Source organism: Engystomops pustulosus, chromosome 1, assembly GCF_040894005.1.
Source record: "Engystomops pustulosus chromosome 1, aEngPut4.maternal, whole genome shotgun sequence".
In the NCBI taxonomy this organism is placed as follows: Eukaryota; Metazoa; Chordata; class Amphibia; order Anura; family Leptodactylidae; genus Engystomops; species Engystomops pustulosus.
The window spans coordinates 286877942-287022120 of record NC_092411.1 but is presented as its reverse complement, the minus strand read 5'-3'; the positions used below and the strand labels follow the sequence as shown (position 1 = coordinate 287022120).

Sequence of the window (144179 nt, the reverse complement as noted above, 5' to 3'; positions counted from 1 at the left end):
GCATGTTATTAGAGCAGGAGGAGCTGAGCACATTGTACATAGTGTCCTATCTGCAGGCAGCAGGTCATAGAGCAGGAGGAGCTAAACACATTGTACATAGTGTCCTATCTGCAGGCAGCATGTTATAGAGCAGGAGGAGCTGAGCAAATTGTACATATTGTCCTATCTGCAGGCAGCATGTTATAGAGCAGGAGGAGCTGAGCAGATTGTACATAGTGTCCTATCTGCAGGCAGCATGTTATTAGAGCAGGAGGAGCTGAGCACATTGTACATAGTGTCCTATCTGCAGGCAGCAGGTCATAGAGCAGGAGGAGCTAAACACATTGTACATAGTGTCCTATCTGCAGGCAGCATGTTGTAGAGCAGGAGAAGCTGAGCGGATTGTACATAGTGTCCTATCTGCAGGCAGCATGTTATAGAGCAGGAGGAGCTGAGCAGATTGTACATAATGTCCTATCTGCAGGCAGCATGTTATTAGAGCAGGAGGAGCTGAGCAGATTGTACATAGTGTCCTATCTGCAGGCAGCATATTATAGAGCAGGAGAAGCTGAGCGGATTGTACATAGTGTCCTATCTGCAGGCAGCATGTTATTAGAGCAGGAGGAGCTGAGCAGATTATACATAGTGTCCTATCTGCAGGCAGCATGTTATAGAGCAGGAGGAGCTGAGCAAATTGTACATAGTGTCCTATCTGCATGCAGCATGTTATAGAACAGGAGGAGCTGAGCACATTGTACATAGTGTCCTATCTGCAGGCAGCATGTTATAGAGCAGGAGTAGCTGAGCAGATTGTACACAGTGTCCTATCCGCAGGCAGCATGTTATAGAGCAGGAGGAGCTGAGCAGGTTGTACATAGTGCCCTATCTGCAGGCAGCATGTTAAACAGCAGGAGGAGCTGAGCAGATTGTACATAGTGTCCTATCTGCAGGCAGCATGTTATTAGAGCAGGAGGAGCTGAGCAGGTTGTACATAGTGCCCTATCTGCAGGCAGCATGTTATAGAGCAGGAGGAGCTGAGAAGATTGTACATAGTGTCCTATCTGCAGGCAGCATGTTATAGAGCTGGAGGAGCTGAGCAGATTGTACATAGTGTCCTATCTGCAGGCGGCATGTTATAGAGCAGGAGGAGCTGAGCAGATTGTACATAGTGTCCTATCTGCAGGCAGCATGTTATAGAGCTGGAGAAGCTGAGCGGATTGTACATAGTGTCCTATCTGCAGGCAGCATGTTATAGAGCAGGAGGAGCTGAGCAGATTATACATAGTGTCCTATCTGCAGGCAGCATGTTATAGAGCAGGAGGAGCTGAGCAAATTGTACATAGTGTCCTATCTGCAGGCAGCATGTTATAGAAGAGGAGGAGCTGAGCACATTGTACATAGTGTCCTATCTGCAGGCAGCATGTTATAGAGCAGGAGTAGCTGAGCAGATTGTACACAGTGTCCTATCTGCAGGCAGCATGTTATAGAGCAGGAGGAGCTGAGCAGATTGTACATAGTGTCCTATCTGCAGGCAGCATGTTATAGAGCTGGAGGATCTGAGCACATTGTACTTAGTGTCCTATCTGCAGGGAGCATGTTATTAGAGCAGGAGGAGCTGTGCAGATTGTACATAGTGTCCTGTCTGCAGGCAGCATATTTTAGTGCAGTAGGAGCGGAGCAGATTGTACATAGTGTCCTATCTGCATGCAGCAGGTCATAGAGCAGGAGGAGCTGAACACATAGTACATAGTGTCCTATCTGCAGGCAGCATGTTGTAGAGCAGGAGAAGCTGAGCGGATTGTACATAGTGTCCTATCTGCGGGCAGCATGTTATAGAGGAGGAGGAGCTGAGCAGATTGTACATAGTGTCCTATCTGCAGGCAGCGTGTTATAGAGCAGGAGGAGCTGAGCAGATTTTACACAGTGTCCTATCTGCAGGCAGCATGTTATAGAGCAGGAGGAGCTGAGCAGATTGTACATAGTGTCCTATCTGTGGGCAGCATGTTATAGAGCAGGAGGAGCTGAGCAGATTGTACATAGTGTCCTATCTACAGGCAGCATGTTATAGAGCAGGAGGAGCTGAGCAGATTGTACATAGTGTCCTATCTGTGGGCAGCATGTTATAGAGCAGGAGGAGCTGAGCAGATTGTATATAGTGTCCTATCCACAGGGAGCATGTTATAGAGGAGGAGGAGCTGAGCAGATTGTACATAGTGTCCTATCTGCAGGCAGCATGTTATTAGAGCAGGAGGAGCTGAGCAGATTGTACATAGTGTCCTATCTGCAGGCAGCATGTTATAGAGGAGGAGGAGCTGAGCAGATTGTACATAGTGCCCTATCTGCAGGCAGCATGTTATTAGAGCAGGAGGAGCTGAGCAGATTGTACATAGTGTCCTATCTGCAGGCAGCATGTTATAGAGCAGGAGGAGCAGAGCAGATTGTACATAGTGCCCTATCTGCAGGCAGTATGTTATAGAGCAGGAGTAGCTGAGCAGATTGTACATAGTGTCCTAACTGCAGGGAGCATGTTATTAGAGCAGGAGGAGCTGTGCAGATTGTACATAGTGTCCTATCTGCAGGCAGCATGTTATAGAGCAGGAGGAGCTGAGCAAATTGTACATAGTGTCCTATCTGCAGGCAGCATGTTATAGAGCAGGAGGAGCTGAGCAAATTGTACATAGTGTCCTATCTGCAGGCAGCATGTTATAGAGCAGGAGGAGCTGAGCAGATTGTTCATAGTGTCCTATCTGCAGGCAGCATATTTTAGTGCAGTAGGAGCGGAGCAGATTGTAAATAGTGTCCTATCTGCAGGCAGCATATTTTAGTGCAGTAGGAGCAGAGCAGATTGTACATAGTGTCCTATCTGCAGGCAGCATGTTATAGAGCAGGAGGAGCTGAGCAAATTGTACATAGTGTCCTATCTGCAGGCAGCATGTTATAGAGCAGGAGGAGCTGAGCAGATTGTACACAGTGTCCTATCTGCAGGCAGCATATTTTAGTGCAGTAGGAGCGGAGCAGACTGTACATAGTGTCCTATCTGCAGGCAGCATATTTTAGTGCAGTAGGAGCGGAGCAGATTGTACATAGTGTCCTATCTGCAGGCAGCATATTATAGAGCAGGAGGAGCTGAGCAAATTGTACATAGTGTCCTATCTGCAGGCAGCATGTTATAGAGCAGGAGGAGCTGAGCAGATTGTACACAGTGTCCTATCTGCAGGCAGCATATTTTAGTGCAGTAGGAGCGGAGCAGACTGTACATAGTGTCCTATCTGCAGGCAGCATATTTTAGTGCAGTAGGAGCGGAGCAGATTGTACATAGTGTCCTATCTGCAGGCAGCATATTATAGAGCAGGAGGAGCTGAGCAAATTGTACATAGTGTCCTATCTGCAGGCAGCATATTTTAGTGCAGTAGGAGCGGAGCAGATTGTACATACCATGTTTCTCTTTTGAACCACGGCACCTAAAACATCTCTCTGGTGTCATTTTAAAGAAGAGTCTCTCCCCTTTGTTGTGTCTGTAGACGTGGGCATATCCACATGTAATGTCAGTCGGGAATGGGAGCTGTATATGAATATAACTCTCCTAACTCTAACTTTAACATTAAATCTCCATTTCTGTAAAACCAAAAAACACAATAATTTTATGACACAGTGATATTGATTGTAGGTTCCACAGAATTAGAGATATATAATGTTAAAATTACAGTTGGGAGAGTGATTTTCATATTCAGCTCTCATTCCCAACTGTACCATTAAATGTGGATATATCAATGTCTTTGGTATCTACAGACACAACAAAGGGGAGAGACTCTTCTTTAAAATGACACCAGAGACATGTTTTGAGGTGCAGTGGTTGAAAACATATAGCCATTTGTAACTAGGGCTTATTTTTTGCTTAACATGGTATGTACAATCTGCTCATCCTGTTCTATAACATGCTGCCTGCAGATAGGACACTATGTATAATCTGCTCAGCTCCTCCTGCTCTATAACATTCTGCCTGCAGATAGGACACTGTGTACAATCTGCTCAGCTCCTCCTGCTCTATAACATGCTGCCTGCAGATAGGACACTATGTACAATCTGCTCAGCTCCTCCTGCTTTATAACATGCTGCCTGCAGATAGGACACTATGTACAATCTGCTCAGCTCCTCCTGCTTTATAACATGCTGCCTGCAGATAGAACACTATGTACAATCTGCTCAGCTCCTCCTGCTCTATAACATGCTGCCTGCAGATAGGACACTATGTACAATCTGCTCATCCTGTTCTATAACATGCTGCCTGCAGATAGGACACTGTGTACAATCTGCTCAGCTCCTCCTGCTCTATAACATGCTGCCTGCAGATAGGACACTGTGTATAATCTGCTCAGCTCCTCCTACTCTATAACATGCTGTCTGTAGACAGGACACTATGTACAATCTGCTCAGCTCCTCCTGCTTTATAACATGCTGCCTGCAGATAGGACACTATGTACAATGTGTTCAGCTCCTCCTGCTCTATAACATGCTGCCTGCAGATAGGACACTATGTATAATCTGCTCAGCTCCTCCTGCTCTATAACATGCTGCCTGCAGATAGGACACTATGTACAATCTGATCAGCTCCTCCTGCTCTATAACATGCTGCCTGCAGATAGGACACTATGTATAATCTGCTCAGCTCCTCCTGCTCTATAACATGCTGCCTGCAGATAGGACACTATGTACAATCTTCTCAGCTCCTCCTGCTCTATAACATGCTGCCTGCAGATAGGACACTATGTACAATCTGCTCAGCTCCTCCTGCTCTATAACATGCTGCCTGCAGATAGGACACTATGTGCAATCTGCTCAGCTTCTCCTGCTCTATAACATTATGTACATTCACAACATAAGAGAGATTCTCCTCTTTAAAATGACACCAGAACTCTGTTTCTATATGCCATCGTTCAATAGATTATATCTGCCTCCAAGACAGACAGATGTCCGAATATCACATAGTAGCCACTAATCTGTGGCCGCTGCTGTCTTCTCCCAAGCGTTTTTATATGATTTCTTTTTATAAAAGATAATTAAATAGGAAAATTGTACAATTTATTGCACTTTGTTATTATTTTCCATCCTGGGATCCACTGCCAATATCACGGAAGGTCATTATTAGCAGCAAATGAGATTAGAGAATGGGAAGGCTGTGATAATTATGGTCTACACTGTCCTGCTCTATAATGGACCTCCACATGTACAGAACCTGGCCCAGTGCCTGCAGTGTGGGCGGCTCCGGATCATTCTTCTCATAGAGAGGGAAACATTGGGGGGAGATTATCATATGATGGACGTCACGGCCCCCCCTGTTGTGGGGGATACATCAGGAGACTTGCAAACGTTCACAAGCTTCAGCGAGTGCAGACACTGGACGGGTGTGCCCCATGCACTGCGCTGCCCACTGCGACCCCCCCACCCACCCACATGGGGTGGACGTGGCGTAAAGGGGGAAGTAACCAATTACTGGCCATTATTTCAGGGGTCATATGCCAAAAGCAAGTCCTGATACGTCTCCCCCAATGAGGTTGTACTCGTCACCGTCATCATCTATGGGGCGTCTTTGGATCCATCACTTCTGGTAGAGCCGATTATTAGTGACTCCTAATATTTCTTTACACGGTTCAGTTACTGGTTTCATCGTCCTGAGTACGAGGCTCATTCTCATCAAATCAACTGAAAGCTCTAATGCAATTAACCTGAATAATATCTAATTACCGTATACACTTGTGTACATACTCACCTTCCAATGCTCCCCGCAGCTCCTCCTCTTCCTCCTTCTCGTCACTTTTAACAGAACGGCTGAGACGTGTCCATGTGCTCTGCTCACTGGCGCCCTCTATGAAGAGGCGGGGTCACTGCTGCTGACATCATCGTGTGCACCGGTGGGCAGAGCGCATCAGGAGGGGAGTATGTAACGCTATTGTTTTACACACCGAGGGGCCGCAGGACATTTCATTATTAGAGGGGGCTGCAGGGCATTTCATTATTAGAGGGGGCTGCAGGGCATTTCATTTATAGGGGGGCTGCAGGGCATTTCATTATTAGGGGGGACTTCAGGACATTTCATTATTAGAGGGGGTGGGCTGCAGGACATTTTATTATTAGAGGGGGTGGGCTGCAGGACATTTTATTATTAGGGGGAGGGCTGCAGGACATTTTATTATAGGGGGCTGCAGGGCATTTCATTATTAGGGGGTCTGCAGGGGATTTCATTATTAGGGGGGCTTTAGGGCATTTCATTATTAGGGGGAGGGCTGCAGGGGATTTCATTATTAGGGGGAGGGCTGCAGGGGATTTCATTATTAGGGGGAGGGATGCAGGGCATTTCATTATTAGGGGGAGGGATGCAGGGCATTTCATTATTAGGGGGAGGGCTGCAGGGAATTTCAATATTAGGGGGAGGGCTGCAGGGCATTTCATTATTAGGGGGAGGGCTGCAGGGGATTTCAATATTAGCGGGCTGCAGGGCATTTCATTATTAGGGGGGGCTGCAGGGCATTTCATTATTAGGGGGCTGCAGGGCATTTCATTATTAGGGGGTCTGCAGGGCATTTCATTATTAGCGGGCTGCAGGGCATTTCATTATTAGGGGGGGTCTGCAGGGCATTTCATTATTAGGGGGGGCTGCAGGGCATTTCATTATTAGGGGGCTGCAGGGCATTTCATTAGTAGGGGGGCTTTAGGGCATTTCATTATTAGGGGGAGGGCTGCAGGGGATTTCAATATTAGGGGGGGCTGCAGGGCATTTCATTATTAGGGGGGGCTGCAGGGCATTTCATTATTAGGGGGCTGCAGGGCATTTCATTATTAGGGGGAGGGCTGCAGGGGATTTCATTATTAGGGGGAGGGCTGCAGGGCATTTCATTATTAGCGGGGGGCTGCAGGGCATTTCATTATTAGAGGGGGCTGCAGGGGATTTCATTATTAGGGGGGCTGCAGGGCATTTCATTATTAGAGGGGGCTGCAGGGCATTTCATTATTAGGGAGGGCTGCAGGGCATTTCATTATTAGGGGGGGCTGCAGGGCATTTCATTATTAGGGGGCTGCAGGGCATTTCATTATTAGGGGGTCTGCAGGGCATTTCATTATTAGGGGGCTGCAGGGCATTTCATTATTAGGGTCTGCAGGGCATTTCATTATTATTTGGGGCTGCCGGCCTTTCTTGGTCCAAAAATGCAATCGATAACCTGTTAATGTCACCTTGAATCCTCCACTTGTTTAATTTCCTGGCCTAAGGTTAATTTATATCCCCTTTATATCCTCTTCCTTCATTTCTTTGTCTAAGATAAATGATAACCCCCATGTTCTTAATTTCTTGGTCCAATGTGAATTTTTTACTCCTTAATATCTCTTTGAGTGCATCAGTTGCTTCATTTTCCGGTCCAAGGTCAATTGATGACCTCTGAATGTCTACTTAAGGGCACCGATTCCTACATTTCCTGGTCCAAGGTCAATTCATGACCTCTTAATGTTTTCTTTAATGGTTGAAGCTGGTTACAGTCTGAATGGGCAAGATCGGGACCATACGCCCAGTAGACTGATACCTCTATGTATGGACACTTGTATCAATTACTGGTCCAAGATCAACCGATGACCCCTTCATGTCTCCCTAAGTAAACCACGTCCTTAATTTCCTGTTCCAAGGTCAAGACCAAGTTATCATTTTTGGACATACGTTTCAACAGTTTTGGCGGCAGTTTGGGGATGGGCATTGTACCTGAATTTCAGACCTTGATACCCCCTCACATGACATAAAGATGGATCCTTGAACACGGATTCTCTCAGTGTGGCAAAAAGAGGCATTGTTTTCCCTGCCCCATCCTGGAAAACTTATTTGCACATTTCCCAGAATCCTCTAGTGGAGCATCAAAGTCTCTACACGCCTACAAGGCGGACCCTAATTGGCAAAGTCTAAGGAAAACTCTTACTTCCTGTCTCTATTGTACAAGCAGAACGCTGATTGGCCCTGGTTAATATTATTGGTTTGTCAATGGAGTTGTCACTGAATCCACAAACTCTCACAGCAGAGATAAAAGAGACATCCCCCCTTGTCAAAAATGACGGGACTACCAATGGAGACACTAAAGCAACTGCATTGTGGTTACATATTGACTCATAGTTGCCGAAAAGCCCCATTGGACAGACACAATCTCCTGTTTTGTTGTGTTATTTTTGTTCCTTTAAAGGATTAGTCCGTCTCTATCTAGGGGTCGTCTGTTAGTCAGGGACCACCTGTGAGAATATATGGCCACTAGATTTCTGGAAATGGTTTGTTAATCCAGTTATTTATTCTTTGAGAGAGTGGGTGTTGGGGGGATTTTTAGCCCCCTTGGACGGAAAATTTATGGGCACTTTATCCCCACTGTAGAATTGGGGTCAATAGTTGATTCCCCCTTGGATGGAGTATCCACCTGATTTGGAGATCTTGCCTCCATCTGGATCCACCCATTATCGCTATGGGTCAGTGACGGCAAACCTTTTAGACACCGAGTGCCCAAACTACAACCAAAACCCACATTTTTTTTGCAAAGTGCCACCTGAGGACACCAATACAGTAGAAAGAAGGAGAAGAAGATTGGATCATCATTGTAGCTTCCTTCTAGGGTCCTGGGCTGCCAGTAATTGCAAGAGGCCTTGAGTCCTGTCTGGTGAGCCCTGCCCTGGGGTGATGGCAAGGGTGCCCATGTAGAGGGCCACCTATGGCACCCGTGCCATAGGTTCGCCACCACTGCTATAGGTGATGATGGTCCTGTGTCTTTTTTCATCGCCTACGATTTAGAAAGATCTATGGAGCACAACCACCGTCCAACGGTCAGGCACCGGAGAGGTTAAACGATTTTGATATGAAATTGGTTTTTGCCTGGATGCTGTTTGGTTCCTGCATAATTTTTGTACAGCCATAATTGTTATAATGTTGGGTCCAGGACCTGCAAATAGAGAATTAGGAGCAGGGCACAGTTCCCCCTACAGCTGCCATTGTGTTGTCCCGCCTGGTTTCAATACACGCCCCTCGCAAAAGCAGGGAGTAAAAATAAAACAACATAGCATGGCGGAGCTTGTTACCGGGATTAGCTCCTTGCATAAATGTGTGTCTCACGTCCCCCATACAATCAGAGTCTCTGCACGTGCATGGCTCTATTGTCCCGGCTATAGCCACTACTAGATGGCAAGGTGTTTGAATTGTTCGCTATGAAGAGAGCAGGGAGCAGGGAGCTTTAGCGGAGCCGCACGCGAGATGCCATATTGGGTGCTAGAACGAGCCTAATTTTGATTTGATGGAGGGATGCCAGATTTCTAGAATAGAACTCACCGGAGGAGCAAAGGCAGGAGGAGGAAGGCGCATACTGACAGAATAAAAAGCTCTGGCATTTTACTCCCACTAAAGTACACAAAAAAAAGTTTTTTTTGATTCTTTTTTTTATAGCCTTTTGTTGGTATAGATTAGGTCCTTCCCTGTAATAAGAATAACGGCGGGTTGTCCGAATACACAAAGGTCAGGGTTATTACGGTGGTAAGCAAAGAATCTTATGTTCTCCTCCGGACAAAGCCAAGAGTTACATTAAATTATAATCATTTGTTTAGTACCGGACTTGCAAAACATGAGCAGTTTTCCAAAAGTTAGAACTTAAAAACTTCGAAATGACGTTGAGTGTTTGGTTGGCGAAGGAGCCAAAATTTTAGCCAACTATGTTGTGGGCCTCATTCCAATAAAGCAAAATCTCCTAATTTCATCCACATTACGACGGATAAAGACAAGTCATGTCAAAAAGACCCCAAAAAATATCCTCACAACAAAACCAAGACCCCACGGATTTAAGACCACGGGGAGGTCCATCTGTTCCGTTGATGGTTGTAATTTTTTAAAACTTAAAACCAATTTATTTGCAATTCCAATATCGGAGGGGAACAATGTCATCGTAACTGGAAAGAATTTTCATGGCTGTAAAATATTTCGGCAAGTAGCTCAATGGTCTTATAATATGACAACTACTTTTGGAACCAAAAATATGTTTTCCGAGCAGGTGTTAGTGCCCTGATCCTCTTTCGAAAAAGTGCAGAACTCAATGAAGACGGAATCCACACCAAACCTTCAGATACGAAATGGAGTAGAACCTTCTGTTTGGTGGTGATGATTATCGGACCACTGATGGTCATCTATTATGGACTAAATTTTTGAAATCCAGTATAAATTAAGAATAATTCTATATAAAACCCTTGTGTATCAGGTACATCGCAGACCTCTGTATGTATCACGATGAAATTGCCTCCGTACGTAGAATTTTTTGGGGATTGGTAAAGATGATGCGATGTTTTTGAACGGAGTGGAGCCGTAATGTACAATCTCTAGCAGACCTCAGCACCCACATATTAAACCCAACAAAGTGACTTTTGTTTGTTTTCAGGTTTTTTTACGTCTGCGTCCTCCACGCTGCTTGCCTGTGTTTAATAACTCAGCGTCGGGCCGAGCTCTGCACTTTAGTCCTAAGCACGGTCTACGCTCTACAATTCTCCGAGTGTAAAAAGCAAAAAATGAAAACTGTAATTGTCCTTTTCTTAAGCCGCACAGAAAATGATTTACTTAAACAACAGAGTGGGCTTAGGGCAAAGGATTTCCCAGCAGGCACTTGTGCTGCCTTTTGTGTCTGTCACATTCACTTAACAATAACAGCATTTTTTTTTTAATATAATGAATGATTTCGCTCAGCCACTTATTCTTTTACACGCCGGCTCCTGCAGACCCACTACATGTATTTTAATTTATATTTCCTAGGCATATTTACTAGGAAAACTACATTTAGACATCAACCTCATTATCTCGGAAGACAAACTGGAAAAAGGAGCCCACTTACCCCTATCAATTGTCTTCGGCAAACCTAAGGGGGAAAAAAAAAATAAACCCTGGGCGCAACGAAAAATGAGTTCCGTTTGTCTAAAACTGCAGACAATTTTCCAAGGTTTAAGGGAAAATTGGAAACAATTATTCCGACGTTCTTGATAATAGCCATAAAATGGTTGGAATTGGGCTTCTATGGTACATTGATGAAATTTCGGCCAAGGTGTTCTTCACCGGCAGCCTCAAATGTTCGTATGGTCAATAATCGCCTGGAAAATAATTATCCTCTTTCGACAATGTCAACGTTGAGCTGAACAATAGGCTGTTGTCTACGAGTGGAGATTGATGATCCTCTTTGGAGAATATCAACCATCTACTAGCTGGTTCCTTGTCCATATCTATAGTCTAAATGTATAATTAATTAGGAAGTAGCGAGTCTTGTTACGTTCCTCATCAACCTCGACTTGCCTATGCTTCACAACACGGCCTCGAATAATGCTGTCGTCAAGTGGAGTTTTCATCTCGATGCAATGTTGACCTTGAGAGAGACGGTTCATAAGAGACCCATGTCCATCAACTTCAACCAAGGGAGGCAAGGGACAGGGGTAAGGAGAATGGATGTAAGGGAACACAAATCTATACTTTAATATAATCATTAATTTTATTTGACTTTAGAAGGCATCTAGATTTTTTTGAAGCTCTCTGCAGTTTCTGCTGTGCTCTGCTCCTGAGCTCAGCTATGGCACAAATTTACAATTCTTACAATTAAAGAAGCCTCATCTCCTCCGGACATGAAACTTTTTATTTTATCACATGATTGATGGCAGACTCTTCTCTATTTTTGAACTTCAACTAGGATTTTTCTTTTATGTATTACCTCTTTTAACCATTTTGGTTGTTTTTCGCCTGTGGCCAATATGTAAAATAGTAAATACAAATTGTATTCTGGTGCTTTCCACTCTATAAATGTTTATTTTTTTAAATTAAAAAGTACTGTATATACTCGAGTATAAGCCAACCCAAGTATAAGCCGAGCCCCCTAATTTTACCACAAAAACCTGGTAAAACCTATATATTTTTAATTTTTTTTATTTGAGTATAAGCCGAGTTTGGGGTTTCAGCACATTTTTTTAATGCTGAAAAACTAGGCTTAAACTCGAATATATATGGTAAATATGTTTATGAAAATATAAATATTACTTTGTATTTTTTTTAATTTTTTAAAATAAACAAAATATAAAAACTTATTTAGTGGAAAGTGCCAAATACAATATTTATTCAGTGTTGTTTTCTATCTCCATTTTATATCCAGACTATTCTTGAGCGCATTACATTTACAAAACTAAAGGGTAAAATGATTGGCCTTAGTAATAAGGTTTATTAAGGTTGTCTGGTCTCAACTGACCAAGGTCCTGGCACCTTCACTTCCAGTTTGACCCAGGTTAGAGTTCCTCTTTTCTACCGCATGGTTCTAGGTTATATATTGAAATGAGACGGTCAGCATTCACACACAACACTGGTAAAAAGACCCCACGGAATACTCTGTCCCTTGTGGAACACAAACCAGACACAAAGGGACTGAAAGCCTGAGATTGGGACACTACACTGAGAAGTACCATAGATGGTCCACCAAATCAGGATCGTCATGTTCACCGATCACCTAGACTCTTTTGTGATCTCCACTATTTTAAGATTCCAGTTTCCCACTGGGTGGCTTATTTCATTGTTAATTTGGAGGTTCTTCTTATAGGCAGATTGTCTAAGTTACTGTGTAGTTGCATTTCTATCTACTATGAATAGAAGATATCTGACAGATCATATGTAGCAGTGGAACATTTCCCGTAATGTAGATAGTAATGAAGTAGAATTTTAGTAGTAGATTTTTATAAAGATACAGGTCTATCAAGTCCAACCTATGAATCCACGGTGATGATCCTAAAGAAGGCCCAAAGCTCCATGAGTATGGAAACATTTCCTTCTCCAATGAAGGGGTCCCGTTATCTCATAGGAGGAGCCAAGAGCTACCACCCTAGTATACCAATATATGAGAGATCATTGCTTCTCACCCAGCTGTAGGATCCATCTACATCATCATCTGAATCAACAAATTCAGCAAAAATATCTTAGAAAAATATAGTTTAGTCTCTGTTCACTTGGCAGGTAGAACGACGAACTCAACTTGTACTGAATGAAATTCTCTTGGGTCTTAATTTTGAGGACCACCTTGCATCTATACAGAACATGTGTATGTTCTGATAGCCTGAGGTCGGGACACTACACTGAGAAGTACCATAGATTGTCCACCAAATCAGGATCGTCATGTTCACCGATCACCTAGACTCTTTTGTGATCTCCACTATTTTCAGATGCCAATGTTTCTATTGTTGTCCATACAGGAAGGATCATGGTTGAGGCCTTATATGATATTTATGAACCATCCTAGAAGAATCCATACCAGATTGTCTTCCGTTGGACTATTGGTTCCTACTATTTGGTCATAACTTTGACTAACCAAAGAACCCTTTGGTTCGAAGGTCAGGCCTACAGGATTAGTCGAGGACCTTACGCACTTATGGTTTGGTGGTTGTGGATGCTGTCGGTTGATGGGTCCAATAATTGGAGACAATGCATTATAATTATAATAACATCAACTACTAACTTCAAGTTGGTTTTAACATTTGTTATAGGACGTGGAGTAAAGACCACAACTGGGATAGTCTTGACCAAGAATGGTGACCCAACCTGTTGTCCATTCAAAGTCTACAGCACTGAAGGTGGTTCCACCAGTTTAGGGTTAATCACCAATCTAGTGTTTAGTTGCTTCTACCCTTAGGATCTTTAAGCAATCGAGGATTGTTTTTAGCTCATAACCTACTAAATGCTCTTTGTTACAGTCCATAGTATATTTACATTAGTGTATATAGAGCAGTATCGTTCATTTACATAATTGAGTAGGACGTATACACGCCGAGAAGCCCGCATTGTAAATGGATTGAGAGCGGCCGTGTGACTCCACAGTAAATACAGCTCTTTAATGCCTCGGCTGATTAAGGAGCCATGCCGAGCTTCTGCTTCTCCGGTCAGAGGGAGATAATGGTCCATTTTGTTGTAAAAATCACACAGCGCGGACAATACTATGTCGTACATTCCTATTGATTTGTTATAACTGCTAGCATTGCACAGTCAAATAGCAACTCCGCTCCTCGGAGCCGCCACTATTGTTCCAGATATTGAGTCTTAAATTGTGCTCAGTCATAAAACAAGGCAGCGCGCCGTGATCTGTTAGTGGAGGTTATTGGTTTTCGCAGAAATATCAAAAAGGAAATAATACCGAAATAAAATCTCTCGTTTGTCATATAAAGTGAGTATTAAAAGGGTCACTCCGCCGATTAGAGATCATTCTCAATTAATGTGCTAATTTACTTGAGCACTTAGTCTATGCAATCATTATATATCATCATCAGAAATTCATAAGGTAGACTGTGTGTCTTATGAAATGATGTGAATTATAATAAAGCACTTGGGGTTAGATAGTTAGATAATCTCCAGCAGCTTCTGCCTGTGTTTCCGATACATGCATACATATATATATATATTTGACATAATTGAAAAGTACTGACTCAAACTGATGTAAATGTGAAATAGAAACTTCCATTAACCTCCAGCAGCCTCTGTCTGCTTCTCACTTTTCTCAGAAGCCTCAGCAGGAAGAACAGGAGGACATAATAGAGATGTTCTGAGCCATACTGGTTTGATAGTCTCATCTCTCTCACTCAGAAGCTTCAGCAGGACGATACATGACATTGTAGGGAAGAAGTGACTTGTGCCGATGTGAATAAAGCACTTGGGGTGCAACAGACCACTTATTATCTCCAGCAGCTTCTGTCTCTGCCTGTGTTGGTCCTTTCTTGCTCAGCAGGATCAGATAGGACATTAGAGAAGCACTGAGCTGTACTGATGGAAATAAACCATTTACGGTAAAATATAAACCTGACGTCATCTACAGTAGGTCTGCACATCGGCGAAGCTCCTCCTACCGTCTCCATAGACTTCCTGTAATATGATATCTCTTTGAGCTGACATTTTGTCTTTGTTTAGCGTAGAGCAGTATAGGAGGAGGAGAGGAGTCTGGTAAGTGAAGCAAGAGTTATTCTTCTCTGATATTCATCAACATTTACTATGTTGGTTTGTACCAGCGGCGTAACTTGAGGGGGTGCAGAGGTTGCGGTAGCACCCGGGCCCAACAGGTTTAGGGGGCCGTATTAAGAAGACTATTACTATAAACCATACATTATATTTGGGGGCCTGGCACAGTCTTTGCACTGGGGCCCATCAGCTTCTAGTTACGCCACTGGTTTGTACTACTGATTGTAGTTGGTTATATAAAGGGCGTCTGCCACTTCCCCCAAGCTGCTGCCTCTGGGCTGAAGTCACCCTATAACCAATCATGCTTTGGGTTTGTTGCTACATTGGGTGACCCGCAAGATTACACAGTTTTGTTCAGTATCCAAATTGGGCCCTTAGTGCACTTGGGGCGTGTCCTAAGCACCTAGAGAACCTCTTTCCTTAAAAAATCTTCCTTCGCATCCATGTCACCCATGTCCTGGGGCCCGGCACATGTGCAGAACACGGATGGCCACCTGATGGCCATGAAGCTTGGGCACCATGCAAAAGAAAATCTACAAATACCCTGGATAACACTCTGAGCATTGAGGACAAGTCCTGGAGACACCTTGGGCCTAATAACTACATTGAATAAACTCTCAGGAATCATGAAGCAATCGGGAAACAAACCAAAGAGTGAGGCCCATCCTCTAAAGAAAGACTTTACGGCATCCTTAGGGTCTGTCAAGAGCCAATCGTAGGGCGACTTTGGTGGCGAAACGGACCTGGATCCTGATGTAGAGGGTCCTGGACTAATAGGATAGGAATCGGGGGCGGATGAAGACCACCATGGGCCCTGGGGTGTATAAATATTATAGCCCCTACAAGTCTGGAATCACTTCCTACATATGGCACTAGAATCAGCTTCTCGAGGAATGGAGGATGTGTCCCTTATATCTGCTTTCAATCTGCGGTTTCAGGGCCTTTGAAGGGCTTTGAAAGCTCTTGGAATGGAGTGGAGATTTCAATATGGGTGAAGGTTCTTCTGAGTATAAAATTTGGTGGGTGTTGGCCATGGGTCCTTCAGAAGGCTTGGGCCCTGGTTCTACCGCCCAAACGGCTATATTATAATCCACTACTGGTGGGAATCGTAAAATTATAAGAGAAACAAAACAGCGCCCTTCTACTGGCTGCACATGGTAGTGCGAGTCTACTACACTACACACAACCTATGGGAAGGTAACCGGCAGATATTTCTCATCCTCCCAAATGAGAAGCTTCTAGACATTTATCCTTTACTTCCCTGTGGTTAATAATTTGGATTATTTGATCATTTAGAGATTTTTTTTTTACGGTCCCGTTTATTTTAACAGATTTTTACAGTTTTTTTTTAATAGTCTAATTGTTGGGCTTTGATTTCCATGCTGGCATCTGTCTATGGAGCTGTTACATCTGCATGCCTCCATTGTACAGCCACGTCTCCTGCAAATGTGGCCGAGCCCATTGTTCCCACTCTCTGCTCCGATTCCTTTTCAGACCGGAGACATGAATGATGACTAAAAGGGGGAGACTTTCTCCATACAGAATAAGTCCCATTTGTGCCGGGGCTTTTCCAGAATGGATGCTGACCTGCTGGGAGTACATAAAGTGTGACATGAATGGCTGTCCACGGCAGACGGGCTAATTAACTGCTGCATAAAGGAGCCGGCGCATTGCACTTAATACAGAAATTCATGTGGTCTGCCCTAAAATCGCTGAAATTATACTCAAAAGATGAATTCCTGTTCCCAATGTCAAAAGCTGGGCCAGGTGTATGATACATGAGAGATACATTATACCTTCTGGCAGCTTTACAATCTCACCTGCTAACTATGTGATTTACAAATTGTAAGTTTCTTAAAGGAATTGTCTACTTTTATAAAATCTCTTATATCTATTTTTATAAACTCGCTGGCGCCCCCTCAGGCAACCGATTGATATGCACTTTAGATATTGTTGGGCAATGTAGCAAGGGGTCGATCACAATCTTTTCTCTCTTCTTGAGGAAACTTGGGTGTATGCTATTTTAAACAATTCTGATCCTCAAATTATCTCTTTTTCCAAACATTTAACCCATGACCGTTTTTTCTTTTCATTTTAATGCAATGCTATATCTAAGGTGCAGTACCACATTTCACCACAAGTACCTTCCATAGACCACAATGCAACAGCGCCCCCAATCACAAGCTGTCCTCTAACAATTCCTTTTGAAACGTCAGAATAAAGAGTCGCCCAGAAACAATAGACATCTCACTATACTCATCGAGACCAAATCTATGACATGTCCACCTTACAGGATGTAGGTGACACCGTCCCTTAAAGGTGAACTTTACCAGCGCAATGATTCCCCTTTTGTACTTTTTATAGATCTGCTTTTGTTCTCAGTCAGTCGGAATTTACAGATGATTAAGGAGATATGGTTAAACATTGAAGAATTTTCACCCAGGTCCTTCTATAACTGAGAAATCACACAACAATAGAAAATACAAAGTCAAAGAACTTAAAAAGGAACATAAGGAAATTAAGTGTATAAATAAAGTAGATACAAAAATGAATGAATATGAAATCGGATCTGGAGTCACACGATTTACACTACAGTCTTGTGAAAGATTAATTTCATTTTCATGTAAATAACTATTAAAATGTAAGAAAAAAACTGAAAAAAAAATTCAAAAATACATGTTTATTATTAATATGGAACAACCTTTTTTTTTGTTCTTGCATTTGAATGATGGGAACTGATGTCCAGGCTGATATCTCTTGCCCCAAACCAACCGTAAGAGTTCACTTTAGACAAAACCTTAAAAATGGCCACCAGCTATTCTCTAAATTTAAAACTTCTTTAAAAAGTTACCAAACAGGTCAGGAGCATAAAGAAAAAGGTGTCCTCTTTATCCAGACAAGGAGACTGGACCCAATGTGAAGCAAATTTATGTTGGGTAGTTGACGAAACGGTAAATCGAGAAACTAGCCGAACTCATGACCATCGGAATATGGTGGGACATGGGGACACAAGGTGAAAGTGTTTTTACCAGACTTTGGTTTGATTGACCATCATTCATGTTCATCTTCTACACGACAAGCAGTGGGACCCCTCCGTAGGTAGCCATGAACCTTTAATGATTGTAACCTGAAATTTCACAACCTCTACATTTCGATACATTTCTACCCTCAATTTGGATAAAGGAAATATTTACTACTTGTGATTTAACTCGCTTGACATTTCGAAATTTAAGATGTTTTACCTTCATTAGTCAATATTGTTGAACTGGCCCACCAAAGAGAGGGACAATCCTTTGATCAGTCCAGGCTGTAACACAATACTGAGCTTCAAAAGTGCAACAAACCACACACTAGGAGTTTATTGGGGGACACAAGACCCCTGTCTGACACTGTCGACCAAGCAAATATCCAATGTACAATAGGCAACGCCTAATAATTTGTAGGACCACCTTTACAACTATGAAGGTCCATCTGGTAGTGTTTAAGTGAAGTGGCAATGAAGTCACAGATTTGAGACTTTTACTTTTAAGTTACTTTTACACATGTATTTGAACCATAAGTTGTCTGATTTTGACTTTCTTTATTTCTCTATTTCAGGTCAAAGTCTGGTTCCAGAATCGAAGGACCAAACAAAAGAAGGACCAGAGCAGGGACTCTGAAAAACGCTCCTCTTCAACCTCCGAGTCATTTGCCACCTGTAATATTTTGCGGTTGTTGGAACAGGGTAGACTATTATCAGTTCCAGCTCCACCCAACTTGCTTTCTCCTAGTCAAAACCCATTAGGCGCTTCATCGGCAAATGGGTCCAGCCTTGGAACATCGGGAAACACTTCGCCCAGCATGAGCGGTACCCCACCGGGAGCTGGTGCCTTCACTCTTCAAGTCCCATCATTAGCTTCCTCCACTTCTCCGAGGCTACCAGCTCCACTTTGTTTCCCGGGTCCTCTACTGGGTGGTCTACATGAAATACCCACTGGGTATGGACTAGGAAGCTCAGCCTTTGAGCCTTATACCAGGCTGGAAAGAAAGGACATTATCTCCAGCAAAAAGCCAAGTTCCTAAGAATTGTTACTGATGTGAAGGTGTCAAAGTCAAGTCCACTGTGTTTGCTTCTTCTGCCCACACACCTACATACTGGTCTTGCAAGTCAAATATCAAGAGACTTTTGAACCAAATGTGTCTAGTGGTGTGTGTGTTTGTTCTCACAGTGATAACAAAATTTGTAACGGGGACAGATCTACGACGCGGCCAGTGTGGGGAGCTGGTCTTGATTTTTCTAGCACTGTTAATGGGTCCATAAGCACTCATGCCATATTGTAAAGTGAGGTGTTCCATCATGTGATTGCCCTGTGTACGTGCTGAACTAAGACTAGATATGGCAGGACATACGTTCAAGACTGAAGAAGGGCAGGGGGAATATTACTACTTGTGAGGTAAAGCTCTTCCAACGTGTATGTAACATTCATGAATATGAAACTTTGCCACCTTGTATTTTCAAAAAGAATGACATATAGTCACTGTGAAATATCATGAACTGGACACAATCAGACACACGGTGGAGAGGAGAGGTCTCGTGGAGCAGGAGGGCAAAACTTTTCCACTCCTGTGATTCTATAAGTAACTAGAAAGTTATGTGTACCAGGAGCAGAGTCTCGATGAGAGGAGGAGGGAGGAGAGAATCTCACGGATATTGGTCATGGACAATTATTCCAAGACATTCAACCAATATTGACAAAACATTTTTTTTTACGAAATTGTGAATCAGCCCCCCTCTTCTTTATTGCCCTTTATTCCTCCAGACAAAACATCTACAAATTTGGAGTCCAGTCTTGGTGGCTTCTTAGCGTTGAGCGTAGAGATCTCAGGCCTGTGTAAGTGCATGGACGCCCTACCCATTAATGTCCCGGTGTTGATCCTTCTCCTGTTGGACATGTTCTCCATACAATGACAGAAACTCTAGGAGCTTCATATCTCCCCCCTCAAATTCTGCACAAAACATTTTGGTTCTGTAGAGGGTCCCCATGTTTTCTTATTCCATTCATTATTTCCTGTGCTGGTGGCTTAACACCACTCCAGCTGCCAACTGGCATTGAGCATGGACAGCTCCAGCTAGTGTGGTTACACGACTGCAGGAACCATCACTTCATTTGGGACTAATCCCTTTAATAAGGTCACTAAAAGTTTTAGCCTAGCTAAATTAAAGAGAAAATTAATCAAATCTTTCTTTGCTATTTATTATAATGTAGTATGGACGTTGGCTTTGTAGCGAGAAATCTGATTGGTAGATGGGGAAAAAAGGTTCCATGTAAAATTTACAGAAAAACTATTGTAAAGAGTAAACCTTCTTCTTGAGAATGTACTGGGACTGATGGGATTAGATCTTCTAAGGGTAGAGTTCTCTCGTGCAGTTGAGCATAAGAATTTATGAAGACTAAGCAGGACCACCAGCTATCGGACAGGGATTCAGCACCAGACGCCACTATGGGTGAAACAAAATGGAAATTTCTTTGGGCAATCAACGGCTGAATTGTTGAATGATCCACCTGCCCAAGTGTCAAAACAGGAGGCAGGAGGTTCTCCAGTTTGTGGACAGGTCAAGTTTTAAACCCTACCGTCTACATGAGGTGCATGAATGCCCCGTGGGATCCTCCAAATTCTAGCCAACTACTAGTTTTAAAATTGGTAACTCGTTTAGTTACTGTCATCATGCGGTAACCTGTTCGGTCATAAAACCTGGTGGTATGCTAGGAAAATAAGGACTTTTCAAGTACCTCAAAGTATAGAATGATCTCAGATACCTAAAAGTCCCCCGTTTGGTGTCAAGAAGACATCCCTGTTTTTCAATTAAAAATTGTGGAACCATAACAGGATGGTGGAGTCATCGAGAGAAAAATTGAGCTCCACCTAGTGTAGTCAGTCACCGATGAAGTAAGGACCTCGGTGTTGATGCCAGTTTAGGTAGTGTCTGACCACGGATAGGATGTAATTCCTTGTAATGTATCTCCTGCCGGAGACGTTGACAGAGAAGGATTGTGTAGTTGTCCTGTGACCAGTTCTAATTTATCTTCTGTCCTCTTAAAAATGCTAAATTCATATTTTATGTAATTTTAAGGACAAAGTGTTGTGCTTGGTGCTCGGTGCTGAAAGGTGTTTTGACAAATATTTTTTTTCTTCATCCTCACAAAATAAAACTTCTCTGCTTTTGGTAAATAAGACTCCTCTCGGTGCGTCCTTCTTCGAGGTGAACGTCAAGGTCAGAACTCGTGTATTGTGGATTCATGGTTTAAGAAAATCTGAAGACTCCTCCTCGATTTCTGGAGACACTAGGTACATGCTACCAAGTAGCTATAGACTACTACCTACATTTTAGCCCCTCCTTTTTCCCACCATCATCTTACTGTGCTGAGTCGATTTGGGGGGCGGGAAGGGGGTGACCATTCCTCTGGAAGTGAAAGTGTAAAGGCTTAGAGACTCAAAGACCACATCTTTTCTCACAGTAGATGCTCTCTTTGTCTACTCTTTCTGTCCCAGATCAACATGATGGGGCTCATTTACTAAGGGGCCGAATCGTAGGGTTTCCCGAATATTACCGATTTGCGCCGTTTTTCCCTGAATTGCTCCGGGATTGTGTCGCATCGGCACCGGCTTTCACGCAATGGAAATCGGAGGTCATGGCCATTGGAAAACCCGACGGATTCGGAAAACCGCGGTATTTAAAAAATAATTTGTGCCGCTTGACACGCACTTACATGCACCGAAGAGAAGAAGGTGAACTCCTTCGGGCGCACGACCTTCGTGAATCCCGGCAGAACCCGAATCCTCGTCAGAGAACGTGCTGCTGGATCGCGACTGGACCGGGTAAATAAAAGACTCAATAAAATTATAGACCCAGGAATATATACAGAGTTCCCCCTAGAGCAAACCTGGACTCCCGATCCCATAAATTTGCATAATCCGGACCCTCCATAACAAAACCAGACCCCAGAACAAATCTTTTACGTAAACAGAAATCTCCGATGAAACATCTGAATACCAATCCAGAACAGAGCACCCCAAAAACATTCAGACCTCTGCGTTATAGCCCAAGGGCAAAAACGCTAAATAGATTCCCACCTCAGGCCCCCGAAAAGTGTTATATCTCAACCAACTGATCCCAAAACAAAACCCTCTAAATAAAGACTAAGGTCAGTAACCCTGAAATAATTCAAACACCTCACCCTGCAAATACCGAGCACCTAGATACGATGGGGCACATTTACTTACCCAGTCCAGTCGTGATCCAGCGGCACGTTCTCCAACGCTGATTCGGGTCTGCCGGGATTCACTTAGGTCCGTGCACCCGATATCCACCAGGTGTTGCTGCTGCGCCGGAGTTCACCTGCTTCTTCCCGGTGCATGTGAGTGCTGATCTTGCGACACAAATTATTTTTTGAAATATCATTATATACAGGAGATCCCCAGGTTATACCAGCTGTACATATATCATTATATACAGGAGATCCCCAGGTTATACCAGCTGTACATATATCATTATATACAGGAGATCCCCAGGTTATACCGGCTGTACATATATCATTATATACAGGAGATCTCCAGGTTATACCGGCTGTACATATATCATTATATACAGGAGATCCCCAGGTTATACCAGCTGTACATATATCATTATATACAGGAGATCCCCAGGTTATACCGGCTGTACATATATCACTATATACAGGAGATCCCCAGGTTATACCGGCTGTACATATATCATTATATACAGGAGATCCCCAGGTTATACCGGCTGTACATATATCATTATATACAGGAGATCCCCAGGTTATACCGGCTGTACATATATCATTATATACAGGAGATCCCCAGGTTATACCGGCTGTACATATATCATTATATACAGGAGATCCCCAGGTTATACCGGCTGTACATATATCATTATATACAGGAGATCCCCAGGTTATACCGGCTGTACATATATCATTATATACAGGAGATCCCCAGATTATACCGGCTGTACATGTATCATTATATACAGGAGATGCCCAGGTTATACCGGCTGTACATATATCATTATATACAGGAGATCCCCAGGTTATACCGGCTGTACATATATCATTATATACAGGAGATCCCCAGGTTATACCGGCTGTACATATATCATTATATACAGGAGATCCCCAGGTTATACCAGCTGTACATATATCATTATATACAGGAGATCCCCAGGTTATACCGGCTGTACATATATCATTATATACAGGAGATCCCCAGGTTATACCGGCTGTACATGTATCATTATATACAGGAGATCCCCAGGTTATACCGGCTGTACATATATCATTATATACAGGAGATCCCCAGGTTACACCAGCTGTACATATATCATTATATACAGGGGATCCCCAGGTTATACCGGCTGTACATATATCATTATATACAGGAGATCCCCAGGTTATACCGGCTGTACATATATCATTATATACAGGAGATCCCCAGGTTATACCGGCTGTACATATATCATTATATACAGGAGAGCCCCAGGTTATACCAGCTGTACATATATCATTATATACAGGAGATCCCCGGGTTATACCGGCTGTACATATATCACTATATACAGAAGATCCCCAGGTTATACCGGCTGTACATATATCATTATATACAGGGGATCCCCAGGTTATACCAGCTGTACATATATCATTATATACAGGAGATCCCCAGGTTCTACCGGCTGTACATATATCATTATATACAGCAGATCCCCAGGTTATACCGGCTGTACATATATCGTTATATACAGGAGATCCCCAAGTTATACCGGCTGTACATATATCATTATATACAGGAGATCTCCAGGTTATACCAGCTGTACATATATCATTATATACTGGAGATCCCCAGGTTATACCGGCTGTACATATATCATTATATACAGGAGATCCCCAGGTTATACCGGCTGTACATAAATCATTATATACAGGAGATCCCCAGGTTATATCGGCTGTACATATATCATTATATACAGGAGATCCCCAGGTTATACCGGCTGTACATATATCATTATATACAGGAGATGCCCAGGTTATACCAGCTGTACATATATCATTATATACAGGAGATCCCCAGGTTATACCAGCTGTACATATATCATTATATACAGGAGATCCCCAGGTTATACCGGCTGTACATATATCATTATATACAGGAGATCCCCAGGTTATACCGGCTGTACATGTATCATTATATACAGGAGATCCCCAGGTTATACCGGCTGTATATATATCATTATATACAGGAGATCCCCAGGTTATACCGGCTGTACATATATCATTATATACAGGAGATCCCCAGGTTATACCGGCTGTACATATATCATTATATACAGGAGATCCCCAGGTTATACCGGCTGTACATATATCATTATATACAGGAGATCCCCAGGTTATACCGGCTGTACATATATCATTATATACAGGAGAGCCCCAGGTTATACCGGCTGTACATATATCATTATATACAGGAGATCCACGGGTTATACCGGCTGTACACATATCACTATATACAGAAGATCCCCAGGTTATACCGGCTGTACATATATCATTATATACAGGGGATCCCCAGGTTATACCAGCTGTACATATATCATTATATACAGGAGATCCCCAGGTTCTACCGGCTGTACATATATCATTATATACAGCAGATCCCCAGGTTATACCGGCTGTACATATATCGTTATATACAGGAGATCCCCAGGTTATACCGGCTGTACATATATCATTATATACAGGAGATCTCCAGGTTATACCAGCTGTACATATATCATTATATACTGGAGATCCCCAGGTTATACCGGCTGTACATATATCATTATATACAGGAGATCCCCAGGTTATACCGGCTGTACATATATCATTATATACAGGAGATCCCCAGGTTATATCGGCTGTACATATATCATTATATACAGGAGATCCCCAGGTTATACCGGCTGTACATATATCATTATATACAGGAGATGCCCAGGTTATACCAGCTGTACATATATCATTATATACAGGAGATCCCCAGGTTATATCGGCTGTACATATATCATTATATACAGGAGATCCCCAGGTTATACCGGCTGTACATATATCATTATATACAGGAGATCCCCAGGTTATACCGGCTGTACATATATCATTATATACAGGAGATGCCCAGGTTATACCAGCTGTACATATATCATTATATACAGGAGATCCCCAGGTTATACCAGCTGTACATATATCATTATATATAGGAGATCCCCAGGTTATAGCGGCTGTACATATATCATTATATACAGGAGATCCCCAGGTTATACCAGCTGTACATATATCATTATATACAGGAGATCCCCAGGTTATACCAGCTGTACATATATCATTATATACAGGATATATTGCCCAGGTTATACCGGCTGCACATATATCATTATATACAGGAGATCCCCAGGTTATACCGGCTGTACATATATCATTATATACAGGAGATCCCCAGGTTATAGCGGCAGTACATATATCATTATATACAGGAGATCCCCAGGTTATACCGGCTGTACATATATCATTATATACAGGAGATCCCCAGGTTATACCGGCTGTACATATATCATTATATACAGGAGATCCCCAGGTTATGCCAGCTGTACATATATCATTATATACAGGAGATCCCCAGGTTATACCGGCTGTACATATATCATTATATACAGGAGATCCCCAGGTTATACCGGCTGTACATATATCATTATATACAGGAGATCCCCAGGTTATGCCAGCTGTACATATATCATTATATACAGGAGATCCCCAGGTTATACCGGCTGTACATATATCATTATATACAGGAGATCCCCAGGTTATACCGGCTGTATATATATCATTATATACAGGAGATCCCCAGGTTATACCGGCTGTACATATATCATTATATACAGGAGATCCCCAGGTTATACCGGCTGTACATATATCATTATATACAGGAGATCCCCAGGTTATACCGGCTGTACATATATCATTATATACAGGAGATCCCCAGGTTATACCAGCTGTACATATATCATTATATACAGGAGATCCCCAGGTTATACCGGCTGTATACATATTACTATATACAGGGGATCCCCAGGTTATACCGGCTGTACATATATCATTATATACAGGAGATCCCCAGGTTATACCGGCTGTACATATATCATTATATACAGGAGATCCCCAGGTTATACCAGCTGTACATATATCATTATATACAGGAGATCCCCAGGTTATACCGGCTGTACATATATCATTATATACAGGAGATCCCCAGGTTATACCGGCTGTACATATATCATTATATACAGGGGATCCCCAGGTTATACCGCCTGTACATATATCATTATATACAGGAGATCCCCAGGTTATACCGGCTGTACATATATCATTATATACAGGAGATCCCCAGGTTATACCGGCTGTACACATATCATTATATACAGGAGATCCCCAGGTTATACCGGCTGTACATATATCATTATATACAGGAGATCCCCAGGTTATACCGGCTGTACATATATCATTATATACAGGAGATCCCCAGGTTATACCAGCTGTGCATATATCATTATATACAGGAGATCCCCAGGTTATACCAGCTGTACATATATCACTATATACAGGAGATCCCCAGGTTATACCGGCTGTACATATATCATTATATACAGGAGATCCCCAGGTTATACCGGCTGTACATATATCATTATATACAGGAGATCCCCAGGTTATACCGGCTGTACATGTATCATTATATACAGGAGATCCCCAGGTTATACCAGCTGTACATATATCATTATATACAGGAGATCCCCAGGTTATACCGGCTGTACATATATCATTATATACAGGAGATCCCCAGGTTATACCAGCTGTACATATATCATTATATACAGGAGATCCCCAGGTTATACCAGCTGTACATATATCACTATATACAGGAGATCCCCAGGTTATACCGGCTGTACATATATCATTATATACAGGAGATCCCCAGGTTATACCGGCTGTACATATATCATTATATACAGGAGATCCCCAGGTTATACCGGCTGTACATGTATCATTATATACAGGAGATCCCCAGGTTATACCAGCTGTACATATATCATTATATACAGGAGATCCCCAGGTTATACCGGCTGTACATATATCACTATATACAGGGGATCCCCAGGTTATACCGGCTGCACATATATCATTATATACAGGAGATCCCCAGGTTATACCGGCTGTACATATATCACTATATACAGGAGATCCCCAGGTTATACCGGCTGTACATATATCATTATATACAGGAGATCCCCAGGTTATACCAGCTGTACATATATCATTATATACAGGAGATCCCCAGGTTATACCGGCTGTACATATATCATTATATACAGGAGATCCCCAGGTTATACCGGCTGTACATATCTCATTATATACAGGAGATCCCCAGGTTATACCGGCTGTACATATATCATTATATACAGGAGATCCCCAGGTTATACCGGCTGTACATATATCATTATATACAGGAGATCCCCAGGTTATACCGGCTGTACATATATCATTATATACAGGAGATGCCCAGGTTATACCAGCTGTACATATATCATTATATACAGGAGATCCCCAGGTTATACCGGCTGTACATATATCATTATATACAGGAGATCCCCAGGTTATACCAGCTGTACATATATCATTATATACAGGAGACCCCCAGGTTATACCGGCTGTACATATATCATTATATACAGGAGATCCCCAGGTTATACCAGCTGTACATATATCATTATATTCAGGAGATCCCCAGGTTATACCAGCTGTACATATATCATTATATACAGGAGATCCCCAGGTTATAGCGGCTGTACATATATCATTATATACAGGAGATCCCCAGGTTATACCGGCTGTACATATATCATTATATATAGGAGATCCCCAGGTTATACCGGCTGTACATATATCATTATATATAGGAGATCCCCAGGTTATACCGGCTGTACATATATCATTATATATAGGAGATCCCCAGGTTATACCAGCTGTACATATATCATTATATACAGGAGATCCCCAGGTTATACCGGCTGTACATATATCATTATATACAGTAGATCCCCAGGTTATACCGGCTGTACATATATCATTATATACAGAAGAGCCCCAGGTTATACCGGCTGTACATATATCATTATATACAGGAGATCCCCAGGTTATACCGGCTGTACATATATCATTATATACAGGAGATCCCCAGGTTATACCGGCTGTACATATATCATTATATACAGGAGATCTCCAGGTTATACCGGCTGTACATATATCATTATATACTGGAGATCCCCAGGTTATACCGGCTGTACATATATCATTATATACAGGAGATCCCCAGGTTATACCGGCTGTACATATATCATTATATACAGGAGATGCCCAGGTTATACCAGCTGTACATATATCATTATATACAGGAGATCCCCAGGTTATACCGGCTGTACATATATCATTATATACAGGAGATCCCCAGGTTATACCGGCTGTACATATATCATTATATACAGGAGATCCCCAGGTTATAGCGGCTGTACATGTATCATTATATACAGGAGAGCCCCAGGTTATAGCGGCTGTACATATATCATTATATACAGGAGATCCCCAGGTTATACCGGCTGTACATATATCATTATATACAGGAGATCCCCAGGTTATACCGGCTGTACATATATCATTATATACAGGATATCCCCAGGTTATACCAGCTGTACATATATCATTATATACAGGAGATCCCCAGGTTATACCGGCTGTACATATATCATTATATACAGGAGATCCCCAGGTTATAGCGGCTGTACATGTATCATTATATACAGGAGAGCCCCAGGTTATAGCGGCTGTACATATATCATTATATACAGGAGATCCCCAGGTTATACCGGCTGTACATATATCATTATATACAGGAGATCCCCAGGTTATACCGGCTGTACATATATCATTATATACAGGATATCCCCAGGTTATACCAGCTGTACATATATCATTATATACAGGAGACCCCTAGGTTATACCGGCTGTACATATATCATTATATACAGGAGATCCCTGGGTTATACCGGCTGTACATATATCATTATATACAGGAGATCCCCAGGTTATACCGGCTGTACATATATCATTATATACAGGAGATCCCCAGGTTATACCAGCTGTACATATATCATTATATACAGGAGACCCCTAGGTTATACCGGCTGTACATATATCATTATATACAGGAGATCCCCGGGTTATACCGGCTGTACATATATCATTATATACAGGAGATCCCCAGGTTATACCAGCTGTACATATATCATTAAATACAGGAGATCCCCAGGTTATACCAGCTGTACATATATCATTATATACAGGAGATCCCCAGGTTATACCGGCTGTACATATATCATTATATACAGGAGATCCCCAGGTTATACCGGCTGTACATATATCATTATATACAGGAGATCCCAAGGTTATACCAGCTGTACATATATCATTATATACAGGGGATCCCCAGGTTATACCAGCTGTACATATATCATTATATACAGGAGATCCCCAGGTTATACCGGCTGTACATATATCATTATATACAGGATATCCCCAGGTTATACCGGCTGTACATATATTATTATATACAGGAGATCCCCAGGTTATACCGGCTGTACATATATCATTATATACAGGAGATCCCCAGGTTATACCAGCTGTACATATATCATTATATACAGGAGATCCCCAGGTTATACCGGCTGTATTTATATATATGGAGGCGGCTGGTCTGGGCTTGTGTTATTCCCCTCTCTCCTCTGCTCCGGGGTCTCTCCCCTGTATAGCTCGGCTAGTGTTGTGGTCACGGCCGGTGCCGTCTCCCAGGGGTCAGATAATTGTGCGGGTGATGAGGGATCAGGCAGAGCAGGTTTCTCCACTTTCTATGTTTCCAGAGGCGCAAACTTCTGCAGAGCTTCTGTTATCAGTGATAATATTTACCCTCCTCCACGTTATCTCCCCCGATTGTCTGTAACTACCAGCCATCAGGGGGGAGAAAGTGATCAGAGACGCCCAGGGAGACAATGCCCCCCCCCCCCCACCTGGCAGACCCCCCACACCTGATAGTCACAGCCCCCCCACACCTGATAGTCACAGCCCCCCCACACCTGATAGATACAGCCCCCCCACACCTGATAGATACAGCGCCCCCACACCTGATTGTCACAGCCCCCCCCACACCTGATAGATACAGCCCCCCCACACCTGATAGTCACAGCCCCCCCCACACCTGATAGTCACAGCCCCCCCACACCTGATAGTCAAAGCCCCCCCACCTGATAGATACAGACCCCCCCACACCTGATAGATACAGCCCCCCCACACCTGATAGTCACAGCCCCCCCACACCTGATAGTCAAAGCCCCCCCACCTGATAGATACAGACCCCCCCACACCTGATAGATACAGCCCCCCCACACCAGATAGTCACAGCCCCCCCACACCTGATAGTCACAGCCCCCCCACACCAGATAGTCACAGCCCCCCCACACCTGATAGTCACAGCCCCCCACACCTGATAGTCACAGCCCCCCCACACCTGATAGTCACAGCCCCCCCACACCTGATAGATACAGCCCCCCCACACCTGATAGTCACAGCCCCCCCACCTGATAGTCACAGCCCCCCACACCTGATAGTCACAGACCCCCCCACACCTGATAGTCACAGCCCCCCCACACCTGATAGTCACAGACCCCCCCACACCTGATAGTCACAGCCCCCCCACACCTGATAGTCACAGACCCCCCACACCTGATAGTCACAGCACCCCCACACCTGATAGTCACAGACCCCCCACACCTGATAGTCACAGCCCCCCCACACCTGATAGTCACAGCCCCCCCCACACCTGATAGTCACACCCCCCCACACCTGATAGTCACAGCCCCCCCCCCACACCTGATAGATACAGACCCCCACACCTGATAGTCACAGCCCCCCCCACACCTTATAGTCACAGCCCCCCCCCACACCTGATAGATACAGCCCCCCCACACCTGATAGTCACAGCCCCCCCACACCTGATAGTCACAGCCCCCCCCACACCTGATAGTCACAGCCCCCCCACCTGATAGATACAGCCCCCCCCCACACCTGATAGATACAGCCCCCCCACACCTGATAGTCACAGCCCCCCCACACCTGATAGTCACAGCCCCCCCACACCTGATAGTCACAGCCCCCCCCCACACCTGATAGTCACAGCCCCCCCACACCTGATAGTCACAGCCCCCCCACCTGATAGATACAGCCCCCCCACACCAGATAGTCACAGCCCCCCCACACCTGATAGTCACAGCCCCCCCACACCAGATAGTCACAGCCCCCCCACACCTGATAGTCAAAGCCCCCCCACCTGATAGATACAGACCCCCCCACACCTGATAGTCACAGCCCCCCCACACCTGATAGTCACAGCCCCCCCACACCTGATAGTCACAGCCCCCCCACCTGATAGATACAGCCCCCCCACACCAGATAGTCACAGCCCCCCCACACCTGATAGTCACAGCCCCCCCACACCAGATAGTCACAGCCCCCCCACACCTGATAGTCACAGCCCCCCACACCTGATAGTCACAGCCCCCCCACACCTGATAGTCACAGCCCCCCCACACCTGATAGATACAGCCCCCCCACACCTGATAGTCACAGCCCCCCCACCTGATAGTCACAGCCCCCCACACCTGATAGTCACAGACCCCCCCACACCTGATAGTCACAGCCCCCCCACACCTGATAGTCACAGACCCCCCACACCTGATAGTCACAGCCCCCCCCACACCTGATAGTCACAGCCCCCCCACACCTGATAGTCACAGCCCCCCCACACCTGATAGATACAGCCCCCCCACACCTGATAGTCACAGCCCCCCCACCTGATAGTCACAGCCCCCCACACCTGATAGTCACAGACCCCCCCACACCTGATAGTCACAGCCCCCCCACACCTGATAGTCACAGACCCCCCACACCTGATAGTCACAGCCCCCCCACCTGATAGTCACAGCCCCCCACACCTGATAGTCACAGACCCCCCCACACCTGATAGTCACAGCCCCCCCACACCTGATAGTCACAGACCCCCCACACCTGATAGTCACAGACCCCCCCACACCTGATAGTCACAGCACCCCCACACCTGATAGTCACAGCCCCCCCACACCTGATAGTCACAGCCCCCCCCACACCTGATAGTCACAGCCCCCCCCACACCTGATAGTCACAGCCCCCCCCACACCTGATAGATACAGCCCCCCCACACCTGATAGTCACAGCCCCCCCACACCTGATAGTCACAGCCCCCCCCACACCTGATAGTCACAGCCCCCCCCACACCTGATAGTCACAGCCCCCCCCACACCTGATAGATACAGCCCCCCCCACACCTGATAGTCACAGCCCCCCCCACACCTGATAGTCACAGCCCCCCCCACACCTGATAGTCACAGCCCCCCCCACACCTGATAGATACAGCCCCCCCCCACACCTGATAGTCACAGCCCCCCCCACACCTGATAGTCACAGCCCCCCCCCACACCTGATAGTCACAGCCCCCCCACACCTGATAGTCACAGCCCCCCCCACACCTGATAGTCACAGACCCCCCACACCTGATAGTCACAGCACCCCCACACCTGATAGTCACAGACCCCCCACACCTGATAGTCACAGACCCCCCACACCTGATAGTCACAGCCCCCCCCACACCTGATAGTCACAGCCCCCCCACACCTGATAGTCACAGCCCCCCCCCACACCTGATAGTCACAGCCCCCCCCACACCTGATAGTCACAGCCCCCCCACACCTGATAGTCACAGCCCCCCCCACACCTGATAGTCACAGCCCCCTCCCACACCTGATAGTCACAGCCCCCCCACACCTGATAGTCACAGCCCACCCACCCCTGATAATCACAGCCCCCCCCCCACACCTGATAGTCACAGCCCCCCCACACCTGATAGTCACAGCCCCCCCCCACACCTGATAGTCACAGCCCCCCCCCACACCTGATAGTCACAGCCCCCCCCCACACCTGATAGTCACAGACCCCCCCCCCCCACCTGATAGTCACAGCCCCCCCCCACACCTGATAGTCACAGACCCCCCCCCCCCACCTGATAGTCACAGCCCCCCCCCCACACCTGATAGTCACAGCCCACCCACCCCTGATAATCACAGCCCCCCCCCCACACCTGATAGTCACAGCCCCCCCACACCTGATAGTCACAGCCCCCCCCCACACCTGATAGTCACAGCCCCCCCCCACACCTGATAGTCACAGCCCCCCCACACCTGATAGTCACAGACCCCCCCCCCCACCTGATAGTCACAGCCCCCCCACACCTGATAGTCACAGCCCCCCCCACACCTGATAGTCACACCCCCCCACACCTGATAGTCACAGCCCCCCACACCTGATAGTCACAGCCCCCCCACACCTGATATTCACCCCCCCCCCCTCCTCTGTATGTGGGGGGGGGGGGCTGTGCAGTCAGTTCTGTGTACTGTACACAGGATATTGTTATGTGCAGGTAGAGCCGGAGCAGGTGAGTCTTACCTGGATGAGGGGTGGAGCTCCCCCTATATAACCCACTGACCCTGTATCATAGACTGCACCCAGCACCCAGCACCCAGCACCCAGCACCCAGCATGGCCACCAAGGTACAGGTCAGAGTCGATGGTCACCAGGCCAACATGGCAGCCGCCAGGGAGCACGCGCTGGCCGTCACCCGAAACTACATCTCCCACCCCAGACTGTGTAAGTACCTGATATATCACAGACAGGATGGAGAACTACAGCACCCAGCAAGCCCTCACTGTAGTGTAGTGTGACCAAAAATGTAGTGTATCTAAGCTTTTCATGTGCGATAGTCTGCAGGGCGGCTTATTAGTCTTTAGGTTATGTTTCATCAGTCTGCGGATGTGATGTATCTAAGCTTATCATGTTCTATACAGTCTGTGGACCTGCTGTATCTAAGCTTATCATATTCTATACAGTCTGCGGATGTGATGTATCTAAGCTTATCATGTTCTATACAGTCTGTGGACCTGCTGTATCTAAGCTGATCATATTCTATACAGTCTGTGGACCTGCTGTATCTAAGCTTATCATATTCTATACAGTCTGTGGACCTGCTGTATCTAAGCTTATCATATTCTATACAGTCTGTGGACCTGCTGTATCTAAGCTTATCATATTCTATACAGTCTGTGGACCTGCTGTATCTAAGCTTATCATATTCTATACAGTCTGTGGACCTGCTGTATCTAAGCTTATCATATTCTATACAGTCTGTGGATCTGCTGTATCTAAGCTTATCATGTTTATACAGTCCGTAGACCTGCTGTATCTAAGCTCATCATGTTTATACAGTCTGTAGACCTGCTGTATCTAAGCTTATCATGTTTATACAGTCTGTGGACCTGCTGTATCTAAGCTTATCATATTCTATACAGGCTGTGGACCTGCTGTATCTAAGCTTATCATGTTTTATACAGGCTGTAGACCTGCTGTATCTAAGCTTATCATATTCTATACAGTCTGTGGACCTGCTGTATCTAAGCTTATCATATTCTATACAGTCTGTGGATCTGCTGTATCTAAGCTTATCATATTCTATACAGTCTGTGGACCTGCTGTATCTAAGCTGATCATATTCTATACAGTCTGTGGACCTGCTGTATCTAAGCTTATCATATTCTATACAGTCTGTGGACCTGCTGTATCTAAGCTTATCATATTCTATACAGTCCGTAGACCTGCTGTATCTAAGCTCATCATGTTTATACAGTCTGTGGATCTGCTGTATCTAAGCTTATCATATTCTATACAGTCCGTAGACCTGCTGTATCTAAGCTCATCATGTTTATACAGTCTGTAGACCTGCTGTATCTAAGATCATCATGTTTTATACAGTCTGTAGACCTGCTGTATCTAAGCTTATCATGTTTATACAGTCTGTGGACCTGCTGTATCTAAGCTTATCATATTCTATACAGGCTGTGGACCTGCTGTATCTAAGCTTATCATGTTTTATACAGTCTGTAGACCTGCTGTATCTAAGCTTATCATGTTTATACAGTCTGTGGACCTGCTGTATCTAAGCTTATCATATTCTATACAGTCTGTGGACCTGCTGTATCTAAGCTTATCATGTTCTATACAGTCTGTGGAGCTGATGTATCTAAGCTGAAAATATTCTATACAGTCTGTGGACCTGCTGTATCAAAGCTGATCATATCCTATACAGTCTGTGGACCTGCTGTATCTAAGCTTATCATGTTTATACAGGCTGTGGACCTGCTGTATCTAAGCTTATCATGTTTTATACAGTCTGTAGACCTGCTGTATCTAAGCTTATCATGTTTATACAGTCTGTGGACCTGCTGTATCTAAGCTTATCATATTCTATACAGTCTGTGGACCTGCTGTATCTAAGCTTATCATGTTCTATACAGTCTGTGGACCTGCTGTATCTAAGCTTATCATGTTCTATACAGTCCATGGACCTGCTGTATCTAAACTTATCATATTCTATACAGTCTGTGGACCTGCTGTATCTAAGCTTATCATATTCTATACAGTCTGTGGACCTGCTGTATCTAAGCTGATCATATTCTATACAGTCTGTGGACCTGCTGTATCTAAGCTGATCATATTCTATACAGTCTGTGGACCTGTTGTATCTAAGCTGATCATATCCTATACAGTCTGTGGACCTGCTGTATCTAAGCTGATCATATCCTATACAGTCTGTGGACCTGCTGTATCTAAGCTGATCATATTCTATACAGTCTGTGGACCTGCTGTATCTAAGCTTATCATATTCTATACAGTCTGTGGACCTGCTGTATCTAAGCTGATCATATTCTATACAGTCTGTGGACCTGCTGTATCTAAGCTGATCATATTCTATACAGTCTGTGGACCTGTTGTATCTAAGCTGATCATATCCTATACAGTCTGTGGACCTGCTGTATCTAAGCTGATCATATCCTATACAGTCTGTGGACCTGCTGTATCTAAGCTGATCATATTCTATACAGTCTGTGGACCTGCTGTATCTAAGCTGATCATATTCTATACAGGCTGTGGACCTGTTGTATCTAAGCTGATCATATCCTATACAGTCTGTGGACCTGCTGTATCTAAGCTGATCATATTCTATACAGTCTGTGGACCTGCTGTATCTAAGCTGATCATATCCTATACAGTCTGTGGACCTGCTGTATCTAAGCTGATCATATTCTATACAGTCTGTGGACCTGCTGTATCTAAGCTGATCATATCCTATACAGTCTGTGGACCTGCTGTATCTAAGCTTATCATGTTTTATACAGTTTGCTGTTTCTATTATGAGACTGTTTTATATATCTAACTTTATTGAACATGATACTGTATAGTGTATCTAAGCCTATCATATTCTCCAGTGTATCCAAACCTCTCATGAGTGACAATGTGAAGTGTATCTAAGCCTCCTCTATGCTGATAACATCTAGTGTATCTATGGCACGAATCTAAGCCTCTCCTATGTGATACATCCAGTGTATCTAAGCCTCTGCTATGTGATACATCCAGTGTATCTAAGCTTCTCCTATGTGATACATCCAGTGTATCTAAGCCTCTCCTATGTGATACATCCAGTGTATCTAAGCCTCTCCTATGTGATACATCCAGTGTATCTAAGCCTCTCCTATGTGATACATCCAATGTATCTAAGCCTCTCCTATGTGGTACATCCAGTGTATCTAAGCCTCTGCTATGTGATACATCAAGTGTATCTAAGCCTCTGCTATGTGATACATCCAGTGTATCTAAGCCTCTCCTATGTGATACATCCAGTGTATCTAAGCCTCTGCTATGTGATACATCCAGTGTATCTAAGCCTCTCCTATGTGATACATCCAGTGTATCTAAGCCTCTGCTATGTGATACTTGCAGTGTATCTAAGCCTCTGCTATGTGATACATGCAGTGTATCTAAGCCTCTGCTATGTGATACATCCAGTGTATCTAAGCCTCTGCTATGTGATACATCCAGTGTATCTAAGCCTCTGCTATGTGATACATCCAGTGTATCTAAGCCTCTGCTATGGGATACTTGCAGTGTATCTAAGCCTCTGCTATGTGATACATCCAGTGTATCTAAGCCTCTGCTATGTGATACATCCAGTGTATCTAAGCCTCTGCTATGGGATACTTGCAGTGTATCTAAGCCTCTGCTATGTGATACATGCAGTGTATCTAAGCCTCTGCTATGTGATACATGCAGTGTATCTAAGCCTCTGCTATGCGATACATCCAGTGTATCTAAGCCTCTGCTATGTGATACATCCAGTGTATCTAAGCCTCTGCTATGCGATACATCCAGTGTATCTAAGCCTCTCCTATGTGATACATCCAGTGTATCTAAGCCTCTCCTATGCGATACATCCAGTGTATCTAAGCCTCTCCTATTTTATACATCCAGTGTATCTAAGCCTCTCCTATGCGATACATCCAGTGTATCTAAGCCTCTGCTATGCGATACATCCAGTGTATCTAAGCCTCTCCTATGCGATACATCCAGTGTATCTAAGCCTCTGCTATGTGATACATCCAGTGTATCTAAGCCTCTGCTATGTGATACATCCAGTGTATCTAAGCCTCTCCTATGTGATACATCCAGTGTATCTAAGCCTCTCCTATGTGATACATGCAGTGTATCTAAGCCTCTGCTATGGGATACAGCCTGTGACCTGGGGGTGTGATGTGTTTGGGGTCTGTGCCCGGACACCTGTGCTGGGGCACCCGGGGGGTGAGGTCAGAGCCCCCCATGGCTTGGCAGTGTCTGCCCCTCATTAGTGCAGGTGCTGCCATCTGGTCATTAGCGCAGCACCCCTCACCCACCGCTAATTAGAGGCACAATCACTGCCTGTCTGCACCCCGAGCCCCCGGGGGACCCCCCACTAGAGAGGTACATGTATATAGATATGAGATAGATATAAGATGTTAGTGTAATGACTGTCCGGTGGGGGTTGTAGTATTTCGGGGGGGGGGGGGGGACGATGCTTTTGAAGACGTCTTTATCCTTGGGTCACTTGCGATCCCTTCCGTCCGGAGCCCCCCCCCAGTATTTGGGGATTCCTGCAGCTGGGACTTGTTCCCTGGAGCAGAGCTGATTCCATGTGACATAATTCCTCTAGGAGTCGGGGGTCCGGGGGTCTCCTCTATCACATACCATGGCTGACAGTGTGAAAATGATTAGCAGCTCATTACTGCGCCTCAGCTCTCTGCCTCATCAAACCCTATTGTGCCTCTTCTTGTGTCCTCAGGACTGCGCAGGCAGCGCTATGACACTGTTCACACTAGAGAATGGCCCCCAGGTGGTGAAGGTATGTATAGGGCACAGTGATCACAGCTTATACGCCTGAGAACCGCTATAGTTTTACGCAATTCCCGGTTTAGAATTGTAACATCTCTTCCTGCTCTATAACATGCTGCCTGCAGATAGGACACTATGTACAATCTGCTCAGCTCCTTGTGCTCTATAACATGCTGCCTGCAGACAGGACACTATGTACAATCTGCTCAGCACCTCCTGCTCTATAACATGCTGCCTGCAGATAGGACACTATGTACAGACTGCTCAGCTCCTCCTGCTCTATAACATGCTGCCTGCAGATAGGACACTATGTACAGACTGCTCAGCTCCTCCTGCTCTATAACATGCTGCCTGCAGATAGGACACTATGTACAGACTGCTCAGCTCCTCCTGCTCTATAACATGCTGCCTGCAGATAGGACACTATGTACAGACTGCTCAGCTCCTCCTGCTCTATAACATGCTGCCTGCAGATAGGACACTATGTAGAATCTGCTCAGCTCCTCCTGCTCTATAACATGCTGCCTGCAGATAGGACACTATGTACAATCTGCTCAGCCTCTCCTGCTCTATAACATGCTGCCTGCAGATAGGGCACTATGTTCAATCTGCTCAGCTCCTCCTGCTCTATAACATGCTGCCTGCAGATAGGACACTATGTACAATCTGCTCAGCTCCTCCTGCTCTATAACATGCTGCCTGCAGATAGGACACTATGTACAATCTGCACAGCTCCCCCTGCTCTATAACATGCTGCCTGCAGATAGGACACTATGTACAATCTGCACAGCTCCTCCTGCTCTATAACATGCTGCCTGCAGATAGGACACTATGTACAATCTGCTCAGCTCTTCCTGCTCTATAACATGCTGCCTGCAGATAGGACACTATGTACAATCTGCACAGCTCCTCCTGCTCTATAACATGCTGCCTGCAGATAGGACACTATATACAATCTGCTCAGCTCCTCCTGCTCTATAACATGCTGCCTGCAGATAGGACACTATATACAATCGGCTCAGCTCCTCCTGCTCTATAACATACTGCCTGCAGATAGGACACTATATACAATCTGCTCAGCTCCTCCTGCTCTATAACATGCTGCCTGCAGATAGGACACTATGTACAGTCTCCAGCTCATCCTGCTCTAGAACATGCTGCCTGCAGATAGGACACTATGTACAATCTGCTCAGCTCCTCCTGCTCTATAACATACTGCCTGCAGATAGGACACTATGTACAATCTGCTCAGCTCCTCCTGCTCTATAACATGCTGCCTGCAGATAGGACACTATGTACAATCCGCTCAGCTCCTCCTGCTCTATAACATGCTGCCTGCAGATAGGACACTATGTACAGTCTCCAGCTCATCCTGCTCTAGAACATGCTGCCTGCAGATAGGACACTATGTACAATCTGCTCAGCTCCTCCTGCTCTATAACATACTGCCTGCAGATAGGACACTATGTACAGACTGCTCAGCTCCTCCTGCTCTATAACATGCTGCCTGCAGATAGGACACTATGTACAACCTGCTCAGCTCCTTCTGATCTATAACATGCTGCCTGCAGATAGGACACTATGTACAATCTGCTCAGCTCCTCCTGCTCTATAACATGCTGCCTACAGATAGGACACTATGTACAATCTGCTCAGCTCCTCCTGCTTTATAACATGCTGCCTGCAGATAGGACACTATGTAGAATCTGCTCAGCTCCTCCTGCTCTATAACATGCTGCCTGCAGATAGGACACTATGTACAATCTGCTCAGCTCCTCCTGCTCTATAACATGCTGCCTGCAGATAGGACACTATGTACAATCTGCTCAGCTCCTCCTGCTCTATAACATGCTGCCTGCAGATAGGACACTATGTACAATCTGCTCAGCTCCTCCTGCTCTATAACATGCTGCCTGCAGATAGGACACTATGTACAATCTGCTCAGCTCCTCCTGCTCTATAACATGCTGCCTGCAGATAGGACACTATGTACAATCTGCTCCGCTCCTCCTGCTCTATAACATGCTGCCTGCAGATAGGACACTATGTACAATCTGATCAGCTCCTTGTGCTCTATAACATGCTGCCTGCAGATAGGACACTATGTACACTCTGCACAGCTCCCTGTACTGTATATCGTGGCCTCGCCTACTGGTGATCTTGGAATAATGAACATATTATGCAGATTATAATCCTTTACCATCTTGGAGAGAAACCAAGGCCTGTTATATAAAATGAAGCTTTCTCGAGTGTCACAGTGAGATGACTCTGCGTCCTCTGTCCTAGTCTGTTTGGCAAAGCAAGAAGGTTCCTACTGTGACTGTACAATGGGCCGAATCCCAGAACTGTCTATTGTCCTGTTGTATAAACCTGCCCCATCCTCCGCAGACAATGCAGTGTATTAATGGCGGCTTCTCACCTGACAGGCAGTGTTGTCATGAGAACGCAGGAGCAGGGCTGTACGTTATATATATCGACTACTTTCCATTCGAAAGACACAAAAACAAACACAATTTACCGCATCTCCGCAGGTTTGTTTACAAAGAATATAAAAACCTATATAATTTCTGTGAAAAACTCGGACTGCGGGGGGCGGGGCCGCTGTCATCTGCGCTGTCATTGGCTGAATCAATAGTCCTGAGTATACAGGGTGACACCAGGTGATCCGCAGATACCAGTCATCCCCAGACAATGGGACATCAATCACAGGGATAATACCGGATCATCCAAACACCTATCATCATATGTACAAAACAAGCCGGAGAGGAGAGCGGCAGGAAATATGCCAAAAAGCAGCACAGAGGATTTCAGGACAGAGGTTCTCGTCTTGGCAGCACTTGCTCAGTCTCTGATGTGAACCTTCCTGCTTCAGGTGTGGCCAAAAATGTGTCCTTATGCTGCTCCGACTCCTGGGGGCAGCGCAGTGCGGGACTAACAACGGATACTTATAATATAAAGGGGGGGGGGCTCGTTACTGCGTCACCGGACACTAGTCATCGCGGTGGGGGATCTGCCTCAGAACTGCTTTTACCGGTCTAAACTGTGGCATAACCTCCTTAATTATTGTCGCAATGACTATTCCCCATCTGGCCACACCCCTTTTTTTGGAGATCACGCCCCCTTTTTCAGACAAGTCGGGAAAAATGGTCCAATAGCCTTCATAAATGTGTTGGAGGTTGTTTTTTGGTGCAAAAATTAAAAATTTGTTTGCTGTAATCCACATCTTTTTCTCCGTCCCCACACGGTATAATTTTTTAACGCCTCCATCTCCCCCGTCAAATTGTGTCTCCTCCCCCAGCTTCTTGCCCTCCTCCTCAGCACACTGTGGCCCTGTGGTACCTCCCCAGCAGCTCCCTCTCTTATTGTGCCCCCAAGGAAAGATTAATAAACACAGATACTCACCTTTCCCCATTCCCCTGCAGCAGCTCCTTCATTCTCTCCTCTGTGTGTAGCACTGAGGACAGCAGGCTGATGACATCATCACCTGACGCCTGCACACAGCAGAGGCGCAGGGATAGTGCTGGGAGCTGCCGGCTCTCTACTTAACTGTAATAACATTACTCCCAACTTTCGTAGCAGAGAAAGAAGGACAAAAGATGCTGAGCACTATGAAGGTCACAGAATTTTTTTTTGACGTAAGCCACGCCTTTTGCTCCACCCCTTGCTCCACCTTCACACAGTAATATTTTCTCCTCAGTGCCCTCCATCTCCCCCTCACATTGTGTCCCCCACGGCTTCCTGTCACATTAAAACCTATTACTCGCCTTTCCCAGGCCCCTGCAGCACCTCCTCTCTCCTCTGCTCCTGCTGCACAAAAGAAGCAGTTTTCTGTTCTGAGGTTTCTAGTTTAGGGTTCAGTCTGTGTGAGCCCCCAGGCCCGGCCATCCCAGTCTGTGTGTGAGCCGCCAGGCCCGGCCATGTCAGTTAGCGTGAGCCCCCAGGCCCGGCCATGTCAGTTAGCGTGAGCCCCCAGGCCCGGCCATCTCAGTCTATGTGTGAGCCCCCAGGCCCGGCCATGTCAGTCTGTGTGAGCCCCCAGGCCCGGCTATCTGAGTCTCTGTGTGAGCCCCCAGGCCCGGCCATGTCAGTCTATGTGTGAGCCCCCAGGCCCGGCCATCCCAGTCTGTGTGTGAGCCCCCAGGCCCGGCCATCTCAGTCTCTGTGTGAGCCCTCAGGCCCGGCCATGTCAGTCTATGTGTGAGCCCCCAGGCCCGGCCATCCCAGTCTGTGTGTGAGCCCCCAGGCCCGGCCATCTCAGTCTATGTGTGAGCCGCCAGGCCCGGCCATCTCAGTCTATGTGTGAGCCCCCAGGCCCGGCCATGTCAGTCTGTGTGAGCCCCCAGGCCCGGCTATCTGAGTCTCTGTGTGAGCCCCCAGGCCCGGCCATGTCAGTCTATGTGTGAGCCCCCAGGCCCGGCCATGTCAGTCTCTGTGTGAGCCCCCAGGCTTGGCCATGTCAGTCTCTGTGTGGGCCCCCAGGCCCGGCCATCTCAGTCTCTGTGCGAGCCCTCAGGCCCAGCCATCTCAGTCTGTGTGTGAGCACCCAGGCCCGGCCATCCCAGTCTATGTGTGGGCCCTCAGGCCCGGCCATGTCAGTCTCTGTGTGAGCACCCAGGCCCGGCCATGTCAGTCTATGTGTGAGCACCCAGGCCCGGCCATGTCAGTCTATGTGTGAGCCCCCAGGCCCGGCCATGTCAGTCTCTGTGTGAGCTCCCAGGCCCGGCCATGTCAGTCTCTGTGTGGGCCCCCAGGCCTGGCCATGTCAGTCTATGTGTGAGCACCCAGGCCCGGCTATCTCAGTCTCTGTGTGAGCACCCAGGCCCGGCCATCCCAGTCTATGTGTGGGCCCTCAGGCCCGGCCATGTCAGTCTCTGTGTGAGCACCCAGGCCCGGCCATGTCAGTCTATGTGTGAGCACCCAGGCCCGGCCATGTCAGTCTATGTGTGAGCCCCCAGGCCCGGCCATGTCAGTCTCTGTGTGAGCTCCCAGGCCCGGCCATGTCAGTCTCTGTGTGGGCCCCCAGGCCTGGCCATGTCAGTCTCTGTGTGGGCCCCCAGGCCCGGCCATCTCAGTCTCTGTGCGAGCCCTCAGGCCCAGCCATCTCAGTCTGTGTGTGAGCACCCAGGCCCGGCCATCCCAGTCTATGTGTGAGCACCCAGGCCCGGCCATGTCAGTCTATGTGTGAGCACCCAGGCCCGGCCATGTCAGTCTATGTGTGAGCACCCAGGCCCGGCCATGTCAGTCTATGTGTGAGCCCCCAGGCCCGGCCATGTCAGTCTCTGTGTGAGCTCCCAGGCCCGGCCATGTCAGTCTCTGTGTGGGCCCCCAGGCCTGGCCATGTCAGTCTATGTGTGAGCACCCAGGCCCGGCTATCTCAGTCTATGTGTGAGCCCTCAGGCCCGGCCATGTCAGTCTGTGTGTGAGCTCCCAGGCCTGGCCATCTCAGTCTCTGTGCGAGCCCCCAGGCCCGGCCATGTCAGTCTCTGTGTGAGCCCCCAGGCCCGGCCATCCCAGTCTCTGTGTGAGCCCTCAGGCCCGGCCCTGTCAGTCTATGTGTGAGCCCCCAGGCCCGGCTATCTCAGTCTATGTGTGAGCCCCCAGGCCCGGCCATCTCAGTCTGTGTGTGAGCACCCAGGCCCGGCCATCTCAGTCTATGTGTGGGCCCTCAGGCCCGGCCATGTCAGTCTCTGTGTGAGCCCCCAGGCCCGGCCATGTCAGTCTCTGTGTGAGCCCCCAGGCCCGGCCATGTCAGTCTCTGTGTGAGCCCCCAGGCCCGGCCATATCAGTCTATGTGTGAGCCCCCAGGCCCGGCCATGTCAGCCTCTGTGAGTCCCTAGGCCGGAGCGATAACGCTCTGCACTAGGAGGTGACGTTGGCGCCTGGCATGTGCCCACAGCAGATCGGGCCCTCGCTTCTGATTTACTGCTACATCAAAGTCATTGCTTTCTGGCACCTTCCCGAATTGCTGCCTTTGACGCGTCTCCCACTCCCACTTGGCTCATGTTGGTGGCTTGGCAGCTCCGGGACTTGGCAGCGAGTCCCCAGCCCGGCTTTTGTCTCTACCCCAGAAAAGAATCTCCAGCTGGAGCGGGAGCGGAGCGGCTGATGACTTGGCCTGCGCTTGTTCAGCTATTTTGGCATCACAATGTGCTGACCTGTATACTGGACGTGTGCAGATACTTACTGTCTAGAAGGGTTAGGTACATATTAGATAGAACTGTTAGTAGTCCTTATATACTGCCACTAGCCGGCTCCACACACAGGTATAGGAAGCTCCCCCTAGTGGCGGCTGCAGACAGGTGTGATTTTAATATCTGAAGGTGTATTCATACCATTGTGTCTGCAAGTAACAGGACTGTGAAATATGGATTTATAGTCCAGGATCATAGCTTGGGCTTGTCCTCACACTGCTGTGCTCTGTGCTTCCTGTAACCAGTGTTAGGTATTGTCCTTGGAGAGATGTGTAATCATACCATTGTGTATTGCAACATCCCCCACCGGGGCCTAGGCTTTTCTTGTGGCCTGGAGGCAGGCGGTACCCAGAATACCGGAGTGGCTGGTGATTGCGGCCTAGGCATGCTGTGGTCATGGTGCTTGGTATGGGGACCGGAGGGCTGTCCTACAGCCTGGCAGCTCTCCAGCAGGTGGTGTGTGCAAGAAATAAGGAGGGAGAGGCTGATGTACTGGTTCTCCCTGGGGCAACCCCTGAGTGTCTGTAAGATCGGTCCCTGGGTAATGGATGGGGAAGCCCGTAGTGGTAACAGCTGTATCCAGGGATCAGACGGAGGCAAGGTTGTGCAAATCAACTCACGGTTCTTTATTGAACAGGTAGCAGGCAACGGCCAAATGGTTAACAGCAGATTTGGATTCTGGTACTGGAGTGGTCATGGAGAGTGGTCCTCAGGATAAGGCCTGGTAGTAGTTGCAGGCTGGGATAATGGAGATGGAGCTGTGTCCAAACTGTGGAAGCTGCAGCTCTGGATTGGAGTCTCCTGACTCTGGTCCTGGGATTAGGTTAAGTGTCAGCACTGAAGGTGTACTGACACTGCCTCTCTGTTCCCTCAGACCATGTGGTCTGGACTGCTGGTAGACTCTAAAGAGCAGACTCCGGAGAAGGAGCATGAGGTCTGGACCATGTGCCCCCACTGCACTGGGGTTTTGTCCTCCCCCTGGTCAGGTGGTAGCACCTCTCCAATCACACTCCAGTTTAAAATACAGCCACATAATTGGATAACATATTACACCCAATTAACTATTGCCTGTCCAGGCTGAGGCTACAGCTGGACAATGAAATATGGATTTAGATATATTTGTAGCTTCTCCAAATGCACTGGGGGCGTGTCCTTACACTGCAGTGCTCTGTGCTCTCTGCAATTAGCTGCTCCACCCCTTATCTCCTCTGCTTTGTGTGAAAGTTGTAACAGGATCCTGGTTAAATACTACTCCTTAAAAGTAGAAAGGAGGAGCTGGGAGCGGCACAGAGCTGAGAGCACAGCAGTGTGAGGACTCGCAGCCAGGGTCTTGAAATATAGCTCAATGTTTCCCAGTCCCTGGATATGATTACACGTCTTTCTAGGGACAATATCTAGCACTGTCTGTGTGGTCCCACCTGCTGACAGATCCCTTTAACTCTCTAAGCAAATCTACAAAACCTCTTCTTGGCCTTTCTGCTGCAGAAATGAACATTCTGCAGATTTTTTATTATTTTTATTTTCTTCGCATTCCTGGCCAATATAAATGGACTCATAGGCTGGGACCATGAATTTTAACGGCAGCATTTACTGACGTTACGTTTTACGTTACCGCTAGGACTTGGAGATCTGCACCGGTTCCCACCACAAACCCCACCATAACTTTCACCCCCCAATATTGTTGCCCCCCTCTTCCCGTTCTCCTGCAATTGTTCTGTTCCTTCTCTGACATCATCACACGAGGTCCTTCAGGCTCCACATCAGAAGCTGAATGGAGGAGAAGGCATCCCTGATCCACCATTACATTAAACCACAGAGAATGTTGAGACATATCTCCCTCCATCCAGGACTCTCCTACAGGATCGGGGACATTTGGGTGGTGCAGTCCAGGTGGGAACCCTAACGGATCTTCCTATGTGCCAGTAAGTTTTTTTTGTAAATTATTTTTGTGACTTCTTCGTGAGACCGTACACGTTGTCCCCTCAGTCTATTCCTCCTTGTTTTGGGAACAGGGGACTCCTTGTGGCTTTTGGGCCATGCCGGCACTTTTTTGGCACTCGTAGGTGATGCCATTAGAACCGTAATAAGTGTCCTCCTGTACCGCCTCCCAGAAAAGCCCGAAACAAAGGCCACACAAATGGGACAGCAACAAAAGAAGCATCGACACTTGCAAATTAATCTTTTCCTGCGAATGAAAGGCCCGATGAAGTATCAGCAGTTGTGTCTATCTTCATGAGGCCTCATTGTCCCCCTCCCCTCCGGCCCACCCCACCATTTGTTTCAGCCTTGTCTCTCTTCACGCTTGGTCAGGTCCGGCCTTTCTATAGGTCTTTCTTCTTCTCGCTCACATGACTGTGCAGGTGTGTATGGGAACCCTGGGCTCCGCTCTTAATTAGTGGCATAGCATGAGATTCCCTGCGGGGCTTTTCACGGGGGCTGCTGGCTGCGGATAGGCCCGATGGCTTGTCAACACCGCTCCTGGCTGACACATCGCACAATGGCTCCAGTGCAAAGGCCAAAGGAGAAAGCGGAAAAGCTACAACTCCCAGAGAGCGTCTGAAACTTCCTTCACATTTTGGATTGGTTGGTGGGTAGCGGCCTACTCCATGGCCTGAGAGATTATATATTATCTCCGCTCTCGATTTTGAAGATGACATCCTATGAAACTACATGAGGTCATTCTATTCTTTGCTGAGGGAACCTCCTTATAGACCGTCTGACCACCAACTGTGTAATGGAGAGCCATCCCACCACCAGGGGCTACAAGGAGGTCCTGCTAGTATTTAGGTGATGTGGTAAGGTAATGAGGTCATCATAGGGAGTGATGATGATGATAGAGGACCATACTTTAGGTAGACCCATCCCACCACCACAGGGGACCACAAGGATGTCCTGCTAGTATTTAGGTGATGTGGTTGGGTTATGGGGTCATCATGGGGAGGGATGGTGAAAGAGGACCAGACCATACTGTAGGTAGACCCATCCAACCACCGGGGACCACAATGATGTCCTGCTAGTATTTAGGTGTTGTGGTTAGGTCATCGTAGGGAGTGATGATGATAGAGGACTATACTGTAGGTAAACCCACCACCACTCGGGCACCAGAATGATGTCCTGCTAGTATTTAGGTGATGTGGTTGGGTTATAGCGTCATCATCGGGAGTGATGGTGATAGAGGATCAAACCATACTGTAGGTAGACCCACCCCACCACCGGGGACCACAATGATGTCCTGCTAGTATTTAGGCAATGTGGTTAGGTCATCGTAGGGAGTGATGATGATAGAGGACCATACTGTAGGTAGACCTACCACCACCGGGGACCACAAGGAGGTCCTGCTAGTATTGATGTGGTTAGGTCATCATGGGGAGTGATGGTGATAGAGGACCAGACCATACTGTAGGTAGACCCTCCACACCTCCGGGGACGACAATGATGTCCTGCTAGTGTATAGGTGATGTGATTAGGTCATCGTAGGGAGTTATGATGATAGAGGACTATACTTCATCATAATAGATGAATGGACAGAGAAGAACACAATGGCCACAGCCAATCCCTATCCTCTAGATGCTTTGGCAATGCAACTTGTGTTTGGTTACTCCAAAAAAGCTTCGTTAAATTGATAAGTATATGATAGATGTGCCACAGCCTGAGCAGACAGGAACGCTGTACGCCGGCCCCTGCACCGCCTGGCGCTGCCAACGCCAAACCGGTACAGACGGTGGAGAAGTCCGGCGCTGCACCGGAAATCTGTGCTCATGTGTACAAGACGTGATAAATACCCCCCATATTGTTCAGAAGGAGGGGGCAGAGCCCATAGGTCCCTGGCCAGGCTATCTATCTCCTATCTATCTATCTATCTATCTATCTATCTATCTATCTATCTATCTCCTATCTATCTCTCTATCTATCTATCTATCTATCTCATATCTATCTATCTATCTATCTATCTCATATCTATCTATCTATCTCCTATCTATCTCCTATCTATCTCTCTATCTATCTATCTATCTATCTATCTATCTATCTACAAAGGGAGAAGTCCAAGGCAGCACAACTTGTTTGTCTGGGTGCAGAATCTGTATATCCGTGGCAAGGATCTGGTAATATATTCAAGGAAGGCAGCAGCACTCCAGTAGATGAATTAAATTAGGGTGATCTTTATAAAGATCCCCCTGATTTAATTCATCTACTGGGGTGCTGCTGCCTTCCTTGAATAGAATATCTATCTATCTATCTCATATCTATCTATCTCATATCTATCTATCTCATATCTATCTCATATCTATCTATCTCCTATCTATCTATCTATCTATCTATCTATCTCATATCTATCTATCTATCTATCTATCTATCTATCTCATATCTATCTATCTCATATCTATCTATCTAATCTATCTATCTATCTATCTATCTATCTATCTATCTATCTATCTATCTATCTATCTAATCTATCTATCTATCTATCTATCTATCTATCTATCTACCTATCTCCTATCTATCATCTATCTATCTCCTATTTATCTATCTATCTATCTATCTATCTCATATCTATCTATCTATCTATCTATCTATCTATCTATCTATCTATCTACCTATCTCCTATCTATCATCTATCTATCTCATATCTATTTATCTATCTATCTATCTATCTATCTATATATCTCATATCTATCTATCTATCTATCTATCTATCTATCTAATATATATCTCATATCTATCTATCTATCTATCTATCTATCTATCTATCTATCTATCTATCTATCTATCTATCTAATATCTATCTATCTATCTACCTATCTCCTATCTATCATCTATCTATCTCATATCTATTTATCTATCTATCTACCTATCTCCTATCTATCATCTATCTATCTCATATCTATCTATCTATCTATCTATCTATCTCATATCTATCTATCTATCTATCTATCTATCTCATATCTATCTCATATCTATCTATCTATCTATCTATCTATCTATCTATCTATCTATCTATCTATCCATCTCATATCTATCTATCTCCTATCTATCTATCTATCTATCCATCTCATATCTATCTATCTATCTATCTATCTATCTATCTATCTATCTATCTATCTCCTATCTATCTATCTATCTATCTCATATCTATCTATCTATCTATCTATCTATCTATCTATCTATCTATCTATCTCATATCTATCTATCTATCTATCTATCTATCTATCTATCTATCTATCTATCTCATATCTATCTATCTATCTATCTATCTCCTATCTATCTCCTATCTATTTATCTATCTATCTATCTATCTATCTATCTATCTATCTATCTATCTATCTATCACATATCTATCACATATCTATCTATCTCATATCTATCTATCTCCTCCCTACTTCTCCTATGTATCTCTCCCCTTTCTATCTATCTCTGTAATATGTATCGGTGCACCTGTGTAGAGGTGAGCTCTGCACCCTCCATATGTCCTTTGTGGATACAATTAGTCCGGGTCTCTGTGGCTTCTTTGCCTCCTTTGTCCTTGTCCTGTGATTCTCCTTGGTCCACATGTGCTGCTAATAGGACATTATTCTCGTCTCTAATGGTGATTATATGTGACAGGAGCTGTGAAATGTGGGTGTGTGCGCCGGGGTCAGCATGAAAGACTTCTCCGCTCCCTGCACAATGCTCCGTCCCTCACAACAGATTTTTACTTTACCTTCCCCAAAATCCCTGCGGCCACCCACACACTGGACACGTCCCCGTCCCACAATCCCGCATACTCAGGATTACCGTATATTTCACCTTCACCTGGAAATCTTGTTGAATTGAGTTAAATTATTATTACTTTTATGTAGTAAAAACTGAAAGAAATCCTTTGGGGTTTTTTTCAGCTTTTTGGTAACTTTTTAAAAATAAAATATAAGTGAAAAGTAATTTAAAAAATTCCATATGTAAAACAAAAAATAAGAGGAAAATCATCCAAATGTCTGAATGCGATCAAAAAATGTCGGACGGAATTTAAAATGAAATAAAAATCGAATCTACTGAGCAAATAACATAAACATATAGAAAATATCAAAGGAAGAAATCCTCAAACGACTCAGATATTAGATTTATTATTTGCTATTTTTTCTTTTTTACCCATTTGAACAAAAAAAATTATTATTTATTTATTTTTTTTATTCTTTTTTAAATCACTGAATAAAGATCTTAGAACTTTCTAAGAGGGTTTGGACGAATATTTAGGAGAAATTTACATTTTTGGAAAGTTCTGTTAGTCTGGTGGACATTGTGGTTGTTGCTCTTGTTGTTTAAATGTTTGAAAAATGTTGTAAAATTTTAAGCTGCTGTAATATGAGGCCACAGAGAGGGGTGACATCTATTGGACGAATTTTTGTACTTTTTGTATTTTTTTCCAAAGGAGGCCAAGGATGACTTAGATTTTTTTTTCCCCATTATTTTTCAAATGACCAAGTATCTCCGCTTGCTGTCAGTGAATTAGAACAGTTTGTTAGTAGTGAGTCCTGCTCTCATCCGAGTCATAGATTCAGTGGTATCCAAGCCTGAACTCAGACTGTAGCAAACTAGCAGAGAGATTTGTACAATGATATCCAGCTTATCCAATGCTCTGTGAGCTCAACATCCCGGATTCCTCACTGATACATTATACAAATCTCTCTGCTAGTTTGTTACAATGTATCAGTGAGTATTCTGGGATGTTGAACTTATACAAATCTCTCTGCTAGTTTGTTACAAGTTCAACATCCCAGAATACTCACTGATACATTGTAACAAACTAGCAGATAGATTTGTACAATGATATCCAGCTTATCCAATGCTCTGTGAGCTCAACATCCCAGATTCCTCACTGATACATTGTAACAAACTAGCAGAGAGATTTGTATAAGTTCAACAACCCAGAATACTCACTGATACATTGTAACAAACTAGCAGATAGATTTGTACAATGATATCCAGCTTATCCAATGCTCAGTGAGCTCAACATCCCGGATTCCTCACTGATACGTTGTAGCAAACAGTCTGTGCGCTCAACAGTCTCCAGGCTGTAGCAAACACGAAAAAATATCTCTCTCCATTCTAGACAATGCTCTGTTATCTCAAAAGGCCAAATTCTAAACAGATACAGAAATTTTTACAATTGCATCCACTCTAGACAATGCTCTGTGATCTCAACAGCCTTGAAACAGACTGACACAGTGTAGCAAACTAGCAGAGACGTACAAATGTATCCTGTCCGAACAACGCTCTGTGAGCTCAACAGCTCAGACTCCAGGCTTAAACACTGAAGCAAACTGTAAAAAAAATGACTTTATATTTGTATCCACTGTAGACAATGCTCTGTGATTTCATTAAAAGTCCAGATTCCAGATAAATGCAAACTACCAGAGAAGTTTGTGCAATTATATACAGACTGGACAATGCTCTGTGATCTAAACAACACAGGCCCCAGACTGATATATTGTAACAAACCATCAGAGCGATATGTACAATTGTATCCAGTCTAAACCGTGCTCTGTGAGCTCCACAGCCTTGCCTCAGACTGATACATTGTAACAAGCACCAGAGTGATATGTACAATTGTATCCAGTGTAAACCATGCTCTGTGAGCTCCACAGCCTTGCCCCAGACTGATACATTGTAACAAGCACCAGAGCGATATGTTCAATTGTATCCAGTATAAACCATGCTCTGTGAGCTCCACAGCCTTGCCCCAGACTGATACATTGTAACAAGCACCAGAGTGATATGTACAATTGTATCCAGTGTAAACCATGCTCTGTGAGCTCCACAGCCTTGCCCCAGACTGATACATTGTAACAAGCACCAGAGCGATATGTACAATTGGATCCAGTGTAAACCGTGCTCTGTGAGCTCCACAGCCTTGCCCCAGACTGATACATTGTAACAAGCACCAGAGCGATATGTACAATTGTATCCAGTGTAAACCATGCTCTGTGAGCTCCACAGCCTTGCCCCAGACTGATACATTGAAACAAGCACCAGGGCGATATGTACAATTGTATCCAGTGTAAACCATGCTCTGTGAGCTCCACAGCCTTGCCCCAGACTGATATATTGTAACAAGCACCAGAGCGATATGTACAATTGTATCCAGTGTAAACCATGCTCTGTGAGCTCCACAGCCTTGCCCCAGACTGATATATTGTAACAAGCACCAGAGCGATATGTACAATTGTATCCAGTGTAAACCATGCTCTGTGAGCTCCACAGCCTTGCCCCAGACTGATATATTGTAACAAGCACCAGAGCGATATGTACAATTGTATCCAGTGTAAACCATGCTCTGTGAGCTCCACAGCCTTGCCCCAGACTGATACATTGAAACAAGCACCAGGGCGATATGTACAATTGTATCCAGTGTAAACCATGCTCTGTGAGCTCCACAGCCTTGCCCCAGACTGATATATTGTAACAAGCACCAGAGCGATATGTACAATTGTATCCAGTGTAAACCATGCTCTGTGAGCTCCACAGCCTTGCCCCAGACTGATATATTGTAACAAGCACCAGAGCGATATGTACAATTGTATCCAGTGTAAACCATGCTCTGTGAGCTCCACAGCCTTGCCCCAGACTGATACATTGTAACAAGCACCAGAGCGATATGTACAATTGTATCCAGTGTAAACCGTGCTCTGTGAGCTCCACAGCCTTGCCCCAGACTGATACATTGTAACAAGCACCAGAGCGATATGTACAATTGTATCCAGTGTAAACCGTGCTCTGTGAGCTCCACAGCCTTGCCCCAGACTGATACATTGTAACAAGCACCAGAGCGATATGTACAATTGTATCCAGTGTAAACCGTGCTCTGTGAGCTCCACAGCCTTGCCCCAGACTGATACATTGTAACAAGCACCAGAGCGATATGTACAATTGTATCCAGTGTAAACCGTGCTCTGTGAGCTCCACAGCCTTTCCCCAGACTGATACATTGTAACAAGCACCAGAGCGATATGTACAGTTGTATCCAGTGTAAACCGTGCTCTGTGAGCTCCACAGCCTTGCCCCAGACTGATACATTGTAACAAGCACCAGAGCGATATGTACAATTGTATCCAGTGTAAACCGTGCTCTGTGAGCTCCACAGCCTTTCCCCAGACTGATACATTGTAACAAGCACCAGAGCGATATGTACAGTTGTATCCAGTGTAAACCGTGCTCTGTGAGCTCCACAGCCTTTCCCCAGACTGATACATTGTAACAAGCACCAGAGCGATATGTACAGTTGTATCCAGTATAAACCATGCTCTGTGAGCTCCACAGCCTTTCCCCAGACTGATACATTGTAACAAGCACCAGAGCGATATGTACAGTTGTATCCAGTCTTCTCGTGTAATAATTCTTCATCGACTGCGAGTAGAAATCTTCAGAATGACGAGAAGTTGCAGCACAAGATCGAGGAAAAAGCAGTGAAATTATTTATTTCTACAATTTTGTTTACATAAAATCTGAAAAACCTTTCTGTATCCATCTATAAAAGGAAAAGTCAATAACAAAATAAATGACAATGTAATAAAATACTTATTTATAGGAATAAAGATTTATTTATTTATTTTTTCTCCCAGGTTACCGGACGGTCAGCGGTGTGAACGGGCCGCTGGTGGTGCTGGACAATGTGAAGGTTTGTGGCTTCATGTGGATGTTATACTGTACACACCGTGTGATGAAGAGCCCCTCCCACCACCACCACACACACATCCCATTACTTATAGAAACATTTCCTCTGGCTTATTAGCATAATGTTAAAAGTTGATTTTAAAAGGAAGGAGGCCATTGGCAGAGATGACCTGCCCCTCCCTCTGTAGCCCCCTTGCCCCTCCCTCTGTGCAGCCTCATACACACCCGAGTATTACCAGCCTTTCCATCCTATAAATACATGTGTAGGGGCTGATGTCTTATGGGGCCTCCACCCACTACAAAATAAAGGACATAAAAGAGAAAATAAGTCCCAGTCCCGGGTGATGGAGGAGCAGGCGGTGTGTGTACTGCGTCCTGTGGCTGCTCAGGAGGAGGACGCACAATGGACGCCCTTGGGGGGTGACATTGCTGGGGTCAGGGTAGGACGTGTGTACAGTAAACATGCGATGCTTGGGGTGTAGACATCACACGGGGACGTGTTGTGAGTGCACACAGGAGGAGGAGGAGGAGGAGGAGGAGGAGGAGGACTGTGTGTACTCATCACATTACACACCCCGAGGAGCAGGAGATTCCACCGCCCGGTGCGACCTGTTATATACACATATGTATACACCATACCTAGACTATACATACACATACACTATACTATAGATACACAAACACTATACATACACATACACATAGTAGTGAAAAAAAACTATTCCCTGTGTGAATAGGGTGTAATCCAGACCAGCATTAGCACCCCCGCAGGTCACAGGTTGTCTGTGGTATTGCAGCCCAGTCTCATTCCTTCCATATTACTGCAATACCGCACACAGCCTATAGACAGATGTGGCGCTGTTTCTGATGGAATTCCTGAAAACTACCTTAAATGTTCAACCTATTACAAAACCTGTACGGCTAAACGGGCTGCATGGGAGACAAGCCAAGGCTGGTAATAACTAGGTGTAATCTTTATGTAGCGCCCTCTATAGGTGGAATGTATTCTCTGCGGGGACATATCTGTGTGCGGAGGGATCTGCTCCCCTGCTGCAGTCTGTGGCTTCTATGTCACATCTCAGGTTGTCCATTAGCCACCGAGGCTTGGAGGATCTCCAGGACCCTTCTAGGTCTTAGCCATAGTCTCAGAATACACTGCCAATAAAAACTGCAACAATATCATTGGGAGTAAGTAGAACGGCAACCAAGGCGAAGCACCAATTAGTAATCTTATTAAATGCACTCTACAGGAAAAGAAACAAAGGTTACAATTCAGCCGCAGTTATACAACACAGCACAAAGATAATCCTGACCGAAGAGAGGAGGAAACTGCTGCAGAGATCTTACAGGACCTCCAGAAATATCCAGCCGCAGCTTATAGAGCTAATACCACACTGCCCCCTATGTGCAGGAATATAACTACTATAATACTGCCCCCTATGTATGAGAATATAACTACTATAATACTGCCCCTATGTACAAGAATATAACTACTATAATACTGCCCCCTATGTACAGGAATATAACTACTATAAAACTGCCCCCTATGTACAAGAATATAACTACTATAATACTGCTCCCTATGTACAAGAATATAACTACTATAATACTGCCCCCTATGTGCAGGAATATAACTACTATAATACTGCCCCCTATGTGCAGAAATATAATTACTATAATACTGCCCCCTATGTATGAGAATATAACTACTATAATACTGCCCCCTATGTACAGGAATATAACTACTATAATACTGCCCCCTATGTACAGGAATATAACTACTATAATACCGCCCCGTATGTACAGGAATATAACTACTATAATACTGCCTCCTATGTACAAGAATATAACTACTATAATACTGCCCGCTATGTACAAGAATATAACTACTATAATACTGCCCGCTATGTACAGGAATATAACTACTATAATACTGCCTCCTATGTACAAGAATATAACTACTATAATACTGCCCCTATGTACAAGAATATAACTACTATAATACTGCCCCCTATGTGCAGGAATATAACTACTATAATACTGCCCCTATGTACAAGAATATAACTACTATAATACTGCCCGCTATGTAAAAGAATACAACTACTATAATACTGCCCCCTATGTACAAGAATATAACTACTATAATACAGCCACCTATGTACAAAAATATAACTACAATAATACTGCCACCTATGTACAAAAATATAACTACAATAATACTGCCCCCCTATGTACAAGAATATAACTACTATAATACTGCCACCTATGTACAAGAATATAACTACTATAATACTGCCCCCCTAAGTACAAGAATATAACTACTATAATACTGCTCCCTATGTACAGGAATATAACTACTATAATACCGCCTCCTATGTACAAGAATATAACTACTATAATACCGCCTCCTATGTACAAGAATATAACTACTATAATACTGCTCCCTATGTACAAGAATATAACTACTATAATACTGCCTCCTATGTACAAGAATATAACTACTATAATACTGCCCCCTATGTACAGGAATATAACTACTATAGTACTGCCCCCTATGTACAGGAATATAACTACTATAATACTGCCCCCTATGTACAAGAATATAACTACTATAATACTGCCCCCTATGTACAGGAATATAACTACTATAATACTGCCCCCTATGTACAAGAATATAACTACTATAATACTGCTCCCTATGTACAGGAATATAACTACTATAATACTGCCCCCTATGTACAAGAATATAACTACTATAATACTGCCCGCTATGTACAGGAATATAACTACTATAATACTGTCCCCTATGTACAGGAATATAACTACTATAATACTGCCCCCTATGTACAAGAATATAACTACTATAATACTGCCCGCTATGTACAGGAATATAACTACTATAATACTGCCCCCTATGTACAAGAATATAACTACTATAATACTGCTTCCTATGTACAAGAATATAACTACTATAATACTGCCCCCTATGTACAGGAATATAACTACTATAATACTGCCCCCTATGTACAGGAATATAACTACTATAATACTGTCTCCTATGTACAAGAATATAACTACTATAATACTGCCTCCTATGTACAAGAATATAACTACTATAATACTGCCCCCTATGCACAAGAATACAACTACTATAATACTGCCCCCTATGTACAAGAATATAACTACTATAATACTGCCCCCTATGTACAAGAATATAACTACTATAATACTGCCACCTATGTACAAAAATATAACTACAATAATACTGCCCCCCTATGTACAAGAATATAACTACTATAATACTGCCACCTATGTACAAGAATATAACTACTATAATACTGCCCCCCTATGTACAAGAATATAACTACTATAATACTGCCCCCTATGTACAGGAATATAACTACTATAATACTGCCCCCTATGTACAAGAATATAACTACTATAATACTGCCCCCTATGTACAGGAATATAACTACTATAATACTGCCCCCTATGTACAAGAATATAACTACTATAATACTGCTCCCTATGTACAGGAATATAACTACTATAATACTGCCCCCTATGTACAAGAATATAACTACTATAATACTGCTCCCTATGTACAAGAATATAACTACTATAATACCACCCCTATGTTCAAGAATATAATTACTATAATACTGCCCCCTATGTACAAGAATATAACTACTATAATACTGCCCCCTATGCACAAGAATATAACTACTATAATACTGGCCCCTATGTACAAGAATATAACTACTATAATACTGCCCCCTATGCACAAGAATATAACTACTATAATACTGCCCCCTATGCACAAGAATATAACTACTATAATACTGCCCCCTATGTACAAGAATATAACTACTATAATACTGCCCCTATGTACAGGAATATAACTACTATAATACTGCCCCCTATGTACAAGAATATAACTACTATAATACTGCCCCCTATGTACAGGAATATAACTACTATAATACTGCCCCCTATAAACAAGAATATAACTACTATAATACTGGCCCCTATGTACAAGAATATAACTGCCGTAATACTGCCCCCTATGTACAAGAATATAACTACTATAATACTGCCCCCTATGTACAGGAATATAACTACTATAATACTGCCCCTTATGTATAGGAATATAACTACTATAATACTGCCCCCTATGTACTAGAATATAACTACTATAATACTGCCCCCTATGTACAGGAATATAACTACTATAATACTGCCCCCTATGTACAGGAATATAACTACTATAATACTGCCCCTATGTACAGGAATATAACTACTATAATACTGCCCCCTATGTACAGGAATATAACTACTATAATACTGCCCCCTATGTACAAGAATATAACTACTATAATACTGCACCCTATGTACAAGAATATAACTACTATAATACTACCTCCTATGTACAAGAATATAACTACTATAATACTGCCCTCTATGTACAGGAATAGAACTACTATAATACTGCCCCCTATGTACAAGAATATAACTACTATAATACTGCCCGCTATGTACAGGAATATAACTACTATTATACTGCCCCCTATGTACAAGAATATAACTACTATAATACTGCCCTCTATGTACAAGAATATAACTACTATAATACTGCCCCTATATACAGGAATATAACTACTGTAATACTGTCCCCTATGGACAGGAATATAACTACTATAATACTGCCCCCTATGTACAAGAATATAACGACTATAATACTGTCCCCTATGGACAGGAATATAACTACTATAATACTGCCCCCTATGTACAAGAATATAACTACTATAATACTGCCCCCTATGTACAAGAATATAACTACTATAATACTGCCCCCTATGTACATGAATATAACTACTATAATACTGCCTCCTATGTACAGGAATATAACTACTATAATACTGCCCCCTATGTACAGGAATATAACTACTATAATACTGCCCCCTATGTACAGGAATATAACTACTATAATACTGCCCCCATGTACAAGAATATAACTACTATAATACTGCCCCCTATGTACAGGAATATAACTACTATAATCCTGCCCCCTATGTACAAGAATATAACTACTATAATACTGCCCCCTATGTACAAGAATATAACTACTATAATACTGCCCCCTATGTACAGGAATATAACTACTATAATACTGCCCCCTATGTACAGGAATATAACTACTATAATACTGCCCCCATGTACAAGAATATAACTACTATAATACTGCCCCCTATGTACAGGAATATAACTACTATATTACTGCCCCCTATGTACAAGAATATAACTACTATAATACTGCCCCCTATGTACAAGAATATAACTACTATAATACTGCCCCCTATGTACAAGAATATAACTACTATAATACTGCCCCCTATGTACAAGAATATAACTACTATAATACTGCCCCCTATGTACAAGAATATAACTACTATAATACTGCCCCCTATGAACAGGAATATAACTACTATAATACTGCCCCTATGTACAAGAATATAACTACTATAATACTGCCCCCTATGTACAAGAATATAACTACTATAATACTGCCCCCTATGTACAGGAATATAACTACTATAATACTGCCCCCTATGTACAAGAATATAACTACTATAATACTGCCCCCTATGTACAGGAATATAACTACTATAATCCTGCCCCCTATGTACAAGAATATAACTACTATAATACTGCCCCCTATGTACAAGAATATAACTACTATAATACTGCCCCCTATGTACAAGAATATAACTACTATAATACTGCCCCCTATATACAAGAATATAACTACTATAATACTGCCCCCTATGTACAGGAATATAACTGCTATAATACTGCCTCCTATGTACAGGAATATAACTACTATAATACTGCCCCCTATGTACAAGAATATAACTACTATAATACTGCCCCTATGTACAGGAATATAAATACTATAATACTGCCCCCTATGTACAGGAATATAACTACTATAATACTGCTCCTATGTACAGGAATATAACTGCTATAATACTGCTCCTATGTACAGGAATATAACTACTATAAAACTATTCTCTAACATGACACATTTTCAGGCTCTATGCACACAGACATGTTTCCGGTGTACTGTAGCACCCCCGCCCCTCTGCATAGAGGAACATGGCGCACGGTGCCGCATGCCAAGAAAAGATAGGACATGTCCTATCTTTTCACGGCTACAGTATGGTGCCGCACGTCTGTGGCATCGTACCACTCCATACGTCTCCGTGGCCTACATATACGTCGCCATATATACGCCCCCCCCCAATGGCCGTGTGAATGAGGCTTCAGCCTTTCCGTGTACAGTAATGTATGGCTAGAATGTTTCCGGAATGTTTTCTAGATGAACCCCTGTAGATGTAGTGAGAGGGTCGTTGTACATGTTTTCGGTAAATTGTCTGACGTTTCTCCTTCTTCTTCCGCAGTTTGCCCAATATGCAGAGATTGTAAACTTCACCCTCCCAGATGGAACTAGTCGGAGCGGTCAAGTTTTGGAGGTTTCGGGATCTAAAGCCATCGTGCAGGTGACGGATCTTCTGTCCTGGTCTCCAGGATTCTAGTCTATAGTTTTGTTCTCCTCCTCTCTTGTTCCTCACTCATCCATCGTCACTTTCCCACCACGTCTCCACTAGATTTCGGTGCTGCTCCACCCCGTCGCTGACCTATCACTACCAGCTCCAGTTTCTTTCAATACTTGGTCCAACAAGTCCACCTTCTTCTTTACCTGTTACCTCACCCCTCATTTTTGTGTACACATTTCCACACTCATCCTGACCGTTGCCATAGAAAAATTGACCAACTACTTCTGTACCACCAGCAGCTCCACATCCCACCCATACATGGTCCCTCCTTTCTTCTACCTTCTCTAGATCCCCTTCTCTTATGTTTCTTCTCCACATTCTGCTCCATCTCTCGTTTCCTCAGCTCTACTGACCACCTGGTGTTACCTAATGTGGTCCAGCATGGAGTTAAATGGTTGAAGGCCCAATTCTTTTGTTCTCTGCCTATTCATGCAACCCAACACCCTGAATCCAGGTGTCCTCCATCATGCTCTGGGTTACTCAACTCCCCGCGTGATTCTTTAGAGAAGCCTCGTGTAATCACAGACACAGCCCATCCACTGTCCTGAGATAGTCACAATCATGGTGGGGTTGAGTTTGGAGATTCGGGACTCTGACCATCTTCCTACTGAAGTCAACGGAGATTATCAATAGGGGAGATGAATAAAGTCATGGAAGTATCTAGAGCAGGACCAATGGCGCCAGGTTAGTTGACAGTCAACTGCGCTGAAGTTCCCCGGAATGCACTCAAGTACACCGGCCTATTCCTAGTGAAGGTAAGTGCGAGCCCCGCGACACATTTTTTTTTTTTTGCGGCTGTTTTTCCGAATCCGTCGGGTTTTCGTTCGGCCACGCCCCCGATTTCCGTCACGTGCATGCCGGCGCCGATGTGCCACAATCCGATCGCGTGCGGCAAAATCCCGGGGCAATTCAGGGAAAATCGGCGCAAATCGGAAATATTCGGGTAACACGTCGGGAAAATGCGAATCGGGCCCTTAGTAAATGACCCCCTATGTCTTATCTATTGTCACGTCTTGTTTTCTGGATGGAGGACTACTCTAAGGTGGAGAAAAAAAAAAATCAGCCTGTCTGAATCTTCTTTGCCCAACACCAGTTGTCGGAGGCCAGAAACCCAAAAAATTGGCAAAATTATAATTTTTTTTTTTTTGTTCCACCAAATTTTCACAACGAAGTCTTATTCATCAAGCTCGTCTCATATTTTTGAATGTAGATTTTGGAGGTCGTAATTTTTTATTTTTAGATGAGACGGAGAGTAGATCTCCTTGGTGCTGGTGGGACTGAGCCTCATTAGAGAGGTCCAGGAGATGCTACAACAGGATGGGGCACCGCCATCGGGATAGCTTTATCTGAAGGTGTGTGACCAGAACTCATACAATAGACAAGTGTATGTTCTCCAGACTCAACCGATGACACTGTAGGTTGGTCAGATGTCCACCATTCCCTAGAGTAGATAAAGCCCCGACAGTCCTGGTTGTAGTCCCCCTCCGCTTTATATAACCCAGGTAGACCGCACTATTGACCTGTGCACAACCTCTCCTGGCCAGCTGCCAACCTTCCCTCCTTTAATCCCAGCGAGACCTTCCCAGAGCCCTCTTAATCCCATTAGAGAGTCAGCCTCAGAGCCGAGCGAGCAGCAGCAGCTTAGCCCGAATCACACACAGGCACGGCCTCTGCAGATGTGCCACAGAACATTCCGAGGCCACACGGATCTAATTAAAACCGCGATCCGGAGGTTAATTTGTACAAATGGTGTCAAATATTGTCCCAATCACGGGTTCTGCACAAGTCTCGTTATCCAAGTAGATCCCGAGTTATCCAGATTCTCATGAAGCGGCCGCTATAACCTGCACACATCCGGATAGAAGAGAAGAGACAGGATCTATCTATTTATCTATCTATCTATCTATCTATCTCCTATCTATCTATCTATCTCATATCTATTTATCTATCTATATCTATCTATCTATCTCATATCTATCTATCTATCTCATATCTATCTATCTATCTATCTATCTATCTATCTCATATCTATCTATCTATCTATCTATCTCCTATCTATCTATCTATCTATCTATCTATCTATCTATCTCATATCTATCTATCTCCTATCTATCTATCTATCTATCTATCTCCTATCTATCTATCTATCTATCTATCTATCTATCTATCTATCATCCATCTCCTATCTATCTATCTATCTATCTATCTATCTATCTATCTCCTATCTATCTATCTATCTATCTATCTATCTATCTATCTATCTATCATCCATCTCCTATCTATCTATCTATCTATCTATCTATCTATCTATCTCATATCTATCTATCTATCTCCTATCTATCTATCTATCTATCTATCTATCTATCTATCTATCTATCTATATATCTATCTATCTATCATCCATCTCCTATCTATCTATCTATCTATCTATCTATCTATCTATCTATCTCCTATCTATCTATCTATCTATCTCATATCTATCTATCTATCTATCTATCTATCTATCTATCTATCTCATATCTATCTATCTATCTATCATCCATCTCCTATCTATCTATCTATCTATCATCCATCTCCTATCTATCTATCTATCTATCTATCTCCTATCTATCTCCTATCTATCTATCTATCTATCTATCTATCTCCTATCTATCTATCTATCTATCTATCTATCTCATATCTATCTATCTATCTATCTATCTATCTATCTCATATCTATCTATCTCATATCCATCTATCTATCTATCTCCTATCTATCTATCTATCTATCTATCTCATATCTATCTATCTATCTATCTATCTATCTATCTCCTATCTATCTATCTATCTATCTATCTATCTCATATCTATCTATCTATCTATCTATCTATCTTTCTATCTATCTCCTATCTATCTATCTATCTATCTATCTCATATCTATCTATCTATCTATCTATCTCATATCTATCTATCTCATATCCATCTATCTATCTATCTATCTTTCTATCTATCTCCTATCTATCTATCTATCTATCTATCTCATATCTATCTATCTATCTATCTCATATCTATCTATCTCATATCCATCTATCTCATATCTATCTATCTATCTCATATCCATCTATCTATCTATCTATCTATCTATCTCATATCTATCTATCTATCTATCTATCTCATATCTATCTATCTATCTATCTATCTATCTATCTCATATCTATCTATCTCCTATCTATCTCATATCTATCTCATATCTATCTATCTCATATCTATCTATCTCATATCCATCTATCTATCTATCTATCTATCTATCTATCTATCTATCTATCTCATATCTATCTATCTATCTATCTATCTATCTATCTATCTCATATCTATCTATCTATCTATCTATCTATCTATCTATCTACCTCATATCTATCTATCTATCTATCTATCTATCTATCTATCTCCTATATATCTCATATCTATCTATCTATCTATCTATCTCCTATCTATCTATCTATCTATCTATCTATCTATCTATCTATCTCATATCTATCTATCTCCTATCTATCTATCTATCTATCTCCTATCTATCTATCTATCACGCCCACTTCTTAAAGGGGCCCTGCCTTTTGGGGCAGTACTTGTGGACATATATTCTGTGTTCTGTTCATGTCACAGACTGGATCATCGCGTCTTTATGATTCCAGCAGCACTGACAGGAATCATGGAGAAATCACTAATCCAGCGGTTAACCCCTTCACGGCCGCCCCCCCATCACCTTAAAAGCTTCCCTGGCAGCTTAGAGGTCCGGTGTGAATGAGCCCCCCCTTCCCTCCCCAAATCCCTGCACATTATCCCCGGCTTTCTCTTGGATCTGACTTTCTCCTGTGGTGTCTGCTTTAATCCTCACTAATTGCCAGTAATTGGGTTCTTGCCCCGGGTCTCTGCAGGTGTTTGAAGGCACATCTGGGATAGATGCCAAGAAAACCACTTGTGAATTCACAGGGGACATCCTGAGGACACCTGTTTCCGAGGACATGCTGGGTAGGTAGGACGAGGGGTTCATGTCACCGTGTCAGGTAAAGTCCTAGCACTGACCTCCTACTGTATAGATGAGGGCCCCAGGATCTGACCAGCTTTGTACAGTTCTCCATAGAGATTGTTCTCCAAAAGGGGGTGTGGCCGACCCCTGACCTCTACCGTTTATTGGCGATCACAGCCGGTCACTGGTGATTTCAATGATGCAGGGGTGAGGACACTACTGGAATATAAATTCATATCTATACAAATTTATATTCACAGTTCTGCTTTTACTAACAACTTACACAAAGGTCTGAATACACATCTCTCTAAAGACCTTATACTGGTTGTAGGAAGCACAGAACACAGCAGTGTGAGGTCTGATTACACATCTCTCCAGAGACAATACATAACACTGGCTGCAGAGAGCACAGAGCACAGCAGTGTGAGGTCTGATTACACATCTCTCCAGGGACAATACATAACACTGGCTGCAGAGAGCACAGAGCACAGCAGTGTGAGGTCTGATTACACATCTCTCCAGAGACAATACATAACACTGGCTGCAGAGAGCACAGAGCACAGCAGTGTGAGGTCTGATTACACATCTCTCCAGGGACAGTACATAACACTGGCTGCAGAGAGCACAGAGCACAGCAGTGTGAGGTCTGATTACACATCTCTCCAGGGACAATACATAACACTGGCTGCAGAGAGTACAGAGCACAGCAGTGTGAGGTCTGATTACACATCTCTCCAGGGACTATACATAACACTGGCTGCAGAGAGCACAGAGCACAGCAGTGTGAGGTCTGATTACACATCTCTCCAGAGACAATACATAACACTGGCTGCAGAGAGCACAGCAGTGTGAGGTCTGATTACACATCACTCCAGGGACAATACATAACACTGGCTGCAGAGAGCACAGAGCACAGCAGTGTGAGGTCTGATTACACATCTCTCCAGAGACAATACATAACACTGGCTGCAGAGAGCACAGAGCACAGCAGTGTGAGGTCTGATTACACATCTCTCCAGGGACAATACATAACACTGGCTGCAGAGAGCACAGAGCACAGCAGTGTGAGGGCTGATTACACATCTCTCCAGGGACAATACATAACACTGGCTGCAGGGAGCACAGAGCACAGCAGTGTGAGGTATGATTACACATCTCTCCAGAGACAATACATAACACTGGCTGCAGAGAGCACAGAGCACAGTAGTGTGAGGTCTGATTACACATCTCTCCAGGGACAATACATAACACTGGCTGCAGAGAGCACAGAGCACAGCAGTGTGAGGTCTGATTACACATCTCTCCAGGGGCAAATACATAACACTGGCTGCAGAGAGCACAGAGCACAGCAGTGTGAGGTCTGATTACACATCTCTCCAGGGACAATACATAACACTGGCTGCAGAGAGCACAGAGCACAGCAGTGTGAGGTCTGATCACACATCTCTCCAGGGACAATACATAACACTGGCTGCAGAGAGCACAGAGCACAGCAGTGTGAGGTCTGATTACACATCTCTCTAGGAACAATACATAACACTGGCTGCAGAGAGCACAGAGCACAGCAGTGTGAGGTCTGATTACACATCTCTCCAGGGACACTACATAACACTGGCTGCAGAGAGCACAGAGCACAGCAGTGTGAGGTCTGATTACACATCTCTCTAGGGACAGTACATAACACTGGCTGCAGAGAGCACAGAGCACAGCAGTGTGAGGTCTGATTACACATCTCTCCAGGGACAGTACATAACACTGGCTGCAGAGAGCACAGAGCACAGCAGTGTGAGGTCTGATTACTCATCTCTCCAGAGACAATACATAACACTGGCTGCAGAGAGCACAGCAGTGTGAGGTCTGATTACACATCTCTCCGGGGACAATACATAACACTGGCTGCAGAGATCACAGAGCACAGCAGTGTGAGGTCTGATTACACATCTCTCTAGGGACAATACATAACACTGACTGCAGAGAGCACAGAGCACAGCAGTGTGAGGTCTGATTACACCTCTCTCCAGGGACAATACATAACACTGGCTGCAGAGAGCACAGAGCACAGCAGTGTGAGGTCTGATTACACATCTCTCCGGGGACAATACATAACACTGGCTGCAGAGAGCACAGAGCACAGCAGTGTGAGGTCTGATTACAAATCTCTCCGGGGACAATACATAAAACTGGCTGCAGAGAGCACAGAGCACAGCAGTGTGAGGTCTGATTACACATCTCTACAGGGACAATACATAACACTGGCTGCACAGAGCACAGAGCACAGCGGTGTGAGGTCTGGTTACACATCTCTCCAGAGACAATACATAACACTGGCTGCAGAGAGCACAGAGCACAGCAGTGTGAGGTCTGATTACACATCTCTCCAGGGACAATACCTAGCACTGGCTGCAGAGAGCACAGAGCACAGCAGTGTGAGGTCTGATTACACATCTCTCCGGGGACAATACATAACACTGGCTGCAGTGAGTACAGAGCACAGCAGTGTGAGGTCTGGTTACACATCTCTCCAGAGACAATACATAACACTGGCTGCAGAGAGCACAGAGCACAGCAGTGTGAGGTCTGGTTACACATCTCTCCAGGGACAATACATAACACTGGCTGCAGAGAGCACAGAGCACAGCAGTGTGAGGTATGATTACACATCTCTACAGGGACAATACATAACACTGGCTGCACAGAGCACAGCAGTGTGAGGTCTGATTACACATCTCTCAGGACAAGACCCCAAACACTGTCTGCAGTCTGTATGGTCACACCTGCTGATACGTTACCTATAGAGTCAATGTCCGACCCATTAACAGGGCTAAGGATATGAGTCAGACAAGGGACCAGAATGTGGGTTTGGCTGATGACCGTGGTCTTATTTACGGGTGCAACATCGGTATGAGACCCCCAACTAGAATGTGGTTTATAGCCTGGACTACTCCACTCATCATCCCATTCTTATAAAACCCGCCCCACAACCCATAATGCGAATACAGGGGCCGGAGTGCGACCACCTCCCAATCCGCTCTGATATTGGGGGCCGCTGTGGTAGGTCGGACACTGATTCCTACCATTGTCCTCCAGTTCAGTGAAGAATAGGGGGGGGGGGGCGGCACCCCCTCCCCGACCACTACTCTCCCCCCTCCACAAAATAAAAAGAGAAAAAAAAACTTAATTAGTTTCACAACATTTTCAGAAAACATTGTAATAAATAAAAATAATAAGTCATTCATGGCCCGTTTCTGGGGGTCTTTGTGCGGCGCTGAATCACGGGCCGGTGGGAGGCTGTTAATTAGGTCGCAGATTTCCCGACCCACAAGACTAATGAGCGCAGGGTTTTCTCCTTCTTCTTATTTCTCAGCCTCCATAAAAAAACATCGGCGGAGGTCCCTGGAGAGGCCGTCCCCCCATTCACTGCTCCTCCATGACAGCCTGGGGGGGGGGGGGGGGGACCGGTGTAATGGTCCGGACTGGGGGAGGTTAACCCCTCATGTTCCATCCATAGACATTAACCAGATATTCAATCTCTAATTTCTCCTAACTTTTTACTTCCACATCATAATTTGGAACCCAATTTTATTTTATTTATAAATTTTCCTTCACTCACAGGAAATCTCACATCAGAATCCATTATGATAAACTCATTACTCATAGATCCAGGCACCGGGACTGTGGTATCTTCTTATATTGGTTATCCATGGCCTCCTTCCTTCTAATATCAACTTTTTACAATCATCGTCCTCTGGAGTGTTACCAGAGCCCCTCCGTACTGTAGCTTCACAGGCTGTTACACTGTCTCCTCTTCCCCCTGCTTCCTCAGCATATCCCCCTCCCTCTGTCTATTGTAATCTCACATAGTGGGTGGGGGGGAAAGCTCCTGCACAGTGTAACAGCATGTGAAGCTATGAGGGCCTCTGGAAACCACTCCAGGCTCATTAGCATAATTTTAAAGTTTTTTTATAATATATAATATAAGAATATTACCACAGTACCGGTGCCTAGATCTATTAGTAATGTTTATCATGATGGATTTTGATTTCCTTTAAAAAATGGATTTCTTTCCATTACTCCTTTTATACACTTTTGAATTATTTGGATATTTTTGGATTATTTTCTATTGTTTTCCTGTTTTTCCTGCTCCCTGTTGTAATGACATACAGTTACTGTATATGTCGTCATGGCATTTTAACCCTTTAAATGGTTTCCATTGTTTCCATGGCAGCCTTGGGGTCCAATGAAGGACCCCTAAGGCTGCCTGTAGCAGATGCCTGGATGCATAGGCTGACTATTGGAATACAGGCAGTGCCCGGGTTACATACAAGATAGGGTCTGTAGGTTTGTTCTTAAGTTGAATTTGTATGTAAGTCGGAATTATATATTTTATCATTGTAATCCCAGCCAGAACTTTTTTGGTCTCTGTGACAATTGGATTTTAAAAATGTTGGGTTGTCATAAGACTCAGGATTAACACTAAAGCTTCATTACAGACGCCTGTGATATCTGTTACAGCTGATCATTGTAGCCTAGGACTAAAGTACAATAAATTACCAATATCCAGAGGTCCGTTTGTAACTAGGGGTCGTATGTAAGTCGGGTGTTCTTAAGTAGGGGACCGTCTGTATACTGCGATGCATCAGTATTGCATCATATTACATGCTGGGACAAAATTTTAAAAAGAAGGATAAAAGACCCCTAATACCATATCCAATGTAAAAATCACATAAAACATAAAAAAAAGTGAAAATCACCACAAAAACACTTCATATTTGGCATCGCCACATCCATAACAACCCATTTCATAAAATAAAATTGTTACTGAACCTGCAGCGTAAACGCTGTAAACAAAAAAAAAAGGAAAAAAACACACAAAAATGATATTTTCACATCCAACATTCCGAAAACAGGATAAAAAGTTATAAAAAAAAATCTACATTTACCCCCAATATGATAACTATAAAAAGTGCAACTTGCCCCACAAAAAACAAGTTCTAAAACCGCTCTGTAAGCAATAAAAAATAAAACTGTTCTACCTCTTAGAAGACGGCAATGCAAAAACAAGTGAATATCTCCCCAAATGAGTTCTGTATTCTGTAAAACAGGTGCAACATAAAAAAGCTACATAAATGGGGTATCGCAGTAATGGGGGGTGAGCCGTAAAATACAGATAACATCAATGCTATAAGATAAATAAAAGAAAAAATATCATTTTATTGTGAAAATATGAACATTCCATATGGAACCTCCATAGGGTTAGAACTAGAGAAGAGCGAGCACTAAAATGCTCGGGTACTCGTTATTCGAGACGAACTTTTCCAGATGCTCGAGTGCTCGTCTCGAATAACGAGCCCCATTGAAGTCAATGGGAGACTCGAGCATTTTTTTAATAAAACTGAACAGTAAAAGAACAGTGCGAAAAAAAAAATTCCAGATGTTTGCAGATGTTTTACTTGTAAGAACACATTGAAATAACACTATTCTTCACTTTGCAGGTGTTCGCGCGTGTCTCCCGCTAGGTTCAGAGATGTTCGGAACATCTGGAATGTGAAGAATATTGTTCTTTCAATGTGTTCTGCACTTAAATGGTCCTGTGTTCACTGTTTTTAATGTTTTAATTCTATTCTTCACATTGCAGGTGTGCGCGCGTGTCTCCCGATAGGTTCGGAGATACGCGCGCACAGCTGCAAAGTGAAGAATAGAATTAAAACATTAAAAACAGTGAATACAGGACCATTACATTGCAGAACACATTGAAAGAACAATATTCTTCACATTCCAGATGTTCCGAACATCTCCGAACCTAGCGGGAGATGCACGCGTGCACACCTGGAAAGTGAAGAATAGTGTTATTTCAATGTGTTCTTACAAGTAAAACATCTGCAAACATGTGTAATATTTTTTTTTTACAATAAAAATACTTTTATTCAATTTATTTTATTAATTTACTGCTCGATCTCGAGCCGGCGAGATACTCGTCCGAGTAACGAGCCGGTCCGAGTATGCTAATACTCCACCCAGCAGTATACTCGCTCATCTCTAGTTAGAACTCATGGGAGATGCCTAAAGGGTTAAAAACCTTTCCAGAGGCTGTTTCTGAATAGTTTGTGGGGTTCCGTTTTGGAAATATGGGGAGTTTTTAAAAAATAAAACTTTTAACAGTCCTATAAAAAAAAGTGAATAATTGAATCTGAATTTTTTTTGGAAATTTGCCGTTCCATTTCGAAGCCTCCGAACGTCGGAATAAAATAACGTAGTAAATGGAGGTCGACAAGAAGTAGACGGATGGTAAATGTTTATTAGTAACTGATTTGGGCTCTTAGATTAACCGTATGATGAGCATAACTTTTAGAAATCAGAAAACGACCCTTTTTTTTCAAAATTTTCACCAAATTTACAGTTTTATTTATTAAAAAAAAAAAAAATGCGAAACATATCAACCAAAACATTCCAGGAACGTGAAGCACAACACGTCACGAAAAAAAACGGAAACCACAGGAGGAATTCCAGCCTTCTAACGTTATCACCAAATGACATGGCAGATCCTGAAGGGGTTAATGCCGAGATTTTTCACTACATTTAGAAAATCTTTTCAGTAATTTTAACCCCTTTTACCTTCCCCTTTTTTTACGACATGGATTTTCTTCTTTTGTGAAATGGTTACAAAATACATTTGTTTCACTATTTTTTTTAACTCTTTAGATGTTCTGATCATTTAAATACATTTTGAAATATGTGCCAGATGTATATTTTTATTTCTTTTATTATATTAGAATTTATCAATTTTTTTTTATCTTTTAGAATTTTGTATTTAAATTATTATTTTTAATGAATTTTCTGTACTTTATATTTTAGATGTTGAAATCTTTCCTATGTTTTGTGCATTTTCTATTTCTTTCCCTGATGCATGGATTTCTAATTTCCATTTTATGTGGAGCCCGAAATTATTTTGATTTATTTTTTATTTTTTTTGTCAAATAATTAGATATTTAGAATTAACTAATTATAATAAACCTTTATATGGCGTCTTTTCTCCATTTATCCCCCTATAATTACTGTATTATACTGATTGTAAGTCAAATTTTTATTAAATTTACAAGTTTTGACACCCTAAGGCTTCACACATTGAGAAGCCATGAGCCATCAGGTGTCACACACCAAATGTCCTAAATTCATGGGTCATGTCCTGGTTAATCAGATATGTCCCTCTAAATTCTGGTCAAAATGGGGTGGTTAGTGTAAACCCCACCCAAAAGGGGCGTGTTCTATCCTCTATGGGAGACTGGGCCTAAATGAAATTCAGTAACAATCAATGTGGAGCTTCTAGAAGTTTCCTTATTCTCTTGTATCTCGATAAGACAGAAGTATTGAACTATTAATTTGATGGATTCCCTAAAATATCAGAGAATCCAAGAATTTTAGCATAGATTCCTTTTACTAACTGGTCCCAGACTGATTTCCGCTCCTTCCACTATTGTCTTTATATTTATTATAATATAGAACTTACGGAATGTTCTGGACAGTAATAAAATGGAACAATCCCAAGGATTTGAGTCTTTTTCATATTATCGGAGCCTCTAGGTGGCGCTATGTAAGAATCATTTCATCTTAATATAAAGTGATATGTTTCCAGCTTCTAATTCTCTCCATAAAATTGAAGGTTTTCACTTTAGGAATGGGGAAAGTTGGATACTGACTGTCGCTCCTCGTCTGGTGACAGATTATACTGTACGTCGCCCTCTCTCTCCCCATGTGGGCCTCGTTGCTGCTTCTCTCCAGAAACTGATCAGATAGAAGTTTCCGTCAATATATTTTTCTTTTTGAAGTTGTAAATGTTTTTTGCAGAAAATATGGTGCATGTAGTGCCATCTGCTGGCGGCTCAGGGAGCTGCAGGATTAGAGGAGATCGGGGCCTTTAAGTGAAACGTGATGAGAAGTGATGGATTCACTTGATGCAGTTTCTATGGAAGTTTCTGGGAAATGCTCAATGTATAGACCAATGGAGATGCACACTAGGGCGCTCAGGCATACGAGGCTATGTGCCTGTGGGGGGCGCCACTGGGTCACTCGTCTCCTCACCTGGAGGCCTAGAGTAGTGGAGTTTATCTTGTTACCTGCACCAGAGGCAGGAATTACATGAAAGCAGAGAGTGGAGGACAAGGTTACTGACCTTTCATGATCACTGGCAGGATGTGAAGGTGATGTGCAGTGACAGCACCGTCCCATGGAGACGGGAAATGGACCACAACATCGCTGCGGTACCAGGACGAGAGGTGGGGGGTCCCTGCACGTGGAGACAGACTGACACCTGTGACACTGGGTTACAGAGAAGAGAGATAATAGACCGAGACAGACAGACAGATATGAGACAGACAGATATGAGACAGACAGACAGACAGATATGAGACAGACAGAGACAGACAGACAGATATGAGACAGACAGACAGATATGAGACAGACAGATGTTGGATGTCTCCTGACCGTGTGTCTCCTCTCATGTCTTCCAGGTCGTGTCTTCAATGGTTCGGGGAAGCCGATAGATAACGGTCCTCCTGTCATGGCCGAAGACTTCTTGGACATCAATGGTGAGACTGCTACACAGTGAGGAGGGGGGCGCCACTGAGCTCATGTATGTTACCAGACTGGGGAGCAGAGAGTCATTGGCTCCGAAATAATCTCTTGTGCTCCTCAGGTCAGCCCATTAACCCTTTTGGGAGAACCTACCCGGAGGAGATGATCCAGACTGGAATCTCACCCATTGATGTCATGAACAGCATCGCTCGAGGCCAGAAGATCCCCATCTTCTCTGCAGCGGGGCTACCACACAACGAGGTCTGAGAGCTGGGGAGAGGGGGTACCCCAAATCTTACTACCTGTCCCCCAAGTGTCGGCGTGTCCCTGTCTTGTCCCTCAAGTATCAGCGTGTCCCTGTCCTGTCCCCCCAAGTGTCAGCGTGTCCCTGTCCTGTCCCCCCAAGTGTCAGCGTGTCCCTGTCTCCCCAAGTGTCAGCGTGTCTCTGTCCTGTCCCCCAAGTGTCAGCGTGTCCCTGTCCTGTCCCCCAAGTGTCAGTGTGTCCCTGTCCCCCATGTGTCAGCGTGTCCCTGCACTGTCTCCCCAAGTGTCAGCGTGTCCCTGTCTTGTCCCTCAAGTATCAGCGTGTCCCTGTCCTGTCTCCCCAAGTGTCAGCGTGTCCCTGTCCTGTCCCCCCAAGTGTCAGCGTGTCCCTGTCCCCCCAAGTGTCAGCGTGTCCCTGTCCTGTCTCCCCAAGTGTCAGCGTGTCCCTGTCCTGTCTCCCCAAGTGTCATCGTGTCCCTGTCCTGTCCCCCCAAGTGTCAGCGTGTCCCTGTCCCCCCAAGTGTCAGCGTGTCCCTGTCCTGTCTCCCCAAGTGTCAGCGTGTCCCTGTCCTGTCCCCCAAGTGTCAGCGTGTCCCTGTCCTGTCCCCCCAAGTGTCAGCGTGTGCCTGTCCTGTCCCCCCAAGTGTCAGCGTGTCCCTGTCCTGTCCCCCCAAGTGTCAGCGTGTCCCTGTCCTGTGCTCCCAAGTGTCAGCGTGTCCCTGTCCTGTGCTCCCAAGTGTCAGCGTGTCCCTGTCCTGTCCCCCAAGTGTCAGCGTGTCCCTGTCCTGTCCCCCAAGTGTCAGCGTATCCCTGTCCTGTCCCCCCAAGTGTCAGTGTGTCCCTGTCCCCCCAAGTGTCAGCGTGTCCCTGTCCTATACCCCAAGTGTCAGCGTGTCCCTGTCCTGTTCCCCAAGTGTCAGCGTGTCCCCGTCCTGTTCCCCAAGTGTCAGCGTGTCCCCGTCCTGTCCCCCAAGTGTCAGCGTGTCCCTGTCCTGTCCCCCAAGTGTCAGCGTGTCCCTGTCCTGTCCCCCAAGTGTCAGCGTGTCTCTGTCCTGTCCCCCAAGTGTCAGCGTGTCCCTGTCCTGTCCCCCAAGTGTCAGTGTGTCCCTGTCCCCCATGTGTCAGCGTGTCCCTGCACTGTCTCCCCAAGTGTCAGCGTGTCCCTGTCTTGTCCCTCAAGTATCAGCGTGTCCCTGTCCTGTCTCCCCAAGTGTCAGCGTGTCCCTGTCCTGTCCCCCCAAGTGTCAGCGTGTCCCTGTCCCCCCAAGTGTCAGCGTGTCCCTGTCCCCCCAAGTGTCAGCGTGTCCCTGTCCTGTCTCCCCAAGTGTCAGCGTGTCCCTGTCCTGTCTCCCCAAGTGTCAGCGTGTCCCTGTCCTGTCCCCCAAGTGTCAGCGTGTCCCTGTCCTGTCCCCCCAAGTGTCAGCGTGTGCCTGTCCTGTCCCCCCAAGTGTCAGCGTGTCCCTGTCCTGTCCCCCCAAGTGTCAGCGTGTCCCTGTCCTGTGCTCCCAAGTGTCAGCGTGTCCCTGTCCTGTGCTCCCAAGTGTCAGCGTGTCCCTGTCCTGTGCTCCCAAGTGTCAGCGTGTCCCTGTCCTGTCCCCCAAGTGTCAGCGTATCCCTGTCCTGTCCCCCCAAGTGTCAGTGTGTCCCTGTCCCCCCAAGTGTCAGCGTGTCCCTGTCCTATACCCCAAGTGTCAGCGTGTCCCTGTCCTGTTCCCCAAGTGTCAGCGTGTCCCCGTCCTGTTCCCCAAGTGTCAGCGTGTCCCTGTCCTGTCCCCCAAGTGTCAGCGTGTCCCTGTCCTGTCCCCCAAGTGTCAGCGTGTCCCTGTCCTGTCCCCCAAGTGTCAGCGTGTCCCTGTCCTGTCCCCCAAGTGTCAGCGTGTCCCTGTCCTGTCCCCCAAGTGTCAGCGTGTCCCTGTCCTGTCCCCCAAGTGTCAGCGTGTCCCCGTCCTGTCCCCCAAGTGTCAGCGTGTCCCTGTCCCCCAAGTGTCAGCGTGTCTCTGTCCCCTCTCCCAAGTGTCAGCGTGTCCCTGTCCTGTCCCCCAAGTGTCAGCGTGTCCCTGTCCTGTCCCCCAAGTGTCAGCGTGTCCCTGTCCTGTCCCCCCAAGTGTCGGCGTGTCCCTGTCCCCCCAAGTGTCGGTGGGTCCCTGTCCTGTCCCCCCAAGTGTCGGTGGGTCCCTGTCCTGTCCCCCCAAGTGTCGGTGGGTCCCTGTCCTGTCCCCCCAAGTGTCGGTGGGTCCCTGTACTGTCCCCCCAAGTGTCAGCGTGTCCCTGTCCTGTCCCCCAAGTGTCAGCGTGTCCCTGTCCTGTCCCCCAAGTGTCAGCGTATCCCTGTCCTGTCCCCCCAAGTGTCAGTGTGTCCCTGTCCCCCAAGTGTCAGCGTGTCCCTGTCCTATACCCCAAGTGTCAGCGTGTCCCTGTCCTGTTCCCCAAGTGTCAGCGTGTCCCTGTCCTGTCCCCCAAGTGTCAGCGTGTCCCTGTCCTGTCCCCCAAGTGTCAGCGTGTCCCCGTCCTGTCCCCCAAGTGTCAGCGTGTCCCTGTCCCCCAAGTGTCAGCGTGTCTCTGTCCCCTCTCCCAAGTGTCAGCGTGTCCCTGTCCTGTCCCCCAAGTGTCAGCGTGTCCCTGTCCTGTCCCCCAAGTGTCAGCGTGTCCCTGTCCTGTCCCCCAAGTGTCAGCGTATCCCTGTCCTGTCCCCCCAAGTGTCAGTGTGTCCCTGTCCCCCAAGTGTCAGCGTGTCCCTGTCCTATACCCCAAGTGTCAGCGTGTCCCTGTCCTGTTCCCCAAGTGTCAGCGTGTCCCTGTCCTGTCCCCCAAGTGTCAGCGTGTCCCTGTCCTGTCCCCCAAGTGTCAGCGTGTCCCCGTCCTGTCCCCCAAGTGTCAGCGTGTCCCTGTCCCCCAAGTGTCAGCGTGTCTCTGTCCCCTCTCCCAAGTGTCAGCGTGTCCCTGTCCTGTCCCCCAAGTGTCAGCGTGTCCCTGTCCTGTCCCCCAAGTGTCAGCGTGTCCCTGTCCTGTCCCCCAAGTGTCAGCGTGTCCCTGTCCTGTCCCCCAAGTGTCAGCGTGTCCCTGTCCTGTCCCCCAAGTGTCAGCGTGTCCCCGTCCTGTCCCCCAAGTGTCAGCGTGTCCCTGTCCCCCAAGTGTCAGCGTGTCTCTGTCCCCTCTCCCAAGTGTCAGCGTGTCCCTGTCCTGTCCCCCAAGTGTCAGCGTGTCCCTGTCCTGTCCCCCCAAGTGTCGGCGTGTCCCTGTCCCCCCAAGTGTCGGTGGGTCCCTGTCCTGTCCCCCCAAGTGTCGGTGGGTCCCTGTCCTGTCCCCCCAAGTGTCCGGGCGTGCCTTTCCTGTCCCCCTGACATGTCGGTGGGTCCCTGTCCTGTCCCCCCCAAGCGAATGAGCTGTATATGTTATTCTTCTGGGGTGCTGCATGTCTTCTGTGCACATACAATATGATTGTGGCCGGTGACCTGGAAGTTCTCGGAGCTGTAATTATCGGGGTGTCTCTTCCCCCACAGATTGCGGCACAGATCTGCAGACAGGCCGGACTGGTGAAGAAATCTAAGGACGTGATGGATTACCACGATGATAACTTTGCTATTGTGTTTGCTGCGATGGGTGTAAGTAGTAGATGATCACTGGACTATCCTCTCCAGTATGATGTGTAAGGGTTAATGGGTGACGCTGCCCCCCACAGGTCAACATGGAGACTGCACGATTCTTCAAGTCAGATTTTGAGGAAAATGGATCCATGGATAATGTGTGTCTGTTCCTGAATCTAGCCAATGATCCCACGTGAGTATCTACAGACAGTATCACACATGTTGTATCCCACTTGATAGGCTTAGATATACAGCTCAGTAGACAGTATCACACATGATAAGCTTAGATACATAGATCAGCATACTGTATCCCACGTGATAGGACTAGATACAAAGCTCAGAAGACAGGATCACAATGATAGGATGAGATACACAGATCAGCAGGCTGTATCACACATGAGAGTATCGCACTTAGATACACCCTCGGTGCAGTGACCCTGTTGCGCTGTTCCTCTTGTGCAGCATTGAGAGGATAATCACTCCGCGGCTGGCCCTGACAGAGGCCGAGTACCTGGCCTACCAGTGCGAGAAGCACGTCCTGGTCATCCTGACAGACATGAGCTCCTACGCCGAGGCTCTGCGTGAGGTAATGTCCTTCACCCCTGATGTGGGCACAGAAGTTGGATACTCGCAGAAGGTAATAACACTCCATGACCATTGAACTATCCTGTGATAGGTGTCAGCGGCTCGGGAGGAGGTACCAGGAAGACGAGGATTCCCCGGCTATATGTACACTGACCTGGCTACCATCTATGAACGAGCCGGCCGAGTGGAGGGCAGGAGCGGATCAATCACCCAGATCCCAATCCTAACCATGCCTAATGATGGTGGGTACCCAAGAAATCATCAACGCCTCTTCCACCTCACCAGGTCCTCAGCTTCTGGATCCTGGACAGTTGGGTCCAGTAATTTCTAGACCTTCTTCCTAGTCCATTTTTGGGGTCTCGGTATTTCCATCCTCTCATATTGGTAATTTGGTGTTTATGAAGATGTAATGAGGTGCCCTCTCTCCAGGTCCATCTTTGGACCTCTTGGGATCTTGTGATCTTGGGATCGTTTTCAGTTTTCTCCCTTGGGTAGAAGAGCTACTTTGCATACATTTTCCCAGAGAAATTTACAACAACTCTGAAATCCTCAATAAACATGGTCTCCCTCTACTTCTGCTTGAGAACGTGGACAATGACTATATGAATGAACCCTTGGGCTAGTGTGATCTTACTTCTTGAGTCTGGTGATCCAACATCTATTTCCATCTTCCAGATATTACTCACCCCATTCCTGACTTAACTGGTTTCATTACGGAAGGACAGATCTACGTGGACCGGCAACTTCACAACAGACAGGTGAGTCACCTCTCTCCATGATTCTCACCCTTTACCCTTCTTCCATGGTTATCCCTGTGCTAAACCATCTCCTTTAAGTACTCCTCTGAGTACAGGAGATTATGGAGATTATGGAGAACATGGTCTACAGCGTGTACTTCGAGTATCATCATTACATGTGTAGACGTATGTAAAATGTATTGATGAAGGCATCAAATATCTTTTAGATCTACCCTCCAATCAACGTGCTCCCATCTCTGTCCCGTCTCATGAAATCTGCTATTGGAGAAGGCATGACCAGGAAAGACCATGGAGATGTATCTAACCAGCTGGTATGTACACTGTGCCAACATAGAGTAATAGTAGTAGTAACTGGGCATAAAAAATAACAGGCCACCATGAAAAAAAGCCTAGAAAGTGGACCCAACGCACATCACTGACCTAATAGTGACCATACAAGAGAGTTAGAAAGTATACTCTTGATGGTTACTTCAGCAGTAATGTATCACAAGTTGTAGGACATCATATGGGCTGGATAGTTATGTGGTCTCACTCGGTGATAGATGACTCAGCATTTCATACCTGGTGGCCATCAGTCTGGTCACTGATGACAATGATACACTCAATGGTTGTTGGCTTGAAGTCAATGCCATGTCCTGGACACTCGGTGATTGTACAAAGAAATCACTCAATGTAGATCTTGTCCTATTCAGATATCAAACCATGGCTCCTATGACCAGGGCACTAGTTGTTGCCACTATGATGTCAGTATACATGACTACTCCAGCAAAAAAACCTCCATGCTGAGACCACCCCAGGCTGGACTAGATTTCCTAAATGAAATATGAGGAACTAGGCAATTTGAACTCTGCATGGTCATTGGAATGTCCTGGAGGAGAAGACGTTTTCTAGTAATCCTTGTCTTTGGTTCCACAGTATGCCTGTTATGCTATTGGGAAAGACGTCCAGGCTATGAAGGCCGTGGTGGGTGAAGAAGCTCTGTCCTCAGATGATCTCTTGTATCTGGAGTTCCTACAGAAGTTTGAGAAGCAGTTCATTGCTCAGGGTAAATAGAAGGGCTGTCCATCGTGGGGGTGATGGAGGATCCTCTATACTGGTTATTATGTTTATCGTAGGCTGTTCAGCCGTGTTAATTATTTCATGGGTTCCGTGTCCCTCCATTCCAAAGATTTCCAGTCCCCCACCAGTCAATGTACCATGCCCTTCAGTTAGGCAGGCCAAGCACTGATGTAAGACCACCGCAGTAATGACCTCAGTGGTTTCATCGTGTTATCACTAGATCTAGAAGAACAGAGAATGGTGGTGGATCTAGAAAGCTTGGCACTTGGAGTGGTCGGAGATTTGTGAGGTAGAATGTCTCCAGTAGATCCAGCAGATCCCTCTGATTACTGGCTATCTCTTTCTCTAGGCGCCTACGAGAACCGAAGCATATTCGAGTCATTGGATATCGGGTGGCAGCTTCTACGTATCTTCCCTAAGGAACTCCTTAAACGTATCCCAGAATCCATGCTGGCAGAGTTTTATCCAAGAGAATCCCGACCACAAGCTGAAGCCGTTACATTGAAGCACAAAGGAGCAGAAAAATGAATAGACCCATAATCTTACAATGCACACAACTATATAAATGAAAGGACCTCTTACCACACAACACGCACCCTATGAAACCTAAAGGACCACTAGTCCTAGAGTATAGTTGACATAACTGGTGCCCTCCATTCTGCTGTGGTATATCCACCTTCTCAATCATGGAAGCTTAACTCCCATATGTAAATAAGCGACAGACCTCTTATCTATAAAAGTACCCAGAGCAGTACAGTGGGCACCAGTAATGTTGACAATTTAGACCTAATGTTTCGCTTAAATTTAGTTTTTTGACTTGAGAGTCTCACATGAAGGAATGGACCACCAGGCCCTCATCAGTTCTACAGCTGAAAGGTCCTCTAATCCTATAAAACACACAGCTCCGATCATTAAAGTGTGCTCCGACCCAGAAAACTAAATTACATTGTCTCAATTATTATATTTATTTATTTTTTTGGGAAAACTATTGCCCCACTAATTTCTCTGTCTCCTTTGGTTGTGGTTAAAGGGGCGCTGTATATGTCCACTACAAGTGTAAAAGGGAATCAACCACCGTCATTAATTTTTTTATTAAATAAAAGCAAATTGTGATTATTTTTTAGGAGTCTGAATTTGTTTTCTACCTGTAGATTTCTGTTTTTCTTTTTGGATTTTTGCTTTATGGCCGCTACGTGGACCATAGGAACCTGTTGATTGGAGTGGAGTCATTGGGGGAGAGTTATCAGGGCTTGTATGGTACCTTTCTGGTGTAGAAGGACAGAAATAAGCGATCTACCAGGAATTACAATTTTCATTTCCACACAAGGTGGGGCCATGGCCCCTGCGCCTGTCCACCCGCTATAGGCCTGAATGGTCGCTGGTAATAGCGTAATCCTATGGTGGGCAATGATAACTGATAGGAAGGTGATGGTGCCCAGTGACTCCAGCTCTGCTCCTACAATGGAGATGTTTCCATCTCTACGGCAAAATGTAGCAGTGAGTGGGGCCCACCAGTAGCTCTGGGTCTTGGCTATGCCAGGTGGTGTTCTGACCTTGCCATCCGTGGTCAGGAAATCTTTACTCCGGCTTCGGCATTGCAGTCTCCAAAGACTAGAACTTACCTCTTGTCAAGTGTGGAAGATTATACTCCTGTTTTGTGGAGTTTAAAAAGGCCCGTTTCCAAAGCAGCTGGAGAGCAGAATATCATGGAAAGTCTATGACATCATCAAGGGTTCCTGCATCGAGAACACTTGTAGCATGAAGGTATACTGATTAATTCCAGTAGAGCTGAGGGATCTGACAGCATAGGTTCAACGCTCTTCAACATCTACATCCCTGAGCTTGGTCACAGTCCTAGAGTTCTCCTTGCACAATATGACTCTCCCTCCATGACTCTGAAGTTCAATATCTCCTATTGCTATTGTCACCAACTGAGAGAGGTCTTCAGGACAACCTGAAAATCCTGGAGAAATTCATCAGCACTTGGTCATTACCCATCATTCTCTAGAAAAACAACACCATGGTGTACCAGTGGAGAAGTAGATTAGCCAGGCTTTTCTCCTAAATGCTGAACAGCTGCCTACCGACAGTGATAGACAGGAACACATACCTGGGCCTGGAAATCCACCAATCAGGACAAACCATCCAGGTGTTCATGGACAAGGCCTGCAGAACCTTCCATGCAATCAAGTGACGATAGCATAGACTCAAACATCTCGTGATGGACACCATCATATCCCCCATTGTTCAATATGACAATGAGGTCCGGGGGCCACATACAAATCCAGACTGGTCACGGTGGGACTTTAGTACAAACAAAATATTCCACCTGGAGTTCTACAAACCAAGACTAACTCCAAACCGGGAGAAACTACTTGATCTACAGATCCTGAGCCACCACAGCCCGGCCATTGTGTCCACCACACCCCATGTCCCAATCCCTCATCTCCCTCTCCCACAATCCCCTAGTCTCAAAATGCAAATTTGCTTTTGTTCCTGATAATAAACATTCTTTTAATTAAATTCTACATCAACCATCTAACATCTTCACGTCATCTTATTGTAGGATTACCAGATGCTTGATAGGATGTTATATATGGATGTGAAATGTTATAGTTTTGATATCTAAACTACTAAAGTATAATAAAGGAGGATAAAGAAGCTTCTCTTCTGCCAGTTCCTGATCTCTTCCTCCAGTCAGTGATCTGAGTGCCCCTCGAGGGTCTGAGAGACAAGCCCGGGAGTGTCGTGCCTCTTCTCACATCCATCGTGCCAGACACAAGTCATGTCAGTCCGGGACACAATCTGTAGATGCTCCAGTAATTCTCCGGCCAGACGACCAGGGAGATAGATTCCAGCATCTAAGGAAACCTTATTTTGTGTTAATTGACAAGACCTGTCTGGCACCTTCACACTTGTGTTTTCAGAAGCCAAGGAATAGAAGGTGACTCACGAGTTCTGCGCTTAGTCTTCAGTATTGATATGGGGCGGATGGTCAGCCATGGGCAGGTCAAAGAGCAAACCTGGTCATAGACCTACAGGACGTGACAATGATTATTCATCTGGAAGCCACCAAATCCCCCTGGAGGTCAGGAACGAGAGATCGGACACGTTCATATTCAGCTGATAATCGTCTGTAGGTGTTGGAGGAAAAGTTTGCCTATAAATGTGTGCTAGATAATTCATCCTAAAGAATCTGCGTTTGTTGTCCACTGTCAGCACATAATTCATATGGTTTGTGTGATGAAAAGTCATAAGACATTCAAATATACTTACTGTATCAATTCCTTATAGGTTTTGTACATTTCTTCTTGCTGTCATTCAACAAGAAGCTTCATCTACTTCCCGTGGATAAAAACAGTCGGTCATCTGTTGTCACACAGGTGCACGGCTCGTAATATATCCCTGGTCATGTGATGTCACACAGGCACACGGCTGTTATATCCCTCCCTGGTCATGTGATGTCACGCATGTTCACGTCTCCTTATATCCCTGGTCATGTGGTGTCACACAGACACAGGTGCACGGCTCGTTATATCCCTGGTCATGTGGTGTCACACAGACACAGGTGCATGGCTCGTTATATCCCTGGTCATGTGGTGTCAGGCAGGTGGGGGGCTCATTGTGTCCCTCGTCATTTAGTGTCACAAAGATGCAGTGCTGGTTATATATCGCTGGTCATGTGATGTCACACAGGTGCACAGCTCGTTATACCCCTGGTCATGTGATGTTACACAGCTGCACGGCTCGTAATATCCCTGGTCATGTGGTGTCACACAGGTGTGTGGCTCGTTATATATATACTGGTCATGTGATGTCACACAGGTGCATGGTTCGTTATACTCATTGAGGTTCTCCATAGCAGGAGGTGGCTGGGCATAATCATTACTGCATCAGGACCTGCGTCCGGGGCCCCATCTGCTAGTGTAGTGGCTCGACCACTGGGCGACGCGCAGACACCTGGGTTCTACTCATTTTAAGATAGAGTCAAGGGAAAACCACATAACGGCACCGGTGATGGGCCAACAATGGAGAATGATTATAGAGACTAAATAAGTAGCTGTTGGCCCGGTGCCTGAGGAGACCCAAAGCCTCCTCTACCACCAAAATGATAAATGCCTCACAATATTACAGATTATGCCTGGGGCCAGAGGACTTCAATGTACTTGTCTGTCGACAGCCACAGTGTATCAGTTTCAGGTCAGGTACTTTACTTGTGGCTCGCACTCTGTATTATCAGGACTTCGGTTCCTGATTTTTTTGCTTCTATTTCCCTCCCCTCATGATTGTTTCTCCCTCTAAACCCATTTCTCCTTTTGTATCTACACTGAGAGATAAAGTCCCCTATACAAGCAAATGTTAATGATGACGTCATCAGATGCACCAAGATAAAAATATATTTTTCATTAAAAAGTAACATTTCTGTAATCAATAATTTCTAATCTGTGGGGTTGTCCAGCTTCAGAGGGAAGGAGAAACCATAATGAATCCATGAGGCTCTCCAGCTTCAGAGGGATGGAGAAACCATAATGAATCCATGAGGCTCTCCAGCTCCAGAGGGAAGAGAAACCATAATGAATCCATGAGGTTCTCCAGCTCCAGAGGGAAAGAGAAACCATAATGAATCCATGATGTTCTCCAGCTCCAGAGGGAAGGAGAAACCATAATGAATCCATGAGGCTCTCCAGCTTCAGAGGGATGGAGAAACCATAATGAATCCATGAGGCTCTCCAGCTCCAGAGGGAAGAGAAACCATAATGAATCCACGAGGCTCTCCAGCTCCAGAGGGATGGAGAAACCATAATGAATCCATGAGGCTCTCCAGCTCCAGAGGGAAGGAGAAACCATAATGAATCCATGAGGCTCTCCAGCTCCAGAGGGATGGAGAAACCATAATGAATCCATGAGGCTCTCCAGCTCCAGAGGGAAGGAGAAACCATAATGAATCCATGAGGCTCTCCAGCTCCAGAGGGATGGAGAAACCATAACAAATCCATGAGGCTCTCCAGCTCCAGAGGGAAGGAGAAACCATAATGAATCCATGAGGCTCTCCAGCTCCAGAGGGATGGAGAAACCATAACGAATCCATGAGGCTCTCCAGCTCCAGAGGGAAGGAGAAACCATAATGAATCCATGAGGCTCTCCAGCTCCAGAGGGATGGAGAAACCATAACGAATCCATGAGGCTCTCCAGCTCCAGAGGGAAGGAGAAACCATAATGAATCCATGAGGCTCTCCAGCTCCAGGTGGAAAGAGAAACCATATTGAATCCATGAGGCTCTCCAGCTCCAGAGAGATGGAGAAACCATATTGAATCCATGAGGCTCTCCAGCTCCAGAGGGATGGAGAAACCATATTGAATCTATGAGGTTCTCCAGCTCCAGAGGGATAGAGAAACCATAACAAATCCATGAGGCTCTCCAGCTCCAGAGGGAAGGAGAAACCATAATGAATCCATATATATTAGAGAAAAAGGGGAAAAGGGTGCACTCACATTCCTTTGGCTGGTCTGTAGCTTGGGGTCCTCTTCAATCCCGTGCTGCAACGGTATCTGGCATGTAGGGTAAATCCAAAGAAAGTTTGAAGAAAAACCGGAGCACTTGTGGGTAAAATCCAAAAAATTACTTTATTTAGTTTCCATTAAAAAACGCACATGGCTTGTGCATGAGAGGTGTAGGTTATAGTGGTGGAGACCTACGCGTTTCAGCTCACAGCGGAGCCTTAGTCATAATGAATCCATGAGGCTCTCCAGCTCCAGATGGATGAAGAAACCATAATGAATCCATGAGGCCCTCCAGCTCCAGAGGGATGGAGAAACCATAATGAATCCATGAGGCTCTCCAGCTCCAGAGGGAAGGAGAAACCATAATGAATCCATGAGGCTCTCCAGCTCCAGGTGGAAAGAGAAACCATAATGAATCCATGAGGCTCTCCAGCTCCAGAGGGAAGGAGAAACCATAATGAATCCATGAGGTTCTCCAGCTCCCGAGGGATGGAGAATCCATATTGAATCCATGAGGTTCTCTAGCTCAAGAGGGATGGAAAAACCATATTGAATCCATGAGGTTCTCCAGATACAAAGGGAGGGAAAGACCATAATGAATCCATGAGGCTCTCCAGCTCCAGAGGGATGAAGAAACCATAACGAATCCATGAGGTTATCCAGCTTCTGAGGGATGGAGAAACCATAATGAATCCATGAGGCTCTCCAGCTCCAGAGGGAATGAGAAACCATAATTAATCCATGAGGCTCTCCAGCTCCAGAGGGAATGAGAAACCATAATTAATCCATGAGGCTCTCCAGCTCCAGAGGGAAGGAGAAACCATAATGAATCCATGAGGCTCCCCAGCTCCAGAGGGATGAAGAAACCATAATGAATCCATGAGGTTATCCAGCTCCTGAGGGATGGAGAAACCATAATGAATCCATGAGGCTCTCCAGCTCCAGAGGGAATGAGAAACCATAATTAATCCATGAGGCTCTCCAGCTCCACATGGAAAGAGAAACCATATTGAATCTATGAGGCTCCCCAGCTCCAGAGGGATGGAGAAACCATAATGAATCCATGAGGCTCTCCAGCTCCAGAGGGATGAAGAAACCATAAGAAATCCATGAGGTTCTCCAGCTCCCGAGGGATGGAGAAACCATATTGAATCCACAAGGTTCTCCAGATCCAAAGGGAAGGAAAGACCATAATGAATCCATGAGGTTCTCTAGCTCCAGAGGGATGGAGAAACCATAATGAATCCATGAGGTTATCCAGCTCCTGAGGGATGGAGAAACCATAATGAATCCATGAGGCTCTCCAGCTCCAGAGGGATTGAAAAACCATAATGAATCCATGAGGCTCTCCAGTTCCAGAGGGAAGGAGAAACCATAATGAATCCATGAGGCTCTCTACCTCCAGAGAGATGGATAAACCATAATGAATCCATGAGGGTCTCCAGCTCCCGAGGGATGGAGAAACCATATTGAATCCACAAGGTTCTCCAGATCCAAAGGGAAGGAAAGACCATAATGAATCCATGAGGTTCTCAAGCTTCAGAAGGATATAGACACAATAACATTTCTGTGGAGTTTTGCACCTTCGGAGAGATGGAGACACTATAACTAATCTGTAGGGTTGTCCAGCTCCAGGGGCATGGAGACACATTAAGATATCTGCAAGATTCTCCACCTTGACAGGGATGGAGATACAACTAATCTGCAAGGTTCTCTAGCATCAAAGAGATGGAGACTCAACAACTAATCTGTGAGGTTCTCCAACTTTGAAAGGATTTAGACACAAGAATAGTTGCAGTTGAGCATTTGGATACAATTTATCTGGGACTTCAGAGTGTTCTGGAACTTTCTGCAGGTAAAGTGTTAAACTGAGCTCAGCCTTCAGCACTGATGTCCTGATAAACGCTGCAGCAAAAACTGGGAACTATCAGTAGACGGTGGTTTGTAGGATTCACAGCAGATCCACGTGACATGCTGGATATGATATGGGTTTCACTCCTCGCCCGGTGTTGTAGAGTACACGACTAGAGTGCATGTTCTTGTGTGAAATAATGTATAAATCTTATGACTTTTATGATCTTCCCTTCATACATCCAAAATTGCCACTTCCCTTATTGCGTCCCTAGGTTTATGATGTTAGGAGCAGCTGAGTAAACACCGTGCAGGGTTGGAATTATTATTGCATTTTACAAAGTCCTTGAAAAAGCCGCCTCCATTTGGTTTCAGTTCTGATTTTTAACCCTGTCCTAGAGGATCGGTCACAGGAGGTTGCCACAAACATGGCTATTTGACCTTTGTACCAATGATCTGGGAGTCTCTTTCCTTGGATTACACAGAAAACTCACTGGAATGGTGTAATACCTCATTTGTCCTGTGGTGGCGCTGCAGAGAAATGTAAGAATCCCCAGGCACTACTGGTGATCACTGGAGGTCCATGTTGAAAGTCACTAATTGGACACGTTTAAAGGAAATCAAAATCCATCAGGGACATTAGTCATAGATCTCTGCACTGTGACTGTGGGAATCTTGTTTTATTTGTTATCCATGGCCTCAATACTTCTAAAATCAACTTTAATAATTATGCTAATGATCCAGAAGAGCCTCTCTGTGACCCTCAGGAAAAATCCCTTTGAAATCTCCTTAAAAAATATTTAAATAACGCTTCATGACTTTAATTTTAAAAACATCATAATGGAAAATATAAAAATCTCATACATCACACCTCCCAAAATTGAAAGTCCGGAAAAAGCGATAAATATTGCAGCACACTGTGCCTTTAGCTTGCCCCTAATCCTACCCTCTAGTTTGCACACACACACCCCTTAACAGCCTCTAAATTATATAATGACCCCCTTTGTGGCCTCCATACTGAATCATTTCCAGAAGTGGCCCTTGCATAGTAAATTCTTCTTCTCTGATTCTTCCAAAGTGTAATGCGTCACCATTGCGTTTCCCCACTTACTGTATAATGTTCCTCTGATGTAGCCCACCAAACATTCCCCCATTCCTGAAGCCCCTATTACAATACTCCTGTTTATTGAGCCCCCAGATAAATTTCCCACCACCCCTTTTACTTGCCCGCTTTAATGTGTAATGTCCCGTAAGACTGGTCATTACTTGATTCAGCACCTTTAAACTAACATCAGGGTCTCATCTAATTTATACTGCAGCTATCCAATAATGAATCCTTTGCTGCCATCTACTGCCCAAAAGAAGTGTTTACTTGGTATTACATCATGCCTCCCACTAAGGAGTTAATGTGCTATCTATTTATGTTTTGTCTGAAGTCAACAGACAACCAATCCACTGCCTTACATGTGCCTGCAGGAAGGACTGTTATCAGCTTATTGTTGCTGTGTGGACTGTATCTGCCACTAAAGAGTTATTGCAAAGAATCCTGTTGACCAGTGTGATCCCTGGCTGCCGCTAACATCATGGCATCCCCTTCTCCATCTACTCAGGGATCCATTACCCCAACCATTACACTCCCACCTCCTAAGGGGGATCCGTTATCTACATGCAGCTTCTCCCTCTTCTTGTATCTCCCCACTGGCCCTGATGGGAGTGGACGAGGCCTGTTCTCCAGGGTCCCCACACTGCGTTCAGGCCCTGGTGGGGTAACATTGCAATCCCTTTCATGCCTTTAGCTCCAACTTGAAATCTCCCCCTGTCACCCCCACTAATAATGGTCCCATTAATCATTCCCCCTGTTAATTATAGCTCTGTTAATTATAGTCCTTTTTTATGTAAAATAATAAAAACCCAAACCTATTTATCACCTTTCCCCGTTTCTCCACATCACCCCTTTTCCTGCGCCATTCTCTGCCACTCTTCCTAGTGGCCCTAAGGCCAGCAGAGGCAATTACATCATCAGGCCACACTTCCTGGCCTATGAGTAGCATACACATAAGCATCAGATGAGCAATGGTGGAGCAGGAAGCTGTTAACTTCCTGCCCCATCATTACACACAACACTCTCTGAATCCGGCTGTTCGAGCTGTTATATGTGGTATCCTGAGGGCCAATACACCAGCTATAGAATAGTATGTTCCACTAACCAAAAGTAACCTCGCCCATAACCTCCTTTTGGAAAAGTTACTTTACCTTTCCAGCTCCTTTCTCCCCATCCCCTCCCTAAACTGATCCAAATTTTTTAATTTTTTTTGAAACTTTGCCAAATCCATCGTGCTGGAGAAAGGTTGATTGCAGCTCACAGGGAGGTCAGATCATCTCACCACCATATGGTTTCTTCACACCAATAGAGGACAGAGCTTCTTAAAGGGGTTGTCCGAGTTTTGAAAAAAAACTATAGGTGGCCGGGAGCGGGCTGCCTAAAACAATAAAGATGTACTTACCTTCCGGTGCCCTCCGCTATCCAGCGCTGCTGTCGCTCCGGGCGCCATGTAAACAAACTGCATTCAGCTTCCGGCCAGACCCGACAACCTTCCGGCCCCCGTATACAATGCTGTGTATAGAGACGAATAGGCGTACCCGGCCATGGCCGGCCGGAAGCTGAAGCTCCGGCTGCCATGTTTGTTTATATGGCGTCTGGACCGGAGCACCGGAAGGGCACCGGAAGGTAAGTACATCCTTATTGTTTTAAGCAGCCCGCTCCCGGCCACATATAGTTTTTTTTTCAAAACTCGGACAACCCCTTTAATAATGTTCTGTGCATGACCCCACTGATGATTGGAAGTAAGAGAAGAAACACAAACATAGAATTTTGAGATAATAGGAATCTTCTATCTCACCCCAAGTGCTTTATCCATATCAGTACATGGAATCATTGCTCTGTCTCATCCCATATCTCACCCTACTGAGGAGAGACCAGGCATTGATAGAGGCTACTGGAGCTTTATAGTGAATTGCTTGTTTGTTTTTCTTTATTTCACCCAAAGTGGAGAAAGTTAGGCAGCAGCTCACAGAGGTGTCAGCTTCCATCTCACCCCAGATGCTTTATTCACTTCATTAAACGTCAGTATGTTTTATAATTTAAAATGTGACAGAGGCTGCTGGAGATAACAGTAAGTTTCTATTTCACTCCAGTAAAGGTTCTTCTCTATAATGCCTCATATGTCCTTCAAAGTGAGAAAGCAGAGACACAGACTAAGACAGAGGCTGCTGCAGAAAAGGGAACGTTTCTATATAACTCCAAGTGCTTTATTTACTTTAATACAGATCAGTAATTATCTATAATGTCCAACATGATACTGCTGATGATTTAGATTGAGAAAGGAGAGGCACATGCCCAGCCAGAGGCTGCTGCAAATAATAGTAAGCTTCTATATCACCCCAAGTGCTTTATTAACTTCAATACAGATCAGTACTTCTCTACAATGTTCAATGTGATACTGCTGATGATGTATGTTGAGAAAGGTGTGACACAGGCCCAGGCAGAGGCTTCTGCAAAAAAAGTAAGCTTCTATGTAACCCCAAGTGCTTTTTTCACATCTTTAGAAATTAGTACTTTTTATAATAACCCAAATGACTTTGTTAATGCTTCTGAGTGAGAGAGGGGAGGCACAGTGGCTACTGGAGCTAAATGTAAGTTTCTATATCAGCCCAAATGCTTTATTCACATCATTACATATATATTATCTATAATGTCCCATATGATATGGCTGATGCCACAGGAAAGGAAAAATGCAGGTACAGACAGAGGCTGCTGGTAATAATAGTACATTTTCTATTTCACCCAAGTTAAGGTTTCATATCCTGTATGATCCTGCTGGGGTTTCAGAGTAAGACAAGAGTAACACAGAGTCTGCTGCAGATAAGAGTAAGTTTCTGTGTGAGCTATATAAATAAAGGAATTATTATTATATTATTCTATATCACCCCAAGTGCTTTATTTACATTACAAATCAGTACTTCTCTATAATGTCTCATCTGACCCAGCTAATGCTTCTGAGTGAGAGAGGAGAGCCACAGAGTCTGCTGGAGCTAAATGTAAGTTTCTATATCACCCCAAGTGCTTTATTCACCAAATTACAGATCAATACATTTATATAATTTCTTATACTTTTTTCACTGATCTGAGTCTAAATTTCAACTTAAATCTTGAGAAAATCTTCTTAACAAAGGTTTGGAATAAGAATTTTTTTTCCTACACAGAAAAAACAATGACACAATGAAATGAGGTGAAACTGATAGGAGTAGGAGTAGCTCATGGCTCCTTTCTTCACAATCTTATTCATACATTACCTATTAAACGTCTAGTAAATATAGACTTGGAGCAGCCCATAAAGCTCTTCTATAAGGAAGTGGAAGCTCCTTGGTCTGGCAGTCCCTGGCTGGGTGTACATTAGGAGAAGTGACAAGGGTCGCCACATCTGGGAGGGGAGTTTCAATTCCCTAATAGTGGAAGTACATGGTAGGGCACTTCCTTCTACTACTCACTGGATTATGTTACTCTGATAGAAGATGGCGGAGGTCGAGGTGGAGCAGGACATTAGGATCTCCTCTGTAGAAGACGAGCTTCGCCAGCTCACAGGTGATAATCATCCCTGGGGTACCTTAGGTTCGGGGGTCCACCTCTGAGTGGTCCTCAATGGGTGACAGGGGTTAGTACTATGCTGGGCGGATGGGGAGACTTATATAGGAGTATAATAGGGCACATGTGTATAGGTTTATTAATGTATATATAGTATAGTAGGGGTGTATAGCAATATATGGATAACATTTGTATAATTATGTAGAGTTTTATATATAGAGAAATATATGTATAGTACAGGGTATAGACATGTGCATGTAGTAATGTGCAGGTATAAACGCATGATCTATGATTACAGGCGGTCCCCTACTTAAGAACACCCGACTTACATACGACCCATAGTTACAAACGGACTTCTGGATTTTGGTAATTTTCTGTACTTTAGCCTTAGGCTACAATAATCAGCTATAACAGTTATCACAGGCGTCTGTAATGAAGCTTTATTGTTAATCCTGGTTCTTATGACAACCCAACATTTTTAAAATCCAATTGTCACAGAGACCAAAATAATTTTTGACTGGGGTTACAATAATAAAGTATACGGTTCCGACTTGCATACAAACTCAACTTAAGAACAAACCTACAGACCCTATCTTGTATGTAAGCTGGGGACTGCGTGTACTAGCATATGTACAATTCTTATAAAGTTATCTAGGGGAATGTAACATCCTGTTCCCTTAAAATACATACATTTATATAATATTAAATATCTAAACAGCATTTAATTTATATCAACTTTACAGCCTTCTAGTCTAGAATGCGAAACAAAGATTTGTGTAACAATGAATCGATTCCCTACACACCTACCTGCACACACTATCTGGACGTACATCTACATAGACAAATTATACACCTCATAAATAAACAACTTTTTTTTTGTTAATGGCAAAGATCCAGAATGTTAAAAACAAATACAGAGCAAGTAAAGTACCAGAACCAAGCTTAGGATATACATAAAGCAACAAAACCAAGTGCTGTTCATAATTATAGTATCAGAAACAAGTTCCATACATATATACAGCACCAGAAACAAGGTCTGTACATAAATATGGTACCCGGACAAGGTTCAATACATAAATAAAGCACCAGTATAAAGCTCCATGTAGAAATACAACACCAAAGCTTAGTACATAAATACAGCATCAGAACCAAGTAAGTTCTTTGCATAGATACAGCACCAGTGTATAAATACAGTACCAGAATCCAGCTCTCTACGTAAATATATTACAAGAACAAGTTCAGTACATAGAGGCAGCACTAAAATCAAGTACAGTGCATACATATAGTACCAAAACCAAGCTCAGTGTATACATAGTGGGGCAGATTTTCTTACCCGGTCCTGTCGCAATCCAGGGGCGTGTTCTCCGTCGAGGATTCGGGTCTTCCGGCGATTCACTAAGGTAGTGCACCCGATGTCCACCTGGTGTCGCTGCTGCGCTGAAGTCCGCCGGAGTTCACGATCCTATACTTGGTGCAGGTAAGCGCGTGTCCAGCGACACTTTTTTTTTTAAAATGCGGCGGTTTCTCCGAATCCGTTGGGTTTTCGTTCGGCCATGCCCCCCGATTTTCGTCGCGTGCATGCCGGCGCCGATGCGCCACAATCCACTCGCGTGCACCAAAAACCTGGGGCAATTCAGGAAAAATCGGAAATATTCGGGTAACACGTCGGGAAAACGCAAATCGGGCCCTTAGTAAATGACCCCCAATCACTAATATCAACCTGCAGGCTGTATAGAAGTATGCAATCCTCATCAGATGTAGTCACAGAACAAGAAGTGGACCTCACTCCTGACTGGTTTAGCTTATACTCTCCCAGTCCCGTTTACGTTTGCAGAAAGCCGGTGATGTCAGAGCCCAGGCGGGACTAGAAGAGTAATAAGGGAGTGAATAAATTATAAACCAAGGTGCTCAGAGGTGCTCTGGTGGCGTAGCTGGGGCTCCTCATTAGTATAATTAGTATTTTTTAATCTATATCGCCAAAAATGTGGCGTACAGGGTTAAAACAAAAGTATATTTAAGAAGAAGGATTCCACAGGAGCCTGTAAGTAGAGCTAGGCTAGTAGCAGTTAACCTGATGGTAGATGTTCGTTTAAAGATCATTGGATTCTGACCCACATCCTCCCCACATGATTGTGTCCTCCAATCTAAAGCTATGGAATATTCCTACCCAGAAATGCCAAATCTAACTCACTCACCTTTACGCGTTCCTTCTCCTGTCCCGGCTGGCCAGCGCACGTCCCCGATCCCTAGGGCGCCACTGATTGCCGCTGACTGCTTCCGGGTTTACCTTGAAAGTTGGCTACTCCCAGCTACCCCCGCCGGATCTTAGTGCTCCTAGCCTATGAGAAAGCTTCCTGTGCGTTATCCTTGTATTCTGATCTCCTATGGTGACCCCGGATATGATCCTGACTTTGCTCCTTTGCTGCCAGCCCTGATCTTCTGCTCCATTCCTGATTCTGCACCATTGCCGCCTGTCCTAACTATCTGCCTGTTCTTGACCACGAGACCTTCCAGTGATTCCGTACCTGGACCTTGGCTGACACCGCTGGCAAGTCACACCTGTGGAACGACCTGGTGGCACCCCGCCATAGCAAGACCATCCTGTTTTTCGGCGGGTTCTGGTGAAGACCGGGTAACAATTAGATTCCGGTCCTAGGTGTCGGCTTGTGTCATCGTCTGCGGTGGTGCAGTGGGTTCACTAACCCCGAGTCCTGACAGTCTGGAATTTGTGTAAATGTAAAGGAATACCATTGGGTATCGGCAATTACACTGAAGGGCCTACATAGGAATGTGACGAGCAGAGGTCTCCATAATCTCACTGCTAATTGCTGGTTTGTTCTCTGCTCATCTTCCAGATCTCCATTTGTCCAGCAGCTCTGAATCAGACATCATCAGTGAGGTAAAGTACTGGGATGCATGGATATTGTTACTGGTTACTGGACTGGTAAGATGAGATTATCTAGAGATGGATGGTGACATTATTATAAGGAGGTCAGGTTATCTAGAGATGGCCGGGGACATTGGTGTAAGGAGATGGGGTTATGTAGACATGGTTGGTGACATTAGTGCAAGGAGATGGGGTTATATAGAGATGTCTGGTGACATCGGAGCACAGAATTGTTCCGGGCTAGTGATATCTCAATACAAAGTCACACAGGAGATCTGGTATCAGGGGAAGTTCACTACTTGGAAATATTTTCCTATTTCTTTCTTTCACAGGATGAAGACAATCAGAGGCAGCTCCAAGAATTTGCTGAATGTGGGTGCAGTCTTCTGCTTCTCACTTTCTATCACAATTGATTAATGTTGAAATGGTTCAGGACCTGGGACTTCCCATGAGGAGATCTCAGATAGCAACTAGGGTTGGGTGATATCCTTAAATAACATGCAGCCAGATATAACCTAATATTACAAGGAATATAAGAATAATTTGCATGTTCCGGTCAATGTCACTCCGAGTTAGTACAATATGATGACATGTTATTTTGTGTGTACTACATGGTGGGTTCTCCTCCCATAGGGTCGGCCCTTCTTCCTGGTCTGGTAGCCTGAAAGCATCTTGCAAAGAAAATAACAAGAGGGTGGGCTCTAGGCTAAGCAGCAGGATGGTCACTGCCATGGTGAATAACTTTAACTTGGCCAGGGTGACAGACATTGGTGGTTGTAGATATCTGTAGCCACCATGGATGGGACAACTCCTGGATGATGCTTCTCTGTGGCTGAATTCTGACTCCCTGGCTCATCCACCAATTGTCATAGGTTGCAGATATCAGCTTCCGCAGGTCCTATTCCCCTAAGGTTCCTATCTTATCTAGTCCTGCTGTATGTTACATCTGATGCTTCTCATTTCTTGTGTTTGACCATTGGCTTATTATACGACCCTGGACTTCTCATCCTGTGTGGCCTTCTACCACCTACTGCCTATTTCTTGATACTGTTTGCATGGTGCTTCCACACCGGGACCACCACAGAAGCAGGGGCCTACTGGGGCCCCATAGCAAGTGTCAGCTATGCCCCCCCCCCTCCCACCAAGAAAAAACATGCTTTAACCACTACCAGTATATTGATACTGAAAATCAAAAACCTTTAACCTGTGACCAACAATATTGCAATGCATGTAAAGATGTAAACCCACCATGCTACAGTGCCTCCTTTATTTACAGCATCCCCCATAAATTTACATAGAACCCCCTACTATACCATACAGATCACCCCGTTATACAGCACCTCCTCCTGACCCACCCACCATGGACTTGCTTTACTGTGTCCTCTTCTATACAGAACTTCCCCCCTATACTGTGCCTTCCTTCTATACAGAACCCATCTACTATAAAGCAACCCCCATCCTCATACAATGGCGCTGACCTCCCACACTATTCACACGCCGTCTCCCCCTTACACACTGCCACCTCTATCTATATAATAAAGCCTCCCTTCCTTTACATAGTCACCCTTGTCTCCTCCTTTATACAGTCAGTGATCCCTGCCCCCCTTTATGCAGGACCTTCAACCCTCCCCCCTTTTTATACAAGCCCCCCCCCCATACAGGTACCCATTTATACCACCCTCCAGGGTTCTCTCTTCCGCTTTATACATACCCCCCAACCCCCATACAAGGTCCCATTTATATCACTCCCCCTCCCCCTCCAGGACTCCCGCTTCCCCTTTATACACACCCCCATACAAGGTTCCATTTATACCACCCCCTCCCCCTCCAAGGCTCCCGCTTCCCCTTTATACCCACCCCTTACCCTATGTACTGAATCTCCTTAATACCTCGCCTCTCCCACCTGTCCAGGGCCCCTTTATTGTAGCCAGTGATAAATTGTAATCTTTACTCACCTGCCCAGATGTTCCCCCGCAGCGCTGATGGTTTGGATGATCAGCAGTAGTGAAAGAGCCGGATCTTCATGCCAGCACTTTTGCATTAATGATGGGAGTCGGCTCATTTCAGAGACCCAATAGCTCACTTAACCCTCCCCCTATTTGGCTCACCACGTGGGAGGGGACTGGCTGGTGGCTCCCTATTATACATGTAATAGGGAGCTGTTCAGGAGCCAGAAGAGACGCATTTTCTCAATGAGTGGAGTCTAATGATCCGACTCTTCCTATCACTAATCTGCAGTCGGCTCTCCTGCTGGACAGAAAGGGCTCGATGCATGTGCAGCATCCCCCACCCGGGTCTAGCCTTTTCTTGGGACCAGAAGGCAGCCGAGGCCCAGAATACCGGAGTGGCTGGCGACTGCGGCCTAGGGCATGCTGGTGTCATGGTGCTTGGTATGGGGACCGGAGGGCTGTCTTACAGCCTAGCAGGACTCCAGCAGGGTGGTGTGTGTAAGAAATATGGAGGGAGAGGCTGATGTACTGGTTCTCCCTGGGGCAACCCCTGAGTGTCTGTAGGATGAGTCCCTGGGTAATAGATGGGGAGCCTGTGGTGGTGACAGCCATAGCCAGGGATCAGACAGAGGCAACGTTGTGCAAATCAACTCACAGTTCTTTATTGAACAACAGGTAGCAGGCAACGGGCCTAAATGGTCTAACAGCGGATTCGGATACTGGTCCATAGGAACAGTGCACCAGCCTGGTAGTAGATGCAGGAATGGATAATGGAGATGGAGCTGTGTCCAAACTGTGGAAGCTGCAGCTCTGGATTAGAGTCTCCTGACTCAGTTCCTGGGATTGGTATCTGTGACAGCACTAAAGGTGTACTGTGTACTGTGTCTCTCTCTGTTCACTCTCCTGTAGTCTGGACTGGACCATGAGGTCTGGACAGACCAGCTAAGACTGGACTAAGACCACTGCAGACTGGACCATGTACTCCCCCTGCAAAGATGTTTTATACTCCCCCTGGTCAGGTGGTAGCACTTCTCCAATCACACTCCAGTTTACTACATAGCCACATAATTGGATAACATCTTACACCATTTTACTATTGCCTTTCAAGGCAGAGGCTACAGCTGCTATTACATAATGACCAGGTTCTAGAGCCTTCATAGAGGGTTCGCTATTCCTCCTAACAACTCCTGAAATGGAGAGGGTGCTATTCACAACTACCAGCCTGTCTATGTATTGGCAGGGGTGTTGCACATGAATCATAGTGTGTGTCATACAGAAGGTGCAGAGAGCCACTCTATGGTAGTGCATGTCAGTACCAGGCCGCCAATAGCATATAGCAGACACCGTACAGACACCACTAACATGGCCGCGAATGTTCTGTGCGGGCACCTTAGCAGCTGCTACGTCTGCTATGGTGGTTGTTAGGCCACTACACAGAAGCTAGGACCCTTGCGATCTCTCATAGGTGAAGACCAGACCTGTGCATAGGGAGAAGTCCATGTATGACACCTCTAGAAATCACCCAAAGTCATACCAGTAGGATATATAGTTACTTATGATGTGTCTCTGACCCACTATAGATGCCAGTGTCTCCAGACATATAGGGGCAAATTTACTTACCCGGCCCATTCGCGATCCAGCGGCGCGTTCTCTGCTCTGGATTCGGGTCCGGCCGGGATTCATGAAGGCAGTTCCTCCGCCGTCCACCAGGTGGCGCTGCTGCGCTGAAAATCATCTCCACGCGCCGGAATGCACCACCTCGGACCAGGTGAAGGTAAGCGGTCACCAAGCGACACTTTTTCGGTTTTTAAATGCGGCGGTTTTTCCGAATACGTCGGGTTTTCGTTCGGCCACGCCCCCCGATTTCCGTCGCGCGCATGCCGGCGCCGATGCGCCACAATCCGATCGCGTGCGACACAATCCCGGGGCAATTCAGGTACAATCGGCGCAAATCGGAAATATTCGGGTAACACGTCGGGAAAACGCGATTCGGGCCCTTAGTAAATGACCCCCATAGTGTTCTTCACCTCACCTGTCAGTTGCCTCATGTTAAGGCTGATCATTGTATGTAGTATCTCTATATATTCATTATCATTGTATCCATCACTGTTATTATTTTGTTCTGATGGTTCCATATTTTTCCACAGTATCACAGAAGCTCGTAGAAGAATTCACAGAACTAGAAGCCAAGTATGAGACGGAGCTAACATGCGAGGAGCACAATGAGGAACTTGAAAGTCAGGTCAATAATGTGTACGACCAAACAAAATCAGATAATCAAATCTAAGTAGACAAATCCCACAGTGTCCATTTATACATCATCAATCAGCAGAAGGACAGAACAAATCCCCCAGAACCAGAGAGCACAGGTCCTTCAGTTCTAGAAAGGACAGATACTTTAGAAGTAGAAAGAATAAGACAAGAGAGGACAGGTCCTTCAGAATCAAATAACATAGATCCTCTAGTACTAGAAAGGACAGTCCCTACATAATCAGAGAGTATAGGTCACTCAATAGTAGAGATGACAGGTCCTCCAGAACCAGATTGTATAGGTCATTTACTACTAGAAATCACAGATCCTCCATAACCAGAGTCAATAGGTCATTTAGTACTAGAAAGGACAGGCCCTACCAAATCAGAGAGTATAGGTCACTCAATAGTAGAGAGTAGAGGTTCTTCAGAACCAAAGAGTGTAGGTCATTCAATAGTAGAGAGTAGAGGCTCTTCAGAACCAAAGAGTGTAGGTCATTCAATACTAGAGAGGTCAGGTCCTCCAGAACCAAAGAGTATAGGTCATTCAGTACTAGAGAGGACAGGTCCTTCAAAATCAAAGAGTATAGGTCATTCAGTGCTATAGAGGACAGGTCCTCCAGAACCAAAGAGTGTAGGTCACTCAATACTAGAGAGGACAGGCCCTCCAGAACCAAAGAGTGTAGGTCATTCAATACTAGAGAGGACAGGTCCTTCAGAACCAAAGAGTGTAGGTCACTCAATACTAGAGAGGACAGGCCCTCCAGAATCAAAGAGTGTAGGTCACTCAATACTAGAGAGGACAGGCCCTCCAGAACCAAAGAGTGTAGGTCATTCAATACTAGAGAGAAAAGCCCCCATGGACCAAAGAATATAGGTCATTCAGTGCTATAGAGGACAGGTCCGCCAGAACCAAAGTGTGTAGGTCACTCAATACTAGAGAGGACAGGCCCTCCAGAACCAAAGAGTGTAGGTCACTCAATACTAGAGAGGACAGGCCCTCCAGAACCAAAGAGTGCAGGCCATTCAATACTAGAGAGGACAGGCCCTCCAGAACCAGAGTGTAGGTCATTCAATACTAGAGAGGACAGGCCCTCCAGATCCAAAGAGTGTAGGCCATTCAATATTAGAGAGGACAGGCCCTCCAGAACCAAAGAGTGTAGGTCATTCAATACTAGAGAGGACAGGCCCTCCAGAACCAAAGAGTGTAGGCCATTCAATACTAGAGAGGACAGGCCCTCCAGAACCAAAGAGTGTAGGTCATTCAATACTAGAGAGGACAGGCCCTCCAGAATCAAAGAGTGTAAGTCATTCAATACTAAAGAGCACAGGCCCTCCAGAACCAAAGAGTGTAGGCCATTCAATACTAGAGAGGACAGGCCCTCCAGAACCAAAGAGTGTAGGTCATTCAGTGCTATAGAGGACAGGTCCTCCAGAACCAAAGAGTGTAGGCCATTCAATACTAGAGTGGACAGGCCCTCCAGAACCAAAGAGTGTAGGCCATTCAATACTAGAGAGGACAGGCCCTCCAGAACCAAAGAGTGTAGGTCATTCAATACTAGAGAGGACAGGCCCTCCAGAACCAAACAGTGCAGGCCATTCAATACTAGAGAGGACAGGCCCTCCAGAGCCAAAGAGTGTAGGCCATTCAATACTAGAGTGGACAGGCCCTCCAGAACCAAAGAGTGTAGGCCATTCAATACTAGAGAGGACAGGCCCTCCAGAACCAAAGAGTGTGGGTCATTCAATACTAGAGAGGACAGGCCCTCCAAAACCAAAGAGTGTAGGCCATTCAATGCTAGAGAGGACAGGCCCTCCAGAACCAAAGAGTATAGGTCATTCAGTGCTATAGAGGACAGGTTCTTCAGAATCAATTAACAAAGATCCTTTAGTAGTAGAAAGGACAGTCCCTACATAATCAGAGAGTACAGATCATTCAGTACTAGAGAGGACAGACCACCCTGAACCAAAATGTATAGATCATACAAAACTAAAAAGGAGAGGCTCTCCAGAAGCAGAGTACAGGTCATTCAGTACTAGAGAGGATATGTCCTCTAGAACCAGAGACCCTCTTTTTTATACATTTTTCACGAATGTAGTAATTGATGACAAATAGGAATCTTAAGGTTTGAAGAAATCCATGAAGTTCTTTTGGGATTTTAGGTCCTGGATGAGGAAAAGGAGACTGATGCTGAAATAGTTACGCCCATGCTGTGTGACAAACAGGAGGATGTCCTTCCTGTAGTTACAGATGACAAGAACGTGACAGACATGGTCCAAGATTCTTCTCATGAAAACCAACAACTCATTGAAGGTAAACAGTGGCAAATTGTGTAACATTACCATGGAACATATTGGTTATGAGCAGAACCAGTCCGATAGGTCTCTGGGCCCTTGGACCAGACACTGAACACATGATCCCTTAGAAGTTGTCTTTTGGTTTTACTCACTAGAATTAAAGGAAAACATCCAGAAATTAAATCAAGAAAAAGAACAAATTGCATCTGAACTGCAAGAACTCCAGACACAGGCAAAAAAGTTAACAAAGGAGGTAAGAAGATGGCGAGGAGGGGGAAATGGGGGAAGCCAATGCCAGGCAGATGTCCTTGAGAAGATGTGTCCTGCTGAATTTGTGGAAAAAGTCATAAAACCCCTGTGTACATGAGATGTTCGTCAAAACTATACAAAATTACCAGTTTTCCCTGAAATATATTCCATATGATGGTAACAGGGGCGGAGCTGGTAACATTTCCTCAATTCTGATAATATGTGAAGAAGTAAATCATTTTTTTCGGTTCTTTTGGAACTTTTCTTTGCAGCTTGAAGATGAACGACAGGAAAAAGACGCCTTGTGTTCGAAACTTGAGAAGAACCAAAATAAGTTCTTAAAGCTGAACAGAGGTAAGAGTTGGGGTGCACATTGGTGGCCACATCTGTAATCTCCAGCCAATCACTGAGTCAATCCAAGCTAAGGGAAATCAGGAGTCTGATGGACATTGCTTAGGATAGTTATGGTGATCATTCATCCTCATTCATGACATCTGGGTGGACATAGGGGGACAATCATTCCGCTAGTCATCTCTGGGGGTTCAGTATTCATCATTTCCTAACCTCTGGATAGTGTGAAAATTGTCTTTGGTGGAATATCTCCTTCTTTGTATGTATTTGCTTTAACTATTTACTTAGTGTTTGGGCATTTGTGTTGTTTTTTGTGTGTTTTTATGCTATCATTTCCCGATTTCGTAGATTAAAAAAATTGCGTTATCTTCTATGTGAGTTTAATGACTTCATTGAGCAGTAACTGCCTCCTGCCTCTTATTTATCTCCGTGTGACCACAATATGCAACTGGAGAAGACACTTTTTTCTTTCTTGTGTTCTTAAAAAGAAAATTAGATCAGAAGTTTTTGCCTGTGAGACTTTAGTGTAATCATTTTAACATTAATATCATATAGTACAAGGCCTGGAGGCCTTCATTTGGTCCCCGGCCACCATATACTGGCACCAGCTGCTCTCCATTAGGATTGGTGAGTAGCTGATATTTGATGGATCGAGTCTCCTCCCCTGAAACCACTTAGATGCCCTGGTCACTGATGTCCACAAAATGTTAAGGGATAACACTGCTGAATTTTCTATGGACTAGGGTCCAAGGCATCAATGACCCACACAGTGGTGGAACGCCATGTCACTTGTACACATGTCCTGATCTTACACTTAGAATGAAGTTAATTTAGCTTGTAGCCCTCAAAGAAGCCCCAATCATTAGTATAGTAACATCCTGAGGAAGATATGGACACATTAGTCTAGTAAACCAACCTACCAACAGAGACCATTGGTGGACTCCCTGCTGACCCACAGCATGACCATACACTACTGTTTAGGCCACATTCACACTGCAGTTTATTGCTTATAATTTTGTTGTATTTTTAAAATGAAATCAGAAAACTACCATGGAGAATTGTATACCACTTGGGACACAATATGCAGTTGTAGGAGCATCTTAAGGAAGAAACTTCTGTCTGTTTTTGTCCAGTTTCGCTTGCGGTGACTCGGGAATATGCTGATGCGCTGGACCAGCTGGAACTGGAGCAGAGCTTAAGATATGAGGCCGAGACCTACGCTAGCAAGGTATGGGTGGTCCAATCTTTGGGAACTCTACTAATTCTGACGCAACCAAGGAATTTATTTAGCACCACACTAACCAGGACATTAAGTAAGATGCCGAGACAATAGGTGGTATAGGAACATAGGAAACATTTTGGAGGAAGGGGTTTTCTTTAACCAGGATTAGTTAGGGACTCCTGGATGAATCGGTAATAGAAGATACAGATAGAGCTCTTGTATCTGGTCACTTGACTCCATCATTAATTCTTTCTTCCTTAGGTTCTAAAAGAGAAGAAGGCCATCTCCCGGCAGAGCATGCTCCTAATGCAGAACGTACAACCCAATGACATGCTGATGAAAGCCCTGGATGATGTCCGCTCCCTGACCACAACTTTGGAGGACACAAAGCAAAAACTGCAGATCCAGGTAACTACTGGAACATGTGAGCTCCTGTATAGTCCACCTTAGACGCATCTTATAGGATCGCGATCATCTAAGAACATCTTGATGTGATTCCTGCTCAGGGGTATTGGATGCACCTACGTCTATCATAAGTGGTAATATCGGTTGAGATGGTTTATCTAAGACATTAGACATTTTGATACTGACCCAGAGAACCAGTAGTTCTTGATCTTCTGTCTGAGACAACTTATATCATTATAACAACCAGCCATACTAAGGGAAAGCCAACAATGTCTACACACTGGTACCTGGTTGTGGTATAATGTCCTTGTACAATGTATAAAGTGGTACAATCTCCTCATGACCTTCGTTATTTTGACAGATTAAGAGCTTAGAGTTGCAGTTATCTGAGAGACCAACTCAAGAAGAATTTCTCGCAATCCAGGAAAACCTGAATGTAGTGACAACAGAAAAAAATCAGATAGAAGAAGAACTGAAGGGAATGAAGGAGAAGTGCACACAGCTAGAAGAACAGGGTATGGAAACACGTGGTGCTCCGATGTGACCTCCATAAAGCTAGAGAAGGTCCCATTATTCAATAGTCGGCTGACTACTATAGCCCAATGCACTCAACGAGGGGGTCAGATGGATTCTTGGTGGATGTCTCTAAAGTGTCTTACCGAGAAAAGTTCTACAGAACATGTCTACATGCCACGGGTCCTGCAGGTGACCAGATCTTGACACCTTCTCCATACATTATCTTGCAGTTAAATCCCTGGAAGAAGAATTAAAGAAAAATGAGACATCAGCCCAATCACCAGATGACGTATCAGTGGTGGCACCACCTGTCTTACCTCCACCTCCTCCTCCTCCACCACCTCCTCCACCACCTCCTCCTCCGGGCCTTTCCAAGACCCCTGAAGAGTAAGCCTTTATTACTGGTGGGATCAGATTTATACGCTAGTTGGGATCTTTACAGATGTTTGAGGTTTTCTCTGTATATCTTCTATTAATGAAAATGAAAGTATCAGGAGCTTCATCGCTTATAACCAGTTTTATTAATAATAATAATGAAAATACTTATATCGGTTCCGTTAAGGATTATATATGTTTGTAAGTTTTACTTTCACTTTTTCCAGCCCACTTGCATTAATTAAACAGAGACGAGGAGTACGAAAGTCAGAGGAACCATCGGAGACTGGTAAGAGAACATCTCTTCAGAGGATATTTCAGGGTGGACAGCGGTGGGGCCTTCTTGTTAATGGGGAATAGGCCTGTAGGTCTGATGTCTGGGGGTCTAGGGGTCAAAACATAGAGGTCTATATCGGAGGCTGGAGGTCAGTACACAGATGTCAGGAGGTCTATATAGGAGGCTGGGGGTCAGTATACAGATATCAGGAGGTCTATATAGGAGGCTGGAGGTCAGTACACGGATGTCAGGAGGTCTATATAGGAGGCTGGGGGTCAGTACACGGATGTCAGGAGGTCTATATAGGAGGCTGGAGGTCAGTATACGGATGTCAGGAGGTCTATATCGGAGGCTGGAGGTCAGTACACGGATGTCAGGAGGTCTATATCGGAGGCTGGAGGTCAGTACACAGATGTCAGGAGGTCTATATCGGAGGCTGGAGGTCAGTACACAGATGTCAGGAGGTCTATATCGGAGGCTGGAGGTCAGTACACAGATGTCAGGAGGTCTATATCGGAGGCTGGAGGTCAGTACACAGATGTCAGGAGGTCTATATCGGAGGCTGGAGGTCAGTACACAGATGTCAGGAGGTCTATATCGGAGGCTGGAGGTAAGTACACAGATGTCAGGAGGTCTATATAGGAGGGTGGAGGTCAGTACACGGATGTCAGGAGGTCTATATAGGAGGCGGGGGTGAATGATAGAGTGAAGGATGGCTGAGGACCTTTCCATGGTATGGTGGTCTGTGCAGTCCAGGAGGTCTATGCTGTAGGGACCTTACTGTCCTAGTAACACAAGGTCGTTGTATTGGCAGGAGGTCCTGATGCCCGAGCGAATGCAGTGAGAGAAATGATGGAAAGAATAAAGAGCGGAGTGATCCTGCGGCCGGCCCGGAGTGACAGAAAGGTTCATCTCTATCATTAGCTCCGTCTCTCCACAATCCTGTAATCGCTGTGATTAGTCTCATTAACGAATTAGTGTCCAGAGCAGAGAGGGGACGATAGGCAGAAAGTTCAGAAATTCCTACTGTAAACACATCTTCTATCACCTCATAAACCTTTTGGAGTACAGGAAAAATGTAGGATTTCTATAAGATCAACCATCTAATGGGAACGGGGTTCACCAACATTCCCCAATAACAGACGTCTTCTATTGTTTTTGATAGGATCACAACTCAAAGATACCAGAAACAAAAATAAAGGGCAGAACTCAAAATGACTGACCCCAATAGGGGGAAGGTTCCAAAAATTCTGGCCAAACGGAGACAAGGTTTATGTAGTGGCCATAGGAAGGGCAGGACTCAAAAATACCAGCCAATAACGAGGCAAGTACTCAAATATATAGGTCAGTGGTGGCGAACCTATGGCACGGGTGCCAGAGGTGGCACTCGGAGCCCTCTCTATGGGCACCTGTGCAATGACCCCAAAGCAGAGTTCGCCAGACAGGACTCAAAGCCTCTTGCAGTCCCAGGCAGCCCAAGACCCTTGAAGGAAGTTACTATGATGATCCAAACTTCTTCTCCTTCTTTGTACTGTATTGGTGTCCTCAGGGGCCCATACAATTTAAACATGTGACAGAGCAGGGAGTAATAAGTTACTGTTTAAATTGTCGCATCGGCACGTTGAAAAAAATATGTGGGTTTTGGATGTAGGTTGGGCACTCGGTGTCGAAAAGGTTTGCCATCACTGACATAGGCCATAATGATGGCAACACTCAATAGGGGGCAGGACTCAAAAAAACAATATATAGCCATATATATATATAGGCCATAATAAGGGAAAATCTCAAAAATATTGGGCATAATGAGGTAAAACCTCGGTAGTGGGCAGGGTCCACAAATGCCAGCAACTATAAGAGGCAGGACTCAAAAATACTCACCAAAATAGAGCACAAGGCCCATAAGTACCGGTCAGAACAGGACTCCAAAATTTTGGGCATAATGAGGACAAGACTCAATAGGCGGCAAGACTTAAAAATAACCAAAACAATGGGTAGGGTTCATAAATACCGGGCAAAATATGGATAAGACCCCAAAACACTGTCCTCAAAGTACAGGATGACTGGGAGGACTGGTAGGACTAAAGAATCCTGGGGTGGTAAAAAAAAACATAATAAAAAAACATTATGAAAACAGTACGAAAACCATATTAGCCAAGTGGAACCAGAGTTCTCGGGGAATGAGTCCTCGTCAGAGAAGTCTTCCAGTGGTTCTCTGCCCTCTCGTCGCGTTGAGGGCACGCTCATCCTTAAGTCAGGCCCATCATGCATGAGGTTGGAGATTTGTGGCCACTTATGGAGAGAATCATAGCACTTGGCCCATTATTACCATTTGGAAATTTTCACGGGTCATGTATAAAATTCTATTTTTCATTTTATTAAAACTTTCTCTAAACTTTTTTTACATCTATTTTGAACATTTTTTTCCCAGGAAGCGGCTGCAGAGACCAGTAAACGTAAGAGCGTCATCAGCGAGCTCCAGGGAATATTACTGGTAAGTGGGAGTGATCGCTCTGTAATGGACCAACACAGCCCATTAGTGACAGATACATTGTAGGACATGTAGCCAGTGTTGCCTATAAACACTACTGAATGTTTTAGTGCAGGAAGGGGGGGGGGAGGGGGTTATTTACACAACCCAGCATTAAAAGGAAAAGTGGTAACAATTGTAACAGAGCCCATAAGTCCACAAGTCATTGAAAACTCAAAATTTAGGGATCTTAAATTCTTCAACCTTGCTCTCTACACTGAAATTTATGACACAAGCTGCCACACATGTCCCCTCCTCCTCTCACACACTTCGGCAGATTAATAACTTTTGCCCTGGGTCCTATCAGTCACCAGTGGCCGCATAGCGAGCCAATCAGTGAGAAGTGTCAAACATGTCCCCTAGCTTTAATAACTGACCTATACATTTATTATCACTACAGGAAACAGTAAGAAAACCAATGCGGAAAGCAAGTCGACACCGGATGAGCCGCAAGGGCAAAGACAGTGAGCTGGAGTCCGTGCTGCAGAGACGCCGGAGAATGGTGGATACTCCTCAAAGATCTGACAGTACCAGGAAGACAATAAAGAAATCAGAGAGCATGAAAAAGAGTAAGAGAGAATATTATTGACATACAGTAGGGGGCTGCTATATAGTAGTTATATTCTCAGATATAGAGGGCAGTATTATAGTAGTTATATTCCTGTACATAGGGGGCAGTATTATAGTAGTTATATTCCTGTACATAGGGGGCAGTATTATAGTAGTTATATTCTTGTACATAGGAGGCAGTATTATAGTAGTTATATTCCTGTACATAGGGGGCAGTATTATAGTAGTTATATTCCTGTACATAGGGGCAGTATTATAGTAGTTATATTCTTGTACATAGAGGCAGTATTATAGTAGTTATATTCCTGTACATAGGGGGCAGTATTATAGTAGTTATATTCTTGTACATAGAGGCAGTATTATAGTAGTTATATTCCTGTACATAGGGGGCAGTATTATAGTAGTTATATTCCTGTACATAGGGGGCAGTATTATAGTAGTTATATTCTTGTACATAGGGGGCAGTATTATAGTAGTTATATTCCTGTACATAGGGGGCAGTATTATAGTAGTTATATTCTTGTACATAGGGGGCAGTATTATAGTAGTTATATTCCTGTACATAGAGGGCAGTATTATAGTAGTTATATTCTTGTACATATGTGGCAGTATTATAGTAGTTATATTCTTGTACATAGGGACAGTATTATAGTAGTTATATTCCTGTACATAGGTGGCAGTACTATAGTAGTTATATTCTTGTACATAGGGGGCAGTATTATAGTAGTTATATTCTTGTACATAGGAGGCAGTATTATAGTAGTTATATTCTTGTACATAGGGGGCAGTACTATAGTAGTTATATTCTTGTACATAGGGGGCAGTATTATAGTAGTTATATTCCGGTACGTAGGAGGCAGTATTATAGTAATTATATTCTTGTACATAGGGGGCAGTATTATAGTAGTTATATTCCTGTACATAGGTGGCAGTACTATAGTAGTTATATTCTTGTACATAGGGGGCAGTATTATAGTAGTTATATTCCTGTACATAGGTGGCAGTACTATAGTAGTTATATTCTTGTACATAGGGGGCAGTATTATAGTAGTTATATTCTTGTACATAGGGGGCAGTATTATAGTAGTAATATTCCTGTACATAGGTGGCAGTACTATAGTAGTTATATTCTTGTACATAGGGGCAGTATTATAGTAGTTATATACTTGTACATAGGGAGCAGTATAATAGTAGTTATATTCCTGTACATAGGGGGCAGTATTATAGTAGTTATATTCCTGTACATAGGAGGCAGTATTATAGTAGTTATATTCCTGTACATAGGGAGCAGTATTATCGTAGTTATATTCTTGTACATAGGAGCAGTATTATAGTAGTTATATTCTTGTACATAGGGGGCAGTATTATAGTAGTTATATTATTGTACATAGGGGGCAGTATTATAGTAGTTATATTCTTGCACATAGGGGCAGTATTATAGTAGTTATATTCCTGTACATAGGGGGCAGAATTATAGTAGTTATATTCCTGTACATAGGGGGCAGTATTATAGTAGTGATATTCCTGTACATAGGGGGCAGTATTATAGTAGTTATATTATTGTACATAGGGGGCAGTATTATAGTAGTTATATTCCTGTACATAGGGGGCAGTATTATAGTAGTTATATTCTTGTACATAGGAGGCAGTATTATAGTAGTTATATTCCTGTACATAGGGGGCAGTATTATAGTAGTTATATTTTTGTACATAGGGGGCAGTATTATAGTAGTTATATATCTGTACATAGGGGGCAGTATCATAGTAGTTATATATCTGTACATAGGAGGCAGTATTATAGTAGTTATATATCTGTACATAGGGGGCAGTATTATAGTAGTTATATTCTTGTACATAGGGGGCAGTATTATAGCAGTTATATTCTTGTACATAGAGGGCAGTATTATAGTAGTTATATTCTTGTACATAGGGGGCAGTATTATAGTAGTTATATTCTTGTACATAGGGGGCAGTATTATAGTAGTTATATTCTTGTACATAGGGGGCAGTATTATAGTAGTTATATTCCTGTATATAGGGGGTAGTATTATAGCAGTTATATTCCTGTACATAGGGGGCAGTATTATAGTAGTTATATTCCTGTACATAGGGGGCAGTATTATAGTAGTTATATTACTGTACATAGGGGCAGTATTATAGTAGTTATATTCTTGTACATAGGGGGCAGTATTATTGTAGTTATATTCTTGTACATAGGAGGCAGTATTATAGTAGTTATATTCCTGTACATAGGGGGCAGTATTATAGTAGTTATATTCCTGTACATAGGGGGCAGTATTATAGTAGTTATATTCCTGTACATTGGGAGCAGTATTATCGTAGTTATATTCTTGTACATAGGAGCAGTATTATAGTAGTTATATTCTTGTACATAGGGGGCAGTATTATAGTAGTTATATTCTTGCACATAGGGGCAGTATTATAGTAGTTATATTCCTGTATATAGGGGGCAGTATTATAGTAGTTATATTCCTGTACATAGGGGGCAGTATTATAGTAGTTATATTCTTGTACATAGGGGGCAGTATTAAAGTAGTTATATTATTGTACATAGGGGGCAGTATTATAGTAGTTATATTCCTGTACATAGGGGGCAGTATTATAGTAGGTATATTCCTGTACATAGGGGGCAGTATTATAGTAGTTATATTCTTATACATAGGAGGCAGTATTATAGTAGTTATATTCCTGTACATAGGAGGCAGTATTATAGTAGTTATATTCTTGTACATAGGGGCAGTATTATTGTAGTTATATATCTGTACATAGGGGGCAGTATTATAGTAGTTATATTCTTGTACATAGGGGGCAGTATTATAGTAGTTATATTCTTGTACATAGGGGGAAGTATTATAGTAGTTATATTCCTGTACATAGAGGGCAGTATTATAGTAGTTATATTCTTGTACATAGGGGGCAGTATTATAGTTTTTATATATCTGTACATAGGGGGCAGTATTATAGTAGTTATATATCTGTACATAGGGGGCAGTATTATAGTAGTTATATTCTTGTACATAGGGGGCAGTATTAGAGTAGTTATATTCTTGTACATAGGGGCAGTATTATAGTAGTTATAGTCTTGTACATAGGGGCAGTATTATAGTAGTTATATTCTTGTACATAGAGGCAGTATTATAGTAGTTATATTTTTGTACATAGGGGGCAGTATTATAGTAGTTATTTTCCTGTACATAGGGGGCAGTCTTATAGTAGTTATATTCTTGTACATAGGGGGCAGTATTATAGTAGTTATATTCTTGTACATAGGGGGCAGTATTATAGTAGTTATATTCTTGTACATAGGGGCAGTATTATAGTAGTTATAGTCTTGTACATAGGGGCAGTATTATAGTAGTTATATTCTTGTACATAGGGGGTAGTATTATAGTAGTTATATTCTTGTACATAGGGGGCAGTATTATAGTGGTTATATTCTTGTACATAGGGGGCAGTATTATAGTAGTTATATTCTTGTACATAGGGGGCAGTATTATAGTGGTTATATTCTTGTACATAGGGGGCAGTATTATAGTAGTTATATTCTTGTATATAGGGGGCAGTATAATAGGAGTTATATTCTTGTATATAGGGGGCAGTATTATAGTTGTTATATTCTTGTACATAGGGGCAGTATTATAGTAGTTATATTCTTGTATATAGGGGGCAGTATTATAGTTGTTATATTCTTGTACATAGGGGCAGTATTTTAGTAGATATATTCATGTACATAGGGGCAGTATTATAGTAGTTATATTCCTGTACATAGGGGGCAGTATTATAGTAGTTATATTCTTGTATATAGGGGGCAGTATTATAGTAGTCATATTCTTGTACATAGGGTGCAGTATTATAGTAGTTATATTCTTGTACATAGGGGCAGTATTATAGTAGTTATATTCTTGTACATAGGGGCAGTATTATAGTAGTTATATTTCTGTACATAGGGGGCAGTATTATTGTAGTTATATTCTTGTACATAGGGGGCAGTATTATAGTAGTTATATTCTTGTACATAGGGGGCAGTATTATAGTAGTTCTATTCTTGTATATAGGGGGCAGTATTATAGTTGTTATATTCTTGTACAGAGGGGCAGTATTATAGTAGTTATATTCTTGTACATAGGGGCAGTATTATAGTAGTTATATTTCTGTACATAGGGGGCAGTATTATAGTAGTTATATTCTTGTACAAAGGGGGCAGTGTTATAGTAGTTATAATCTTGTACATAGGGGGCAGTATTATAGTAGTTATATTCTTGTACATAGGGAGCAGCATTATAGTAGTTATATTCCTGTACATAGGGGCAGTATTATAGTAGTTATATTCCTGTACATAGGGGGCAGTATTATAGTAGTTATATTCCTGTACATAGTGGGGCAGTATTATAGTAGTTATATTCTTGTACATAGTGGGCAGTATTATAGTAGTTATATTACTGTACATAGGGGCAGTATTATCGTAGTTATATTCTTGTACATAGGAGGCAGTATTATAGTAGTTATATTCTTGTACATAGGGGGCAATATTATAGTAGTTATATTCTTGTACATAGAGGCAGTATTATAGTAGTTATATTCTTGTACATAGGGGGCAGTATTATAGTAGTTATATTCTTGTACATAGGGGGCAGTATTATAGTAGTTATATTCTTGTACATAGGGGGCAGTATTATAGTAGTTATATTCTTGTACATAGGGGGCAGTATTATAGTAGTTATATTCTTGTACATAGGGGCAGTATTATAGTAGTTATATTCTTGTACATAGTGGGCAGTATTATAGTAGTTATATTCTTGTACATAGTGGGCAGTATTATAGTAGTTATATTCTTGTACATAGGGGCAGTATTATAGTAGTTATATTCTTGTACATAGGAGGCAGTATTATAGTAGTTATATTCTTGTACATAGGGGGCAGTATTATAGTAGTTATATTCTTGTACATAGAGGCAGTATTATAGTAGTTATATTCTTGTACATAGGGGGCAGTATTATAGTAGTTATATTCTTGTACATAGAGGCAGTATTATAGTAGTTATATTCTTGTACATATGGGCAGTATTATAGTAGTTATATTCTTGTACATAGGGGGCAGTATTATAGTAGTTATATATCTGTACATAGGGGGCAGTATTATAGTAGTTATATTCTTGTACATAGGGGGCAGTATTAGAGTAGTTATATTCTTGTACATAGGGGCAGTATTATAGTAGTTATAGTCTTGTACATAGGGGCAGTATTATAGTAGTTATATTCTTGTACATAGAGGCAGTATTATAGTAGTTATATTTTTGTACATAGGGGGCAGTATTATAGTAGTTATTTTCCTGTACATAGGGGGCAGTCTTATAGTAGTTATATTCTTGTACATAGGGGGCAGTATTATAGTAGTTATATTCTTGTACATAGGGGGCAGTATTATAGTAGTTATATTCTTGTACATAGGGGCAGTATTATAGTAGTTATAGTCTTGTACATAGGGGCAGTATTATAGTAGTTATATTCTTGTACATAGGGGGTAGTATTATAGTAGTTATATTCTTGTACATAGGGGGCAGTATTATAGTGGTTATATTCTTGTACATAGGGGGCAGTATTATAGTAGTTATATTCTTGTACATAGGGGGCAGTATTATAGTGGTTATATTCTTGTACATAGGGGGCAGTATTATAGTAGTTATATTCTTGTATATAGGGGGCAGTATAATAGGAGTTATATTCTTGTATATAGGGGGCAGTATTATAGTTGTTATATTCTTGTACATAGGGGCAGTATTATAGTAGTTATATTCTTGTATATAGGGGGCAGTATTATAGTTGTTATATTCTTGTACATAGGGGCAGTATTTTAGTAGATATATTCATGTACATAGGGGCAGTATTATAGTAGTTATATTCCTGTACATAGGGGGCAGTATTATAGTAGTTATATTCTTGTATATAGGGGGCAGTATTATAGTAGTCATATTCTTGTACATAGGGTGCAGTATTATAGTAGTTATATTCTTGTACATAGGGGCAGTATTATAGTAGTTATATTCTTGTACATAGGGGCAGTATTATAGTAGTTATATTTCTGTACATAGGGGGCAGTATTATTGTAGTTATATTCTTGTACATAGGGGGCAGTATTATAGTAGTTATATTCTTGTACATAGGGGGCAGTATTATAGTAGTTCTATTCTTGTATATAGGGGGCAGTATTATAGTTGTTATATTCTTGTACAGAGGGGCAGTATTATAGTAGTTATATTCTTGTACATAGGGGCAGTATTATAGTAGTTATATTTCTGTACATAGGGGGCAGTATTATAGTAGTTATATTCTTGTACAAAGGGGGCAGTGTTATAGTAGTTATAATCTTGTACATAGGGGGCAGTATTATAGTAGTTATATTCTTGTACATAGGGAGCAGCATTATAGTAGTTATATTCCTGTACATAGGGGCAGTATTATAGTAGTTATATTCCTGTACATAGGGGGCAGTATTAAAGTAGTTATATTCCTGTACATAGTGGGGCAGTATTATAGTAGTTATATTCTTGTACATAGTGGGCAGTATTATAGTAGTTATATTACTGTACATAGGGGCAGTATTATAGTAGTTATATTCTTGTACATAGGAGGCAGTATTATAGTAGTTATATTCTTGTACATAGGGGGCAGTATTATAGTAGTTATATTCTTGTACATAGAGGCAGTATTATAGTAGTTATATTCTTGTACATAGGGGGCAGTATTATAGTAGTTATATTCTTGTACATAGGGGGCAGTATTATAGTAGTTATATTCTTGTACATAGGGGGCAGTATTATAGTAGTTATATTCTTGTACATAGGGGGCAGTATTATAGTAGTTATATTCTTGTACATAGGGGCAGTATTATAGTAGTTATATTCTTGTACATAGTGGGCAGTATTATAGTAGTTATATTCTTGTACATAGTGGGCAGTATTATAGTAGTTATATTCTTGTACATAGGGGCAGTATTATAGTAGTTATATTCTTGTACATAGGAGGCAGTATTATAGTAGTTATATTCTTGTACATAGGGGGCAGTATTATAGTAGTTATATTCTTGTACATAGAGGCAGTATTATAGTAGTTATATTCTTGTACATAGGGGGCAGTATTATAGTAGTTATATTCTTGTACATAGAGGCAGTATTATAGTAGTTATATTCTTGTACATATGGGCAGTATTATAGTAGTTATATTCTTGTACATAGGGGGCAGTATTATAGTAGTTATATTCTTGTACATAGGGGCAGTATTATAGTAGTTATATTCTTGTACATAGGGGGCAGTATTATAGTAGTTATATTCTTGTACATAGGGGACAGTATTTTAGTAGTTATATTCTTGTACATAGGGGGCAGTATTATAGTAGTTATATTCTTGTACATAGCGGGCAGTATTATAGTAGTTATATTCTTGTACATAGTGGGCAGTATTATAGTAGTTATATTCTTGTACATAGGGGCAGTATTATAGTAGTTATATTCTTGTACATAGGAGGCAGTATTATAGTAGTTATATTCTTGTACATAGGGGGCAGTATTATAGTAGTTATATTCTTGTACATAGAGGCAGTATTATAGTAGTTATATTCTTGTACATAGGGGGCAGTATTATAGTAGTTATATTCTTGTACATAGAGGCAGTATTATAGTAGTTATATTCTTGTACATAGGGGGCAGTATTATAGTAGTTATATTCTTGTACATAGGGGGCAGTATTATAGTAGTTATATTCTTGTACATAGGGGCAGTATTATAGTAGTTATATTCTTGTACATAGGGGGCAGTATTATAGTAGTTATATTCTTGTACATAGGGGACAGTATTTTAGTAGTTATATTCTTGTACATAGGAGGCAGTATTATAGTAGTTATATTCTTGTACATAGGGGGCAGTATTATAGTAGTTATATTCTTGTACATAGAGGCAGTATTATAGTAGTTATATTCTTGTACATAGGGGGCAGTATTATAGTAGTTATATTCTTGTACATAGAGGCAGTATTATAGTAGTTATATTCTTGTACATAGGGGGCAGTATTATAGTAGTTATATTCTTGTACATAGGGGGCAGTATTATAGTAGTTATATTCTTGTACATAGGGGCAGTATTATAGTATTTATATTCTTGTACATAGGGGGCAGTATTATAGTAGTTATATTCTTGTACATAGGGGACAGTATTTTAGTAGTTATATTCTTGTACATAGGGGGCAGTATTATAGTAGTTATATTCTTGTACATAGAGGCAGTATTATAGTAGTTATATTCTTGTACATAGGGGGCAGTATTATAGTAGTTATATTCTTGTACATAGAGGCAGTATTATAGTAGTTATATTCTTGTACATAGGGGGCAGTATTATAGTAGTTATATTCTTGTACATAGGGGGCAGTATTATAGTAGTTATATTCTTGTACATAGGGGGCAGGATTATAGCAGTTATATTCTTGTACATAGGGGGCAGTATTATAGTAGTTATATTCTTGTACATAGGGGGGGGGGGGGTATTATAGTAGTTATATTCTTGTACATAGGGGGCAGTATTATAGTAGTTATATTCCTGTACATAGGGAGCGGTATTATAGTAGTTATATTCTTGTACATAGGGGGCAGTATTATAGTAGTTATATTCTTGTACATAGGGGGCAGTATTATAGTAGTTATATTCCTGTACATAGAGGACAGTATTATAGTAGTTATATTCCTGTACATAGGGGGCAGGATTATAGCAGTTATATTCTTGTACATAGGGGGCAGTATTATAGTAGTTATATTCTTGTACATAGGGGACAGTATTATAGTAGTTATATTCCTGTACATAGGGGGCAGTATTATAGTAGTTATATTCTTGTACATAGGGGGCAGTATTATAGTAGTTATATTCCTGTACATAGGGGGCAGTATTATAGTAGTTATATTCTTGTAAATAGGGGGCAGTATTATAGTAGTTATATTCTTGTACATAGGGGGCAGTATTATAGTAGTTATATTCCTGTACATAGGGGGCAGTATTATAGTAGTTATATTCTTGTACATAGGGGGCAGGATTATAGCAGTTATATTCTTGTACATAGGGGGCAGTATTATAGTAGTTATATTCTTGTACATAGGGGGGGGGGGTATTATAGTAGTTATATTCTTGTACATAGGGGGCAGTATTATAGTAGTTATATTCCTGTACATAGGGAGCGGTATTATAGTAGTTATATTCTTGTACATAGGGGGCAGTATTATAGTAGTTATATTCTTGTACATAGGGGGCAGTATTATAGTAGTTATATTCCTGTACATAGAGGACAGTATTATAGTAGTTATATTCCTGTACATAGGGGGCAGGATTATAGCAGTTATATTCTTGTACATAGGGGGCAGTATTATAGTAGTTATATTCTTGTACATAGGGGACAGTATTATAGTAGTTATATTCCTGTACATAGGGGGCAGTATTATAGTAGTTATATTCCTGTACATCGGGGGCAGTATTATAGTAGTTATATTCTTGTAAATAGGGGGCAGTATTATAGTAGTTATATTCTTGTACATAGGGGGCAGTATTATAGTAGTTATATTCCTGTACATAGGGGGCAGTATTATAGTAGTTATATTCTTGTACATAGGGGCAGTATTATAGTAGTTATATTCCTGTACATAGGGGGCAGTATTATAGTAGTTTTATTCTTGTACATAGGGGACAGTATTTTAGTAGTTATATTCTTGTACATAGGGGGCAGTATTATAGTAGTTATATTCTTGTACATAGGGGGCAGTATTATAGTAGTTATATTCTTGTACATAGGGGGCAGTATTATAGTAGTTATATTCTTGTACATAGGAGGCAGTATTATAGTAGCTATATTCTTGTACATGGGGGGTAGTATTATAGTAGTTATATTCTTGTACATGGGGGGTAGTATTTTAATAGCCACCTGCAATAATATTGGTTTCTTTACAGATAATTTGCAGTCCTCGTCTATGACACCACTGGATAATAAGAAGCAGATACTGATAACATTGGACTTTGACAAAAGCCAGCAGAAACAGCCTGAAACAAAACAAGTTACGTGGAAGTAGTAGCAGAAATATCCTGGACAATGTTGGGGTCATTAGCTGAGAGCTGCATATTTTGTGGATAGTGACAAACCAGCGACTGCTTGGACTTCAGGATGTAACAACGTGACATAGAAAGCCAGCGCTGGCTTCACCGAAACCATGGGGCCAGGCGCAGATTATAAGACACACTGATGTTGCGCTTGTGGTCTTTATCATTGGAACATTTTTTTTATTTTAAAAAAGTAAAGAAAATACAAATAATTTTCTTAGAACCATTCTTTTGACAGGACTGATATCACTGGCTCCACAGGGTTTAGGTTAGGCATATCTTTAAGATACTTTGAGGGAGAAAATACATCGCTAAGCAGACTCGCTCAGCAGATTGAGGATTGGGCAGGTTCATATTAAAGTTGTCTCATCCTATGGAAGAGATAGAGGGGTTTGAGGGAGATAGAGGGGTCTAGAGTTGACCAATTGGCTGGAAGGGACAGAGGGGTCTAGAGGCGTGTAGAGAGAGTCTCTGGAGGAGACAGAGAGATTTGAAGGGGCATACATGTCTGGAGAAGAAAGAGGATTCTAGAGAGGACAGGAGTGTAAAGGGTCTGGAAAAAAAAAGTAGAGACTAAAGAAAATAAATAGGTCTGGAGGAAGCAGATGAGTCTAGAGAAGACAGAAGAGTCTGAAATAGGACAGAGAGTTGTGAAGGAGACAAAGAATTTAAGAGTATATTGAGGTGTTTGTTGAGGACAGAGATTTTCTGAAAGAGAAGAGAAGTCTAAAGTGGCAAAAAAAGTGCTCTGTAGAAGACAGAGGTGTCTGGAGGAGACACTGAGGCCTAGAGAAGACAGAGGCGTCTGGAGGAGACACTGAGGCCTAGAGAAGACAAAGGCACCTGGAAGAGACAAAAGAGACTGGAGAACTGAGGGGTCTGAAGAAGACTAGAGGAGATAGAATGGTCTGGAGGAGACACTGAGGCCTAGAGAAGACAGAGGTGTCTGGAGGAGACACTGAGGCCTAGAGAAGACAGAGGTGTCTGGAGGAGACACTGAGGCCTAGAGAAGACAAAGGCACCTGGAAGAGACAAAAGATACTGGAGAACTGAGGGGTCTGAAGGAGACTAGAGGAGACAGAATGGTCTGGAGGAGACACTGAGGCCTAGAGAAGACAGAGGTGTCTGGAGGATACACTGAGGCCTAGAGAAGACAGAGGTGTCTGGAGGAGACACTGAGGCCTAGAGAAGACAGAGGTGTCTGGAGGAGACACTGAGGCCTAGAGAAGACAGAGGCACCTGGAAGAGACAAAAGATACTGGAGAACTGAGGGGTCTGAAGGTGACTAGAGGAGACAGAATGGTCTGGAGGAGACACTGAGGCCTAGAGAAGACAGAGGTGTCTGGAGGAGACACTGAGGTCTAGAGAAGACAGAGGCGTCTGGAGGAGACACTGAGGTCTAGAGAAGACAGAGGCGTCTGGAGGAGACACTGAGGCCTAGAGAAGACAGAGGCATCTGGAGGAGACAATGAGGCCTAGAGAAGACAGAGGCGTCTGGAGGAGACACTGAGGCCTAGAGAAGACAGAGGTGTCTGGAGGAGACACTGAGGTCTAGAGAAGACAGAGGCATCTGGAGGAGACACTGAGGTCTAGAGAAGACAGAGGCGTCTGGAGGAGACACTGAGGTCTAGAGAAGACAGAGGCGTCTGGAGGAGACACTGAGGCCTAGAGAAGACAGGCATCTGGAGGAGACACTGAGGCCTAGAGAAGACAGAGGCACCTGGAAGAGACAAAAGAGACTGGAGAACTGAGGGGTCTGAAGAAGACTAGAGGAGATAGAATGGTCTGGAGGAGACACTGAGGCCTAGAGAAGACAGAGGTGTCTGGAGGAGACACTGAGGCCTAGAGAAGACAGATGCGTCTGGAGGAGACAAAAGAAACTGAAGAACTGAGGGTCTGAAGAAGACTAGAGGAGACAGAATGGTATGGAGGAGACACTGAGGCCTAGAGAAGACAGAGGCGCCTGGAGGAGACAAAAGAGACTGGAGAACTGAGGGGTCTGAAGAAGACTAGAGGAGATAGAATGGTATGGAGGAGACACTGAGGCCTAGAGAAGACAGAGGCGCCTGGAGGAGACAAAAGATACTGGAGAACTGAGGGGTCTGAAGGAGACTAGAGGAGACAGAATGGTCTGGAGGAGACACTGAGGCCTAGAGAAGACAGAGGTGTCTGGAGGAGACACTGAGGCCTAGAGAAGACAGAGGTGTCTGGAGGAGACACTGAGGCCTAGAGAAGACAGAGGTGTCTGGAGGAGACACTGAGGCCTAGAGAAGACAGAGGCACCTGGAAGAGACAAAAGATACTGGAGAACTGAGGGGTCTGAAGGTGACTAGAGGAGACAGAATGGTCTGGAGGAGACACTGAGGCCTAGAGAAGACAGAGGTGTCTGGAGGAGACACTGAGGTCTAGAGAAGACAGAGGCGTCTGGAGGAGACACTGAGGTCTAGAGAAGACAGAGGCGTCTGGAGGAGACACTGAGGCCTAGAGAAGACAGAGGCATCTGGAGGAGACAATGAGGCCTAGAGAAGACAGAGGCGTCTGGAGGAGACACTGAGGCCTAGAGAAGACAGAGGTGTCTGGAGGAGACACTGAGGTCTAGAGAAGACAGAGGCATCTGGAGGAGACACTGAGGTCTAGAGAAGACAGAGGCGTCTGGAGGAGACACTGAGGTCTAGAGAAGACAGAGGCGTCTGGAGGAGACACTGAGGCCTAGAGAAGACAGGCATCTGGAGGAGACACTGAGGCCTAGAGAAGACAGAGGCACCTGGAAGAGACAAAAGAGACTGGAGAACTGAGGGGTCTGAAGAAGACTAGAGGAGATAGAATGGTCTGGAGGAGACACTGAGGCCTAGAGAAGACAGAGGTGTCTGGAGGAGACACTGAGGCCTAGAGAAGACAGATGCGTCTGGAGGAGACAAAAGAAACTGAAGAACTGAGGGTCTGAAGAAGACTAGAGGAGACAGAATGGTATGGAGGAGACACTGAGGCCTAGAGAAGACAGAGGCGCCTGGAGGAGACAAAAGAGACTGGAGAACTGAGGGGTCTGAAGAAGACTAGAGGAGATAGAATGGTATGGAGGAGACACTGAGGCCTAGAGAAGACAGAGGCGCCTGGAGGAGACAAAAGAGACTGGAGAACTGAGGGGTCTGAAGGAGACTAGAGGAGTCAGAGTGGTCTGGAGGAGACACTGAGGTCTAGAGAAGATAGAGTAGTGGAGCCTGGAGGACAAAGAGGGCTCTGTGTTCCATTTAGTATTTAAATGGACTGCTTCCCTTAGCAATATCTTGCTATTGTTTATCAGATGATTACGTCCCGTAAAAGAGTGACATGTTTTTGGTCTTACGGACTCAACTGATAGCCATGTAATCCAACAATTGTGAGAGATCACCTCGGACCATGCATATAGTGCACACTAAAAGGGGTTGGCCGACTATTTGAAAAACTTTGGAAGTGATCTGGGGAGGGCTTTTTTAAAAAATAAATCTTTACTTACCTCCTACAGCACTCCCGTTCTCCCGTGCCATGGTCCCCTGTTTGTTTGCAGGGACACAGCATCTCCGCTCCATCTCCACTTCAGGCGGCTTGGCATGTCCATCCGTCCCAGCCCATGTCCCAGAGCATGATACAGTAAACAAACCGGGGCACAGCTCTCCGACGGACCCCAGCACATTAGACAGGAGCCCTACTCAGCCCACCTACAAAGTTTTTCAAATATTCGGGCAACCCGCATTGAAGACAATCTAGCTTCATTAATGCTATCGGCTACCTAAGTCTGATACATCCTTTAAGGATAACTACACCATCTTGGACAGCTCTACTTATGTGTACTATTTCGGAAAGCAGCTGTGTCCAGTGCATATAATACATAATATACTGCACCTTTACATCCTTTAAACCCAGGTTTAGGACAGGATTAGATTTATGAATTGGGAAAAAAAGAGAAATGGAAGGGAAACTATACTAGGAGGGAGGTGCGCAAGACAAGGGGTTTATACATGTATATAAGACTTGAAACAGTTGGACTTCCATCGCCGCAGTCTGGCTTCCTCACTTATGCCTCGTGCTTCCACTGTGGTCACAGCACTGACGCGGTACAAGTGTGTCCCAAACTCTTTAGGGTTGAGGCTTAAGTTGAGCAAATATTTATTGAAAATGGAACTAAACTGATGCTGGGAGAGAGGGGCGCCCATCTAGTGGATACAGAAATTATCATGGGTATATTATCATGGCGCTAATACTCCAAAATCATGGTTATAGCGCACAGTTCCTCGTTCATAGGAAGGTATACTCAGGCATGCAATGAAGAAATATTTGCAGAGGAGGTTGCGCTCATTCAGGCTGTAACGAGGGTCTTCCAGTGGATCTGATGTGATAGAGTCTGTGGTGAGTCGTGTAGCTTCTGCTTTGGGACCATCTAGACTGGTACGTACATTGGCTTCTGTGTGACCATTTGTATTGACAGGTATAACAGGTGTCATTGCACCAAATGTCAAGATGTGCACCCCATCACAAGCACTAGAACCAAATGAGGACGAACAATGGATGTCCTCTTCTTGATGAATTGCAGACTAAACAATGGGAATTTTGGTGACTCGGGCACCGATCAGGGTAATGATATCTTCTTGAGGCATAATTTTTGGTGCATCCTGTAGAGAATCAGAGCCAGTATCAAAGGTTTCCCTGCGCCTGTGTGTCTGTTGGGGAGGAACCTATAGTATGACCTCTTAATGGTCACATTCCCAACATGGCTGGAACGTTGATGAGTATGCAGCTGAGGAACATCAAATTGCTGCCCTAACATCAGAGAGGTATTGAGTGGCATCTGCTCGGGGAGGATGCTTCCTTTCGAACCTCGCAGAGCCTATGGCTTATACTGAGAGAGCCAGATGATCTTCTTCCCTTCTTCTGCCATCCTGCACGGGTCTTCAGTCTTCTAGTCTGGTGTCCTGCTCAGTGGAGCAGATGCTGTGACATCAGGTGTTGCATGTCTTCTCCACCCTCCTGATGTGCTCCAGGAGGAGCCACATGGAGCCCTCTGCTGCAACCTGGTGCAGGACTTGCCTTTCTTGGGGATCCTTCATAGCAAGTACCTAGAAGGAGAGCTCCTCACCATGCTGGGGGCAGAATAAAAGTTACACATTATTATATCATAAATCTGCCCCAGTTCATTTAAAATATTATGTAGTTTGAAATCCCGGGTAGTCCTAGGCCCCTGCTCTATTCGAGTCAGAGTAGACTTGAAGACACAGAGAGGTGGAAAGGAGAAAATCGAGGGTCCTGGAGATGATGGGAGACTGAAGGAGACAGGAGTCTAGAGGAATCTGAAGGAGTTGAGGTGACAGTGGATTCTGGAGGAGACAGAGGGTCTGGAGGAGATGGTGGATACATTCTTATGGTGTAAATAAACCCAGTGGACTTGCCAATCTATAGTGGTATATAAACTATAGGGACAACTGTAGTGCCCTGTAAGAAAGGACCATTGTACTCTGTACTTTTGAATATTTCCCCTAGCGAACTCAGCACTTCTTACTTTATTTTACATCAAGGGTTAACTGACTCTTTGGACTTCCCATTGGGTGCACCACGCTTAACCATGAGCAGAGAAGAAACAGAGAGAAGCAGCAGCAGGTGGTGACACCTTGATAGTGTCTTCCAAACCCAGCCTAACTTAGAGGCCACAGCACGGCCATCTTCTTACAACACAGATACGGGGATGGCAAGTCTCCAGTTCTGACTTTTGGATTTGCAGGTGACTTAGCGAGTCATCTCGGGTGTAATGGCTCATCAGTCAGTGGTCAATGTGCGATGGAGTGTGGTGATTCCTGTAGATGTGAGATGGTACATTGCTCTCACTGGGCTGCACTGATGGAAGTGCAGAGGCGGCGGCGGTCTCTTGTGGTATTGATGGGGTGATCAATAGCAGATACACTCATGGGGAACGTCCCTGGTGACTTGTTCTCACACAGTTATAAGGGATCACCATGAATCAGCGTCACAGCGTGCTCATCCTCCATCTTGTCAATAATGGAGACATCAGCCAGATGCAGGTTGGCAGCTCCGGTGACATTTCCTCCCGGCACCGCAACTTTCACACATTATGTACTGATGCCTCCATATTGAAGGGTTTAAATGCCATCCAGCAGGTGGACGGGGCTGCGAGGGGCACTTACAAGAGGAGGGGGCAATGGGGTCACCTGAGGAAAGGGACAGAGGTCTAAGTCTTGTGAATAGTGTGATCCCTACTTTGGAAAGCTGGGTCATTACACTCTAACAGCTTCTGTACCTTCTGTAAATGGTAGATCATAGAATTACTAAGGATAGAGACTGGTGTTCTGCACACACAATGGTAACACTACAGACAAAGGTCCATCAGCTACAGCTGCAAACCTCAGCATGATAATGTAATGCTCAAGCAGGAGCTTGTGTTTATAATTATATATACTGTGCAGTGTGCATGGGGCGCCAGATTCAGGATTTGTGGTGCCCGTTCTTCATGAATCTGGCAACCCCTGCACTGCTCTGACAGAGTGCACCACTTTTTTTTTGTGTAACTTTAACATGGGGTTTGCAACACATTTCTGTAGAACTCTGCATTATAAATCAAGTGGTTTAATGGTACAAACTGTTGAAAACCCTTGTTCCTGTATGCTAGCACAGCTGAAAACAGTTTGGCTGATTAGAGAAGCTATAAAACTGACCTTCCTTTGAGCTGGTTGAGAATCTGGAGCATTACTTTTGTTTGTTCTATGAAACCCTCAAAGTGGCCAGAAAAAAAGAACTAGAGTAGAAAGAGAAGTGAGAGGGCCCCACTGCACATCTAAGCAACAAGACCAATACATTACAGTCTCTAGTTTACAAAACCAACGCCTCACAGGTCCTCAAATGTCAGCATAACTAAATAGGACCTGCCAAAACACCAGGGTCACCCTCTCCAGGATGCGGCCTTAAGGGCAGAGGGGCAAAGAAAAAACCATATCTGATACTGACTAATGAATGGAAAAGATTAATATGGGCAAAAGAACAGATATTGGATAGAGGAAGATTGGAGAAAAGTATTAGGGACAAACAAATCTAAGATTGAGTTGCTTGGATCAGAAAGAAGAACATTTGTGAGACACAGAACAAAAAATGAAAAGATACTTGAAGATGCCTGATGCCATCTGTCACATGGTGGCGGTCATGTGATGGTGGAGGTCATGTGATGGTGGAGGTCATGTGATGGTGGAGGTCATGTGATGGTCTGGAGAAAAGGGGGAGATTTGTACAAAGGCAAAGGGATTTTGTATAAGAAAAGCTATCACTCAAGTGCACAACGCCATGCCATATGTCACAGGTGCCCCAGCAACCCACACCAGTGCCCATCGCTGTGCGGGAGCCCCGCAACCCAGCCTTGCTGCACCCCCCCCCCCCCAGCTTTCCTCCATGCCTTACCTGTCCATGTTCCTGCTCTCTGGCAGCCCGTGGGCAAGTCCGTACGCGTCAGCACTCGAGGATTTATAGGGCCAGCGCTCCGCTACTTGGTGCTGGCCATTTCCAGGAAACTGATAAAAGGCGGCTTCTCTCAGCATTCCCCACCGGATCTTTGTGCCTAGTGCCTCAGAGAAAGCTGTTCCATGCGTTTTGCTGTGTTTATTAATTCCTGTTGTGACTCCGATTCCGTTATTGACTCTGATCCCGTGCTACCTGTCCTGACAGTCCGCTACATCCCCAACTCTGATCCCGCGCTGCGTGTCCTGACCTTCCGCTATGCCCCCGACTCCGATCCTGTGCTGCCTTCCTCAACCTCCGGCCTGTCCTTGACCACGAGTTTGCCTTATGATTCAGTACCTCGCCTTGGCCTCCACCGCGGACAAAGTCGCACCTGTGGAGCGACCTGGTGGTACCACACCGCAACAAGTCCAACCCGCTTTGCAGTGGGTTCTGGTGAAAACTGGGTACCACTTAGACTCTGGTCCTAGGTGTCGGCTTACCTCATCATCCGCGGTGGTCCAAAGATCCACTACCACTGATCCTGACACCATACCCTGTGGACAGCGCTTCATTGTAGCCAATTCCATCCTGGAACAGGACAATGACCCAAAGCTCCTCCAAATTGTGGAGGAACTATGTAGACCAAAGTTCTACAAGGCTAAGATTGCAGCAAAGGAAACATTATTGGATGAAAGCAAAGTTTGAAAGGGAAAATCATTATTTCAAATGACAAAAGATTATTTCCAACCTTTTCAGGATTATATTTTGCAACTCATTTGAAAAATAAAAGTAAGAGCCATGGAAAACTGGATTAGCACAACATTTGAGAAGTAGTTATATATAATACTGCGTGTATGTGAGAATTATATAATGTGTCCATATAATCTGTATGTAGTGATCTCCCCCTAGTGGTGGTGTATAATCTGTATGTAGTGATCTCCCCCTAGTGGTGGTGTATAATCTGTATGTAGTGATCTCCCCCTAGTGGTGGTGTATAATCTGTATGTAGTGATCTCCCCCTAGTGGTGGTGTATAATCTGTATGTAGTGATCTCCCCCTAGTGGTGGTGTATAATCTGTATATAATGAGCTCCCCCTAGTGGTGGTGTATAATCTGTATGTAGTGAGCTCCCCCTAGTGGTGGTGTATAATCTGTATGTAGTGAGCTCCCCCTAATGGTGGTGTATAATCTGTATGTAGTGATCTCCCCCTAGTGGTGGTGTATAATCTGTATATAGTGATCTCCTCCTAGTGGTGGTGTATAATCTGTATGTAGTGAGCTCCTCCTAGTGGTGGTGTATAATCTGTATGTAGTGATTTCCTCCTACTGGTGGTGTATAATCTGTATGTAGTGATCTCCCCCTAGTGGTGGTGTATAATCTGTATATAATGAGCTCCCCCTAGTGGTGGTGTATAATCTGTATGTAGTGAGCTCCCCCTAGTGGTGGTGTATAATCTGTATGTAGTGAGCTCCCCCTAATGGTGGTGTATAATCTGTATGTAGTGATCTCCCCCTAGTGGTGGTGTATAATCTGTATGTAGTGATCTCCTCCTAGTGGTGGTGTATAATCTGTATGTAGTGAGCTCCTCCTAGTGGTGGTTTATAATCTGTATGTAGTGATTTCCTCCTACTGGTGGTGTATAATCTGTATGTAGTGATCTCCCCCTAGTGGTGGTGTATAATCTGTATGTAGTGATCTCCCCCTAGTGGTGGTGTATAATCTGTATATAATGAGCTCCCCCTAGTGGTGGTGTATAATCTGTATGTAGTGAGCTCCCCCTAGTGGTGGTGTATAATCTGTATGTAGTGAGCTCCCCCTAATGGTGGTGTATAATCTGTATGTAGTGATCTCCCCCTAGTGGAGGTTTATAATCTGTATGTAGTGATCTCCTCCTAGTGGTAGTGTATAATCTGTATGTAGTGAGCTCCTCCTAGTGGTGGTGTATAATCTGTATGTAGTGAGCTCCCCCTAGTGGTGGTGTATAATCTGTATGTAGTGAGCTCCCCCTAATGGTGGTGTATAATCTGTATGTAGTGATCTCCCCCTAGTGGTGGTGTATAATCTGTATGTAGTGATCTCCCCCTAGTGGTGGTGTATAATCTGTATGTAGTGATCTCCCCCTAGTGGTGGTGTATAATCTGTATATAATGAGCTCCCCCTAGTGGTGGTGTATAATCTGTATGTGGTGATCTCCCCCTAGTGGTGGTGTATAATCTGTATATAGTGATCTCCTCCTAGTGGTGGTGTATAATCTGTATGTAGTGAGCTCCTCCTAGTGGTGGTGTATAATCTGTATGTAGTGATCTCCCCCTAGTGGTGGTGTATAATCTGTATGTAGTGATCTCCCCCTAGTGGTGGTGTATAATCTGTATATAATGAGCTCCCCCTAGTGGTGGTGTATAATCTGTATGTAGTGAGCTCCCCCTAGTGGTGGTGTATAATCTGTATGTAGTGAGCTCCCCCTAATGGTGGTGTATAATCTGTATGTAGTGATCTCCCCCTAGTGGTGGTGTATAATCTGTATGTAGTGATCTCCTCCTAGTGGTGGTGTATAATCTGTATGTAGTGAGCTCCTCCTAGTGGTGGTTTATAATCTGTATGTAGTGATTTCCTCCTACTGGTGGTGTATAATCTGTATGTAGTGATCTCCCCCTAGTGGTGGTGTATAATCTGTATGTAGTGATCTCCCCCTAGTGGTGGTGTATAATCTGTATATAATGAGCTCCCCCTAGTGGTGGTGTATAATCTGTATGTAGTGAGCTCCCCCTAGTGGTGGTGTATAATCTGTATGTAGTGAGCTCCCCCTAATGGTGGTGTATAATCTGTATGTAGTGATCTCCCCCTAGTGGAGGTTTATAATCTGTATGTAGTGATCTCCTCCTAGTGGTAGTGTATAATCTGTATGTAGTGAGCTCCTCCTAGTGGTGGTGTATAATCTGTATGTAGTGATTTCCTCCTACTGGTGGTGTATAATCTGTATGTAGTGATCTCCTCCTAGTGGTGATGTATAATCTGTATGTAGTGATCTCCCCCTAGTGGTGGTGTATAATCTGTATATAATGAGCTCCCCCTAGTGGTGGTGTATAATCTGTATGTAGTGAGCTCCCCCTAGTGGTGGTGTATAATCTGTATGTAGTGATCTCCCCCTAGTGGTGGTGTATAATCTGTATGTAGTGATCTCCTCCTAGTGGTGGTGTATAATCTGTATGTAGTGATCTCCTCCTAGTGGTGGTGTATAATCTGTATGTAGTGATCTCTTCCTAGTGGTGGTGTATAATCTGTATGTAGTGATCTCCTCCTAGTGGTGGTGTATAATCTGTATGTAGTGATCTCCCCCTAGTGGTGGTGTATAATCTGTATGTAGTGATCTCCTCCTAGTGGTGGTGTATAATCTGTATGTAGTGATCTCCCCCTAGTGGTGGTGTATAATCTGTATGTAGTGAGCTCCCCCAAGTGGTGGTATATAATCTGTATGTAGTGATCTCCTCCTAGTGGTTGTGTATAATCTGTATGTAGTGATCTCCCCCTAGTAGTGGTGTATAATCTGTATGTAGTGATCTCCTCCTAGTGGTGGTGTATAATCTGTATGTAGTGATCTACCCCTAGTGGTGGTGTATAATCTGTATGTAGTGATCTCCCCCTAGTGGTTGTGTATAATCTGTATGTAGTGAGCTCCTCCTAGTGGTGGTGTATAATCTGTATGTAGTGATCTCCTCCTAGTGGTGGTGTATAATCTGTATGTAGTGATCTCCCCCTAGTAGTGGTATATAATCTGTATGTAGTGATCTCCTCCTAGTGGTGGTGTATAATCTGTATGTAGTGATCTCCCCCTAGTGGTGGTGTATAATCTGTATGTAGTGATCTCCCCCTAGTGGTGGTGTATAATCTGTATGCAGTGAGCTCCCCCTAGTGGTGATGTATAATCTGTATGTAGTGATCTCCCCCTAGTAGTGGTGTATAATCTGTATGTAGTGAGCTCCTCCTAGTGGTGGTGTATAATCTGTATGTAGTGATCTCCCCCTAGTGGTGGTGTATAATCTGTATGTAGTGATCTCCCCCTAGTGGTGGTGTATAATCTGTATGTAGTGAGCTCCTCCTAGTGGTGGTGTATAATCTGTATGTAGTGATCTCCTCCTAGTGGTGGTGTATAATCTGTATGTAGTGATCTCCTCCTAGTGGTGGTGTATAATCTGTATGTAGTGAGCTCCTCCTAGTGGTGGTGTATAATCTGCATGCAGTGATCTCCTCCTAGTGGTGGTGTATAATCTGTATGTAGTGAGCTCCTCCTAGTGGTGGTGTATAATCTGTATGTAGTGATCTCCCCCTAGTGGTGGTGTATAATCTGTATGTAGTGATCTCCTCCTAGTGGTGGTGTATAATCTGTATGTAGTGATCTCCCCCTAGTGTTGGTGTATAATCTGTATGTAGTGATCTCCTCCTAGTGGTGGTGTATAATCTGTATGTAGTGAGCTCCCCCTAGTGGTGGTGTATAATCTGTATGTAGTGATCTCCTGCTAGTGGTGGTGTATAATCTGTATGTAGTGATCTCCCTCTAGTGGTGGTGTATAATCTGAATGTAGTGATCTCCTCCTAGTGATGGTGTATAATCTGTATGTAGTGATCTCCTGCTACTGGTGATGTATAAACTGTATGTAGTGATCTCCTGCTAGTGGTGATATATAATCTGTATGTAGTGAGCTCCCCCTAGTGGTGGTGTATAATCTGTATGTAGTGAGCTCCTCCTAGTGGTGGTGTATAATATATATGTAGTGATCTCCTCCTACTGGGGGTGTATAATTTGTATGTAGTGATCTCCCTCTAGTGGTGGTGTATAATCTGTATGTAGTGAGCTCCTCCTAGTGGTGGTGTATAATATATATGTAGTGATCTCCTCCTACTGGGGGTGTATAATCTGTATGTAGTGATCTCCCTCTAGTGGTGGTGTATAATCTGAATGTAGTGATCTCCTCCTAGTGATGGTGTATAATCTGTATGTAGTGATCTCCTGCTAGTGGTGATGTATAATCTGTATGTAGTGAGCTCCCCCTAGTGGTGGTGTATAATCTGTATGTAGTGAGCACCCCCTAGTGGTGGTGTATAAACTGTATGTAATCAGCTCCCCCTAGTGGTGGTGTATAATATATATGTAGTGATCTCCTCCTTCTGGGGGTGTATAATTTGTATGTAGTGATCTCCCCCTAGTGGTGGTGTATAATCTGTATGTAGTGATCTCCCCCTAGTGGTTGTGTATAATCTGTATGTTGTGAGCTCCTCCTAGTGGTGGTGTATAATCTGTATGTAGTGATCTCCTCCTAGTGGTGGTGTATAATCTGTATGTAGTGATCTCCTCCTAGTGGTGGTGTATAATCTGTATGTAGTGAGCTCCTCCTAGTGGTGGTGTATAATCTGCATGCAGTGATCTCACCCTAGTATTGATGTATAATCTGTATGTAGTGAGCTCCCCCTAGTGGTGGTGTATAATCTGTATGTAGTGATCTCCCCCTAGTGGTTGTGTATAATCTGTATGTAGTGAGCTCCTCCTAGTGGTGGTGTATAATCTGCATGCAGTGATCTCCCCCTAGTGGTGATGTATAATCTGTATGTAGTGAGCTCCCCCTAGTGGTGGTGTATAATCTGTATGTAGTGATCTCCCCCTAGTGGTGGTGTATAATCTGTATGTAGTGATCTCCCCCTAGTGTTGGTTTATAATCTGTATGTAGTGATCTCCCCCTAGTGGTGGTGTATAATCTGTATGTAGTGATCTCCTCCTAGTGGTGATGTATAATCTGTATGTAGTGATCTCCCCCTAGTGGTGGTGTATAATCTGTATGTAGTGATCTCCCCCTAGTGGTGATGTATAATCTGTATGTAGTGATCTCCCTCTAGTGGTGGTGTATAATATGTATGTAATGATCTTCCCCTATTGGTGGTGTTTAATCTGTATGTAGTGATCTCCCCCTAGTGGTGGTGTATAATCTGTATGTAGTGATCTCCTCCTAGTGGTGGTGTATAATCTGTATGTTGTGAGCTCCTCCTAGTGGTGATGTATAATCTGTATGTAGTGATCTCCCCCTAGTGGTGATGTATAATCTGTATGAAGTGATCGCCCCCTAGTGGTGGTGTATAATCTGTATGTAGTGAGCTCCTCCTAGTGGTGGTGTATAATCTGTATGTAGTGATCTCCCCCTAGTGGTGATGTATAATCTGTATGTAGTGATCTCCTCCTAGTAGTGGTGTATAATCTGTATGTGATGAGCTCCTCCTAGTGGTCGTGTATAATATTTAAGTAGTGGGCACCTCCTAGTGGTGGTGTATAATCTGTATGTAGTGATCTCCCCCTAGTGGTGGTGTATAATCTGTATGTAGTGATCTCCTCCTAGTGGTGGCTCTATAATCTGTATGTAGTGATCTCCCCCTAGTGGTGGTGTATAATCTGTATGTAGTAATCTCCTCCTATTGGTGGTGTATAATCTGTATGTAGTGATCTCCCCCTAGTGGTGGTGTATAATCTGTATATAGTGAGCTCCCCCGAGTGGTGGTGTATAATCTGTATGTAGTGAGCTCCCCCTAGTGGTGGCTCTATAATCTGTATGTAGTGAGCTCCCCCTAGTGGTGGTGTATAATCTGTATGTAGTAAGCTCCTCCTAGTGGTGTTGTATAATCTGTATGTAGTGAACACCTCCTAGTGGTGGTGTACAATCTGTATGTAGTGAGCTCCCCCTAGTGGTGGTGTATAATCTGTATGTAGTGATCTCCCCTTAGTGGTGGTATATAATCTGTATGTAGTGATCTCCTCCTAGTGGTAGTGTATGATCTGTATGTAGTGATCTCCCCCTAGTGGTGGTTTATAATATGTATGTAGTGATCTCCCCCTAGTGGTGGTGTATAATCTGTATGTAGTCATCTCTCCCTAGCGGTGGTGTATAATCTGTATGTAGTGATCTCCCCCTAGTGGTGGTGTATAATCTGTATGTAGTGATCTCCTCCTAGTGGTGATGTATAATCTGTATGTAGTGATCTCCCTCTAGTGGTGGTGTATAATCTGCATGTAGTGATCTCCTCCTAGTGGTGGTATATAATATGTATGTAGTGATGTCCCCCTAGTGATGGTTTATAATCTGCATGCATTGATCTCCCCCTAGTGGTGGTGTATAATCTGTATGTAGTGAGCTCCTCCTAGTGGTGGTGTATAATATGTATGTAGTGATTTCCCCCTAGTGGTGGTGTATAATCTGTATATAGTGATCTCCCCCTAGTGGGGGTGTATAATCTGTATGTAGTGATCTCCTCCTAGTGGTGGTGTATGATCTGTATGTAGTGATCTCCTCCTAGTGGTGGTGTATAATCTGTATGTAGTGAGCTCCTCCTAGTGGTGGTGTATAATCTGCATGCAGTGATCTCACCCTAGTATTGATGTATAATCTGTATGTAGTGAGCTCCCCCTAGTGGTGGTGTATAATCTGTATGTAGTGATCTCCCCCTAGTGGTTGTGTATAATCTGTATGTAGTGAGCTCCTCCTAGTGGTGGTGTATAATCTGCATGCAGTGATCTCCCCCTAGTGGTGATGTATAATCTGTATGTAGTGAGCTCCTCCTAGTGGTGGTGTATAATCTGTATGTAGTGATCTCCCCCTAGTGGTGGTGTATAATCTGTATGTAGTGATCTCCCCCTAGTGTTGGTTTATAATCTGTATGTAGTGATCTCCCCCTAGTGGTGGTGTATAATCTGTATGTAGTGATCTCCTCCTAGTGGTGATGTATAATCTGTATGTAGTGATCTCCCCCTAGTGGTGGTGTATAATCTGTATGTAGTGATCTCCCCCTAGTGGTGATGTATAATCTGTATGTAGTGATCTCCCTCTAGTGGTGGTGTATAATATGTATGTAATGATCTTCCCCTATTGGTGGTGTATAATCTGTATGTAGTGATCTCCCCCTAGTGGTGGTGTATAATCTCTATGTAGTGATCTCCTCCTAGTGGTGGTGTATAATCTGTATGTAGTGAGCTCCTCCTAGTGGTGATGTATAATCTGTATGTAGTGATCTCCCCCTAGTGGTGATGTATAATCTGTATGAAGTGATCGCCCCCTAGTGGTGGTGTATAATCTGTATGTAGTGAGCTCCTCCTAGTGGTGGTGTATAATCTGTATGTAGTGATCTCCCCCTAGTGGTGATGTATAATCTGTATGTAGTGATCTCCCCCTAGTGGTGGTGTATAATCTGTATGTAGTGATCTCCTCCTAGTGGTGGTGTATAATCTGTATGTAGTGATCTCCCCCTAGTGGTGGTGTATAATCTGTATGTAGTGATCTCCTCCTAGTGGTGGCTCTATAATCTGTATGTAGTGATCTCCCCCTAGTGGTGGTGTATAATCTGTATGTAGTAATCTCCTCCTATTGGTGGTGTATAATCTGTATGTAGTGATCTCCCCCTAGTGGTGGTGTATAATCTGTATATAGTGAGCTCCCCCGAGTGGTGGTGTATAATCTGTATGTAGTGAGCTCCCCCTAGTGGTGGCTCTATAATCTGTATGTAGTGAGCTCCCCCTAGTGGTGGTGTATAATCTGTATGTAGTAAGCTCCTCCTAGTGGTGTTGTATAATCTGTATGTAGTGATCACCTCCTAGTGGTGGTGTATAATCTGTATGTAGTGAGCTCCCCCTAGTGGTGGTGTATAATCTGTATGTATTGATCTCCCCTTAGTGGTGGTATATAATCTGTATGTAGTGATCTCCTCCTAGTGGTAGTGTATGATCTGTATGTAGTGATCTCCCCCTAGTGGTGGTTTATAATATGTATGTAGTGATCTCCCCCTAGTGGTGGTGTATAATCTGTATGTAGTCATCTCTCCCTAGCGGTGGTGTATAATCTGTATGTAGTGATCTCCCCCTAGTGGTGGTGTATAATCTGTATGTAGTGATCTCCTCCTAGTGGTGATGTATAATCTGTATGTAGTGATCTCCCTCTAGTGGTGGTGTATAATCTGCATGTAGTGATCTCCTCCTAGTGGTGGTATATAATATGTATGTAGTGATGTCCCCCTAGTGATGGTGTATAATCTGCATGCATTGATCTCCCCCTAGTGGTGGTGTATAATCTGTATGTAGTGAGCTCCTCCTAGTGGTGGTGTATAATATGTATGTAGTGATTTCCCCCTAGTGGTGGTGTATAATCTGTATGTAGTGATCTCCCCCTAGTGGGGGTGTATAATCTGTATGTAGTGATCTCCTCCTAGTGGTGGTGTATGATCTGTATGTAGTGATCTCCCCCTAGTGGGGGTGTATAATCTGTATGTAGTGATCTCCTCCTAGTGGTGGTGTATGATCTGTATGTAGTGATCTCCCCCTAGTGGTGGTGTATAATCTGTATGTAGTGGTTTCCTCCTAGTGGTTTTGTATAATCTGTATGTAGTGATCTCCCCCTAGTGGTGGTGTATAATCTGTACGTAGTGATCTCCCCCTAGTGGTGGTGTGTAATCTGTATGTAGTGATTTCCTCCTACTGGTGGTGTATAATCTGTATGTAGTGATCTCCCCCTAGTGGTGATGTATAAGCTGTATGTAGTGATCTCCCTCTAGTGGTGGTGTATAATCTGTATGTAGTGATCTCCTCCTAGTGGTGGTATATAATATGTATGTAGTGATGTCCCCCTAGTGGTGGTGTATAATCTGCATGCAGTGATCTCCCCCTAGTGGTGGTGTATAATCTGTATGCAGTAAACTCCCCCTAGTGGTGGTGTATAATCTGTATGTAGTGAGCTCCTCCTAGTGGTGGTGTATAATCTGTATCTAGTGAGCTCCCCCTAATGGTGGTGTATAATCTGTATGTAGTGATCTCCTCCTAGTGGTGGTGTATAATCTGTATGTAGTGATCTCCTCCTAGTGGTGGTGTATAATCTGTATGTAGTGATCTCCCCCTAGTGGTGGTATATAATCTGTATGTAGTGACCTCCCCCTAGTGGTGGTGTATAATATGTATGTAGTGATTTCCCCCTAGTGGTGGTGTATAATATGTATGTAGTGATTTCCCCATAGTGGTGGTGTATAATCTGTATGCAGTGATCTCCCCCTAGTGGTGATGTATAATCTGTATGTAGTGATCTCCTCCTAGTGGTGGTGTATAATCTGTATGTAGTGATCTCCTCCTAGTGGTGGTGTATAATCTGTATGTAGTGATCTCCTCCTAGTGGTGGTGTATAATCTGTATGTAGTGATCTCCCCCTAGTGGTGGTATATAATCTGTATGTAGTGAGCTCATCCTAGTGGTGGTGTATAATCTGTATGTAGTGATATCCCCCTAGTGGTGGTGTATAATGTGTATGTAGTGATCTCCTCCTAGTGGTGGTGTATAATCTGTATGTAGTGAGCTCCCCCTAGTGGTGGTGTATAATCTGTATGTAGTGATCTCCTCCTAGTGGTGGTGTATAATCTGTATGTAGTGGTCTCCTCCTAGTGGTGGTGTATAATCTGTATGTAGTGAGCTCCCCCTAGTGGTGGTGTATAATCTGTATGTAGATATCTCCCCCTAGTGGTGATGTATAATCTGTTTGTGGTGAGCTCTCCCTAGTGGTCTTGTATAATCTGTATGTAGTGATCTCCCCCCAGTGGTGGTGTATAATCTGTATGTTGTGATCCCCCCCTAGTGGTGGTGTGTGATCTGTATGTAGTGAGCTCCTCCTAGTGGTGGTGTATAATATGTATGTAGTGATTTCCCCCTAGTGGTGATGTATAATCTGTATGTAGTGATCTCCCCCCCTAGTGGTGGTGTATAATCTGTATGTAGGGAGCTCCCCCTAGTGGTGGCGTATAATCTGTATGTAGTGATCTCCCCCTAGTGGTGGTGTATAATCTGTATGTAGTGATCTCCCCCTAGTGGTGGTGTATAATCTGTATGTAGTGATCTCCCCCTAGTGGTGATGTATAAGCTGTATGTAGTGATCCCCCCCTAGTGGTGATGTATAAGCTGTATGTAGTGATCTCCCTCTAGTGGTGGTGTATAATCTGTATGTAGTGATCTCCTCCTAGTGGTGGTATATAATATGTATGTAGTGATGTCCCCCTAGTGGTGGTGTATAATCTGCATGCAGTGATCTCCCCCTAGTGGTGGTGTATAATCTGTATGTAGTGAGCTCCCCCTAGTGGTGGTGTATAATCTGTATGTAGTGAGCTCCTCCTAGTGGTGGTGTATAATCTGTATCTAGTGAGCTCCCCCTAATGGTGGTGTATAATCTGTATGTAGTGATCTCCTCCTAGTGGTGGTGTATAATCTGTATGTAGTGATCTCCTCCTAGTGGTGGTGTATAATCTGTATGTAGTGATCTCCCCCTAGTGGTGGTATATAATCTGTATGTAGTGACCTCCCCCTAGTGGTGGTGTATAATATGTATGTAGTGATTTCCCCCTAGTGGTGGTGTATAATATGTATGTAGTGATTTCCCCATAGTGGTGGTGTATAATCTGTATGTAGTGATCTCCCCCTAGTGGGGGTGTATAATCTGTATGTAGTGATCTCCTCCTAGTGGTGGTGTATGATCTGTATGTAGTGATCTCCCCCTAGTGGTGGTGTATAATCTGTATGTAGTGGTCTCCTCCTAGTGGTGGTGTATAATCTGTATGTAGTGAGCTCCCCCTAGTGGTGGTGTATAATCTGTATGTAGTGATCTCCTCCTAGTGGTGGTGTATAATCTGTATGTAGTTATCTCCCCCTAGTGGTGATGTATAATCTGTATGTAGTGGTCTCCTCCTAGTGGTGGTGTATAATCTGTATGTAGTGAGCTCCCCCTAGTGGTGGTGTATAATGTGTATGTAGTGATCTCCCCCTAGTGGTGGTGTATAATGTGTATGTAGTGATCTCCCCCTAGTGGTGGTGTATAATCTGTATGTAGTGAGCTCCCCCTAGTGGTGGTGTATAATCTGTATGTAGTGATCTCCTCCTAGTGGTCTTGTATAATCTGTATGTAGTGATCTCCCCCCAGTGGTGGTGTATAATCTGTATGTTGTGATCTCCCCCTAGTGGTGGTGTGTGATCTGTATGTAGTGAGCTCCTCCTAGTGGTGGTGTATAATATGTATGTAGTGATTTCCCCCTAGTGGTGATGTATAATCTGTATGTAGTGATCTCCCCCCCTAGTGGTGGTGTATAATCTGTATGTAGGGAGCTCCCCCTAGTGGTGGCGTATAATCTGTATGTAGTGATCTCCCCCTAGTGGTGGTGTATAATCTGTATGTAGTGATCTCCCCCTAGTGGTGGTGTATAAGCTGTATGTAGTTATCTCCCCCTAGTGGTGGTGTATAATCTGTATGTAGTGATCTCCCCCTAGTGGTGGTGTATAATCTGTATGTAGTGAGCTCCCCCTAGTGATGGTGTATAATCTGTATGTAGTGATGTCCCCCTAGTGGTGGTGTATAATCTGTATGTAGTGATCTTCCCTTAGTGGTGATGTATAATCTGTATGTAGTGATCTCCTCCTAGTGGTGGTGTATAATCTGTATGTAGTGATCTCCCCCTAGTGGTGGTGTATAATCTGTATGTAGTGATCTCCCCCTAGTGGTGGTGTATAATCTGTATGTAGTGATCTCCCCCTAGTGGTGGTGTATAATCTGTATGTAGTGATCTCCCCCTAGTGGTGGTGTATAATCTGTATGTAGTGATCTCCCTAGTGGTGGTTTATAATCTGTATGTAGTGATCTCCCCCTAGTGGTGGTGTATAATCTGTATGTAGTGATCTCCTCCTAGTGGTGGTGTATAATCTGTATTTAGTGATCTCCCCCTAGTGGTGGTGTATAATCTGTATGTAGTGATCTTACCCTAGTGGTGGTGTATAATCTGTATGTAGTGATCTCCTCCTAGTGTTGGCTGTACAATCTGTATGTAGTGAGCTCCTCCTAGTGGTGGTGTATAATCTGTATGTAGTGATCTCCTCCTAGTGGTGGTGTATAATCTGTATGTAGTGATCTCCTCCTAGTGGTGGTGTATAATCTGTATGTAGTGATATCCTCCTAGTGGTGGTGTATAATCTGTATGTAGTGATCTCCTCCTAGTGGTGGTGTATAATCTGTATGTAGTGAGCTCCTCCTAGTGGTGGTGTATAATCTGTATGCAGTGAGCTCCCCCTAGTGGTGGTGTATAATCTGTATGTAGTGATCTCCTCCTAGTGGTGGTGTATAATATGTATGTAGTGATCTCCTCCTAGTGGTGATGTATAATCTGTATGTAGTGATCTCCTCCTAGTGGTGGTGTATAATCTGTATGTAGTGATCTCCTCCTAGTGGTGATGTATAATCTGTATGTAGTGAGCTCCCCCTAGTGGTGGTGTATAATCTGTATGTAGTGATCTCCCCCTAGTGGTGGTGTATAATCTGTATGTAGTGAGCTCCCCCTAGTGGTGGTGTATAATCTGTATGTAGTGATCTCCTCCTAGTGGTGGTGTATAATCTGTATGTAGTGATCTCCCCCTAGTGGTGGTGTATAATCTGTATGTAGTGATCTCCCCCTAGTGGTGGTGTATAATCTGTATGTAGTGAGCTCCCCCTAGTGGTGGTGTATAATCTGTATGTAGTGATCTCCTCCTAGTGGTGGTGTATAATCTGTATGTAGTGATCTCCCCCTAGTGGTGGTGTATAATCTGTATGTAGTGATCTCCCCCTAGTGGTGGTGTATAATCTGTATGTAGTGAGCTCCCCCTAGTGGTGGTGTATAATCTGTATGTAGTGATCTCCCCCTAGTGGTGGTGTATAATCTGTATGTAGTGATCTCCCCCTAGTGGTGGTGTATAATCTGTATGTAGTGAGCTCCCCCTAGTGGTGGTGTATAATCTGTATGTAGTGATCTCCTCCTAGTGTTGGCTGTACAATCTGTATGTAGTGAGCTCCTCCTAGTGGTGGTGTATAATCTGTATGTAGTGATCTCCTCCTAGTGGTGGTGTATAATCTGTATGTAGTGATCTCCTCCTAGTGGTGGTGTATAATCTGTATGTAGTGATATCCTCCTAGTGGTGGTGTATAATCTGTATGTAGTGATCTCCTCCTAGTGGTGGTGTATAATCTGTATGTAGTGAGCTCCTCCTAGTGGTGGTGTATAATCTGTATGCAGTGAGCTCCCCCTAGTGGTGGTGTATAATCTGTATGTAGTGATCTCCTCCTAGTGGTGGTGTATAATATGTATGTAGTGATGTCCTCCTAGTGGTGATGTATAATCTGTATGTAGTGATCTCCTCCTAGTGGTGGTGTATAATCTGTATGTAGTGATCTCCTCCTAGTGGTGATGTATAATCTGTATGTAGTGAGCTCCCCCTAGTGGTGGTGTATAATCTGTATGTAGTGATCTCCCCCTAGTGGTGGTGTATAATCTGTATGTAGTGAGCTCCCCCTAGTGGTGGTGTATAATCTGTATGTAGTGATCTCCTCCTAGTGGTGGTGTATAATCTGTATGTAGTGATCTCCCCCTAGTGGTGGTGTATAATCTGTATGTAGTGATCTCCCCCTAGTGGTGGTGTATAATCTGTATGTAGTGAGCTCCCCCTAGTGGTGGTGTATAATCTGTATGTAGTGATCTCCTCCTAGTGGTGGTGTATAATCTGTATGTTGTGTGTGTGCATGTATAAATACAGTACCATACATTTATAAGGTATGTGTTGTATGTATGTATATGTGTCATGTATACAGTAGGTGTATTTGTTTTGTGAGGTAGGTGTATGTGTTTGTATACAGATGGTGTATACATTATGAATATCTATTGTGTATGTATAGATTAGGTGTACATATGTTATATGCAGTATATATGTACAGTAGTTATAGGTGTATGTATACAGTATATACACTCAGCGGCCACTTTATTAGGTACACCATGCTAGTAACAGGTTGGACCCCCTTTTGTCTTCAGAACTGCCTCAATTCTTTGTGGCATAGATACAACAAGGTGCTGGAAGCTCCTCAGAGATTTTGGTCCATAGTGACATGATGGCATCACACAGTTGCCGCAGATTTGTCGGCTGCACATCCATGATGCAAATCTCCCGTTCCACCACATCCCAAAGATGCTCTATTGGATTGAGATCTGGTGACTGTGGAGGCCATTTGTGTCCAGTGACCTCATTGTCATGTTCAAGAAACCAGTCTAAGATGATTCCAGCTTTATGACATGGCGCATTATCCTGCTGAAAGTAGCCATCAGATGTTGGGTACATTGTGCTCATAAAGGGATGGACATGGTCAGCAACAATACTCAGGTAGGCTGTGGCATTGTACCAAGGGGCCCAAAGAGTGCCAAGAAAATATTCCCCACACCATGACACCACCACCAGCCTGACCCGCTGATACAAGGCAGGATGGATCCATGCTTTCATGTTGTAGACGCCAAATTCTGACCCTACCATCCGAATGTCGCAGCAGAAATCGAGACTCATCAGACCAGGCAACGTTTTTCCAATCTTCTACTGTCCAATTTCGATGAGCTTGTGCAAATTGTAGCCTCAGTTTCCTGTTCTTAGCTGAAAGGAGTGGCACCCGGTGTGGTCTTCTGCTGCTGTAGCCCATCTGCCTCAAAGTTGGACGTACTGTGCGTTCAGAGATGCTCTTCTGCCTACCTTGGTTTGGCGATTTGAGTCACTGTTGCCTTTCTATCAGCTGGAACCAGTCTGCCCATTCTCCTCTGACCTCTGGCATCAACAAGGCATTTCCGCCCACAGAACTGCCGCTCACTGGATGTTTTTTCTTTTTCGGACCATTCTCTGTAAACCCTAGAGATGGTTGTGCGTGAAAATCCCAGTAGATCAGCAGTTTCTGAAATACTCAGACCAGCCCTTCTAGCACCAACAACCATGCCACGTTCAAAGGCCTCAAATCACCTTTCTTCCCCATACTGATGCTCGGGAGAACTGCAGGAGATTGTCTTGACCATGTCTACATGCCTAAATGCACTGAGTTGCTGCCATGTGATTGGCTGATTAGAAATTAAGTGTTAACGAGCAGTTGGACAGGTGTACCTCATAAAGTGGCCGGTGAGTGTATGTACGTACAGGTGTAATTATACAGTAGGTATGTATGTACAATAGATATGTGTACAGAAGGTAGGTAGGTATGTACAGTAGGTAGGGATATATGTACAGTACGTAGGGATATATGTACAGTAGGTAGGTATGTATGTACAATAGGTAGGGATTAGAGATGAGCGAACATGCTCGTCCGAGCTTGATGCTCGGTCGAGCATTAGGGTACTCGAAACTGCTCGTTGCTCGGACGAATACTTTGCCCGCTCGAGAAAATGGCAGCTCCCGCCGTTTTGCTTTTTGGCGGCCAGAAACAGAGCCAATCACAAGCCAGGAGACTCTGCACTCCACCCAGCATGACGTGGTACCCTTACACGTCGATAGCAGTGGTTGGCTGGCCAGATCAGGTGACCCTGGGATAGACTAGCCGCTGGCCGCGCTGCTCGGATCATTCTGTCTCTGGATGCCGCTAGGGAGAGAGCTGCTGCTGGTCAGGGAAAGCGTTAGGGTGTTCTATTAGCTTACTGTTAGGCAGGAGTGATTCTCAAAGAACCCAACAGCCCTTCTTAGGGCTACAATAACGTTCTACTTTTTTTATTTTAATTTGCATCTTTTACCATTTTGTGAGGAATTAGCAGGGGGACTTGCTACCGTTGTGTTTAGCTCTTAGTGGCACACATATCCATAGCAAAGACCGAAGTGGGAAAATTCAGTAGGGGTTGGATTTCTATTAGGCAATAACTCAGTGTCATCTCATCTGGCATAGTAGTGTGCTTCCTTTGATACTTGGCTAGAAAATAGCCATAGGAGAATACAAATAGCTTCTTGAAGCCTACAGTAGCGTTCTATATATTTGATTTCTGGTTGATCTGCTGGTGGCTGTAGTTTCTGCAGTGCATGTACTTGCCAATTCTGAGCAATTTGTAGTGAGACTTGCGACCGCTGTGTTCTGCGCTTAGTGGCGCACATATCCATAGCAAAGGCTGAAGTGGGAAAATTCAGTAGGGGTTGGATTTCTATTAGGCAATAACTCAGTGTCATCTCATCTGGCATAGTAGTGTGCTTCCTTTGATACTTGGCTAGAAAATAGCCATAGGAGAATACAAATAGCTTCTTGAAGCCTACAGTAGCGTTCTATATATTTGATTTCTGGTTGATCTGCTGGTGGCTGTAGTTTCTGCAGTGCATGTACTTGCCAATTCTGAGCAATTTGTAGTGAGACTTGCGACCGCTGTGTTCTGCGCTTAGTGGCGCACATATCCATAGCAAAGGCTGAAGTGGCAAAATTCAGTAGGGGTTGGATTTCTATTAGGCAATAACTCAGTGTCATCTCATCTGGCATAGTAGTGTGCTTCCTTTGATACTTGGCTAGAAAATAGCCATAGGAGAATACAAATAGCTTCTTGAAGCCTACAGTAGCGTTCTATATATTTGATTTCTGGTTGATCTGCTGGTGGCTGTAGTTTCTGCAGTGCATGTACTTGCCAATTCTGAGCAATTTGTAGTGAGACTTGCGACCGCTGTGTTCTGCGCTTAGTGGCGCACATATCCATAGCAAAGGCTGAAGTGGGAAAATTCAGTAGGGGTTGGATTTCTATTAGGCAATAACTCAGTGTCATCTCATCTGGCATAGTAGTGTGCTTCCTTTGATACTTGGCTAGAAAATAGCCATAGGAGAATACAAATAGCTTCTTGAAGCCTACAGTAGCGTTCTATATATTTGATTTCTGGTTGATCTGCTGGTGGCTGTAGTTTCTGCAGTGCATGTACTTGCCAATTCTGAGCAATTTGTAGTGAGACTTGCGACCGCTGTGTTCTGCGCTTAGTGGCGCACATATCCATAGCAAAGGCTGAAGTGGCAAAATTCAGTAGGGGTTGGATTTCTATTAGGCAATAACTCAGTGTCATCTCATCTGGCATAGTAGTGTGCTTCCTTTGATACTTGGCTAGAAAATAGCCATAGCAATAGGATAGGATTGTTTGGTTCTAAAAACTCAAAAAAAAACAAAAAACACAAAAAAAAACAAAAAACACAAAAAAACACACAAAAAAAAAAAAAAAAAGTAAAAAAAAAAAAAAAGTTATAACTCTCATTTTAAAAATGTTTAACCCCAGGGCTAGGGGTAGAGGACGAGGGCGGGGACGTGGGCGTCCAACTACTGCAGGGGTCAGAGGCCGTGGTCCTGGGCGGGGTGAGACACCACCTGCTGATGAGGGAGCAGGGGAACGCCGCAGAGCTACACTCCCTAGGTTCATGTCTGAAGTTACTGGGACTCGTGGTAGAGCACTGTTGAGGCCAGAACAGTGCGAACAGGTGATGTCGTGGATTGCTGACAATGCTTCGAGCAATTTGTCCACCACCAGTCAGTCTTCCACGCAGTCCACCCATGTCACCGAAATCCCCACTCCTCCAGCTCCTGCACCTCAGCCTCCTCCCCCCCAGTCTGCCCCCTCCCAGGAAAATTTGCCATTTGAACCGGCATACTCTGAGGAACTGTTTTCTGGACCCTTCCCACAGTCACAAACCACTTGTCCGGTTGCTGCTGAGCAATTTTCCGATGCCCAGGTTTTCCACCAGTCACAGTCTGTGGGTGATGATGACCTTCTTGACGTAGTGGAAGTGTGTAAAGAGGTGTCCGACGATGAGGAGACACGGTTGTCAGACAGTGGGGAAGTTGTTGTCAGGGCAGGAAGTCCGAGGGGGGAGCAGACTGAGGGATCGGAGGATGATGAGGTGACAGACCCAAGCTGGGTTGAGAGGCCGGGTGAACACAGTGCTTCTGAGACGGAGGAGAGTCCTCGACCTGAACAGGTTGGAAGAGGCAGTGGTGGGGCCAGACGGAGAGGCAGGGCCAGAGCTGGTGCATCAGCGCCACTGTCAACTAGTGAAGCTCCCGTGGTGAGGGCTCTTGCGGCGAGGGCTAGA

At 44.1% G+C, this 144179-nt stretch overlaps 3 protein-coding genes across 5 annotated transcripts in view; all 3 read left to right on the top strand.

Annotated features, from left to right (window-relative positions):
* The window catches only part of VAX2 (ventral anterior homeobox 2), an 80583-nt gene extending 59384 nt beyond the window's left edge, over positions 1-21199 (top strand). Inside the window, exon 3 of the mRNA XM_072126371.1 lies at positions 18584-21199. Coding sequence (XP_071982472.1) covers positions 18584-19048 — 465 coding nt within the window. The 3' untranslated portion in view covers positions 19049-21199. The remainder of the gene's footprint in view (positions 1-18583) is intronic.
* A 12485-nt stretch (positions 21200-33684) lies between these two features.
* Positions 33685-80901, top strand: ATP6V1B1 (ATPase H+ transporting V1 subunit B1). Its single transcript, XM_072126370.1, has 14 exons — positions 33685-33903; positions 54293-54348; positions 60806-60904; positions 64876-64969; positions 73472-73549; positions 73657-73796; positions 77300-77401; positions 77479-77576; positions 77846-77969; positions 78060-78210; positions 78644-78726; positions 78933-79037; positions 79642-79771; positions 80135-80901. The coding sequence occupies exons 1-14, from the start codon at positions 33795-33797 to the stop codon at positions 80311-80313; spliced, it is 1548 nt and encodes a 515-aa protein (XP_071982471.1). The 5' UTR covers positions 33685-33794; the 3' UTR covers positions 80314-80901.
* Positions 80902-91558: 10657 nt separating this feature from the next.
* On the top strand, positions 91559-117989 carry LOC140083278 (shootin-1-like). 3 transcript variants are annotated; one of them, XM_072126367.1, is made up of 16 exons: positions 91559-91780; positions 94636-94679; positions 95000-95039; positions 98764-98858; positions 101030-101180; positions 101320-101417; positions 101686-101767; positions 102898-102992; positions 103248-103394; positions 103753-103906; positions 104138-104294; positions 104510-104571; positions 105374-105465; positions 106988-107050; positions 107487-107655; positions 117654-117989. In XM_072126367.1, exons 1-16 carry the CDS (start codon positions 91711-91713, stop codon positions 117770-117772), a joined length of 1638 nt encoding a protein of 545 aa, XP_071982468.1. In that variant the 5' UTR covers positions 91559-91710; the 3' UTR covers positions 117773-117989. The 3 variants fall into 3 exon arrangements, with proteins under 3 accessions (XP_071982468.1, XP_071982470.1, XP_071982469.1); XM_072126369.1 differs by lacking the exon at positions 95000-95039 and adding an exon at positions 92079-92146 and having other exon boundaries at positions 117654-117988; XM_072126368.1 differs by lacking the exon at positions 95000-95039 and having other exon boundaries at positions 117654-117988.
* The last annotated feature ends 26190 nt before the right edge of the window (positions 117990-144179 follow it).

Coding starts and splice junctions, on each gene's coding strand:
- LOC140083278 (XM_072126367.1), top strand. CDS start 91,711: ATGGCGGAGGTCGAGGTGGAGCAGGACATTAGGATCTCCTCTGTAGAA. Junction 94,680..94,999: donor AATCAGACATCATCAGTGAG/GTAAAGTACTGG, acceptor TTTCTTTCACAG/GATGAAGACAATCAGAGGCA. Junction 104,295..104,509: donor CTTTCCAAGACCCCTGAAGA/GTAAGCCTTTAT, acceptor CACTTTTTCCAG/CCCACTTGCATTAATTAAAC.
- ATP6V1B1 (XM_072126370.1), top strand. CDS start 33,795: ATGGCCACCAAGGTACAGGTCAGAGTCGATGGTCACCAGGCCAACATG. Junction 73,550..73,656: donor AGACTTCTTGGACATCAATG/GTGAGACTGCTA, acceptor TGTGCTCCTCAG/GTCAGCCCATTAACCCTTTT. Junction 78,727..78,932: donor GGCAACTTCACAACAGACAG/GTGAGTCACCTC, acceptor AATATCTTTTAG/ATCTACCCTCCAATCAACGT.